The following is a 121,730-nucleotide window of genomic DNA, read 5'->3' as shown; positions in this document are numbered from 1 at the left end:
AACATTTATCTTTTAAGAAGTATTTCTATCCATGGATCGCTTTAACAGAATGTTAATAATGTTAATGCCATCTTGATTTATTGTTATAATAAACAAATACAGTACTTATTTACAGTATGTTGAATGTATATATCAGTCTTGTGTCTTATCTATCCATTCCAAAAATAATTTACAGAAAAATATGGCATATTTTATAGATGGTTTGAATTGCGATTAATTACGATTAATTCATTTTTAAGCTGTTATTAACTCGATTAAAAATTTTAATCGTTTGACAGCCATAATTTAAAACTGTGCAAAATGGAAACTACAAGCAATAAAATTGCTCCAAAACTTAGCTTAATGGCGGATTGCAAGCAACTATCAGGTGCATACCGCCATCTGTTGTACAAGACTGGTAGTTTTTATTGGTCAATATCGTTTACCTGCCTAATCTTGCTCGTACTCGTGTTGCTGCCTCTAGTGCTCATATACGGTATAGTTGCACGGGGCTTATCGATTGCGCCGGAGGCATGAAAATGAAACTGCTTATATATATCACAATTAACTATGGATAAGGGGTGAGGGGAACATACAAAACCAGGGCTGCCATTTGCAGGATATTAATTCAATTTTGTTGCGAAATCCCCTCTTCTTTCACTCGAATTGATACATTTTTAACGCTCACATTGCCTCGGCTTCTCCTCCACACTTCTACATCAAAAAGCAGTTGGACTCACACATGATAGTGCATGGCACAAAAAAAATCAATTATATTAGGAATACATATCATGATGGATAAGATTGAGACAAACAACCAGCACATGCTGACAACTCAGGCAGTCATCAATTCATATGTCACCGTTTTCCAGGAGGGAACCTACTTTTGGACTGACGGCACAAATAATGACCACGATAATTTTGATACTGGGGAGCCTGTGAGTGCAAATGGTGACTGTGTAGAGATGGTCACATCAAGTAAGTAAAATGACAGGATGAAATGAGTTACAAATTGATTGTTACTAAACAGAAACATATTTTTCTTACAGCTGCAGCATGGAACACAGAAACTTGCACTACTGAACTTCCCTTTATTTGCACCAAAGCGGCGGGCCACTAAGTCATTCTTCTTACAAGCCCGTCTTCTGTCACAATTGAGTTTCTTGATCATGATGACTCAGTGACGCAATATCGACCTTTATGCTTTAGGGTTCACTATAATCTCTCCTTTTCTTCCAAGAAGCTCAATTGTTCTTGAAAAAAAGTAACAATGTGTCTTCAAAGAGCACCTCTCAATTAAATAAAGGGATCTGTCTGCATCAAAATGTGTGTGTTTTTAACATTGAATTGATAGGATTTTTACGATTCCGATTCCATTATCGATATTGCTTAACGATTCGATTCTTAATCGATTCTCTTATCGATTCTAATTTGGGGAAAAAGAAGAACAAACGTTTTGATTGGCATCGAGTTTGTTTAATCAGAAGTCACAACCTTACAAACGAGATCAAAAGAGGCCCAAAGCCTCAATGTTAACTGTGGCAATAAGTGGCAAATACACAAGGATGTGTAACATTTTACTGAAACATTTATCTAATAGAAATAAAAAATATTGGTATGTATTGGCAGATAGGTTGTTGTTCTGCCTTTGGCAATATGTGTTAAAGCAGGGGTCCCCAAACTTTTTCCTGTGAGGGTCACATAACTTTTCCCTTCTCTGATGAGGGGCCGGGGTCAGTTTGTAACAGAAAAAGTGTGACGATTGCAGAAGTGCATTAATGTAAAAAATTATTGTTTTTCAGAAAGCCACAATCAAATAACCCTTTCTGGATTCTTCACGGAATGAAAGTAAATAAAATAAAAATAATAATATAATATAATAATAATAATTAATAATAAAAACACTATTAATTGAATAAATAATAACCAAATAACCCTCTCTGAATTCTTCAAGGAAAAGGCCAGGAAATACAGTGCCTTGCAAAAGTATTCGGCCCCCTTGAATCTTGCAGCCTTTCGCCACATTTCAGGCATCAAACATAAAGATATTAAATTTAATTTTTTTGTCAAGAATCAACAACAAGTGGGACACAATCGTGAAGTAGAACAACATTTATTGGATAATTTAGACTTTTTTAACAAATAAAAAACTGAAAAGTGGGGCGTGCAATATTATTCGGCCCCTTTACTTTCAGTGCAGCAAACTCACTCCAGAAGTTCAGTGAGGATCTGTGAATGATCCAATGTTGTCCTAAATGGCCGATGATAAATAGAATCCACCTGTGTGTAATCAAGTCTCCGTATAAATGCACCTGCTCTGTGATAGTCTCAGGGCTCTGTTTAAAGTGCAGAGAGCATTATGAAAACCAAGGAACACACCAGGCAGGTCCGAGATACTGTTGTGGAGAAGTTTAAAGCCGGATTTGGATACAAAAAGATTTCCCAAGCTTTAAACATCTCAAGGAGCACTGTGCAAGCCATCATATTGAAATGGAAGGAGCATCAGACCACTGCAAATCTACCAAGACCCAGCCTTCCTTCCAAACTTTCTTCTCAAACAAGGAGAAAACTGATCAGAGATGCAGCCAAGAGGCCCATGATCACTCTGGATGAACTGCAGAGATCTACAGCTGAGGTGGGAGAGTCTGTCCATAGGACAACAATCAGTCGTACACTGCACAAATCTGGCCTTTATGGAAGAGTGGCAAGAAGAAAGCCATTCCTCAAAGATATCCATAAAAAGTCTCGTTTAAAGTTTGCCACAAGCCACCTGGGAGACACACCAAACATGTGGAAGAAGGTGCTCTGGTCAGATGAAACCAAAATTGAACTTTTTGGCCACAATGCAAAACGATATGTTTGGCGTAAAAGCAACCCAGCTCATCACCCTGAACACACCATCCCCACTGTCAAACATGGTGGTGGCAGCATCATGGTTTGGGCCTGCTTCTTTCAGCAGGGACAGGGAAGATGGTTAAAATTGACGGGCAGATGGATGCAGCCAAATACAGGAACATTCTGGAAGAAAACCTGTTGGTATCTGCACAAGACCTGAGACTGGGACGGAGATTTATCTTCCAACAGGACAATGAGCCAAAACATAAAGCCAAATCTACAATGGAATGGTTCAAAAATAAACGTATCCAGGTGTTAGAATGGCCAAGTCAAAGTCCAGACCTGAATCCAATCGAGAATCTGTGGAAAGAGCTGAAGACTGCTGTTCACAAACACTCTCCATCCAACCTCACTGAGCTCGAGCATTTTTGCAAGGAAGAATGGGCAAGAATGTCAGTCTCTCGATGTGCAAAACTGATAGAAACATACCCCAAGCGACTTGCAGCTGTAATTGGAGCAAAAGGTGGCGCTACAAAGTATTAACGCAAGGGGGCCGAATAATATTGCACGCCCGACTTTTCAGTTTTTTATTTGTTAAAAAAAATGAAATCATCCAATAAATTTTGTTCCACTTCACGATTGTGTCCCACTTGTTGTTGATTCTTGACAAAAAATTAAAATTTTATATCTTTATGTTTGAAGCCTGAAATGTGGTGAAAGGTTGCAAGGTTCAAGGGGGCCTAATACTTTTGCAAGGCACTGTAATTGCTTCATGTTGCAGGTATTTAAGGGCTAAACAACTCCGTGTGACCCTCTACTTCCAATTTTCTAAAATGGCGACAATCAACAAAAAAAAGTTGACTGTGACGGCTGACGCTTCAAGGATAGGTGGAAATTGGACTATTTCTTCACTAAAATACACAACAACTGTGTCTTGCCTCATTTGCAAAGAGACAATCGCTGTTTTTAAAGACTTCAATGTGAGGCGATATTACCAAACAAGACACGCTGACATGTACGACAAGATTACAGGGAAGATACACAGCGAGAAATTGAAGCAACTTGAAGCTAGTTTAATTGTCACAGCAGTAGTATGTCGCAAGAGCCCGTGAGACGAAAAAGAACGCCGCAAAGGCTAGTTGCGAGATTGTTGAAATTATTCATTAAAATAATAATAAAGCAAATGTGACACACTGAATGGCTTGCTAAATTTTGCTTAAATATATGGTTCCACGTAAAGGACGTCAGCCAAGGTCGGCCCCCCACATTTTTACCATGCCAAATCTGGCCCCCTTTGCAAAAAGTTTGGACGCCCCTGGCTTATAGGGATCCTCTGTTTTTAAGACAATTCTTATAAGCTAAATGTTAGTATAAGTTATAATAATTTGATATTAAAACCCATCTTAATGTTTTTGTTTTAATAAACTTTGTAAAGTTATTTTAAGTGATAGGTCGCCATTTTTGCTACGTCGCAGTGCGTGACGTTACTGGTCCCGTTGCCTAAATTCCAGCGCGTCACTCGCTTTCCCAACATGTCGTCAGTTCTACCCTTCCTATTTTAACCAGATGTGAAAAGTGAAGAGCAGGACAGCACTTTCGGTCATTCACAAGACGAGCTTCAGGGAAAAATGCGTGCAGCAAATACCTGATAAGACAAAAGTTGGGCAAAACTGGTGATGCGAGAGAGTCCTGTTGGGAACTCCGGTTGGGAGTGAAGGGGAAAAGATATCGTCATCGCATACACCATATAATTGTTTGCATTAGTCTAACACATATATAGTCTAACACATACATATGGTACAGGCTCTCATAGGCACCATCGAACAGTTTGCATTACTCTAACACACGTAATATAATTAATCAGGAAATAGTATCATTTTCATATTTACGGTAGGACTACACTACTCATATAAAATAAATAGCACACCATATTTTAATGAGAAGAAATAGAAGCCGTCTTATCACAAGATTGACGCACCAACTCTTGCAATCAGCTCTCCCAGCAAACTCCAAGGACAAAGCGCTTTGTCCTAAAACAAGTACAGCCAGCCCGTATTGCAAAGTTGATAGCGGGTGTCCCAATCCACGCACGAACCTAAGCCGCCCAAAACCGGCCACAGAGGGGAAGACCCAAAAGCAACGCCCAGACACACCCTCGGACACACCTTTGACCCGGCCCGCTTCAGCAAAGACTTTAAAAAGACTGGACACTGTGATAACACAGATTTTTGCTGCTCGGAAACATGTTGCTTTGTTTTGGATCCAGAATTGTCCCTCCGTCGTCTGTTTTTGCCTTGTTTTTACCATTGTCGACGAATAAATTGTCAACCTGCTTTCGGCAAGTCTTTTTCAAACTTTTGGAACATGGAGTCAGTACAAAGGGTTAAGGTCAGAGAGAACGCGCGAAGTTCTGCCTTCCCGGTTGGCGCGCGCGGGGGCAGCGTCAGCCGAGCGGCACTTGTTATGGCCGTCGCTGTTCCCGAGTGCGTCTTGGCCGGGGGGGGGCGAATTTCAACAAGAGCGGAGTGTATCTTGTTGGGAACTCCGGTTTTATTAGCAGATATTCAAGGTAAGCATATTGCGTTTTCAAACTTATCTCAATATAATTATGTAGATTGTTAGCATCCAGAGCTGTCGTGTGCTTTACATACAGTACAGGCCAAAGAGCACACCTTGTGTAATCCAGGTCTTGTACATTGTAACGCGTGGTAGCTAGGATACGTGTATAAAAGTACCAGAAAGGGGAGAAGCTTCCACTTAAGCACATTTATTCACAAAAAAATAATATTTCCACCTTGACCACTCTTCACTCGGGAGCTCAGCAGTACACAAACACACATTCCCTGACGAACTACAACATTGTTATAAGGTCCACGTCAGAGTCACTGTCGTCACTGTATCGTGCCATAGTGCTTTAATTATTTAGTATGATTTGGGGAAAACTCCCACGAAGAATAGTCAACAAAAAAGATAGCAATACTAATCCAAATCCGCGTTTTTTTACTCACTCGAAGATCCAGGAATTAGACCGATACATGGCAATATCGCAGCCGCGATCAGGCCGTCGATTCCATTAAATAGACTGATCCGAAAAGCCGCAGTGGGATCGACGAATTAAAAAAATGGACTGATCCAAAACCATGATTGCAGACACAATGGGACCGTCGGATCCAGAAAATAGATGGATCCCTTACTTGACTGAGGATCCAGGAAAAATGTTCGGGCACCAGTTGTAACGCATTGTGGGTAGGATACGTGCATACAGGGACCAAAAAGGGGGAGAAGCTTCCACTTATGCACATTTATTCACTAAAAATAATAATTCCACCTTGACCACTCACTTCACTCCCCTTGTTTCCATTTGACTGGAAATTGCATCCAAAAAACAGCACATCGTGGCATTTTACTTCGCGAGTTTAGGCAGCAATAAGCAATTGTTGAACACGAAAGATCCCAATGATGTCATGACTGCGAGCCCGCAAACCATGGCGCCAACTAACGGTCAAAATATAGACTAAATATTATAAAATATTGCCACACTACAGTTGTCCGATAATTATATTGTCAAACTCCAAAAATCCAATACTGATATATGCGGTCGTGGATTTACCAGAGTGACTATTTTTCAATCATTTAATTTTTGCACCATGACTGCAAATGGTCTGCTCACGTAAAAAAAAATCAAATCATCTTAGTTTGGAGACATCTAATGGTCAACTAGATCACGCCATTTCTGGACAAATTGCGATAGTAGCTTTGCTTTCGCAGGTGGGGTTATGTCCTGCTGATTTCAGGTCACTTCCTATATATTTGAGGACATTTCAGGGTCACTTACTATTGATCTGGAGACGATACATGGTCACTTCCTGTTGATATCAGGTCATTTCCTGTTCATATTGTGACGTACATGGCCGTCAATGGCATCGACTTATATCTGCGTCAATGAAATCCAACTACATTGGTATCAATAGAATCGGGATACATGGCCGTCCATGGCATTGACTCACATCTGCGTCAATGGAATCCAAGTACGTTGGCATCAACAGAATTGGGATACATGGCTGTCAATGGCATTGACATACATGGCCGTCAATGGCATCGACAAGACTCGGTGAACATTGGTAGCTCGCGAAAGCTTCCTCTAGGTAATATCATCAGAAAACAGCATTAACTTTCATTGTTTCGCTGACGACACACAACTGTATTTATCAATTAAACCTGAGCAGATCAGGCAAGTGGACAAACTAAGCACCTGTGTCCGAGATATAAATACCTGGATGAGCACTAACTATCTTCCACTTAATCCTGAAAAGACAGCAGTCCTGTGTGAGAGACTATTTAGCTGCCCAGATAGTCACTCTGGACAATGTAAGTGTAGCCTCCAGCACCACAGTTAAAAACCTAGGGGTTTTATTCGACGCTGACTTATCGTTTAAAGCTCACATTAAACAAACCTGCAGAACGGCCTTCTTTCACCTCCGCAACATAGCCAAAATTAGAAATATTTTATCTAAAAGCGATGCAGAAAAATTAATTCACGCGTTCGTTACATCGAGATTGGATTACTGTAACTCCCTCCTTGCAGCTTGTCCTAAAAGTTCTCTAAAAGGTCTTCAGCTTGTTCAAAACGCAGCAGCAAGACTTTTAACAGGAACCAATAGACCCTACTCACCTACGTCACAAAATGGGCGTGTCGCTGTTTCCGGCCGCCATACTGTACCTCTTTTTCAGACCTATTCTCATTGTTTTCAATTAGTCGAGCAAGTTATAGAGCAATTCATGGAAGCCCCGGTGTTATCTGACGCTGTAAACTCATTGGATCCGTTGCATAAAAGGCGTTACGTGGAAAAGCTTCAGTTTATCCATTCGCCAGATCCGTATTTGATGCCTAAATCGATGTTTTTCGACCCGCTGGCTTCGCCTGACATCTGATATCCTGATATTTACAACTATCTTGTCCACACAAAATCAGCCTATTCTCACGAAAGTTTGAAAAACTTTAAGAGCTTGGAGGCTTATAAATGCTACGTTGCTGGTTGGGTGAAACAGGTCCTCGTACACGAAAATTCAGCAGGAATCTTGTGCTCGGAAGGTGAGTTACGAAATTTTCAATTCAAAATCTTTTGTTCTTGCTAACATCCACTGTCAAGTCTAATGTATTTCATATCATTTGTCAATGGAGCTAGGGCTTTTAATGTTTATATGGTTTAGCGATAGCACTCACTACATACATACGTGTATGTTGTCGGCGATTAGCCTAGCAATGATCTTAATTGTGGTTCTCAGCCCAAAACCCTCTAAATATATATTAAATGCATCTTACCAGATATAAAATGACTACTACGTAATCTGTGGTAGTCGTTTGGAGCCCAGTTTTCTCGTTGAATTGCAGCAGTCAATCTCGGTCTCCTCTTCGGGTCTCTCGGAATACGGTAAAAATTCAAGTCTCTCCGTCTATCTTCTCTGTTTTTGCAACCGACCGCCACACACGACTTCAACATTTTGATTGTTAATGTTAACGAGCAGAAAAACACGCCATAATAGGAGGAATTTACGAAGCACTAATGCATTAACATGACTAGTATCCGGACAACATGGCGCGGGGGCGTGGCTGTGACGTCACGTGAGTAGGGTCTATAGAAGAAAGCACATCACCCCTGTGCTCCAGGCCCTTCACTGGCTTCCAGTCGAGTTTAGAATTAAATTTAAAATCCTCCTTCTTACATTTAAGACCATTAATGGGTTGGGGCCATCTTATCTCACCAATGCTCTGGTTCCATACCGCCCCAACAGAACACTCCGCTCTCAGAATGCAGGTCTACTGGTAGTTCCCAGGGTTTCTAAAAGTACTGTCGGAGCTAGAGCCTATAGCCACCAAGCCTGTTTTATGGAATCAGCTTCCAGCTAATATTAAAGAAGCCGAGACAGTCTGCACATTTAAGATTAGATTAAAACGTTCCTATTCAACAAAGCTTATGGTCAGGCTAGTTCAGTGCTTCTCAATTATTTTCTGTCACGCCCCCCCAAGGAAGACGTAAATGTTTCGCGCCCCCCCCCAAACTCTCTGCCGCCACTGTAAATAGTATCATTTGTCTATAAAATTACTATTATAAATACGCATCTGCCTAACATTGTGTCCTTTTTTTCTATTAAAGAAAAAAAGTAACGTAGATCAACTTATAATATAGTATAACTTTATTAACATTGTTTTGTTTGCAACAGAGAAGACTTGACGTGCATCAATTTGCCTGAATTTTTTTTAAAAAAATCACAGTCAAACTAAAAAATACACTCAAGGTACATTTTTGACCATTTGATACAGAAAAATAAAATGTCATAAAATCAGTAAATAATAACAAATTAAAATTGATTAGAAACATTCACTCATGAGGACAATGTGCCAAAAAATTTGACCGAAAAAACAAATCTGAATAAAAGAAAAAAAAAAGTGTCCTTGGACAGGACAGTTCTTATTTTTGCTGCTGACAGTATTTACCTCCTTTGCAATGGTGTGGAGTTATTTTGCAATGAGCATGCTAACAATGCTCACTAGCTTACTGATATAACACTGACAAAGCAGGACGATTGTTGGCAATATTCGGCACATTTTCACTGAAAAAATCAAGCGGCTTAACAATGAGACTGGGGTCTAATATCTTTAAGTGGCGTCTTAATTGATTTGGCTTCTGGCTGTCTGCTATAATTATTTTTAGACACAGTAAACAGTGGTCTTTCATCATCACCCACTGTATTAAAAGTCAAAGCTAAAAGGCAAACGGCACGAAAAAAGTGCATTCACGGCGGCCGAGGTAGAACCGTTGGTGAGGGCGGTCGTCGTGACGATCCCAAGCCGAAAACGGCACTTCTCGGGCGGCGATGTGAGAACCGGACAAGACAGTGGGTCGCTGCGTGAGTGAGTCCGGTCGGAAAACAGCTTTCGAAAACGGCGGGGGCACACTGCTCTTCATATCTGTTGTCTGTGTGTGCTCAGTGCTCTTCCTTAGTTCAAAAATACTGCGCGCACTCTGAAAATGAGAGCGCCACTGCCACCTACTGAGTGGATGTGCAAGTACACTTTATTCCAGTACGGCAAAAAAAAAAAAACATGTTCCCCGAGGTCACATGCGCCCCCCCTGGCATCGCTCTGCGCCCCCCCGAGGGGGCGCGCCCCTCTATTTGAGAAGTACTGGGCTAGTTGAAGTCGGACTAGACTTACAGTTTAGTCTAAGCTGCACCAGAAGCTATAAAGCTGGGGGAAGTACAGCCACTGAGTTCTATCTCCCTTTTCTCACTCTTTCTACCACTTATCTTACTTTATTTCTATTTTCCAATGATAATATCTAGTAGTCTAGTCTCTTCATCACTAGTCACCCGGTGTCCCCTTTCCCCCTCCCCTCTGGGGAGGGGCTATTTTTCAGCTGCAGCCTCCTGACTGTCCGGACCCCTGGCTGGATAGACGTCCTCGTTGCTACCCCTGTCTCATCTGGCTAGATGGACGTCTTCTTGTTCCTTTACTCCACTGCATCTTTACGGACTGTAACTTCGCCTGCTAATTCCCATTAGCGGTCCGGGGGCTTCCTGTCTATCCATCCTGGGAGTGGATCCCTCCTGACTGTGGTACTCCCCAAGGTTTCTCATTTTCTCCCAAAGACTCTGGAGTTTTGGGAGTTTTTCCCTGCCGACATGGAGGGTCTAAAGATGGGGGACACCCAGGCTTGACTTGAATTTTTTTATTGATCTTTGTTGCTCCATTTGCTGTTTCTGATTGTGTATCATATTGCCTCTGCAAAGCCCTTTGAGACAACGTTGTAGTGATCCATAAAATTGAATTGAATTGAAAGCTAGTAGCCACCATTGCTAAAAGTGTTCGAAAAATGCATCTGAGACTTCGGCGAGGCCAGTCGGGGTCACCAATGTGGCGGATGCGATGCGTGAGTCTTGTTGGCCCGTTGAGCAGACGAGTTGCTGTGTCTGGCCGCTCATGCAACTGCTAACTCTCTGTGAACTCTGAACTCAGCCAGAACCCACACGGCTCTTAAGTGTCTGTCACGTGACTCGGCCAAATGTACACACAAGTTCCGTGGGTGAATTATGTCAAGCTGTATATAGCTTTCGAAGCGAAAATTCACTCAAAACTACCCGGGGTTAGGGACGGTAATTGATAGGATTTTTACGATTCCGATTCCATTATCGATATTGCTTAACGATTTGATTCTTTTTCGATTCTCTTATCGATTCTAATTTTGGGGAAAAGAAGAACAAACATTTTGATTGGCATCGAGTTTGTTTAATCAGAAGTCACAACCTTACAAACTCACAACGAGGTAAAAAGAGGCCCAAACCCTCAATGTTAACTGGCAATAAGCGGCAAATGCACAAGAATGTGTAACATTTTACTGAAACATTTTTCTAATAGAAATAAAAAATAGACTATAAAATACTACTGCTCGTCTATAAAACACTTAATGGCCTTGGACCAAAATACATGCTTGACTTGTTAGATTCCTATGAGACATCCAGACCCCTAAGGTCGTCTGGAACCGGTCTGCATGTTCCAAGAACAAGCACCAAGCAGGGTGAGGCAGCATTTAGTTATTATGCTCCTCACCTCTGGAACAAGTTACCCGAATCTCTGAAGTATGCTCAAACTGTTAGCTCTTTTAAATCAGGGCTAAAAACGCTTTTGTTTAGCACTGCATATCCATAACTGTCTATATATTTCAATCTACCTGCTTTCTATTCCTATTATGCTTATCTCCATTGCTGATTTCAATTATTATTAGGAGTAGTAGTTTTTATATTATTTTTTATTTTTGTTTTATTTGTATTTATTTATTTTTATTCTGTGATTAAGTGCGATCTTTTGTCTTGGTTTTTACGTTGTATTGATTTAAATGTGATTTTTATGATCTTCATGTGATGTAAAGCACTTTGAATTGCCTCGTGTTGAATTGTGCTATATAAATAAATTTGCCTTACCTTGCCTTGCCTTGCCTTGTGGCAAAATGGATTTTGCCATGTGCCATTTTTTGCAATGTGGCAAAATGGATTTTGCCATGTGCCATTTTTTGCAATGTGGCAAAATTAATTTTGCCATGTGCCATTTTTTTGCCATGGGGCAAAATGGATTTTGCCATGTGGCAAAATGGATTTTGCCATGTGGCAAAATGGATTTTACATGTGGCATTTTTTTATATATGGCAAAATCCATTTTGCCATGTGCCATTTTTTTGCCATGTGGCAAAATGGATTTTGCCATGGGGCATTTTTTTTTTTCTGCTAAGTGGCAAAATGGATTTTGCCATGTGGCATTCTTTTTGCCACAAGGCAAAAAATGGATTTTGCCATGTGGCATTTTTTTTTTTTTTTTTTTGCTAAGTGGCAAAATGGATTTTGCCATGTGGCATTCTTTTTGCCACAAGGCAAAAAATGGATTTTGCCATGTGGCATTTTTTTTTTTGCCATGTGGCATTTTTTTGCCATGTGACAAAATTGGTTTTGCCATGTGCCATTTTTTTGCAATGGGGCAAAATGGACTTTGCCATGTGGCAAAATGGATTTTGCCATGTGGCATTCTTTTTGCCATGTAGCAAAATGGATTTTGCCATGTGGCTTTTTTTTGCCATGTGGCATTTTTTTGCTATGTAGCAAAATGGATTTTACCATGTGGCAAAATGGATTTTGCCATGTGGCATTTTTTATGCCGTGTGGCAAAATTGATTTTGCCATGTGGCATTTTTTTGCCATGTGACGAAATGGATTTTGGCATATGGCATTTTTTTTGTGCCATGTGGTAAAATGGATTTTGACGTGTTTTTTTTGGGGGGGGGAATATGGCAAAATGGATTTGTTCGTCGCATTTTTGGGGGGTATATGCAGTTTTGAAGGTGGTGCACGTCCGTGCCATTGACGGGTATGCACCTCCAAATTTTTCATTCATTTTCAATGGCAGAAAACGTGTGGCTGTGATTTTTGACCATACATTTTAGATAAGAGCGCATTGACATTCAGCTGACACCTAAGTCAGGCTATACCATTGACTGCTTTGCGCGTCCAAATTTTCCATTCATTTTAAATTGCAGAAAAACGTGTGGCTGTGATTTTTGACCATACACTTCGCATTACAGCGCATTGACATTCAATTGGCAACCAAGTCAGGCTATGCCATTGACGGCTATGCACATCCAAATTTTCCAAAATCCGAATCAATTTTGCTACATACCAAAAAAACTATCACATGGCAAAATCAATTTTGCCACAACATGGAAAAGAAAATGTTGCTACATCATAAAGTTTGCAGGGGTGCTGGAGTCTATCACAATTAACTATGGGCAAGGTGGTGGGGGGGTACATACTAAACCGGTCTGACCTGCCATTTGCAGGATATTAATTCAATTTTGTTACGAAATCCCCTCTTCTTTCAGTAGAATAAGCAGTTTGACTCAGTTTCACATGATCATGCATCACACTAAAAAATGTAATAATATTAAGAATACATCAAGATGGATAAGGTTGTGACAAACAACCGGCACATGCTAACTCGAGCAGTCATTATTTCAAATGTGACTGTTTTCCAGGATGGAATCTACTTTTGGACCGACGGCACAAATAATGATTTCGCTAATTTTTGTACTGGGCATCCTAATAGTGCGAGTGGTGATTGTGTCGAGATGCTTACATCAGGTAAGTAAAATGACAGGTTCAAATGAGTTACGAATTGATTGTTACCAAACAGAAACATTTTTTTTGCAGATGGAACATGGCAAAGTGAACTTTGCACGACTGAACTTCCCTTTGTTTGCACCATGGATGCAGGCCACTAGGTCATTCTTCTTACAAGTCTAATGTCACAATTGAGTTCCTTGATCGTGATGACTCAGTGACGCAATTTCGACCTTTGTGCTTTAGGGTTCACTATAATCTTTTCTTTTCTTTCACGAAGCTTAATTGTTCTTGAAAAGAGTAACAATGTGTCATCAAAGAGCACCTCTCAATGAAATAAAGGGATCTGTTTGCATCAAAATGTGTGTTTTTAACATGCTTCTTTTCAAACGTGTGAGTCCATTGCTCTGAGAATGGAGTAAATAAAAACTACAGTTGTCCGACAATGACTTTACCGAATTAGATACTGATTTATGCTGTAGTGGATTTAACATACCGTAATTTTCGGACTACAACTCCTAGCAAAAAGTATGGAATCACCAGTCTCGGACAAGCAGTCACTCAGACATTTTATGATGTACAACAAACTCAGATAAAAAATTTGAAAAAATAATGGATTAGTTCTAAAGTGCAACTCTTTAGCACTCAGAAACATTGTCTAGGATACAATGGGGCAAATAAGTATTTAGTCAACCACCAATTGTGCAAGTTCTCCTACTTGAAAAGATTAGAGAGGCCTGTAATTGTCAACATGAGTAAACCTCAACCATGAGGGACAGAATGGTTGGGGGGGGGGCAGAATATCACATTGTTTGATTTTTAAAGAATTTATTTCCAAATTAGAGTGCAAAATAAGTATTTGGTCACCAACAAACAAGCAAGATTTCTGGCTGTCAAAGATGTCTAACTTCCTCTAACGAGGTCTAACGAGGCTCCACTCGTTACCTGTATTAATGGCACCTGTTTTAACTCATTATTGGTATAAAAGACACCTGTAGACCTGTAAAGGCTCCATAATGATCAAAACTGTTGAATTCACCTTTACTGTCCTACCTCCCGAAAGATATTTTATGCCACCGCAGTTAGTCCGGCTTTTGGCTTAAACAAACCAAGAGGCGTGACAGCTAGCCGACATGCTAACCCGAACCAAGTTATGTTTCTAAGTCTATTCTCGGCTTTCGAAGTGAAAATTTACTCAAAACTACCCGGGGTTAGGGACGGCAATTGATAGGATTTTTACGATTCCGATTCCATTATCGATATTGCTTAACGATTCGATTCTTTTTCGATTCTCTTATCGATCCTAATTTTGGGAAAATGAAGAACAAACATTTTGATTGGCATCGAGTTTGTTTAATCAGAAGTCACAACCTTACAAACTCACAACGAGGTAAAAAGAGGCCCAAAGCCTCAATGTTAACTGGCAATAAGCGGCAAATGCACAAGAATGTGTAACATTTTACTGAAACATTTTTCTAATAGAAATAAAAAATATTGGTATATATTGGCATGTAGGTCGTTGTTCTGCCTTTGGCAATATGTGTTAAAGCAGGGGTCCCCAAACTTTTTCCTGTGAGGGCTACATAACTTTTCCCTTCTCTGATGAGAGGCCGGGGTCAGTTTGTAACAGAAAAAGTGTGACGATTGCAGGAGTGCGTAAATGTAAAAAAATTATTGTTTTTCAGAAAGCCACAATCAAATAACCCTCTGTGGATTCTTCACGGAACAAAATCAAATAAAATAAAATAATAATATAATATGATAATAGTAAATAATAATAGCAATATTGATTAAATAGATAATAACCAAAAAAGCCCTCTCTGAGTTATTCACTGAAAAAGGCCAGGAAATAAATAACACTACTGAGGGAGCAAAAAACAAAAAAATTCAAAATGCTCTCTGGAATTGTTCAGTGGGCCGGACCAAATATGGAGCCGCGGGCCGTAGTTTGGGGACCCCTGTTTTTATTTACCAGTATATTGAAATGCATGCCTTTTAGTTTTTATGGTGCTTTCACGCTCAAGTGGTGGCGCCCTTGCGCTTCCTCACGCGAAGAAGAGCGCGCTCACACGCGAACAAGAAGAAATGCCGCATCCAAGCCAGTGAGCGAGTTAGTGAGAAAGGGAAACACTGCCACGAGCCTACGTTCTTTTTTAATGTTTGTAAAACATCTACAGAGGCAACGCCTGTATGTATCATCTTCTGTGCTGTTGTTGTTGTGAGTTTCCACTCGCGTTTGGACACTTAAATCCAGTTGTGTAGTGGTTTAAACGATGTGCTAATGCTAGCGAACGCATGCTAACTGTTTGTTATTACTGTGTTAGCAGCTAATCATTGCTGATTTACGTTGATGCAAACTTGTTTGTTATTGGGGACGAAATTGATTTGTTTCATTTCTATTTTTAGTTTCAAGTGATGGTTGAATAAAGTCAGCAAATTATACCAACGTCTTCTGCATCGTCATTTGGGAGTCTAGCTAGCTGTATAGCCAGGACTGAGCCTTAGCGTCTCGGTGAAAGGTGAAAAGTGCAGTCTATTCCCTCCCGATTAAGTTATCTCCACCTTGCAATGACTGCAAATCGCTTTGTTGTAATTTTTCCTCGTGAAGTGAAGACGCACTTTCGAGCGTTCGAACCTACGTGCTCTAATTGTTATGTTTACGGCGGCATTGCTCGTGCTAAACTACCGTAACCTTTCATTTTCACCCTTTTTCCTGGTGAAGTGTAGCCAAACTTTAGAGCGAGTGGTTCTTGGCGCCATGCTAGTTTGATGCGTCTGGACAACAAGACACGTCACGACGCAATATGCGTCTTTAGGGATCGTTAAAGGGATCGTTAAGGCTTTTTCATTGTGATGTCGAGGCCTCGAAACACTCGGAACCGGTTCGGAATTGGAATCGGATTTCGATGCCCATCCCTACCCGGGGTCATGTCACACTGTGGCTGGGTTGTCGATTGTCTTCACCGATCCGCAGCCCGCCCGGCGACGAGCAAGTTATAGCTCGTCCCCTGCTGCGGGAGAAGAGCATGTTTGCCGGGGAAGCAGCTGGAGAATTACCGCCGGACAAACTGACCGACTTCGGAGGACCGCGTAGCTGCCACATGGTAGACACGAATATGGTGTAAATTAATGCTTAACTACACGGCGAAGACGTAAACAGTGAGAGAGTGACGTGCAGTTGTTGTGCAGCTACCATGGCAGGATGTGTCTGAAGAGAACTTTTCTACATGCCCGTCCATGATCAAACGTAAGTAAGTAGTCCTTTATTTAAAGAGAGTTTGTAGTGTTTACTTTTTAATCGCTGTATTTGCGGCCATTTTTAACACCAAGTTGCAATTTCTGATGGGGTGGAAAATTTGACAGAACATTGGGCACAAAAAGAGGGCAATAAGCCGAGTATATAGCTCTTCCGGCAAGGGGATGTGTGAAAAGCCGCCGGTCGTCGGCCGAGTGGCATTCTCTTTGGACAAGGACCATGTCAGCCACGAAATGCAAGCCACCTCCGTATTAAAACGTGTGCCATGATCCCAGTGTTTGACACAAAACACGATGTTTACTCACTTCCTTGTAAGTCCAATGGTCCCACAGTGTTCACACACTTGTTTTGGCCGATCTCGGGGTGAATGGGAACTTTCTGAAACCCAAAAAGGCTCACACGCCTCTCCCTGGTGCAGCTACAAAAGCCTGCAGCCGTTTGGCTGGCGTGATGCAAAAAATAAACGAATTAATCCGCAAAATCAGCTGAATCCGCAGTCCATCTGCATGCTATAAAGCAATGCTGTATTGTGAGATGCAGACCCGGGTGATATCACATTCGCATTCGTCCTAAACCCGAGACTGGAGCCGGAAGTTAGTCATTTTCATGGCGCAGGATTCAAAATTGAAATATATAAAACGATCGCTTCCACACACATCCACTAATACTCCATTTATGTCCAACTCGGATCTTTTACATCCATTCAAAAGTGAGATAATTTGCCGGATGACACAAAATGACGTCTGTCATAAGCATTCATTAATGCTCATGGCAGTGTCATGTCATAATTATGATGGTCTTATGACAGTTTTATGACACCACTGTCAAATAAAGTGCAACCAAAAACCAGAGCTACCAATTAATGAAACAACTAGAAGAGTAACTGAAGAAATAATTAGCACAGAACATGAATTTTGATTGTTATTTACATCCATAGTGCTGCAATGCATGCTAGGAGGCATGTTGGTTGACAACAGCGTTGACAGCAAGGGAGCAGTGGTGGCCAAATGAAGCTTCTTGAAGCAATGGAACTTGGCAGTCAATTGTTTCAAAGCTTCATGGTGGTTCAATTGATCTTATGATGTCGCTGTCGACTAAAGAGGCACCAGTTAAAATATTTTGGTGTAAATATCCCATAATACAGTGAGGACAGCTGCGGCTTATTGTCCATTGCAGCTAATATTTGAACAAAAGCCGTTTTTGTGTCAAATTTGGGTTATAGACCCTAGTCACATGACGTCACAGCCATGCCCCCGCGCCATGTTGTCCGTCTACTCGTCATGCTAACGCATTACCGCTTCGTAAATTCCTCCTATTATGGCGTATTTTTCTGCTCGTTAACATTAATAATCAAAATGGTGAAGGCGTGTGTGGCGGTCGGTTGCAAAAACAGAGAAGACAGACGGAGAGACTTGAAGTTTTACCGTATTCCGAGCGACCCGGAGAGGAGAGCGAGATGGACTGCTGCAATTCGACGAGAAAACTGGGCTCCAAACGACTACTACAGATTATGTAGTAGTCATTTTATATCTGGTAAGATGCATTTAATATATATTTAGAGGGTTTTGGGCTGACAACCACAATTAAGATCATTGCTAGGCTAATCGCCGACAACATACCGTTTCAAATTCAAAACACTTATTTGTTCCACCATCTTTATTTTTTGAATAATATTTAGCTGGTAACAAGTGAAAGAAGCTGGCCTCGTCTACGGATCATTGGTTAAACAGGGGTGTCCAAACTTTTTGCAAAGGGGGCCAGATTTGGTGTGGTAAAAATGCGGGGGGCTACCTTGGCTAATTAACATAGAACAATATATTTTAAAAAATTTAGCAAGCCCTTCTGTGTGTCACATTTGCTTTGTTATTATTATTTTTAATTCATAATTTCAACAATCTCGTCTTTGTGGCGTTCTCTTTCGACACTCGGCCTCTTGCGAAATACTGCTGCTGTAAAACGAAACTAGCTTCAAGTTGCTATAATTTCTCGCTGCGTATCTTCCCTGTATTGTTGTCGTACATGTCAGCGTGTCTTGTTCGGTAATATTATCGTGTCACATCGAACTCTTTGAAAAAAGCGACTGTCTCTTTGCAAATGAGGCAGACACAGTTCTTGCATGTTTTATTGAAGAAATAGTCCAATATCCACCTATCCTTGAAGCGTAGGCCATCGCAGTCAACTTTTTTTTTTTATTGATTGTCGCCATTTTAGAAAATTGGAAGTAAAGGGACACACGGGGTAATGTTGCTTAGAGTGCTGCTCTTAAAGTTTTTCAAACTTTCGTGAGAATAGGCTGATTTTGTCTGGACAAGATAGTTGTATATATCAGGGTAGCAGATGTCAGGCAGAGAGGGCGAAGACAGCGGGTCGAAAAATATTGATTTAGGTATCAAATATGGATCTGGCGAATGGATAGACTGAAGCTTTTCCACATAACGCCTTTTATGCAATGCATCCAATGAGTTTACAGTAGGGCTGCAGCTATCGAATATTTTAGTAATGGAGTAATCGACTGAAAATTCTATCGATTAATCGAGTAATCGGATAAAACAAATATATTTTTAGGTGAAGAGCAATTATAAATATACATGAGAAAACAAGACATTTCATCTAATCTTGAACCATTTTCAGTCAATCAATGTCTTTATTTTCGATGTATATTGTTGAAAACAGCCAACAATTGCATCTCAGATGTAGCTAGAATTAAAAAAAAAAAAAGACTAATTCACTGCTTTCACTCAAAAAACTTTTAGATCTTATTTAAAAAAAAAAAAAAAAAAAAATATATATATATATATATATATATATATATATATATATATATATATATATATATATATATATATTACCTAAAAATGCCGTTACGCTTGATAACACACATCACTTAAAAGTTAGGATTTTTTCCCCACGTGTTTCAATTGAATTTCTCTTTGTGTCAAGCCATTTTTAAGTTCTAGTTAAGTTTTAAGTTAGTCTAAACTGTAAGTCCTGATAGGATTTTGAGTTTTTGCAGTGTTCAAAATAAATGTATGATACAGGCTGTACTGGAGCACATTAGGGACCAGTGCTACTTGGTGTTTTATCCAGCAATGACTACTGAGCTAAAATTGATAGTTAGCATGATAAAGTTTTTATTTTACACCCTCATCACTCCACAATGCTATGTTATGTTAAAGCCTGTATGTAAGACACGTTAGCCACGCATCGACAGTGGTCATAATTAATTGAAACCTAGCCCTCGGCTAACTTTACGTGAGCTAGTAGCGACAGTAACGTTAATCTTATTTATTAGCGCTTAGCGCTCTTTACTAGCGCTTAGCGCTCTACTGCTTTAAGATGGCGGCTGTTTAATAACGCTGCCCAGACGCGGCCGAGTCTGTCATTTTGCATCTAGTTCAACATACATGTGATCTTTACGAGATGCATCAGACGCTAGCTGTTACCAACGTAGCATCGTGCGGGCTAGTATTTGGCAACGTCGGCGTCGTTTGTGGCGGCTGTCAGCTGCAGTAAGTTTTTTTTTTTTTCCTTCTTCCTCTCCGCACGTGACAGCGCGTTGTCCCGCATTAAAAGTAGTCCGAGCAAAACGTGATGCTTAGAGCTGTCAAAATAAACGATTACTCGAGGTGAATAAAATTACTCGGATCAGTTTTTAAACTCGAGTTACTCGAGTTGCTCGAGTACTCGTTTCAGCTCTAGTTTACAGCGTCTTTTTTTTTTTTTTTATCACCAAAATCCCATTATTGACTTTTTGCCCTTTTGTTTCAACTAAAAAATCAAAAAGTTTGAATAAACAGTCCAAACATGAAGCCGCCTATTCTATTTAATTTAGTTAACCTCAGAGCATTTCGTGCATATTTGTTTCTAAATACTTTTTTCACTTTGACGGTTTTGTAGGTTTCTTTTGTACAAACATTCATTTGTACTCATACGTAGAGCACTTTCTCTTGAAGCGGTCACAAATTACAATTGTATTACAAAGGTATGATTATATTTGAGGCATCACATTGACAATCCAGTCCTACAAGAACAGCTGACTTGTGTGTAAATATTGTAGTCACTCAACAATGAGGAACTAATTACATGCTCTGGCATCAACAAAGATAAGTGCAGGGTAGGAGTTATATTCACATATTTCCTCCTTTTAACACCCATCCAGTCTTTCAACTCACTCGCTTAAAAATGGGAACGACAGGAGTAAAACAGTTTTAAATAGCATTATGATGTGAATTAGAATCATTTTGAGACGATTCGACCAAATACAACAATTTGACAAAGAGCAGATGAGGGGAAATTTGTCTTTTAATATGCCGGTTAGCCACGCCCAGACACGGCGCTCCGCATACGCATAACACGCACTGCGCGTAGGGCACCAACTGCCTGAAGGGGCACCAAAAAAAAATCAAGTTTGTAAAAAATCCTGAAAAATAGTAATTGTAATAATAACAACAATATATGGTATTTAAAATAAAACTTTGTAAAGCCTGATAAATGCAAGTACCGTATTTTTCGGACTATAAGTCGCGTTTTTTTTCATATTTTGGCTGGGGGCGCGACTTATACTCAGGAGCGACTTATGTGTGGAATTATTAACACATTATGATATAATTTCACATCTTATTTTGGTGTTTTGCAGTGACACTGATGGTTTTGTAAAGTTGTTAGCATGTTCTTATGCTATAGTTATCTGAATGACTCTTTATAGCTATGGCCACGTTCGCGTTCTGCCAATGGCAGTGTATGTTCAATTGTATTATTGACTTTTTTTATCTTGAAATGGATGCATTTAGTTTGTGGCGCTTTCACGCCCACGTGAGGGCGCACTCGCACTTGTTTACGTGACACGCCAGAAGAAGACTGACAGCTACGTAGCTCTGAGTGAGTGAGTTAGCTAGAGAGAATAGACGGCTGCGAACCTACTTTCATTGTTTATGCTTTTAAATCATCTCTACAGAGGCAACGCCTGCATGTATCATCTTTTCTGTCGTTGTTGTGTGTTTTCCACCTGCGATCGGACACTTAGAGCCAGTTGTGTGGTTGTTTGAACGATGTGCTAATGATAGCGAACGCATGCTAACCTGTTACTTATTACTAATAGTACCTAATTGTCATTTATTTACGTTGATGCGAACCTGTTTGGTATCAAGCACCAAATTGATTAAGCACATTATATGGACGTCCAACATCGTCATTTGGGAGTTCGCTGTATAGCCGGGACTGAGCCGTAGCGTCCTGGTAAGGACAGTATATTCTCATTTCGTTGTTCTTGCACTGTACACTGTATATTTATTTAGCATGTTGTTCTCTATTGTATTTTTATATTAAATTGCCTTTCAAGATGACATGTCTGTTCTATGTGTTGGATTTTATCAAGTAAATTTCCCCCAAAAATTCGACTTATACTCCGGTGCGACTTGTATATGTTTTTTTTCTCTTCGTTTGGCATTTTATGGCTGGATCGACTTATACTCAGGAGCGACTTGTAGTCCGAAAAATACGGTAATACAAATATAAGTAACATAGGCTCATTATTTACACAAAAAAAGAATCTCCTGTGCGGCCCTCTCGTCAGTCTACCTATGTTTATTTGTAAATAGTTGTGGAATTTTTTATTTTTTTATTTTAATTATTTAGTTTTATTTATTTGAATATTTGGTGCCATTGGTAGTTTTTTTTTATTATAAAGACTTAATTATTATTATTTATTTTAATTATTATCTACAAAGAGAGTCTTCGCAAATACAACCAGGAACTGAAAAATGCTAGACAATCATATTTTTAGTAGAAACACCAACAATACTCGCGCACTATTTTCTGTTGTTGACAAACTGACAAACTGACCTCAGGAATTGGCATCTGAGGTGTCCTGTAATAATTTCGCAGCATTCTTTACACACAAAGTACTAAAGATTAGACAGACTGTGTGCAACTCCGGATTAACAAATGTTACACTAAACGCCTCCCAAAATGTCCCCCACGTCAATCTTAGACAGTTTAGCCTCCTGGACTATGCCACTTTAACAGAAATTGTGTCGAAATTAAAGCCCACAACATGCTGCCTTGACATCCTTCCATCAAACTTTTTCAAAACTGTTTTTTATTGCATAGCCCCAGACATACTTCAGATTATAAATACTTCCCTCCAAACAGGAGAGTTTCCTCAGACTTTAAAAACTGCAGTAATAAAACCTGTCCTAAAAAAACCTAATCTGGATGCCTCAACCATTAGTAATTACAGGCCAATATCAAATCTGACATTCCTGGGGAAAATTATCGAAAGGGTTGTGTTTGAACAGATCCAGACTTTTATGATGCAAAACAATCTTTTTAACTCATTTCAGTCTGGATTTCGGCCACAACACAGCTCAAAGATAAGCAGCCAACTTAGCACAATGTCACTTACAGCTACAAATCAAGTCAGAAACTTTGGCGTAATTATTGACTCAGACCTAAAATTTGATAGCCATCTGAAGTCCGTCACTAAATGCGCTTATTACACCTAAAAAATATAACCAGAATTAAGGGGCTTCTGACTCAACAAGACATGGAAAAACTTATGCATGCATTCATTTTCAGGAGATTGGACTACTGCAACGGTATATTTACAGGTCTTGATAAAAAATCAGTCAGGAAGCTGCAGCTAGTACAGAATGCTGGAGCCAGAGTCCTCACAAATACAAGGAAGCTGGACCGCATTACACCGGCTTTGAAATCACTACACTGGCTTCCAGTGAGTCAAAGGATAGACTTTAAAATACTACTGCTCGTCTACAAAACACTTGATGGCCTTGGACCAAAATACATGCTTGACTTGTTAGATTCCTATGAGACATCTAGACCCCTAAGGTCGTCTGGAACGGGTCTTCTGCATGTTCCAAGAACCACGCAGGGTGAGGCAGCATTTAGTTATTATGCTCCTCACCTCTGGAACAAGTTACCCGAACGTCTGAAGTATGCTCAAACTGTTAGCTCCTTTAAATCAGGGCTAAAAACGCTTTTGTTTGGCACTGCATATACATAACTGTCTATATATTTCAACCTACCTGCCTTCTATTCCTCTTGTGCTTCTCTCCATTGCTGATTTCAATGATTATTATTATTAGTAGTTTTTGCTTTATTTTTATTTTTGTTTTATTTTTATTTATTTATTTTTATTCTGTGATTAAATGCGATCATTTGTCTTGGTTTTTACGTTGTGTTGATTTAAATGTGATTTTTATGGTCTTCATGTGATGTAAAGCACTTTGAATTGCCTGGTGTTGAATTGTGCTATATAAATAAATTTGCCTTGCCTTGCCTTATTTATCTATTATTTTTGTTTTTTGTTTCATTTTGTTTTTGTTTGGTTTGACAGTTTGTGAAACATTTGTGAATGTTTGTGAAATTTTACTGTTGACAACTAAGTTATTTCGTAAAATAAAGCAATACTGACAAATGTTCAGATATTGTTCATTTCTATCATTGGGGAGGGGGTGGATGGGGGGTTGGGGGTGCGGCACCACAAAGCATTTATGCCTAGGGCACCAAAATAGCTAGCGTGGCCACGCCTACCATTATAGGGCTCTTGTGTCCCCAACAGGTGGATGACGTCGGCATTGGCGGATTTATTATTAAGGCAAAGTAGGCGATCGTCCCAGGCCCCCAACCAGCTACCCCTGCCCCAACGAGAAAGGGCCAGGGCCACCGGAGCCAGCAGCACCCCCAACTATTTGTCATGTATAATTATGTCAGCATACCAAACAAACAAATAACAAAACAAAAAAAGAAAGCCATTTGAATGCTGCATTTATATTATCTCCCCCCACACACGAACTACAATGAACTGTTCCATGACTACGACTGAGCATAAATATACAGTAACATTCAAAATTTTTAGGGGGGGTCGTAAGTCGAACTAACGACATGTTTTATTGAAGTTGCGAAGCCTGTCGCAATTTGCAACGAGTCCATTTATCGCAAGGTAAATAAAAAATGAGGGCGGTAATTTTCACGGCTGCGTTTTATCACCGCGTGTGTGCTGCATACATTTGTGCGTGCGTGTAGATGACATAGGAGACTCCAGTTCCTTTCACAGATGTTTATTGGTCAATCAACACGCTGTTGAATTACAGTTCAGACATAAAAATTTAGGAAACACATCTATATTAAACACTGTAAACTAGGGTTGTTCCGATCATGTTTTTTTGCTCCCGATCCGATCCCGATCGTTTTAGTTTGAGTATCTGCCGATCCCGATATTTTCCGATCCGATTGCTTTTTTTTTTTGCTCCCGATTTAATTCCCATCATTCCCGATAATTTTTCCCGATCATGTACATTTTGGCAATGCATTAAGAAAGAAATGAAAAAAACTCGGATGAATATATACATTCAACATACAGTACATAAGTACTGTATTTGTTTATTATGACAATAAATCCTCAAGATGGCATTTACATTATTAACATTCTTTCTGTGAGCGGTTTCCGCGGAAAGAAAGACTTGTAATTCTTAAAGGACAAATGTGACTTTGTATATTGTGACTAAATATTGCCATCTAGTGGATTTGTTGAGCTTTCAGTAAATTATACTGTAGCCATGCTCAAATGCATGATGGGAAGTGGAACCATGACTGTGCGTAGTGCTACCAATTGATATAGCTTCTCTGCGTTGGGAAGTAACATAGGGTTTTAAGAAAAAGATCAATTACTACCTTTCTTCCCCACATTGCTTCCCATGATACTTCTAATCGTACGGAGATGGATTGTAAGGCTTTAGCCAATTAAAAAAAGGCTCCTACGGCTGCCAAAATTCACTCTACTCATTTTACGCTGCCATTTAGCTCTATATTTAGGTAAAACGGCGCCATTACAGATTGAACGCAACAATCCATGAGTGGGTCGTGCAGCACATGCGTTAATTGCGTTAAATATTTCAACGCGATAAATTTTTTAAAAATTTAATTACCGCCATTTTCGGGACAAATTTGATAACCCTACCTTAAGCCAAAACTAAAGACTCTGGATGAGTGTAACATATTATGACTGTAACGTTAAATACAATTAGAAAACGATTTAATTATAAACTATATATATATTAAAAAAAGGCATGTCTGATATTTTTTGCCGATTCCGATACTTTGAAATGACGTGATCGGACCCCATCCCGATCGATCGGGACATCTCTACTGTAAACGTTAGCATTGCTACATTGAGGTAAAGTTGCACCGATACCGATACCAGTATCGGCAGGGGGCGCCGATCCGGCCCGAATTGGTGGTATCGGTATCGACGAGTACCAACATTTAGGGCACCGATACCATCTTCTGGCATCACTTGAACGCAAATGTACTGTCCTCCCCACGTGAGCTAACTTCCCAAATCCCGATTGCATGACATCTGTATGTTTTTGTCTCAAAATTATCAAACGAAATTAACACCTTCGTCTTCAATATTAAGGATTTAAACTACAACGCATATCCGCGATGTTACGCTGCTCATTTAACATGGCATTCACAAACGATTAGCATGCGTAAGCTAACGCCTGCTGTTGTAGCGCCGATGGTATCAGAAAGATTAAGACCGCGGGAGACTAAGCAAACTCATGATGAACAATGAGTGGCAAATTAAGAGCGCCGTACTTCAAACTCGTCCTGTTTATGAAAGTCGATTGTCATATGCTGGTGTTGTGTAGTAATGAGCAGAAGTGACTTCTGTGGCCAGAAAACACTCTAGCGACGCAGCGCGCATACTAGATATCATCAAATAGCAACCTAGATGGGCTACATTACATGCCATTAGCTGCGTGAGCCCAGAGCGACGCGTAGTCCATATACTACATTGATGAATTAGAAACCGCCATGACTGAATGGAAGTCAAGCAGGCCAAATCAATCCATACTAGTGACTATAGATAATGCTGCAAATACTGTTAATTCAGTACATGTTACAGATGGACTCGGACCACAAATAGGGTGTTTTGCTTATATGGTAAATATAGCTGCTAAGAAAGCTGCAGCAATCAACAGTGTGCCCCACTTTACCAACAGTAAAGAGTGTTCTCAGCACTTATATACAAAATTTCTTCAGATCAGTAAGAAGTAAGCACATAAATATTATGCACTAAAATGCTTGTTTATATGATGGAACTGTTATTTTTGCTTGTTAGAAAAAAAATAATAATAATAATAATAACAGTTGTATTTTCTGTTTCAGAGCATTAAATTTATTGAATTGTATCGAAAATCGTACCGAACCGTTAATGACTGTATCGTTGCATCCCGTTGCATACGGGACGTACACATACATATGTGTATATATATATATATATATACAGTGATACCTCAGCTCACGAACATAATTGGTTCCCAGAAAGTGTGTGTAAGGCGAAAAGTTCGTCTTCCGAACATTTATTTCCCATAAGAAACCATTAAAATGAGAATAATCCGTTCCCAGGTCCCCATAAAACATAATTTTCTACTAAATAAGCCTTAAAACTACACAAAAATATACCTTATTTTATGTATAATAAATGTGCTATTGTATTATAATTAAAGAAATAAACTGTACTGTATAATAAAGTCGTTTTATTTACCTTTGTGATGGTAGTTGATGGCTTGATGGAATGGAGTGGGAGGAGGAGGGAGGGAGGGAGTTACTGTTTGGAAGGAGAGTGTTACCGGCAAAGTACGCAGTTAGCGTAGACTCCACTGCTGTGCCCCCCACAAGCTTTTGGTTGTTAATAAAAGTGCCCACAAAAAGCCATCCGACGCCTCTGGGTGTTTGTATGCACGCCGCCACCTTTCTGGAGAGGAAATCGGGCGAACCGAAGACAACCGACGACAACGAGCCAACGTGACTCGCCAGTCCACTTCTCACTACGGTGGGAAGCTGAAAGCACCGCCAATTACCAGTCGAGGGCGAATTAGTAACACGAGTCACCTTCCATAAGGACTGTAGGTAAGTCTTTTTCTGTCCCATAATAGCAAAAGTACACTCAATATGGTCCAAAATGTCTATCAAACACAAACCACGTCCGCACTCAACGAAAGTGAGGGGACGAACTGGGACGCCGTGAGCGTGCGTCAGCTTCTCGTGGCGCTTTTCGACCGCGTGAATTGGTTCGTCCGCCGAAAACTAGTTCGTCAGCAGAGACTATATGCTCGCGAATTTAATGTTCTTGAGGCGAAAAGTTCGTGAGCTTAACCGTTCGTGAGCTGAGGTATCACTGTATATATATATATATATATATATTTTTTTTTTTGCAAACAGTGGTATCGGAATGGTATCGGTATCGGCCGATACTGCACAGTCAGGTATCTGTATCGGTATCGGGCCCACAAAATGATATCAGTGCAACACTACATTGGGGCTAATGGGGAAAAAGACAACCTACTTTAGCCTGCTATAAAACATTGGCAGTCTTTTCCAAAACGCGAACTTGTGGTTAAAAGGTGACACTTCAAAGAATAAAAATCGCTGGTTAACAGTGTCATACGCTGGTGATGTGATGTAAAGAACAGACGTGACTCCTGCGGCGTATAATAACTTTTTAATGCTCAACACCACTTGCGCGCTTCAAACTAGATATCTTGAACAAGCAACCTAGATGCACTCTGTTAGATAACTCCAAGTCCCATGCCATTTGCTGTGTGACCCCGGGTGATTATGGGACACGTAGTCCATATACTACAAACAGCATTTGGTAACTACTTTGGACTACATTTCCATGAGTCAGCATTATATATTACATATAAATATTAGGGCTGTCAAAATTATCATGCCTCGCTCAGACAGATTTAAATGACAGTACAGTGAACTGCCCACTTGTTAATTTTGTTTTATGGAGTTTTGCTGCTCTCTGCTGGCGCTTGAGTGCGACTGATTTTATAGGCTTCAGCACCCATGAGCATTGTGTAAGTAATTATTGGTGGATTGATGAATTATTAATGGCGGGCTACTAGTTTATTTTTTGATTGAAAATTTTACAAATTTTATGAAAACGAAAACATTAAGAGGGGTTTTAATATAAAATTTCTATAACTTGTACTAACATTTATCTTTTAAGAACTACAAGTCTTTCTATCCATGGATCGCTTTAACAGAATGTTAATAATGTTGATGTCATTTTGTTGATTTATTGTTATAATAAACAAATACCGTCCTTATGTACCGCATGTTGAATGTATATATCCATCTTGTGGCTTATCTTTCCATTCCAACAATAATTTACAGAAAAATATGGCATATTTTATAGATGGTTTGAATTGCGATTAATTGCTATTAATTAATTTTTAAGCTGTAATTAACTCGATTAAAAATTTTAATCGTTTGACAGCCCTAATAAATATATATATATTTTGTCATTATTATTATTATTTTTTTTTTTAATTGCATTTTTCCATCCAGAGTGAGGGGGCACATTTTAAATATATTAAAGTGATATAGGCATCTTTGAATGAACTTGGAGTAAAATTCAAGTATCTTGAGGCCGGGCTGAGTGTCCTCTTTTTTGGAAATCAAAATATGGTCACCCTACACTAGACTCTAAGCTGCAGAATTCAAAATGAGGGGAAAAAGTAGCTGCTTACAGTCCGAAAATTACGGTATTTTATTTCAAGCACTGGTTCGTGAACAATGTAAGTTTGAAAGAAAAACACTCCCAAGGTTTTGCCACTTAAATTGTAACCGTTGACACCAGTGCAGTAAAGCATAACAATCAACAGATAGCGGTAATGCATTATAGGAGTTTGAAAACCGCCGTTAAACTCGAAAACGAAGAAGAAAACGGTGACGTCACGCGTTCCACGTTGGCCCGGACGTGGCAGTCGGTCCGGAATCTTTCCCAAAAGCTCAGCCGAACAACTTCGACATTTTAGCCGCTTTATAAGGATTAGTGTTTTGACGCAAAACTCAAACAACCTCTAGCAGTCATGGGGCTGACAATATCGTCAATCTTCGGTCGACTTTTTGGCAAGAAACAAATGCGGATTTTAATGGGTGAGTAAAGGGCTAAAAGCGCTCGCTTAGCTTAGTTTAGCTTAGCTAAACTAGTCTCAAAGGAGCTCTACCGGTCGTTTAGAAAAGTTCAAATATATTCACCGAAAGTCAGCCCACGCGAGTTTACAGTATTATCTTAAGATATGAAAGAATAATTTCAGGACTTTGTTTATAATTAATGACAGAATGACAAAGGCACACCGGCAGCTGGAAACGAAGGTGTTTTTTGGGCTGTCAGACGGAGAACGACGCAGTCTTATCAACTTTTTTTTTTTTTACTCAGTTCCTCACGTTACGATACTATTTTCACTTTTTCAGTTCTCGCCAGCTAGTTAAAAATCACGTCGCTCGGTGTGATGTTGTGTTGACGCCCTTTTAGATCTGTTCATTTACTTGAAACAAAAGAGCTTTCATGTTATCATAACGAAACCGGCTCCATCTGGTAGTTAGGCTTTTTGCATTATGCAATGCCTGACATGTTGTCATCATCCAGCTGTCGTGACGTAATGCATTTATTTCACAACATTTCCCCCACAGTTGGCTTGGATGCTGCCGGAAAGACGACCATCCTATACAAGCTGAAGCTCGGCGAAATTGTAACCACCATCCCAACTATAGGTAGGAAAATATTTTCTACTAGCCACACAGAGGTGGGTAGAGTTAGCAAAATTTTTACTCTAAGGGTAATGTTACAGTATTGTGTATATACAATGCTGGCCTAAAGTATTGGCGCCCATGCAATTCTGTCAGATAATGCTCAATTTCTCCCAGAAAATGACTGCAAATACAAATGCTGTGGTGGTTTTATCATCATTTATTTCGCTTGTAATGAAAAAACACAAAATAGAATGATTTTATTAAATTATTATCATTTTTAGGGCTGCAGCTATCGATTATTTTAGTAGTCGATTAATCGATGAGCTAGTTAGTTCGAATAATCGAGTAATCGGATAAGGAACATGAAAAATTAAAATACCTGAGCTGAGCCTCAAACGGTATAAAAATAAATAAATGATCTACAGTATGTACAACAAAAGAACAATTAGCTAACTTAAATTACAAAACTCCGCTAGTTTAAATGCTAACGTTTTTTTTTTACAATGCTCTTCACAAATGGTTTACTTATATTCCCACAAAAAATAAATATGTATAAATTAGGGCTGTCAAAATTATCGCGTTAACGGGCAGTAATTAATTTTTTAAATTAATCACGTTAAAATATTTGACGCAATTAACGCACAAATGCCCCGCTCAAACAGATTAAAATGAAAGCACAGTGAAATGTGTACTTGTTGTGTTTTTCGGAGTTTTATCACCCTCTGCTGGCGCTTGGGTGCGACTGATTTTATAGGCTTAATCACCCATGAGCATTGTGTAAGTAATTATTGACATCAACAATGGCGGGCTACTAGTTTATTTTTTGATTGAAAATTTTACAAATTTTATTAAAACGAAAATATTAAGAGGGGTTTTAATATAAAATTTTTGGGTGGTTTTAGTTAAAGCAGACACTGTATTTTCATCTGTGTGATGTTGAAAAAGATCAGACAAGATTTGATGGTGCTTTTATGCAGAAATGAGAGAAATTCCAAAAGGCTGTCAAACGATTAAAATTTTTAATCGAGTTAATCACAGCTCAAAAATAAATTAATCGCAATTCAGACCATCTATAAAATATGCCATATTTTTCTGTAAATTATTGTTGGAATGGAAAGATAAGACACAAGACGGAAATATACATTCAACATACTGTACATAAGTACTGTATTTGTTTATTATAACAATAAATCATCAAGATGGTTAAGATAAATGTTAGTTCAAGTTATAGAAATTTTATATTAAAACCCCTCAATGTTTTCGTTTCAATAAAATTTGTAAAATTTTCAATCAAAAAATAAACTACTAGCTCACCATTGTTGATGTCAATAATTACACAATTCTCATGGTGCTGAAGCCCATAAAATCAGTCGCACCCAAGCACCAGAAGAGGGCGACAAAACAAACATAAGTAACAAGTGGACATCACACTGTGCTGTCATTTTAATCTGATTGAGCGGGGCATGTGCGTTGTCAATTAGTGAAATATTTTAACGTGATGAATTTAAAAAAAAAAAATTTACCGCCTGTTAACGCGATAATGTTGACAGCCCTAGTTCAGATACTTTTTCATAACACTGTAAAACACAAGATGCCGTCAATATTGTAGATTTTAATGGAGGCGGCAACGCTCTTGCGTGAAGTTCGTAGCTGCTTATTCAGCTACATTAGCCCAATACGTGATAATCGGCATTTCGGGCAAAAATAAAGTCAATATGTAGAATAAAGAGGAAAAAATGTAACGACTTTAGTAGAGGTGTGCGAAATTTCTGATTCATAGATTATTCGCGATTCGGCCGTGAAATATTCGAGAACGATTCACAAACATCCAAATTCCGATTATTGAAATATGTCAATTAAAGCGGAAGTAAAACACACTCAGCGCGCCGCGCAATCTTCGGGACGCAATAAGGAACGGAGCGAGAGTAGCTAAACATCATGCTTGTCATTACCTGGCCCCTTGGGTAATGCCAATGCTCAATTTGCGGCTCTAGCTCAACTCATGCCACGAGATAAAAAAACACAACAACATACCTGACTGCTGTCGAAAAGCTGATAAAAAGTACATCCACGTAATGTTACGGTAGATATCATTTATATAGGACTAGATGCAATATAGATTCGGTAGAAAAAGCTAGATGCGGGCATTAGTAAAAAGCCGCCATCTTAAAGCAGTAGACTTCCCTGCAAGGCTGTTGTAGCGAACCTTCCAAGCCACCCTAATTGAAATACTCCTAAATCGGTAAAATGTTGACTTGAATCTATCTTTAAAATAGTTTCAAAACTTTCACATGTCGAAAGTAGACAAAAGGGAAATTATGGAATAACAGGAGCAATTTTAACAACTTTAACGGTTGATTCACTACATTAAATTAATTGAATGTAGTTTAAAGCTGCTGATACGGAATGGGGATTTGAGTATATTATTTATTGTTTTAACTGTTAACTTGATACTGAAATAGTTGTTTATTTAAGCCTGCTATGCTTTTTTTATTTTTTTATTTTTTGTAACTAATGTACAAAACATTAGCAGCTAATAGCTGGGGGGGTGTCATCAATAATTGATTTATAATCGAATCGTAGCCTCTGAATCGTAATCGTAATCGAATCGTTAGATGGCCAAATATTCCCACCTTTAGACTTTAGTGTAGCCGAGTAAGAGTGTTGTTTGTTCTTCACAAATCCACTCAAGTAAAAAATATTGTGTGGTCAAACTACTCTTTGAAGTACCTTTTTCTCAAAATGACACTCATCTAAACGTAACGTCTTACTACCCACCTCTGTAGCCACATGAATGACCCTTTTCAACCACTAAGATCTGTTATTTTCTCATGATAAGGCTTCAACGTGGAGACGGTGGAGTACAAGAACATTAGTTTCACCGTGTGGGATGTCGGCGGCCAGGACAAGATCAGACCCCTGTGGCGACATTACTTCCAGAACACGCAGGTATGATTGTTAACATCGGGCCAAAGAGAAATCAATCTCACTAGTTGCCAATATAACACTCTCCTGGGGGCGTGTATTGCTTCATATCCAGCAATATGATTTGTACACTTACATACATACACTTTAAGACGATTATTGCGATATTTGCAGTAGAGGTAGACCGTTATGGGATTTTCAAATGCCGATGCTAATACCGATATGGAAAAAAAATTCAGCCAATTGCCTCTATCCAAAGCCGATATACTTTTTTTTTTTAAAAGGGGCTTCAACAGCTTCAAATTTATCATGATGACCTAGGGCTGGGCGATATGGCCTTAGGTACGTATCACGATAAATTGAGCAGATTTACCTCGGTAACGATAAATGACGATAAATTTGCCCAAGCAGACTGTTATATAATTTGAATCAATGCATGGAATACAAAATAACCGTTTCTCGTTAAATTTATTTAACCAGCTTTCAATTTAACAATTGCACATGCAGTCTAAACATTAAGTATTAAAAAAAATCTTGTAAACAATAAGAATTCTAGTGTGAACATTTATAACAGCTTGTGTGACTTGAAAAATGTACAACATTCAGTGTTTCCCACCAATGAACGAGATCTCGACTTCTCTCCTTCTTCCCCATATCCGGGGCATTACAATAGTTTGGATCGGACTTTTCGGCGAAAGTGAGCGGTGGACGGCCGTCTTGGACGGAAAGCAAACTTTGATTGAACTTGCGCGGAGAGGCGGGGCCCAAAATAAAGCCTTGCTCTATTTTCAGAGCGTTGGTCACAGTAAAATATTTATCAGTTCAAGCAGAGTAAAATGATACATATTCACGGTACAAGAACGTCGTTTGCGTGTCCACCGATTGGTAAGAAAAGGCTGTTTGTACGAGTGACGTGTGGGCGCTCCCGTCAGGGGGGACATTTCGCGTGGAGTGGCTATTTTTCGGCACAACACCGGAGCGCCAACTTCAGACAATTACGGCTGACGAAACTTTGATAAATGCGCCCCCCACCCCCACCCAATTTCGCGAGCTCTGGGACACTCGAAAAATGACTCTCATACCTCTACTTGCTGAGTTAATGGTACCTCGATGCGCGTTTGTGTGGAAATTTAGTTCACGAACAACGGGGAAAAAACTATTCACCTTCTCACCGAATCAAGTAAAACTCATTACACTGCTATTAGAATTCCCCCAGTCCTGTAAATGGGTCAGTTAACAGAAGGACTGTTATTGTTGTGGTAATGTAGTACTTATGAGGGTCAAATAAAAAGGAAAAAGGAGGACTACGACGGTGGTCTGAAACCCGCGGCTCTCGGGCCGCATGCGCCTCTTTAGTGCTGCTTCGGAGCTTTTTTTTTTTTTTTTAATGGAAAAAGATGGGGGAGGGAAATATATTTTTTGCTTTAATCGGATTTCTAGGAGGACAGACATGACACAAACATTCTTTCAATTCATTAATATTGTAATGAAGTTAAACTTGTGGTGGCATCGTACAACAGAGAAGTCACGTGGTGCGCTATAGCAGGGGTCTCCAACCCAGTCCTCAAGGCCCACTGTGGGTCCTGGTTTTTGTTCCAGCCGATCCAGCAAAGACAGTTGAACCAATGAGGCTTCTGTTAAAACAAGCCACACCTGACTGCAGTCAACTGATTGCACTTGTAAAACACCAGATTGGGGAAAAAGTGTTGTCATCTTGTTTGGTAGGAATGAAATCCTGCACCCACAGTGGGCCTTTGTGGAATAGGTTGGGGACCCCTGCGCTATAGGATCCACTGCAGGGAAAATAAACATTTAATCATGAAGGCTAATTATGTATTTCTAGCCAACTTAGTCATTTCTATAGTAGGCTAATATAGCTAGTATCGATAATTATAAGGCTTGTACAAGGCTTTTCATCTTTTACTGCTCCAGACATACTGTATCAGTTTTTTTTGGGGGGGGGGGGGGTCAAATATGGCTCTTTCAAAAGTTTGGGTTGCCAACCCTGAGTCACTACGAGATGTAAGTCGTACTATTGCTACGAGAAAAAAATTCGCATTATTACATAGGGTAACGTAGCGTAACGTAAAATTTGCCGTGGCACGACATGGTGAGGCTGTCCGACTCCGATGCAGCCCACCACCACAGTTAAAAAAATCCTATGGGAAACACTGACATTATAAAAATCAATATGAAGATTGTGCAAACTTGTCATTCTAACACAAATGACTTGCAGCTTTAACAGTACACTTCAGACAACTTATTGGTAATGGCTGCTGTGACATAATTATTCAACACAAATGTTTACATCAAGGTTTCAGTTTTTTTGTTTTTTTTCCCCCCCGAAACATTTTTTAATACATGCACCCCCCACACAGACACAACCAAATTAAAGCTCTATTTCTCTGATGCCAATGAAACGTTTAAGGTTTTATGATGGCAGAATAAAGCAAACACATACAGAAAAATAGCTGTGGCCATTACACTGTCATATTATATATAGGCTTCACTGTTGGATTTTAATTTATTCTGAGTGCTTTACCATCATGAAAGCTTTCAGAGAAATCACACAGAGATGCCAAATAACGCGACATGCTGATTGCTACATGAAGTCCGTGCCCAGTCCACTCATTAATTTCAGCCGTTTCGACAAGGTTAGAGCCGCTGTCCGACTCTTTCACGTTCATTTGTAGCCGTTGTTAGCCGCTAGTGTTAGCCTGTGGCTTGGCTACCAGAAGAAAGCACTCTCTCCTGATATCGTGAGAACCAGGGAGGACAGCGGGTGAAAGCCTGTCTGGAACCCGCCAAGGGTTTACTTAATGTCGGGTGAAAGTTTGGCAAAGCTAACTTAAGCTCGACTCCATCCCGTTTACTTGTAGCGTTAGCTGCTAGCGTTAGCCTACCGGGCTTCTGTTTGATTGGCTTCCTGAAAACCACGTGACTCCTTACGTAAGCACACTGTCTGGTTTCTTAAAGGGGAATGAACATATCCTAACAACACAGCGTCAAAGCGGGATATATTTTTTCCCTATATTTTCTTGTTTTATTAAATTACCGAATTTACCGACATGGTCAAAATTACGTCGGTCATCGTGAAGAATTTCGGTGACGGTAAATTTTCGGTTTATCGCCCTGCTCTATGATTACCTGAGACTTGAAAGACTATTTTGATCTAGTGCTACCAAACTACTGGTGCACAATAATTACTGGTCCCATAATAGGAATTATGATGTCAGTATTTTATGTTTACTATTACATATGGATGTGCAAAATATGTTCTGTGGTGAAGGGTCATATGTACAGAACTTCATAAGTTGTGTTAAAGAAGCCAGCCAATGCTTTCGTAGCCCAAGCTAGTGTGCTATGCTATACATATAATAGTTGTGTATATAAGTGGATTGTGCAGTTTGTTGTATATTGAGTATTGAATATGTGTATTTTTCTGTGTTACTTTCACAATATTAAGACGAGTATCTTCCCATAAAAGCAAGAAAAGACCAAGCCTTGTGGTTTATGGAAGTGCATTCATTCCTAGCTGGCTGTCGGGCAGTGCAGAAGTGAAACGCACTGTTTTGTTCATGTCATTATGAAAAATCTGATGAGATCAAAGTAGGGCTGCAGCTATCGAATATTTTAGTAATCGAGTGATCGACTGAAAATTCTATCGATTAATCCAGTAATCGGATAAAACAAATATATTTTCAGGTGAAGAGCAATTATAGATATACATGAGAAAACAAGACATTTTATCATTTTCAGTCAATCAATGTCTTTATTTTTGATGTATATTGTTGAAAACAGCCAACAATTGCATCTCAGATGTAACTAGAATTTAAAAAAATGACTAATTCACTGCTTTCACTCAAAAAACCTTTAGATATACATGAGAAAACAAGGCATTTTATTATTTTCAGTCAATCAATGGGTTTATTTTTGATGTATATTGTTGAAAACAGCCAACAATTGCATCTCAGATGTAACTAGAATTATAAAAAATGACTAATTCACTGCTTTCACTCAAAAAAAACCCTTAGATCTTATTTTTAAAAAGTATATATATATATATATATAAACACACCTAAAAATGCCTTTACGCTTGATAACACACATCACTTAAAAGTTAGGATTTTTCCCCATGTTTTTCAATTGAATTTCTATTTGTGTCAAGCCATTTTTAAGTTCTAGTTAAGTTTTAAGTTAGTCTAAATTGTAACTCCTGATAGGATTTTGAGTTTTTCACTGTTCAAAATAAATGTATGATACAGGCTGTATTGGAGCACATTAGGGACTAGTGCTACTTGGTGTTTTATCCAGCAATGACTACTGAGCTAAAATTGATAGTTAGCATTATTGAGTTTTTATTTGACACCATCACTCCACAACGCTATGTTATGTTAAAGCCTGTATGTAAGACACGTTAGCCACGCATCGAAAGTGGTCTTAATTAATTGAAACCTAGCCCTCCGCAGGGCTAACGTAAGGTGAGTTAGTAGTGACAGTAACGTTAATCTTATATATTAGCGCTTAGCGCTCTTTATTAGCACTTAGCGCTCTACTGCTTTAAGATGGCGGCTGTTTGCTAACGTGGCCTAGTCTGTCATTGTGCATCTAGTTCAACATACATGTGATCTCTATGAGACTCATTGGACACTACCTGCAACTAACGTAGCATGTGCGGGCTAGTATTTAGCAACGTCGGCGTCGTTTGTAGCGGTTGTCGGCTGCAGTAAGTTTTTTTTTTTTTTTTTTTTGCTTCTTCCTCTACGCACGTGACATCAGCGCGTTGTCCCGCATTAAAAGTAGTCCGAGCAAAACGTGATGCTTAGAGCTGTCAAAATAAACGATTACTCGAGGTGAATAAAATTACTCGGATCAGTTTTTAAACTCGAGTTACTCAAGTTGCTCGAGTATTCGTTTCAGCTCTAGATCAAAGGGAAATCTATGTTGAATCCACCACTATTTTATATATTTTTTTTAATTAAAACTCCAGGTGTTCAAAAACTCAAATATATAATTTTTTAAATGTATAACCTATCATCAGTTATCGGTATCGGCTTTGAGGAGCAGGAAGTTATCGATATCGGTATCAGTTTTTAAAAAATGGATATCGTGCACCCCTATACCAAACCAATGAACGCAGCACTTCTAATGATTCTACACACTCAGCAAGAATAGTACATTATTCTTAGGGGTGCACGATATCTATTTTAAGAACCCGATATCGATAACCTCCTGCTCCTCAAAGCCGATACCGATATCGATAACCGATAATAAATATATAATTTTTAAAATGTATAACCTGAGTTTTTGGATAAAAAAACAACTAGTACATACTGAGCATTAGAATGACAGATATTTCGTATTCTTAGTCCTCCTTACCTTAATACTAACACCGAATATAATGGCCATTCAAGCTATAATTGTATTTTTATATTTGTTTCATTTTAGTTTAAACGCCACTCCAACCTGTTAACAAAGTATTTGTCGTCTTAGTCAGTTGCTCTAAGCCAGTGCTTCTCAATTATTTTCTGTTACGCCCCCCCAAGGAAGACGTAAATGTTTCGCGCCCCCCCAAACTCTCTGCCGCCACTGTAAATAGTATCATTTGTCCATAAAATTATTATAAATACGCATCTGCCTAACATTGTGTCCTTTTTTTCTAATAAAGAAAAAAAGTAACATAGATCAACTTATAATAAAGTATAACCTTATTTACATAGTTTTGTTTGTAACAGAGAAGACTTGACACGCAACAATTAGCCTGAATTTTTTAAAAAAGTCACATCCAAACTGTAAAAAATACACTCAAGGTACATTTTTGACCATTTGGTACAGAAAAATAAAATGTAATAAAATCAGTAAATAATAAAAAATTAAAATTGATTAGAAACATTCACTCATGAGGACAATATGCCAAAAAATTTGACCGAAAAAACAAAACTGAATAAAAGAAAAAAAGAGTGTCCTTGGACAGAAGGACAGTTTTTTTTTTGCTGCTCACAGTATTTACCTTCTTTGAAATGGTGTGGAGTTATTTTGTAAAGACAATGCTAACAATGCTCACTGGTTTACTGATATAACACTGACAAAGCAGGACGATTGTTGGCAATATTCGGCACGTTCTAAAAGGCAAACGGCACGAAAAAAGCGCATTCTCGGCGGCCGAGGTAGAACCGTAGGTGAGGGCGGTCGTCGTGACGATCCCAAGCCAACAATGGCACTTCTTGGGCGGCGACGTGAGAACCGGACAAGACAGTGGGTCGCTGCGTGAGTGAGTCCGGTCGGAAAACGGCTTTCGAAAACGGCGGCGGGACACTGCTCTTCCTACCTGTTTTCTGTGTGTGCTTAGTGCTCTTCCTTAGTTCAAAAATACTGCGTGCACTCTGAAAATGAGAGCGCCACTGCCACCCACTGAGTGGATGTGCAAGTACACTTTATTCCAGTACGGCAAAAAAAAAAGCATGTTCCCGAGGTCACATGCGCCCCCCCCTGGCACCGCTCTGCGCCCCCCCCAGGGGGGCGCGCCCCACTAGTTGAGAAGAACTGCTCTAAGCTAATAATCATAGGCGTTTACTTCCTCTTTTATCATGTCGCATGCAAAAGTGGCAGTGTTTTGAAACTCGAAATGCTAACTTTAATATGTTTAAATTACTCAACTATTTATAAGGTGGTCAATTTTTTTTTTAAATTCTTTGCAGGGCCTTATCTTTGTCGTGGACAGCAATGACCGAGAGAGAGTGGCCGAGGCTGCAGATGAGCTCTCCAAGATGGTGGGTATTTTAGTCGCTTACGGACGACACCGGCGTTGGCGTCAACTCTTGTTTGTGCTTCCAGTTGGGCGAGCAGGAGCTGAAAGATGCCGTGTTGTTGGTGTTTGCCAACAAACAGGACCTCCCCAACGCCCTGAGCATCAGCGAGATCAAAGATCATCTGGGTCTCAATAACCTGAGGAACAAAGACGTAAGCACACTTCAATTCCGCAACCCAGGTTGCGCGTACGCCAAAGTATTTGAGATAGAAGGCTCGCGATAACGACGACCTCGCATTATAGCGATACGACACTACCTGTTCATTTTATCGCATTTACAGGTCACTTGTTCAGTTTTGAGTCACTTCCTATTCATTTGGGGGACATTCCGGGCAGACCTGTTGCAATAACAAATTTTAGTAGGCGATATATTGTCTCATATATTAATGCCGATATGCGAAATGATTGTCATTTTTTTAAAGCAATTCAACCACTAAGTGCAGAATATGAAATCGATGAGAAGCCCAATGCTATTTTTGTTCTCCGCCTCAGTTTCTACTCAGTATTTGATCAAAAAATGGCTCAACTTGGCTCAACAAATGTTTGCAAATTTGAAGCCAAATTACCGTAATTTCCCGAATGTAAGGCACGCCCGTGTATAACGCGCACCCCAAATTTACTTGTAAAATCTAGGGGAAATTATTGTACCCGTGTATAACGCGCACCCTAATTTCAGCACCAATAAATAGACGAATAAAAGAAAACAGCTCATGTACAGATACAGAAATGTAATTTTACTGACTGGTGAAACGCAGCACACGCATGGCACATTGGTAGTTCAAAACATTACCGTAAACCAGACATGTCCAAAGTCCGGCCCGGGGGCCAAATGCGGCCCGTGGTCAAATTTCATCCGGCCCCCAGCCTGTCCTAAAATCAATAACGTCTGGCCCGCACAGACTTAATAAATTGGTCAGCAGTACTGCTACCAGCATATGAAGTAGCTTACACACTAAATGCTGCTCCTTATTTACCCACTAAAAGGCAGCAGCACTCGAAGCAACACTACCCCATGTGACCCTTTACTCCCAATTTTCTAAAATGACGACAATCAACAAAAAAAAGTTGACTGTGACGGCCGACGCTTCAAGGATAGGTGGAATTTTGACTATTTCTTCACAAAAATACGCAACAACTGTGTCCGCCTCATTTGCAAAGAGACAGTCACTGTTTTTAAATGAGTTCAATGTGAGGCGATATTACCAAACAAGACACGCTGACATGTACGACAAGATTACAGGGAGATACATTGTGAGAAATTGAAGCAACTTGAAGCTAGTTTATTTCACAGTAGTATTTCGCAAGAGCCTGAGAGTCGAAAGAGAACGCCACAAAGGCTAGTTGTGAGATTGTTGAAATTATTAATTAAAAAAAATAATAAGCAAATGTGACGCACAGAATGGCTTGCTAAAATTTGCTTAAATATATTGTTCTTAGGGCTGTCAAACGATTGAAATTTTTAATCGAGTTAATCGTAGCTTAAAAATTAATGAATCGTAATTAATCGCAATTCAAACATTCTATAAAATATGCCAAATTTTTCTGTAAATTATTGTTGGAATAGAAAGATAAGACACAAGACGGATATATGCATTCAACATAATAAATCAACAAGATGGCGTTAACATTATTAACATTCTCTTAAAGCGATCCATGGATAGAAAGACTTGTAGTTCTTAAAAGATAAATGTGAGTACAAGTTATAGAAATTTTATATGAAAACCCCTCTTAATGTTTTCGTTTTAATAAAGTTTGTAAAATTTTCAATCAAAAATTAAACTAGTAGCTCGCCATTGTTGATGTCAATACATATAATTATGGTGCTGAAGTCTGAAAGCCATAAAATCAGTTGCACCCAAGCGCCAGCAGAGGGCAGAAAAACACAAGTAACAAGTGGAAATGACACTTTGCTGTCATTTTAATCTGTTTGAGCGGGGCATGTGCATTAAATGCGTCAAATATTTTAACGTGATTAATTTTTTAAAATTAATTAACGCCCGTTAACGCGATAATTTTGACAGCCCTAATTATTCTACGTAAAAAACGTCAGTCAAGGTCGGCCCCCCACATTTTTACGACACCCAATCTGGCCCCCTTTGCAAAAAGTTTGGACACCCCTGCCGTAAACTGACAATATGCATGGCAATAATATGATCTGACAACTTCTCCAACTTAGCAAAATCAAGGAGAAAACAAAACAGATGTGACTTTTCTTTTAAAGGCTGCTGTATAACTTGACCGTTTCATCATGATGAATAAATGTTTCTTCCACGGATTGATACGGTAAAATAAAAGTGAGGACCGAAATCGGAACGAGCGCATCGCTACTGTAACAAGAGGAACTATTGTTATTTGGGTTTGAGTTTCCCGAGGAACAGATATAGTTGACGGACATAGGAAGTCTGTGCTGTGTTGCATTTATTATGGTCCGAGTTGCAATAAACGTTGATTTAAATGAGTTCAAGAAACTAAATTCTGTGCTTTATGAAGGGCGAAAAAAGCAGAATTTAACACAAACGAAATCATTCGACCAATCAGAGTGAAGTATTACCGAAACAAAAATGTTGACATCATGTACCGTAATGATCGGCATCGGATCGCTGCATACGGTTTCTTCAACACAACATGGCCGTGTCAATATAAAAAAAAAAGGTCTTTATATATATATATACATATATATATATATATATATATATATATATATATATATATATATATATATATATATATATATATATATTAGGGCTGTCAAACGATTACAATTTTTAATCGAGTTAATTACAGCTAAAAATTAATCGTAATTAATCGCAATTCAAACCATCTATAAAATATACTATATTTTTCTGTAAATTATTGTTGGAATGGAAAAATAAGACACAACATGGATATATATATTCAACATGTGGTACAGAAGTACTGTATTTATTATAACAATAAATCAACAAGATGGCATTAACATTATTAACATTCTGTTAAAGCGATCCATGGATAGAAAGACTTGTAGTTCTTAAAAGATAAATGTTAGTACAAGTTATAGAAATTTTATATGAAAACCCCTCTTAATGTTTTCATTTTAATAAAGTTTAACATTTTCAATCAAAAAATAAACTAGTAGCCCGCCATTGTTGATGTCAATAATTACTTACACAATGCTCATGGGTGCTGAAGCCTATAAAATTAGTCGCACTCAAGGGCCAGCCGAGGGCAGCAAAACTGCATAAAACACAATTAACAAGTGGGCATTTCACTGTACTGTCATTTAAATCTGTCTGAGCGGGGCATGTGCGTTAATTGCGTCAAATATTTTAACGTGATTAATATAAAAAATTAATTACCGCCCGTTAACGCGATAATTTTGACAGCCCTAATATATGTATGTGTGTATGTATGTATATATTAGGGCTGTCAAACGATTAAAATTTTTAATCGCGTTAATTACAGCTAAATAATTAATTAATCGTAATTCAAACCATCTATAAAATATGCCATATTTTTCTGTAAATTATTGTTGAAATGGAAAAATAAGACCCAAGACAGATATATACATTCAACATACGGTACATAAGTACAGTATTTGTTTATTATAACAATAAATCAAGATGGCATTAACATTCTCTTAAAGCGATCCATGGATAGACTTTTAGTTCTTAAAAGAAAAATGTTAGTACAAGTTATAGAAATTTTATGTTAAAACCCTTCTTAATGTTTTCGTTTTATTAAAATTTGTAAAATTTTCCATCAAAAAATAAACTAGTAGCTCGCCATTGTTGATGTCAATAATTACACCATGCTCACTTATTGTGCTGAAACTCATAAAATCATTTGGGTCCAAGCGCCAGCAGAGGACACCAAAAAACAAGTAACAAGCGGACATTACACTGTTTTAATCTGTTTGAGCGGGGCATGTGCGTTAATTGCGTCAAATATTTTAATGTGATTAATTACAAAAATTAATTACCGCCCGTTAACGCAATAATTTTGACAGCCCTAATAAAGATAATATATATATATTTCTGTCTCCATCCCTGTACCCGTGTATAATGCGCACCATGATTTTACAAGTTGATTTTGGAGGGAAAAAATGCGCGTTATAGCCAGGAAATTACGGTAGTTTATGTTCGGCGAATGAACCTAGCATATGCCACATTTTGTCTTCGCAGTGGTACGTTCAGGCGACCTGCGCCACTCAGGGCACCGGTTTGTACGAAGGACTGGACTGGCTTTCCAACGAGCTCTCCAAGTAGAAGGAAATCTGCCGAGTGGATGAAAGCGTGAACTTTTACACGGACATTCAACATTATGGTCTTCCAGCTACGGAGGACATGGCTGGTGGCCAGTATTTTTTTTTCTCCTTCTTTTCATGGGGTGGCTGGGCGGGGTTATCCTATTTTTCTTTTTAGTTCACTGTATGACCAATCTGTGGGAGTCGCCAACCATGCAGTTTGACCACTTGAGTAATTCCAGTCAGATAAGTTCTGTAAAGTTCTGCTCACGGATTCGGACCAGGTTTGCAGTGATTTGTCCTCCAAGTGGAACATTGTGCCTTCCAGACTCTCTTTTTACTTCATGCTTTAATGCCCACACCTTCCTGCGATACTTGTGACTTAAAACTGATAATATGGCGTTTATTTTTATTTTGGGGAGGGGGGGTGGGATTCTGCTCCTTGGCAAACGGTTTTCCTTTCCATAAACAATCAAAGGTTCTTACCCGCTTTTGTCCGGATTAACAAAGTTGTCAGCTCTAACAAAGAATTATTGAACAGCAGAGAAGAATCTGTGTATTCATTGCTTAAAAATGTTTGCATGTTATTTTTTTTTTGTTTTGTTTTTGCTTGTAATGTTTGCTAGTAGCAGTACTTAATTAGTAGGGGGTTTACATTCCGGCATTTGCTTGCAGACCCTAAAATCTGTGACTGTTTATAACGTGGATTTGCTTTAAAATGTTTTACAAATAAGGTCACAATAAAGACTTAAATACATTTGTCGCGCAATTTGATGCAAGAAAATAAGAATTTTCCTAAGACAGGGCATCTCAGATTTTTAAAAATTACAGTGGTACCTCTACATACGATCGCTTCGACACACGAACTTTTCGACATCCGACGTAAAATTTGACTCGCCATTTGTTTCTACATCCGACGACATGCTCGAAATACGACGACAATGGCAGCACCGCAGACGAATGCACGGCGGATTTTCTTGTGTGACAAATCAACACAGGTTTCAGAAAAGGTTGGTACAGGTGGTGAAACAAGGAAAAAGTTGATGCTTACCTTCGAAATGAAGATGCAAATGACAGAAAAATATGAGCGTGGGGTGGGCATCCGTGAAATGGCTCAACAATACATCTCCACGGTCCTCCTCCGACCATCGTTCGCCAGTCTTTATAAATTAAGCTGACAATTCTAATTGTCTCCAAAGAAATCGCCAGCTTCGCCACGTTTTCATCATTTCTTTCACAACTTATTCAACACAAAACGCCTGCTGTCTGCCGCAATTGACGGTGTTCTCAAGAGAACATTCAAAGTGAAAGTGAAACTCAAGCTCACCGGTCCGTCTCTGGCACGTGAGCCCCGCGGTGCGTTCAGGTACACAAAAAAACGTCCGCCTTATTAGAACCCGATTCGTTACACTATTACAGGAATTATTATTAGTCTTTTTATTACATTATTCCAATTTTGATTTATAATTTATTTGTTTTGCTACGTGTAATTGCCATTTGTAATAGCACCAGCAGTATTTTTTAAGGATTTAGTGCAGGTTTTTGGGCTGTGGAACGAATTAATGGAATTATAATGTATTCCTATGGGAAAATCCTGCTCGACATACGACCATTTCGACTTACAAACAAGGTCCTGGAACGGATTAACTTCGTATGTAGAGGTACCACTGTATATATAAGTTTGAAAAACCTGTATTTATAAATGTACAGTAAGTACAGTATATATATACAGTGCCTTGCAAAAGTATTCGGCCCCCTTTAACCTTGCAACCTTTCGCCACATTTCAGGCTTCATAAAGATATGAAATTTATTTTTTTTATTGTCAAGAATCAACAACAAGTGGGACACAATCGTGAAGTGGAACAACATTTATTGGATAATTTCAACTTTTTTAACAAATAAAAAACTGAAAAGTGGGGCGTGCAATATTATTCGGCCCCCTTGCGTTAATACTTTGTAGCGCCACCTTTTGCTCCAATTACAGCTGCAAGTCGCTTGAGGTATGTTTCTATCAGTTTTGCACATCGAGAGACTGACATTCTTGCCCATTCTTCCTTGCAAAACAGCTTGAGCTCAGTGAGGTTGGATGGAGAGTGTTTGTGAACAGCAGTCTTCAGCTCTTTCCACAGATTCTCCATTGGATTCAGGTCTGGACTTTGACTTGGCCATTCTAACACCTGGATACTTTTATTTTTGAACCATTCCATTGTAGATTTGGCTTTATGTTTTGGATCATTGTCCTGTTGGAAGATAAATCTCCGTCCCAGTCTCAGGTCTTGTGCAGATACCAACAGGTTTTCTTCCAGAATGTTCCTGTATTTGGCTGCATCCATCTTCCGTAAATTTTAACCATCTTCCCTGTCCCTGCTGAAGAAAAGCAGGCCCAAACCATGATGCTGCCACCACCATGTTTGACAGTGGGGATGGTGTGTTCAGGGTGATGAGCTGTGTTGCTTTTACGCCAAACATATCGTTTTGCATTGTGGCCAAAAAGTTCCATTTTGGTTTCATCTGACCAGAGCACCTTCTTCCACACGTTTGGTGTGTCTCCCAGGTGGCTTGTGGCAAACTTTAAACGAGACTTTTTATGGATATCTTTGAGAAATGGCTTTCTTCTTGCCACTCTTCCATAAAGGCCAGATTTGTGCAGTGTACGACTGATTGTTGTCCTATGGACAGACTCTCCCACCTCAGCTGTAGATCTCTGCAGTTCATCCAGAGTGATCATGGGCCTCTTGGTTGCATCTCTGATCAGTTTTCTCCTTGTTTGAGAAGAAAGTTTGGAAGGACGGCCGGGTCTTGGTAGATTTGCAGTGGTCTGATGCTCCTTCCATTTCAATATGATGGCTTGCACAGTGCTCCTTGAGATGTTTAAAGCTTGGGAAATCTTTTTGTATCCAAATCCGGCTTTAAACTTCTCCACAACAGTATCTTGGACCTGCCTGGTGTGTTCCTTGGTTTTCATAATGCTCTCTGCACTTTAAACAGAGCCCTGAGACTATCACAGAGCAGGTGCATTTATACGGAGACTTGATTACACACAGGTGGATTCTATTTATCATCATCGGTCATTTAGGACAACATTGGATCATTCAGAGGTCCTCACTGAACTTCTGGAGTGAGTTTGCTGCACTGAAAGTAAAGGGGGCTGAATAATATTGCACGCCCCACTTTTCAGTTTTTTATTTGTTAAAAAAGTTGAAATTATCCAATAAATGTTGTTCCACTTCACGATTGTGTCCCACTTGTTGTTGATTCTTGACAAAAAAATTAAATTTCATATCTTTATGTTTGAAGCCTGAAATGTGGCGAAAGGTTGCAAGATTCAAGGGGGCCGAATACTTTTGCAAGGCACTGTATTTACATGTTTCAAACAAATGTTCTAATGATAACATGCATTTATAGGGTTTTACATGCACTACCATTCAAGTTCCTCCTTTTTGAAAGAAAAGCAGTTTTTTTTTTCAATGGAAATAACATTAATCAGAAAAACACTTTATACAATATCAATGTGGTAAATGACTATTCTAGCTGGAAATGTCCGTTATTAATGCAATATCGACGTAGTTTTATGTACAGCAAACACTCCAGTGTGCTAATGGTACATTGTGCTTGCTAGTTGCCATAGAAGGATAATAGATGATTAGAAAACCTGGTGCAATTACAGTGCCCTCCAGAATTATTGGCACCCCTGAAAAAGATGTGTTTTTTAGCTTCTAATATATATATTTTATTCAAATAATGTGAGACCTTAATGGGAAAAAAAGAGAAAAATCCAACTTTCAATACAAGTGCATTCATTCAATGGGGAAAAAAATCCCACTTAAAGAAAAAATTGACATCAAATAATGTGTGTCACAATTATTAGCACCCCTAGTGTTAATACTTTGTGCAACCCCTTTTTGCCAACAAAACAAGGTCTGGGGACTGAGATGGCCATGGGAGGAGCTTGATTTTGTGTCTGGTGAACCATTTCTGTGTAGATTTGGCCATATGTTTAGGGTCATTGTCTTGCTGAAGGACCCAAAGACGACCCATCTTCAGCTTTCGGGCAGAGGGCAACAGATTTTGATTTAAAATGTCCTGGTATTTCAAAGCATTCATGATGCCATGCACCCTAACAAGGTTCCCAGGGCCTTTGTAAGCGAAACAGCCCCACAGCATCACTGACCCACCCCCATACTTCACAGTGGGTATGAGGTGCTTTTCAGCATGCGCATCTTTGGTGGCACGCCAGACCCACTTAGAGTGTTTGTTGGCAAAAAGCTCAATCTTGGTCTCATCTGACCAAAGCACACGGTCCCAGTTGAACCCTGGGACCGTGTGTATTTTTTGTGTGAGACCCAAGATTGAACTCAAACACTCTAAGTGGTCTAACTTCTAATGAGGTCTAACGAGGCTCAACTCGTTACCTGTATTAATGGCACCTGTTTTAACTCATTATCGGTATAAAAGTCACCTGTCCACAATCTCAGTCAGTCACACTTCAAACTCCACTATGGCCAAGACAAAGAGCAGTCGAAAGACACCAGAGACAAAATTGTAGACCTGCACCAGGCTGGGAAGACTGAATCTGCTATAGATAAAACGCTTGGTGTAAAGAAATCATCAATTATTAGAAAATGGAAGACATACAAGGCCACTGGTTATCTCCCTCGATCTGGGGCTCCATGCAAGATCTCACCCCGTGGCGTCAAAATGATAACAAGAACGGTGAGCAAAAATCCCAGAACCACACAGGGGGACCTAATGAATGACCTACAGAGAGCTGGGACCATAGTAACAAAGGCTACTATCAGTAACACAATGCGCCGCCAGGGACTTAAATCCTGCACTGCCAGACATGTCCCCCTGCTGAAGCCAGAACACGTCCAGGCCTGTCTGCGGTTCGCTAGAGAGCATTTGGATGATCCAGAAGAGGACTGGGAGAATGTGTTATGAAATGAAACCAAAATAGAACTTTTTGGTAGAAACTAGTGCTGCAAAGGTTAATCAATTAACTCGAGTATTCAATTAGAAAAATATATTCGAATTCAATTTTGTTGCTTCGAGTATTCATTTAATTAAAGTGGAGCTGTCATGGTTTATTTTGAAAGTGCATTTAGTTTTATGGATTAGGGTGGATACACTGCCCTCTGGTCTGCCTCTTTTCACATGGCTTAATCCAACTGCTCCCTGTTAAGACCAACGTAAGATAAGTTTTTGTTTGAGCTAATGTTTTTTAATGCATTCATAATTCAGTTTATAGGTATATTTAGCCGTTTTTTGTTGGAATAGGTGTCTGAACCATTTGTTAAGATGGTATTAGTGCTGCAGCTATCTAATATTTTAGCAGTTGATTAATCGATGAACCAGTTAGTTCGAATAATCGAGTAATTGGATGAGGAACATACAAATTTTAAATATCTGAGGTGAGCTTCAAATGGTAGAACGGTAAAAAATAGAGGATATAAGTACAACAAAATAACAATTGGCTAACTTAAAAATGCTATAGAAAGCTTTTTTTTTTTTTTTTTATACAAGGCTCTTAGCAAATGGTTCAAACACATTTCCCCACAAAAGAAAACTTAAATATAGCGATAAACTAAATTATGAATGCATTACAAAGAAACATTAGATCAAACGAAAAATTAGCTTATGTTGGTCTTAACAGGGAGCAGCTGGGATTCAGCCATGTGAAATCAGTTGTCATATTCACTGCTGCCACTAGAGGGCAGCATATCCACCCAAATCAATAAAACTAAATGCAACTGAAATGAGTTGTCATATTCATTGTTGCCACTGGAGGGCAGGGTATCCACCCAAAATCAATAAAACTAAATGCAAACCCTTTCAAAGCAAACCTTTACAACGCCACTTTAATTAAACAAATACAAGAAGCAGCAAAATTTGATTCGAATATTTTTTGTAATCGAGTTCGATTAATTGTTGCAGCACTAAATGACATCGAATACTTTTTTGGGAGTACCAATATCAAAATGAAAATTTTTGTATCGTGACAACAGCTAACTTTTTAAAGAGCATATGACAGGAGAGAAAAAAAAACTTAAATAGCATTATGTGAATTAGAATCATATTTTGAGACGATTCGACTATATACAACAATTTAGCAAAGTGCAGATGACGAGAAATTAGTCTTTTAATCTGCCGGTTAGCCACGCCTACCATTGTAGGGCTCTAGCGTCCCCAACAGGTGGATGACGTCAGCGGGAGACTGGGCTCATCGGTTTTACTATTCAGCCCATTGAGGGGGAATTATTCAGAACGAGGCAAACGCGACGAAGAGAGTGGCATGGCATGGTCATGTCAAATAACAGTCTTGTGCTAAATGGAATATGAAATCATAAAAATGCACTTATTCAGGACGACATGGCAAAATTACTCCATAATGGTCAAAACTGTTGACTTCACCTTTACTGTCGCACCTCCTGAACGATTTTTTATGACACCTAAATCGGACATATGTCATTTCCCTTCCCCGGCTTCGGAGAATGTAAACAAACCAAGAGGCGTGACAGCTAGCTGACATGCTAACCCGAACCGAGTGATGTTTCAAAGTCTTCGAAGCGGAAAATCACACATAACTAGCCCGGATTATTTGACATGACGACTGGGTTGTCGATTGTCTCCGCGGATCGGCAAACCGCCCGGCGGAGAGCAATTTACAGTTCATTCCCCGGAGGAGGGCGGCTGCAGTTGTTGTGCAGCTAACGTGCAGCTAATTTGCATGAGGAGAGCTTTTTATATGCCTATCAATGATCAAACATAATTAGTCCTTAATTGAAAGAAAGTTTGTAGTGTTTACGTTGTAATTGCTGTATTCGTATTTGACATAATACAAAACAAGATGTTTACTCACTTCCTCGTTTAAGTCCAATGGTCCCACAGTAGTCGGGCTTGTTTTGGCCAATATCCATGGTGAATGGGAACCTTTTGAAACTCCAAAAAGGCGCACACGCCTCTCCCTCATAAAGCAAGATTTTTCTGCTGGCGTGATGCGAAAAATAAACGTATTAATCTGCAAAATCAGCTGAATCCTTCGTCCTCATACACAACAGTACCGCTGTTTAGTGAAGAGGACGCCTTCACCCGTACACGTCACAGCGCCCTCCTCCTCAATGCAAGACCGAAGCCGGAAGTCACTCATTTTCATGGCGCGGGATTCAAAAAACTAAATAAATATAGCGATCGCTTCCACACACATCCAAGCGGTCCATATCATTCAGGAGCATAAAATACCGCGTGTATTATCAAATAAACACGCTTTTTCTTGTCACATGCACTTTAAAGTGCTTTAAAATAAGGTTAAGTACTGTATATTGCCGCTAATGCTAACAGCATTGTCATCTGTATTGTTCTTTTATCTGCCATAAGGGTACAGATATCAAGTTAGCATGTGGAGGTATAAGCACTATTTAATATGTCTAATGCATTTATGACGCTAATCAGGCTTAGCGAAGCTGGGTCAGCTTTGTGTCGGCCTATGTGTGAGCAGACGAATGCGTCAGCCTTGAAAACGGACTCTGAGGTTGGACAAACTACAACTCATGGGAATTGTAACACTTTGTAATTCCAAAGGTATGTGTAAAATTAACTCTTTTCAGTGCTATTGACGATGATAGACGCCCAATCGTGTGGCTATTTAAATGAGTTTAACGCTAGTAGACGCCGTCAATGGCGGGAAATGAGTTAACTTGACTGACCAGAGCAGTAGATGAGTTCCTCCTCCGCCTTGGTCTAGGATGCAGACCCTGAGACCACACGTTCCCGTCCCGCGACCCGCTTACTCCCAAGCCCGAGAAAACCTTGTAAAGGCCATTCCATCCAAGTTGCTGTGTCTGCTGGCCTGTGGAGGAGTAGACTGCCGTTATGAAGGACCGGAGTGTTGGAAAGCCAACCAGCAGGTCATCAGAGGCATTTTCTCATCATGGTAGGAGTGTTTGATCGTTGCGTTAACATAAAGAAACTATTAATTCATGATTTACTTTAACCGGGAAATCCCAGGGTGACTGACGATATCATCGCCATGGCTCGACCATCCAAAAGTCTTATCGACAAGTACAACATCATTGAGCAATTTCAAAGGTATGACCTTGAGTTTAGCACAGTTGTGGTCAAAAGTTGACATACACTTGTGAAGAACATAATGTCATGGCTTTCTTGAGTTTCCAGTTATTTCTACAACTCTGAATTTTCCCCGATAGAGTGATTGGAACAGATACTTCTTTGTCACAAAAAAACATTCATGAAGTTTGGTTCTTTTATGACTTTATTATGGGTGAACAGAAAAAAGTGATCAAATCTGCTGGGTCAAAAATATACATACAGCAGCGCTAATATTTGGTAACATGTCCCTTGGAAATTTTCACTTCAATTAGGCGCTTTTGGTAGACATCCACAAGCTTCTGGTTGAATCTTTGACCACTCCTCTTCACAGAATTGGTGCAGTTCAGTTAAATTTGATGGCTTTCTGACATGGACTTGTTTCTTCAGCATTGTCCACAAGTTCTCAATGGGACTTTGGGAAGGCCATTCGAAAACCTTAATTCTAGCCTGATTTAGCCATTCCATTACCACTTTTGATGTGTGTTTGGGGTCACTGTCCTGTTGGAACACCCAACTGCGCCCAAGACCCAATCTTCGGGCTGATGACGTTAGGTTATCTTGAAGAATTTGAAGGTAATCCTCCTTCTTCATTATCCCATTTACTCGCTATAAAGCACCAGTTCCATTGGCAGCAAAACAGCCCCACAGCATAATACTACCACCACCGTGCTTGACGGTAGGCATGGTGTACTTGGGGTTAAAGGCCTCACCTTTTCTCCTCCAAACATATTGCTGGGCATTGTGGCCAAACAGCTGGATTTTTGTTTCGTCTGACCACAGAACTTTCCTCCAGAAGGTCTTATCTTTGTCCATGTGATCAGCAGCAAACTTCAGTCGAGCCTTAAGGTGCCGCTTTTGGAGCAAGGGCTTCCTTCTTGCATGGCAGCCTCTCAGTCCATGGAGATGCAAAACACGCTTGACTGTGGACACTGACACCTGTGTTCCAGCAGCTTCTAATTCTTGGCAGATCAGTTTTTTGGTGATTCTCGGTTGAAGCTTCACCCTCCTGACCAATTTTCTCTCAGCTGCAGGTGATAGCTTGCGTTTTCTTCCTGATCGTGGCAGTGACAAAACAGTGCCAAGCACTTTATACTTACAAACAATTGTTTGCACTGTTGCTCTTGGGACCTGCAGCTGCTTTGAAATGGCTCCAAGTGACTTTCCTGACTTTTTCAAGTCAATGATTGTTCAAGTCAATAATCACTCACAAGAAATTGCTAATTTGTGTTGCTGTATGTATATTTTTGACCCAGCAAATTTGATCACTTTTTCTGTTAACCCATAATAAAGTCATAAAAGAACCAAACTTCATGAATGTTTTTTGTGACAAAGAAGTATCTGTTCCAATCACTCTATCGGAGAAAAATCAGAGTTGTAGAAATAACTGGAAACTCAAGAGAGCCATGACATTATGTTCTTCACAAGTGTATGTAAACTTTTGACCACAACTGTACATCTTCAGTACAAAACGGCTAGCATTGTTTTCACATGTGGCTTCTTCACTAGGTTAAACATCAAATCCATCATAAACATGCAAATGCCAGGAGAGCATGCTCACTGTGGACCACCTTTAGACCCCAAAAGTGGCTTCACGTACTCGCCGCAGAGCTTCATGGAGAATGACAGTAAAGTCCTCAATAGTATACTTAGCACATCGTCAATAGTATGCACAATACTTGTAGGTGTGCCACTTTTAACTTATGTTGCTCTGTACATATGAAAAAAATACATAGACATAACCTGCTAGCAAAGCTCAGGCTAATTTGGTCAGTTTTCAGTATTCATCTGCAGCCAGGGGCGGAATTTAAAGGGTGCGACCGCATTTGGGCCCGGACTTATTAGGGTCCGAGATTGAAGGCCTAAAGTGAGTGTGGTTGGGACAGGGAGGGTCAAACAGAAAGGTAAGATGGTGCGCGAAGCTATGATATACTCTCACCGGCCACTTTATTAGGTACACCATGCTAGTAACTGGTTGGACCCCTTTTTGCCTTCAGAACTGCCTCAATTCTTCGTGGCATAGATTCAACAAGGTGCTGGAAGCATTCCTCAGAGAGTTTGGTCCAAATTGACATGATGGCATCACACAGTTGGTGCAGATGTATCGGCTGCACATCCATGTTCCACCACATCCCAAAGATGCTCTATTGAATTGAGATCTGGGGACTGTGGAGGCCATCTGAGTACAGTGAACTCATTGTCATGTTCAAGAGACCAGTCTTAGATGATTCCAGCTTTACTGGCGCATTATCCTGCTGAAAGTAGCCATCAGAAGTTGGGTACATTGTTCATAAAGGGATGGACATGGTCAGCAACAATACTCAGGTAGAGTGTGGCGTTCCAACGATGCTCAATTGGTACCAAGGGGCCCAAAGAATGCCAAGAAAAAATTCCCCACACCATTACACCACCACCAGCAGCCTTAACCGTTGATACAAAGCAGGATGGATCCATGCTTTCATGTTGTTGACGCCAAATTCTTTGGCTGGCACGGCCAGACTGTTCTCCCTGTATTTTCCAAACACTGAGAGAAAAGTCTGGGACCCAGCCCATTAACGGCCTCTCGAGCAGGTACAAAATCAATCGACAAATCAGATTTGTTTATTTGCGTGACGTGTTCTTAACGAGCAACGTCACTCTTGCGCGTCGGAAATAGTCTCCATAACAACACAGATGGTGAACAGGAGAGCCGAGAATGTTCCAATCCACGGTAAAATCAGTTTTAAATGACCAAAAATTGACACGAGTCATTGACAACAGTCTGTCTCGCGCGAGCCACGTTGCTAAACTCCGCTCTCCTCGTATGTTTACTTCCGCGCGCAAGTCACTCGTCATGACCTCGCCGCTTTACTAACGTCACGTCTGGCTGTCGCTGATTGGTCCACTCCGCTGTCTGTTTGCTGTGGCTAGCTCCGCCCTGGAAATTGTATCCGCTGAATGGTGGCCGGTGAGTCTGGTGTACCAGGCAACCAAATTCTGACACTACCATCCGAATGTCGCAGCAGAAATTGAGACTCATCAGACCAGGCGACGTTTTTCCAATCTTCTACTGTCCAATTTCGATGAGCTTGTGCAAATTGTAGCCTCAGTTTCCTGTTCTTAGCTGAAAGGAGTGGCACCCGGCGTGGTCTTCTGCTGCTGTAGCCCATCTGCCTCAAAGTTCGACGTACTGTGCGTTCAGAGATGCTCTTCTGCCTGCCTCGGTTGTAACAGGTGGTTATTTGAGTCACTGTTGCCTTTCTATCATCTCGAACCAGTCTGGCCATTCTCCTCTGACCTCTGGCATCAACAAGGCATTTCCGCTCACTGGATATTTTTTCTTTTTCGGACCATTCTCTGTAAACCCTAGAGATGGTTGTGCATGAAAATCCCAGTAGATCAGCAGATTCTGAAATACTCAGACCAGCCCTTCTGGCACCAACAACCATGCCACGTTCAAAGTCACTCAAATCACCTTTCTTCCCCATACTGATGCTCGGTTTGAACTGCAGGAGATTGTCTTAAACCATGTCTACATGCCTAAATGCACTGAGTTGTTGCCATGTGATTGGCTGATTGTGTTAACGAGCATAAATGTGTTTCTTTCTCTTATCAACACGCAGTAGAATTAAAGTTCAGACATACAAAATAAGAAAAACATTAAACACTGTAACGTTAGCACTGCTACACTGAGGTGAATGGAGGAAAGAAAGGAAACCTACTTTAGCCTGCAATAAAACATTGGCAGTCGTCTCGTGAAGGCAAACTTGCGGTTAAAAGGTGGCACTTCAAACATGAAAAATCGCTGGTTAACAGCATTTGCAAACGAAAAAAAAGAAAAAAAAAAGAATCTTTTACTGACACTACATGCAATGACAAAAAGTGCTTTTTTTGCAGCGTGTAAAGCTGACGTTAGCCGTTTAGCGAACATAGTTCCGGTGAACATTTCAAAATAAAAGCATGTCATGTTCGTCATATAAATAACGATTTCTGGAGTTAATCCCACATACTTCAGAATTCAGATTCTACACTAAGAATACCTTTAAAATGACACCCTTTATGAAAATTCTGATTGGCAATGAATAATTATTATAATTAGGGTTGTTCCGATCATGTTTTTTTGTTCCCGATCCGATCGTTTTAGTTTGCATATCTGCCGATCCCGATATTTCCCGATTCGATTGCTTTTTTTTGTGCTCCCGATTCAATTCCAATCATTCCCGATAATTTTTCCCAATCATATACATTTTGGCAATGCAATAAGAAAAAAAATGATGAATATGTACATTCAACATACAGTATATAAGTACTGTATTTGTTTATTATGACAATAAATCCTCAAGATGGCATTTACATTAATTACATTCTTTCTGTGAGAGGGATCCACGGATAGAAAGACTTGTAATTCTTAAAGGATAAATGTGACTTTGTATATTGTGACTAAATATTACCATCTAGTGTATTTGTTGAACTTTCAGTAAATGATACTGTAGCCATGCCCAAATGCATGATGGGAAGTGCAACCATGACTGCGCGTAGTGCTACCAATTGATACATCTTCTCTGCGTTGAGAAATAACATAGGGTGTTAAGAAAAAGATCAATTACTACCTTTCTTCCCCACATTGCTCTCCCACGATGTTTCTAATCGTAGGGAGAGGGATTGTAAGGCTTTAGCCAATTAAAAAAAGGCTCCAAAGGCTGCCAAAATTCACTCTATCTTCACTTCATTTTACGCTGCCTTTTATCTCTCTATATAGGTAAAACGGCGCCATTACAGATTGAGCGCGACAATGCGTGAGTGGGTCGTGCAACGCATGCATTAATTGCATTAAATATTTTAACGTGATACATTTTTTTAAAAAATTAATTACCGCCGTTATCGGGATAAATTTGATAACCCTACCTTAAGCTTAAAGACTCTGGATGAGTGTAACATATTATGTCTGTAACGTTAAATACAATTAGAAAACGATTAAAAAATATATATATATTAAAAAAAGGTATGGCCGATATTTTTTTGCCGATTCCGATACTTTGAAAATGACGTACCGTATGTTGAATGTATATATCCGTTTTGTCTTTCCATTCCAACAATAATTTACAGAAAAATATGACATATTTTATAGATGGTTTGAATTGCAATTAATTACGATTACCGTATTTTTCGGACTACAAGTCGCTCCTGAGTATAAGTCGATCCAGCCATAAAATGCCCAACGTAGAGAAAAAAAACATATACAAGTCGCACCGGAGTATAAGTCGAATTTTTGGGGGAAATTTACTTGATAAAATCCAACACATAGAACAGACATGTCATCTTGAAAGGCAATTTAATATAAAAATACAATACAGAACAACATGCTAAATAAATGTACAGTGTACAGTGCATGAACAACGAAATGTGAATATACTGTCCTACGCTACGGCCTGTCCTGGCTATACAGCGAACTCCCAAAAGACAATGCTGGAGGTCCGTATAATTTGCTGAATCAATTTGGTCCTCGATAGAAAACAGGTTCGCATCAACGTAAATAAATGATAATTAGGTACTATTAGTAATAAGTAACAGGTTAGCATGCGTTCGCTATCATTAGCACATCGTTCAAACAACCACACAACTGGCTCTAAGTGTCCGATCGCGGGTGGAAAACACACAACAACAACAGAAAAGATGATACACGCAGGCGTTGCCTCTGTAGAGATGATTTAAAAGCATAAACAATGAAAGTAGGTTCGCAGCCGTCTATTCTCTCTAGCTAACTCGCCCACTCAACTCACTCAGAGCTACGTAGCTGTCCGTCTTCTTCTGGCGTGTCACGTAAACAAGTGCGAGTGCGCCCTCACGTGGGCGTGAAAGCGCCACAAACTAAATGCATCCATTTCAAGATAAAAAAGTCAATAATACAATTGAACATACACTGCCAAAGGCAGAACGCGAACGTGGCCATAGCTATAAAGAGTTATTCAGATAACTATAGCATTAGAACATGCTAACAACTTTACAAAACCATCAGTGTCACTGCAAAACACCAAAATCACATGTGAAATTATATCATAATGTGTTAATAATTCCACACATAAGTCGCTCCTGATAAGTCGCACCCCCAGCCAAAATATGAAAAAAAAACGCGACTTATAGTCCGAAAAATACAGTAATTCATTTTGAAGCTGTAATTAACTCGATTTAAAATTTTAATCGTTTGACAGCCCTAGTTTTAGCATACTAGATCTTATGTGTCCAGCTACTTTGTCTATGCGTTCCCTCCCTCTACAGATTTTACATGCATGTGTTTCAATTTTAGTTTACTTTTACAACTTTGGGATGCCGGACTTCTGCGTGTCTTCCCTGGTCAGCATAATCGATGGGGTGAAGGTGCTGGCTTTCGCAGTGGGGGAAGGGAGGGTCGCCGTACATTGCCACGCGGGCCTCGGCAGAACAGGTCCGGGTCACCAATTGCGTCCTAGCAAGCACTACAGCAGCTGACACACAACTTTGAACTTCAACTGCTCCGCAGGCGTCCTGATAGCCTGCTACCTTATCTACACTTTGCGCATCAGTCCCAGCGAGGCCGTCCACTACGTACGGATCAAGAGGCCGCGCTCCATCCAAACGCGAGCGCAGATCAGCCAAGTATTTGACTTCGCCCGTCTGCTCGCCACGCAGCTGGTTCAATACCCGGACCTCAGCCTGCGGCACGGAGCCCCGGTTACCCTGCAGCACTATCTCAACCGCCAGGCGCTCCTGCTGCATGGCCAGGAGGCCCGCACGCTCAGATACATACCCAAGGTTAGAACTTCCCAATAATCGATCACTAACTTCCATGTATTGTTGTTTTCGTCAACGATGACAAAAATATTTCGGCGACCAACCGTTTTTTCAAGACAGGCAGATAACTATGGAAGTAGATATGTGTCTTTATTATTCAATCCAAATTAAAAAAGTTGCTTCAATCAAATAAAAAGTTACTTCAATCAAAATATATATTTTCAATTGAAGAAAAAGTCACTTCAATCAAAAAAAATGTGTTTGAATGCAAAAATACATTTGAAACTCAAAAAACTTTGATTGAATTTTTTTTTTTTTTTTTGTGATTTGAGTCAAGTTTTTTTTTTATTGAAACAACATTTTTGATTGAAGTGATGCAATTTTGCGTTTGGACCACATTTTGGCTAGGACATTTGTGTCTTTATTATGCAATCAAACAATAAGTTGCTTCAAACAAAAAAATATACATTTTCAGAAGAAAAATCACTTCAATCAAAACTTTTTAAAAATTCAATCGTAGAAAAAGTCACTTCAATCCAAAAAAATGGGTTTGAATGCAAAAATACATTTGAAACTCAAAAAACTATTTGAAAACTATTTTTCTTTGATTGAATTTTTTTTTTTTTTTTTTTGAGTCGTTTTTTTTTTTTTGATTGAAACAACATTTTTGATTGAAGTGATGCAATTTTGCATATGGACCACATTTCGGCTATGACATTTGTGTCTTTATTATGCAATCAAAAAATAAGTTGCTTCAAACAAAAATAATATATATTTTCAAAAGAAAAATCACTTCAATCAAAAATTTTTAAAAATTCAATCGTAGAAAAAGTCACTTCAATCCAAAAAAAAAAGTGTTTGAATGGAAAAAATACATTTGAAACTCAAAAAACTATATTTGAAAACTATTTGTCTTTGATTGATTTTTTTTTTTTTTTTTTGATATGAGTCAAGTTATTTTTTGATTGAAACAACATTTTTGATTGAAGTCATGCAATTTTGCGTTTGGACCACATTTTGGCTAGGACATTTGTGTCTTTATTATGCAATCAAAAAATAAGTTGCTTCAAACAAAAAAAAAAAATATTTCAAAAGAAAAATCGCTTCAATCAAAAATTAAAAAAATTCAATCGAAGAAAAAGTCACTTCAATCAAAAAAAAAAAGTGTTTGAATGGAAAAAATACATTTGAAACTCAAAAAACTATATTTGAAAACTATTTTTCTTTGAAGAATTTTTTTTTTTTTTTGAGTCAAGTTTTTTTTTTTTGATTGAAACAACATTTTTGATTGAAGTGATGCAATTTTGCGTTTGGACCACATTTTGGCTAGGACATTTTTGTCTTTATTATGCAATCAAAAAATAAGTTGCTTCAAACAAAAAAAATATATTTTTAAAAGAAAAATCACTTCAATCAAAAATTTCAAAAAATTCAATCGAAGAAAAAGTCACTTCAATCAAAAAAAAATGTTTGAATGCAAAAATTAATTTGAAATTCAAAAAACTATATTTGAAAACAATTTTTCATTGATTTAATTTTTTTTTTTTGATTGAGTCAAGTTTTTTTTTTGATTGAAACAACATTTTTGATTGAAGTGATGCAATTTTGCGTTTGAACCACATTTTGGCTAGGACATTTGTGTCTTTATTAAGCAATCAAAAAATAAGTTGCTTCAAACAAAAAAATATTTTTTTTTGTTTAAAAAAAAAAATCAAAAAATAAGTTGCTTCAAACAAAAAAAATTTTTTTTGATTGTTTTAAAAAAAATCAAAAAATATATTTTTTTTGTTTGAAGCAACTTATTTTTTGATTGCATAAAAAAGACACAAATGTCCTAGCCAAAATGTGGTCCAAACGCAAAATTGCATCACTTCAATCAGAAATGTTGTTTCAATCAAAAAAAACTTGACTCAGTTAAAAAAAAAAAAAAAATTCCATCAAAGAAAAATAGTTTTCAAATATTTTTTTGAGTTTCAAATTTATTTTTGCATTCAAACACATTTTTTCTGATTGAAGTGACTTTTTCTACGATTGAATTTTTTAAATTTTTGATTGAAGTGATTTTTCTTTTGAAAATGTATATTTTTTTGTTTGAAGCAACTTATAGTTCAAAAGAAAAATCACTTCAATCAAAACATTTTAAAAATTCAATCGAAGAAAAAGTCACTTCAATCAAAAAAAAATGTGTTTGAATGCAAAAATAAATTTGAAACTCAAAAAACTACATGAAAACTGTCTTTGATTGAAAAAAAATTTTTTTTTGATTTGAGTCAACTTTTTTTTGGTTGAAGTGATGCAATTTTGCGTTTCGACCACATTTTGGCTAGGACATTTGTGTCTTTATTATGCAATCAAAAAATAAGTTGCTTCAAACAAACAAACAAAAATTTCAAAATAAAAATCACTTCAATCAAAAATTTAAAAAATTCTATCGTAGAAAAAAAGGTTTGAACATGAAAAAATATTTGAGACGCAGAAATTCGCATTTGAACACTTTGTCACGTATTAATGTTTCTGCCATTGTTTCATCTTCTTGCATGTGTAATATTTCAGCTAGTAATGTTTCATCATATTGCTTCACACTCATGCATCACAAAGCCCTTTATTATGTCGCTTCACACTCATGCATCACAAAGTCCTTTATTATGTCATAAAGAATAACTGAGAACACTATATAAGCCTCGAACAGACAACATCCAGTGTCAGGTCGTCAGCGATTAAACATAGGTCTGCATGTCAACTTGCCATTATCGCTTGACCTGATAGTTTTCCCTTGCCTGTCAACATCAATAAAATCCTGTGTCTGCGATACGCAACTGGGTCCTCCGTCTCGTACATGACATTTATTTTTCATTCAAACTGTTTTCTTTGATTGAAGCAATCCTTTTTGTGTTTGAGCCATATTAGGGGTAGGATATTTGTGTCTAAATCATTCAATCGCAATAAAAGTTGCTTTAATCAAAAAAAACATTTTTATTCAAAGAAAAAAATCATTTGCAAAAATATATATTTTTTGAAAATATACAGTGCCTTGCAAAAGTATTCGGCCCCCTTGAACCTTGCAACCTTTCGTCACATTTCAGGCTTCAAACATAAAGATATAAAATTTTAATTTTTTGTCAAGAATCAACAACAAGTGGGACACAATCGTGAAGTGGAACAAAATTTATTGGATAATTTCAACTTCTTTAACAAATAAAAAACTGAAAAGTGGGGCGTTCAATATTATTCGGCCCCCTTGCGTTAATACTTTGTAGCGCCACCTTTTGCTCCAATTACAGCTGCAAGTCGCTTGGGGTATGTTTCTATCAGTTTTGCACATCGAGAGACTGACATTCTTGCCCATTCTTCCTTGCAAAACAGCTCGAGCTCAGTGAGGTTGGATGGAGAGTGTTTGTGAACAGCAGTCTTCAGCTCTTTCCACAGATTCTCCATTGGATTCAGGTCTGGACTTTGACTTGGCCATTCTAACACCTGGATACGTTTATTTTTCAACCATTCCATTGTAGATTTGGCTTTATGTTTTGGATCATTGTCCTGTTGGAAGATAAATCTCCGTCCCAGTCTCAGGTCTTGTGCAGATACCAACAGGTTTTCTTCCAGAATGTTCCTGTATTTGGCTGCATCCATCTTCCCGTCAATTTTAACCATCTTCCCTGTCCCTGCTGAAGAAAAGCAGGCCCAAACCATGATGCTGCCACCACCATGTTTGACAGTGGGGATGGTTTGTTCAGGGTGAGGAGCTGTGTTGCTTTTACGCCAAACATATCGTTTTGCATTGTGGCCAAAAAGTTCAATTTTGGTTTCATCTGACCAGAGCACCTTCTTCCACATGTTTGGTGTGTCTCCCAGTTGGCTTGTGGCAAACTTTAAACAAGACTTTTTATGGATATCTTTGAGAAATGACTTTCTTCTTGCCACTCTTCCATAAAGGCCAGATTTGTGCAGTGTACGACTGATTGTTGTCCTATGGACAGACTCTCACACCTCAGCTGCAGATCTCTGCAGTTCATCCAGAGTGATCATGGGCCTCTTGGCTGCATCTCTGATCAGTTTTGTCCTTGTTTGAGAAGAAAGGTTGGAAGGACGGCCGGGTCTTGATAGATTTGCAGTGGTCTGATGCTCCTTCCATTTCAATATGATGGCTTGCACAGTGCTCCTTGAGATGTTTAAAGCTTGGGAAATCTTTTTGTATCCAAATTCGGCTTTAAACTTCTCCACAACAGTATCTCGGACCTGCCTGGTGTGTTCCTTGGTTTTCATAATGCTCTCTGCACTTTAAACAGAACCCTGAGACTATCACAGAGCAGGTGCATTTATACGGAGACTTGATTACACACAGGTGGATTCTATTTATCATCATCGGTCATTTAGGACAACATTGGATCATTCAGAGATCCTCACTGAACTTCTGGAGTGAGTTTGCTGCACTGAAAGTAAAGGGGCCGAATAATATTGCACGTCCCACTTTTCAGTTTGTTATTTGTTAAAAAAGTTGAAATTATCCAATAAATGTTGTTCCACTTCACGATTGTGTCCCACTTGTTGTTGATTCTTGACAAAAAAATTAAATTTCATATCTTTATGTTTGAAGCCTGAAATTTGGCGAAAGGTTGCAAGATTCAAGGGGCCCGAATACTTTTGCAAGGCACTGTATTTTTTTTATTTGAAATATATATTATTTGTATTGAAGTGTCACTTTTTTTTGCAAAGCAAAAGTTTTAAACTTTTTTTTTTTTTAAGTGGAAAAAGTTTTGAAGGCACTTTTTTTCCGATTGAATCATTTTGACACAAAGATTCAACTTCAACGCTAGTTCCGGTGTGTTTGAGTGGCAGGTGACTCCGCCAATGGCATAAAAGTATGAAGCAAAAATAATGGCCCAATTGTTGAACACGCTACACATTTGGAAAGATACCAATTACGTCATCACTGCGAGCCCGCAAACCATGGCGCCAACTAACGGTCAAAATATGGACTAAAAATGATAAAATATTGCCATTGATTTAACATTTTATGTGTTTATAACAACATATTTTAGTACAAGAGAACAATTGTAGTTTATTAGAGCTTCCATGTATTTAAGTTAGAGGATCACTTTAAACGATATATTGTATAGGCTTTCTAGACACAAACTCTTTGCAGTATTCGTCAACGAAAACCAGACAAAGAATAACACGTTTTGAAATGACTGAACTCGGACTAATATGTATTTTGTCTAAAAGACTAAGAGAAAAATGAAAAGGGCTGCCAAAAACAACATTGTTGTCCTGAATCATTCATCCCTCCCCATTTGCTATCTCACCAGGTGGTGTATCTTCTATGCGTACACCTCTGCTGCTTGGCTATGGGACTTCCGGCAGCCCCAGAGATAAACGCAGAACTGGAGAAGCGATTGGCACTGAGGATCCTGACTAGAGTCGTGAGGGACACCCTGGAGGCCAAACAGTTCCTGCCCTTGCTGAGGGAGCGTCACAACCTCCCGCGAGTGGGCTCGGGTTCCGTGTCCTCCTGGGATGAACCGCTTGGATTCTTAGAGAGGAAGAATCCGGAGAAGCTTCTGGACAAACGCAGCTACAGCGACTCTGACCTCCGCAAGATGACACTCGATGAGGTTAAAAGTAGTGATGTCCCAATCCGATACAGCTACAGTAGTATGAAAAAGTATCTAAACCTTTTGGAATTTCTCATATTTCGGCATAAAATCGCCATCAAATGTGATCTGATCTTTGTCAAAATAACACAGATGAAAAAACAGTGTCTGCTTTAAAACTAAAACCACCCAAACATTTGTAGGTTTTCATATTTTAATGAGGATAGTATGCAAACAATGACAGAAAGGGGAAAAAATAAGTTAACCATCACATTTAATTAGGGGTGTCAAACGATTAAAATTTTTAATCGAGTTAATTACAGCTTAAAAATTAATTAATCGTAATTAATCGCAATTCAAACCATCTATAAAATATGCCATATTTTTCTGTAAATTATTGTTGGAATGGAAAGATAAGACACAAGATGGATATATCCATTCAACATACGGTACATAAGTACTGTATTTGTTTATTATTACAATAAATCGACAAGATGGCATTACCATTAACATTGTTAAAGCGATCCATGGATAGAAAGACTTGTAGTTTTTAAAAGATAAATATTAGTACAAGTTATAGAAATTTTATATCAAAACCCCTCTTCATGTTTTAGTTTTAATAAAATTTGTCAAATTTTCTATCAAAAAATAAACTAGTAGCCCACCATTGTTGATGTCAATAATTACTTACACAATGCTCATGGGCGCCAGCAGAGGGAGCCAAAACTCCGAAAAACACAAGTACAGATTTCACTGTGCTGTCATTTTAATCTGTTTGAGAGGGGCATTTGTGCATTAATTGCGTCAAATATTTTAACGTAATTAAAAAAATTAATTACTGCCCGTCAACGCGACAATTTTGACAGCCCTACATTTAATATTTTGTGACCCCACTAAGGGCTGTCCCAAACAACTAATTTTCTCTCGATTAGTCAGCCGACTATTTTTACGATTAGTTGACTAATCTAATATTTTTTTTATTTTTATTCTTTTAACAATTTAGCAATGAAATTTTTGTTGACACTTATCAATTCACTAAAACATTTTGAAACACTTAAATTCTTTATTAAAGTACAAATAAACACGTAAATAACAATAAATCACAAATAAATAAGTTCAAATGCTGATAGAATTAACTAGTGTAAAAGAATGGAACGTAAACACATTCAAAACACTGACTTTTCCCTTCCAACATGATTCAAGCGCAGCAATAAAACGCAGCCGTGAAAATTACCGCCCTCATTTTTATTTAACGTGCGATAAAAGGACTCATTGCATATCGCGACAGGCTTAGCAACTTCAATAAAAAAATGTTTGTTAGTTAGTTAGATGGACTTACTCCTGTCTTCTTCGAAAATTACAACTGGGTGAGAGTGTTAGGTGTTTGTTCATGGCCGACTTGCAGCCAAGCTTGGCATTGAAGAGACAGGAGACAACAGTGTACCCTCCTTTTTTTCTTTGGAATAAGTCAATGTTTTGGACACTCTGGTGCACTTTTTTGGCTTTGTGCCACTTTCCCGGTTTGCATACCGAGCATCCGGCATTCTGAACTTTCCACGCGTATATTTTTTTTAACCCTTCATTAACCGTCGACGGGATGTTGTGCTCGTCGATGGATTTACGTCATCGATGACGTCGACTATGTCGACTAGTCTGGACAGCTCTACTTCAGACAATGCTTTTCATTAAGACAATTCTTAACAGGTATGTGTTTTATAGTGGGCAGGGCAGCTTCAAACCACTCATCAGTGACTGGGCACACACCTCACTTAAATTGTTTGGTAAAAATTGGTTTCAATTGCTCTTTAAGTCTCCTTAGGCAGAGGGTTCACTGACTCATTTTTCCCCACTTCTATTATTGTTTGCATGTTGTCCTCATAAAAATATGAAAACCTATAAATGTTTGGGTGGTTTTAGTTAAGGCAGACAGTTTTTACATCTGTGTGATTTTGACAAAGATCAGATCACATTTGATGGGGATTTTCTGCATAAATGTGAGAAATTCCAAAAGGTTCAGATACTTTTTCATACCGCTGTACATGCCAGATATGAAAAAGATTGAACCTTGTATCAGGAGGTTATTAGTCATTTAATATATTTGGCATTTTGGCAAAATAAAGGCCGACTTTGGCACCCCGCCCAGGTCAGGCCCGTGAAAGAAAACTCACCATTTTGATAACTTAAGATCTTGTATGTCTTATGAACAGTCTCACCAATTTTGAGGAGGATCCAACTACCTCCCTAGCTGCCAATGTCTCAGATATGCACACTGTAACTCGATATAAATTTCACATTCAATCCAAAATACTCGATTTCCTATTGGGTTTGGAATATGGATGCAGAGACTTTTAGGAGCAGTTTTGCATAAGGTATCGATTTCCCTAAATTTCATTGCTCTACATTTTTAAAAAACCTAATAGGAAAGGCCCTATTGAAAATTTCAAGGGGACGACACTGAACCATTTTGTTATGTTTTTTGGCAATGTCACAAAATTATTGAAATTTACCCAAAAGCCGCATGTATGTGCAAATTTTGGTCAGTTTTCGAGCATGTTAGGGCCTCCAAATTGGCCATTTTTGCCATGAAGAAATAATAATAATCCTTTGCATTCCAATAGGGCTCTTGCACCACTTGGTGCTCAGGCCCTAAATATGATTTGTCAGTTACTGGTTACATTATTTTTTGCATAATGCTTATTTGCTCCCTCTCAGTCAAAATTAATTGGACGTTTAACGCTGTCAATGGCAGCCAGTGAGTAGACATAGACACAATTGTCGTGGAAAATATTGTTTGCAAGCGTTGGTCCCTTTATCAACAAGTGACATTGCTCCTTGGCGGGCATACATATATCAATAATATCAACATCGTCACACCTCTAATCTTGTTGTTTAGGACCTGGAAATGAGTCTCTGGCGTGAACTGGATCTAATAGGACCTGATCTGAAACCACTGAACACCAAGAACATCTCGATTTCACCCGACCTGATCAACAAGAAGCACTTTCATACGTATGTTCTTCAGCGAAGCCACAACTCAGCTCAGAATTGTATGGCCAAGAAGGCTCACGCCAAGTACAGCTCAAACATTGAGGTAAATCACTCACCGGTTTACAGTATGCGATGAATGCTCTGACAAGATGGCGCCTTATCAGTTGTCCAAAAGCGCACGAAATCCCCGTCCGACCTCGGTGGCTCGCAACATTGCCAGGGCGATGGCGGACCAAGGTCCAATAGAAGACACCGTTCTGCAACGATTGACTCTTCTTCAGGTAAGTCTGCACATTTTCATGAAACAGAGCTTGGTAGTAATGCGCTACATTTACGATTTGAGAAAAAAGTACTTCTAAGAGTCGTTTTACCAAGCCATACTTTTTACTTGAGTAGATTTGTCGAACACAACTAGTGCTGCAACAATCAATTGATTAACTCAAGTAAGCATGTGCCGGTTACCGGTTTCACGGTTTACCGTGGTGTGAAAACATCGCGGTTTCAAAACCACTAAAATTTTCCGTCAGACCATAGTAAGGTATTCACGGTTTTTCATGTGTCAAAAATGCAGTCAGAGGTGGCTTGGCGCGGCAGCGCTCACCCCCCCCCCATTTGTTGCTGTGTGTGAAAGTGACGCTATCGGCTAGACAGCCGGTGAACCCAAAAACAAATACACCAACCATAAGGTGTACTTTTCTTCAATTTATTGAGCTCTCCGATCGTGGTAAGTGGAATATACAAAATGAATACATTTAAAACGTTGTACAATTGTATTTTTCCATGTGTGAGTAGCTTCAACAGATTAGCTTCATGAAAAAGTTCGCCAAAAACAAAACACACATTTTCCTTTCAAATTCAATATACAAACTAACTAAAAGCCTACAAAGACGAATGTTAGCCTAGGTTTAGCCGGGAGAGCAACTTCGTCGAGTTTTACAGCCGCAGAGTGAGAAAACAAGCTTGATTCGCTTGAATGAAGGGGGAAAAGGGGATAGCATCAAAGATCGCTAATTGTGAAAGATGCTCTTGCCCTAAGCACGAATCCACGTTCGCTGGATCAAGGAGAGGTCTCACACCTTTTTTTTTTTTTTTTTTTTTTTTTTGATGAAACCTTTCCCCAACAATATTTACACTTTAAACTAAAAGATTTTTTAACTAACTTATTAACTTATGAATTCTTTGTTTTTTTTAACACATAGGCATGAGATCATGTAGACTAGAGCTGACACAGTGGCTGAAAATGACAAAACTTCACTTGAGCTTTTCCACCCTCAAAAAAAAGTCATGCAGTGGAATTTTAAAAAAAAATATTCAGAAGTGTTTTTACTTTTTTATAGAAATTATTTTGTTCTTGCTCTAATCTTGAGCAACTTGAGCTGTGGCTGTGGGTATAGCGTACAACAGGGGTCCCCAAACTTTTTCCTGTGAGGGCCACATAACTTTTCCCTTCTCTGATGAGGGGCCGGGGTCAGTTTGTAACAAAAAATGTGTGACTATTGCAGGAGTGCCGAAATGTAAAAATTTATTGGTTTTCAGAAAGCCACAATCAAATAACTCTTTCTGGATTCTTCACGGAACAAAAGTAAATAAAATAAAAATAATAATAACATAATATAATGTAATGTAATGTAATATAGATATTCATTCATTCATTTTCCATGCGGCTTTTTCCTCACGAGGGTCGCGGAGGTGCTGGAGCCTATCCCAGCTAACTATGGGCAGTAGGCAGGGTACTATTAATTAAATAGATAATAACCAAATAACCCTCTCTGGGTTCTTCACAGAAAAAAGCCGGCAAATAAATGACAATATTGAAATTTAAAAAAAATATATATTTTTTTTTTGTTCAGGGGGCCGGACCAAATGTGGAGGCGGGCCGTATCCAGCCCGCGGGCTGTAGTTTGGGGACCCCTGGTCTACAAGTTATATTCATTTTAATTTTATTTAAAATTTGTTTTTGTTTTTTTTATTAATAATTTATTCTAACAATATACTCATGTTCCAATTTGCAACTATGTTCTGAAAAAAAAAAAAATCCTGTTCAATGGAAAAAGAAAAAAAAATTAACCCATCTCAAAATAACACATTTTGGAGCTAAAATTGCAATACCGTGATACCGCGGTATTTTTGCCCACGGTTATCGTACCGTCAAAATCTCATACCGGCACATGCCTAAACTCAAGTAATTCGATTAGAAAAAAGTAATGATGCACCGATACCCATACCAGTATCGGCGGAGGGGCCGATCCATCACTAAAATGGTGGTATCGGTATCGGCGAGTACCACAAATAGGGCACCGATACCATTTACCGGTCCAGTATTATAACACTTGACTGCAGCCTTCTTTCTCCTGACTACACTGTGTTGTGTGATGACACGTGCTCACTTTGAATGCCAAGCAGCTATCACTATTGACCTGCTCCAGACCAATGAGAGGGGGCCAATAGCTGCTCTTAACCAATGCTGGGGCAGCTTTTTCATATGGAGGAAAAACAAACTGAAACTAGTATTATATTAGTCTTTTCCCTGTCTCACAATGGTAAGCAGCAGCCTGACAAAGCCATGATAGCAATGATTTCACATCCGAGTATGTAGCTCTACACACACACATATATATTTAGGGCTGTCAAATTGATTGCGTTAACGGTAAGCTTGAGAACGATAAACCGATCCGACCGGATATCCGGTTTTACAGGTGAGAGATACAGCTGTATCGATAGTAAAGTTACCATTCGACAGTAATTAGCAATTAAGTATTCAATAAACCGATAGTAGAGATAGAACTTGGCTATCGCGAGCACAAGAATCGGCTGCTAATGTCTAGTTCAATGCATTGCTTAATATGATAAAAATATAGCTTTTACTTCACATGCTATGCCTATGTCATTCACCACACAACGCACTTAGATTGTGACCGCACGCTTGATATAATATGGACAAGCACCCCAATTTGGCCAAATTTCTAAATAGTCCGATATGCATGTGTGATACATCATTGGAAAGCTTAAAATTTCAATTTCCTGGGGGAAGAAAAATTTTGAACTGGAGGGCATTTAAATTTTTGGTTGTTTTTTTTTTTAAACAGCAAAACCCTAGCTGGAGGCGAGCGCACGCGAGAGCAGAATTAAAGACGACACGATTTTAATGAGATATTATCGCGTACTTACCTCGTTTCGATCCAAAAACTCCATGTAGCATGTATCATCGAGAGTCAAGACACAGCTGTGAATGGCCACAGCTGGATTTTTGGGGGATTTTATGGGTGAAACATAGTAATATAACAAGGGTCGCGGTGCAGAAATCGCAGACATCAAGGAGTGGTCGAGATCTTCATTTTCATATATTTACCCTTTTAAATGTTTTTCTTTTCAATTCTTCTTTGTTTAGATCAATTATTTATCATCTAACATACCGGGGAAAATGCGACAGTAACAAAAAAAAATACAATTAAGCGATAGTTATGAGGTAGATATCCGTGACTTTTTTAGACGCCAAGTAATTTGTTCAAAGGTTTAAAATATGCAAGTGAATAATTTTTTAAAGTTTTTTTTTTTTAAACTAAATATTAGACATCATTTAATGATTCAAAGCTAAAAATGACAGACATTTTGAATAATAAATACGATTACTTACTTTCTTTTTATGGCTAGGTTGAAACAAAAGCGGTTGCGCGACGTCTGTAAACGGGGGTTTTCAGGGTAAAACGGACAAATTAAAAATAGTTCGGGAGATTAATGCGCCATGAATCTGCTATGGCAGCATATAGACATCTATCAAACACAACAGTTGAGAGCAGAAACTGTTTTTTCAGTCTTGTCTGTGTTTTCCGCCATATATGTATACATACATATACATATATATATATATGTATATGTTAGGCCTGAACGATATTGGAAAAAACTATTGCTGCGATTTTTTGGGGGGTTTTCGATATATTGCGATATTATATTGCGATATTAAAAAAAAATGTTTTTTTTTTTTTTTTTTCAAGAAATGTTCACAAGATGACTGAAATAGATGTTTGGAAAGACTTTAGATGACTCGCCATCACCACAGTCATCCCTTGTTTTTCGCGGTTAATGGAGACCAAAACCCGCCGCGATAAGTGAAAAACCGCGAAGTAGCGCGCACCCCCCACATTTTTTATTTATTTATTTTTTGTGTGTGTGTGTTTTTTGTGCCCAATGTATTTATTCAGATTTAGCATTGGAAAGAGATACATATAAGACATGTTTTTTTTCTCACTTTCCCCCCCAAAGTGATTTAAAAAATGTATATAAATAAATGGTTTTTAAGCACTTCAAATGTCATAATTATGATAAGTTTTAAACATAACTGTCCAACCAAATCATTTTTGAACAAGAATAAAGTACTGTAGCAGATAAATGCTTGGCTTTATTAAATGCTTCTGTTTATCTACTTTAGCTGTGACCGTGGAAGTGACATGTAGAAATTTCAAACTCCTCATGATCACTTCTGGCATTTAAATGTCTCCAACGTCCCCACAGTACACACATTCATTCCAGTGCGGCTTCCTTGCAACTGTTTAACAAGTTAAACGATGATTGACAGATGCCCGTGTGAAGTCTGCTTCTTTGGCCAGATCAAAGCCATCGTTGTGCCGCAGTGACTGAGAGGATCAGAAGGCTGGGAGAGGGACGGTAGGAGGCTGTGCGCAGACCAGAAAGTGAGGCGTATGTGGATAAAAAAAAAGAAAAACTAGCGCACGTGCTCGCGATGGGACTATCGCGCACACGCACATCGCGATGGCGATGTTTAAACGATATATCGTTCAGGCTTAGTATATGTATATATACATATATATGTATACATACATATACATATATATGTATATATACATATATGCATATATATATATATATATATATATATATATATATATATATATATATATATATATATACATATATATACATATTAGGGGTGCACGATATCAATTTCTTGATATTGATAACTTCCTGCTCCTCAAAGCCAATACCGATACAACAACCGATTATATATATATATAATTTTTCAATGAGTTTTTAAACACCTCTAGGTCAAAAATACTAGCGGTTGATTCAGCTTAGATTTGCCTTTGACCAAACCAGAATTTTCATGATGACATGAACATTATTATAAACAAAACAAAGACAGTGACAAAACTTACTGGAAAAACAGGAGTGGAAACAAACACACAAATCCCAATCCGACACCGTGCCAAAAATATTAATAATAGGGCCGATAATATATTATGTTATCGGAGTTATTGGGATGACGTCCTAATTCCTATTATCGGGTGCACCTCTAACATATATATTAGGGCTGTCAAACGATTAAAATTTTTAATCGAGTTAATTACAGCTTAAAAATTAATTAATCGTAATTAATCGCAATTAATCGCAATTCAAACCATCTATAAAATATGCCATATTTTTCTGTAAATTATATATATATTCTGTAAAATAAATTGTTGGAATGGAAAGATAAGACACAAGATGGATATATACATTCAACATACAGTACAAAAGGACTGTAGTGGGCATTTCACTCTACTGTCATTTAAATCTGTCTATGCTGTCCTCACTCCGAAGCGTCTACTTTTGCCAAAGCTAGACAGCTAGTGAACGACGCCTTAATAATTAGACTTCTTCCTTTTTCATCTGATTTATTAAAAAAATGGCCTCAAACCATTGTCCTCTTTAGACCGTCGTAAAACTACCAAAAAAAAAGTACACAAGCATTGCATTAGCAACAACGTTAGCTTAGCACGCTATACAGGTTCACTAAACATAAACAAAAAGCGTCTAATACAAAAAATATAACATTTCGCTTACTAACATAATATGTACATTCTTTACAACAACCATACTTACGGACAAATCTTGTCCAAGGATCATATAAGCACAACATTATCAGCCCGAGACATCGTGCAGCCATAATGAACTGGAAAGAAAACAATAAACCATGTCGCAAAGCGACCACAAGAGTTCGCTGTTGGACAGCACAAAATGTCTTGCTGTAAAACTTACTAAAAGGCAGAATACTTTCTGAGCGGGACATGTGCGTTAATTGCGTCAAATATTTTAACGTGATTAATAAAAAAAATTAATTACCGCGCGTTAACGCGATAATTTTGACAGCCCTAATATATATATATGTTAGGGCTGTCAAACGATTAAAATTTTTAATCGAGTTAATTACAGCTTAAAAATTAATTAATCGTAATTAATCGCAATTAATCGCAATTCAAACCATCTATAAAATATGCCATATTTTTCTGTAAATTATTGTTGGAATGGAAAGATAAGACAAGATGGAGATATACATTCAACATACGGTACATAAGGACTGTATTTGTTTTTTATAACAATAAATCAACAAGATGGCATTAACATTATTAACATTCTGTTAAAGTGATCCATAGATAGAAAGACTTGTAGTTCTTAAAAGATGAATATTAGTACAAGTTATAGAAATGTTATATTAAAATGCCTCTTAATGTTTTCGTTTTAATAAAATTTGTAAAATTTTCAATCAAAAAATAAACTAGTAGCCCTATTCTGTCCTCAATGTGTGTGAGTACACAAATTGACAGATAGCGAACTTAAGTTCCAAAAAGAAATCAGACGGTGTGGCAAAGTAGCATGGGTTTTACTGAAGTCATCTCTTTTTGACAGGAGCACGTTTCTTGTATTTTTGTAAAACTGAAAATAACAAGGCAATGTGTCAATAACTTGCATAAATCACAAAATAACATAAAATGTACACATACGTATCCATTTGAGCAGTAGCACTAGCCAATTAGCTCACAAGCATCTAACAATGTAACTGCATTTCACCATATATGTGAACAAATTCAATACACATCATCAATAACTATCTAATGCTCATGAATATAAACAAAGGAGGAATATAACTCACAAGCGATGCATGTATTAGACACAAACAGTGTGATGGGGCTATGAGAACTGGCACTGAATACTGGATGCGGACGTTAGCTGGTCTGAATAGCACTGTCTATTAGTGTGAGTTCGCGTCGACATATAATCACGTCAAAAAAGCGCGCCGAAACCCAAATAATCAGCTGCACTAAATCGCCAGCAGAGGGCGACATTACGCCACATAACATATGCAAGTCACACCCAAGCGCCAGCAGAGGGCGGAAAAACTCCATAAAACACAATTAACAAGTTGGCCTTTCACTGTACTGACATTTAAATCTGTCTGAGCGGGCCTAGTGCGTTAATTGCGTCAAATATTTTAACGTGATTGATTAAAAAAATTAATTAACGCCCGTTAACGCGATAATTTTGACAGCCCTAATATATATATATATACGTATATATATTTCAAACAAAGTGGTATCGATATCGGACGATACTGCACAGCCAGGTATCATATCAGGGCCAAAAAATGGTATCGGTAGGGCCAAAAAATGGTATCGGTGCAACACTAGAAAAAAGCTTCGAATCAAATTTTGCTGCTTCGAGGATTCGTTTACTTACAGTGGTGTTGTAATGGTTTGTTTTGAAAGTGTTTGCATTTAGTTTTATTCATTTGGGTGGATACGCAACAGTAAATATGGCATTACTCATTTAACATGGCTGGATCCAGCTGCTCCCTGTTAAGACCAACATAAGGTTGTAAGTTGTTTAAGCTAAAATGTTGATGCATTCATAATTTAGTTCAGAAGTATAGTGTATTTAGCAGTTTTTGGATGACTACTAGTACTTGCGTAATCATATTTTGAAGTACACTCCTCTACTTGAGTCAAACTTTCGGTTACTCTACCCTAACCTTTGCTTTCCCATCAGGAGGAGCTGAACAGCAGCGAATGTGGCTGGGCTCTTGTGGTGACCGAGTCGGATCCTCGGGTTCTTACGTGTCTGCTGTGGACCTGGTTAGAGAAGCTAAAAGTCAGTCAACAGATTTCAACTCACAAGCTTATAAATCAATACTGAGCCTTTTTCAAAGTGTTTTTCTCATGTTTTTCTGTCCAGCACTGTAGAATAAGTGCAAGTGTTTGTTGCACTAGCATGTCACTTTACAGTAAAACGCAAGTTAGGAAACATTTACAATTCATCCAAACTAGTAATACTTTAAAATGACATCATCGGTAGCAAGGAATAATAAGGGGCCGTTTACATGGTGATTCTCCGAGAATACGAAAAGTGTCAAATTTGCATTTGCGTCTCCATTCGAACAATGTCACAATTCCGCATGAAAACGATGTAGTATTCATGCCAGGCCCTAGAGGGCAGTGCAGATTTACAGGGCGACAGAGAATGATGCACTTTGACCCCACCAAGCTCCCTCGGCCCGAAAAAAATATTCACGCCCACTCAAAGCAATGGCATTTTTCTTTTGTTCAAAAAGGCACAAAAATGAAAACATTCAACATATTATTATTTTTTATCAAAACATTATCGATTATTATTGATTATCAAAACAGTAAATCAAAGCCGACATTCCGCCATATTTGCTGTTTTTAATGGGGAGCCTTTGATATGCATGCTGAGGAAGCCCCCCTCAATCCCCCGCAATCAGATTCTTCCACTTTGGAGGCAGGAGTCAGAATTTTTCGTCTTCGCCGACACCATATGCACGCGAGGCGAGTCCGCTACTCAGTCATTGCATCTTTGTGTCGCAGAGTCGCCATGTAAACTGCCCCTAAAAAATTACATGCAGATGCACCGCAATATGTGCTGTTTGAAAAACAATTATTAGGGTTGTTCCGATCATGTTTTTTTACTCCCGATCCGATGCCGATCGTTTTAGTTTGAGTATCTGCCGATCTCGATATTTCCCGATCCGATTGCTTTTTTTTTTTTTTTGCTCCCGATTCAATTCCAATCATTCCCGATAATTTTTCCCGATCATATATATTTTGGCAATGCATTAAGAAAAAAATGAATAAAACTCAGACGAATATATACATTCAACATACAGTACATAAGTACTGTATTTGTTTATTATGACAATAAATCCTCAAGACGGCATTTACATTATTAACATTCTTTCTGTGAGAGGGATCCACGGATAGAAAGACTTGTAATTCTTAAAGGACAAATGTGACTTTGTATATTGTGACTAAATATTGCCATCTAGTGGATTTTTATGAGCTTTCAGTAAATGATAATTCAGCCATTTAACTTCTGCCCAAATGCATGTTGGGAAGTGCAACCATGACTGTGCGTAATGGTACCAATTGATATATCTTCTCAGCGTTTGGAAATAAAATAGGATGTCAAGAAAAAGATCAACTACTACCTTTCTTCCCCACATTGCTTCCCACGATATTTCTGATCTTTGACAGAGGGATTGTAAGGCTTTAGCCAATTAAAAAAAGGCTTCAAAGTCTGCCAAAATTCTTTCTACTCATTTTACGTTGCCTATTAGTTCTATGTATACATAATACAGTGCCATTATAGATTGAACGCGACAATGCGTGAGTGGGTAGTGCAGCGCATGCGTTAATTGCGTTAAATATTTTAATGTTATTACCGCCGTTGACGCGATAAATTTGACAGCCCCACTTTAAGCCAAAACTAAAGACTCTGGATGAGTGTAAGACATGTTGTCGGTAACGTTAAATATAGAGCTGAAACGATTACTCGAGCTTAAAAACTGATCCGAGTAATTTTATTCACCTCGAGTAATCGTTTATTTTGACAGCTCCAAGCATCACGTTTTGCACAGACTACTTTTAATGCGGGACAACTCGCTGTCACGTGCGGAGAGGAAGAAGGAAAAAAAAAAAACTTACTGCAGCCGACAGCCGCCACAAACCGCGCCGACGTTGCTAAATACTAGCCCGCACGATGCTACGTTGGCACAGGTAGCGTCTGATGCGTCTCATAGAGATCACATGTATGTTGAACTAGATGCGAAATGACAGACTCGGCCGCGTCGGGGCAGCGTTAGTAAACAGCCGCCATCTTAAAGCAGTAGAGCGCTAAGTGCTAATAAGGAGCGCTAAGCGCTAATAAATAAGATTAACGTTACTGTCGCTATTAGCTCACGTAACGTTAGCCCTGCGGAGGGCTAAGTTTCAATTAATTATGACGACTGTCGATGCGTGGCTAACGTGTCTTACATACAGGCTTTAACATAACATAGCATTGTGGAGTGATGAGGGTGTAAAATAAAAACTTAATCATGCTAACTATCAATTTTAGCTCAGTAGTCATTGCTGGATAAAACACCAAGTCGCACTGGTCCCTAATGTGCTCCAATACAGCCTGTATCATACATTTATTTTGAACACTGCAAAAACTCAAAATCCGATCAGGACTTACAGTTTAGACTAACTTATAACTTAACTAGAACTTAAAAATGGCTTGACACAAAGAGAAATTCAATTGAAACATGTGGGAAAAAATCCTAACTTTTAAGTGATGTGTGTTATCAAGCGTAACGGCATTTTTAGGTAAGATATATATACAGGGGTGCACATAAGTGGTCCGCATGCGCGCATGCGTACTGGAAGTACACAAACGCGCTGGCCCTCAACAGGTTCCATACGCTTTTGCGTACCGATGGCTGACCACTGTATTTGCGGAGGACACGAGAAAATAACTTCTCAAAATGTCCAAGAGGCAGGCCACACTGAGTAATTACTTCCGTGTTCCTCCATCCCCGTCAAAAGACAGACAGACGACAGCGACGTCACCGGAGCTACCGAAAAAAAGGACTTTTGCTGAAAAGTGGCTACAAGAGGTATCATGGCTAAGAAGCAAATGATGCTCGCATGGAAATGCGGTACAAAATGTGCCGTGAGAATCCCAATGTCGCCGATAAGAGCAGCGCAATTTATGTCGGGTCAAAGAATTTCAGCCATCCAAACTTTGAAAAGCACGAAAAAAACAGAGCATGTGGCAATTAAGCAAACTATCGATGTCAAACAGGACCCCACTCGCCCTATGGACAGGTGACGGAATAAAGGTAATGAACAGCGACATGCACTGACAAATGTGTTTTTGCTCGAATTTTACAAAGCTAAACATGCACGTTCAATGAGGTCTTATGAGGAGGACATCCCACTTTTAAAAAGGCTTGGAGTTAATGTGGGAGCCGCATAATGCCCTTTATTTGGAATTGGTGCTTTTTATTTCTTTACATTTCACTTCAAAGTAATGGCAATTATGTTGTGCCAGTTGATGTTAATCCAGCATTAATTGTTAATATAATTAATTGAAGTTAATTGGCTCTAAGTAAAGCTTGTCATAATTTTATCGCATCAGGCGGGTCGGCTCTCAAGCTCAATGAGGACCAAGTCACATCTCCAGGTCCTCCTCTGAGTACCTGGGCAAAAAAAATATGTGCACCCCTGTATATATATATATATATATATATACACACATATATATATTTTTTAATTTTTTTATTTATTTATTTATTTATTTTTAATAAGATCTAAAAGTTTTTTGAGTGAAAGCAGTGAATTAGTCTTTTTTTTTTTTTTTTTAATTCTAGTTACATCTGAGATGCAATTGTTGGCTGTTTTCAACAATATACATCGAAAATAAAGACATTGATTGACTGAAAATGGTTCAAGATTAGATGAAATGTCTTGTTTTCTCATGTATATTTATAATTGCTCTTCACCTAAAAATATATGTTTTATCCGATTACTCGATTAATTGATAGAATTTTCAGTCGATTACTCGATTACTAAAATAGCTGCAGCCCTAGTTAAATACAATTAGAAAACGATTTAATTTTTTAAAAATCGATCGGCGTCCCGATCGATCGAGACATCTCTACTATAAATATGTCAGAAAACACTCAAGTGGCTTGAAGTTCCGGTCTGAGACCCCGAATTTGGCCAAATTTCAAAATTGTCCTATATGCATGTGTGCAGTGGCGAACTTGGCAATTTTGGGCCTAAGGCGAACATATCCAGGGGCCCTCTTCATGTGTCAGGGGTTAAAAAAGTGAGAAAGGTGTGGAGGAAATATGTTCCGGTACACTAGGGCTGTCCTAAACGACAAATTTTCTCCTGATTAGTCAGCCGACTAGTTTTACGATCAATCAACTAATCTAATAATTTTCTTTTTTTTACTAATTTGGCAATGAAATTTTTGTTGATGCTTATTAATTCCCAAAACTATTTTGGAACACTTACATTCGTTATTAAAGTACAAAAAAAATCATGTAAATAACAATAATTAATCACAAATAAACAATGAGGTTGAATGCTAATAGCATTTACTAGTGCAAAAGAATGGAAAGTAAACAGATTCAGAACACTGACTTTGCCTTTCCAACATTATTCAAAACAATTCTTGAAAAAAATTCAAGCAATATTATTATAGTAGACTACTATATGTAATAGTATAATAATTATTCATTACCAATCATATTTGTCATGAAGAGTGTCATTTGAAAGCTATTCTTAGTCTAAAATCTGTATTATGTAGTATTTACTCAACATATTATAATAATTCTGAAGTATGTGGGATTAACTCCAGAAATCATTATTTATCTGACAAACATGACGTGCTTTTGCTGTTAACCAGCTGTTGAGTGTTATTGTATGACTGATTGGAACTGTACTACATTGTTTCGCCACAGGGTGTGCTGTCGTGTATTTTATGTTCGGTGTGAAGAAGTAGAAGAAAGTTAAAAGAGGCATTAGAGGCCTGTTCTCAACTTCTCCCTCACTGCACTTTGGCTCTTCTGGAAAGCACGTTCGCTCATGTGTTTGACATAAACGATAGCCGACATGCAAAGTAGCAAGTGAGCTGTAAAAATAGTGAGCTAAGTGGCGTGAAAACCGGGGGAGACCTAAGTGAAGCTAACGATAAGGCTAAGCGGAGCTAAGCGATGCTAAACGGCGCTAAATGAAGCTAAGCGACTGATACTCAGTCCGTCGTCGTGGAACAGTCCATTGTAGTGCGTGTGCGTGTGTGTGTGTGTGGGGGGGGGGGTAATATAAATGCAGCATTCAAATAGGCATGTGCCGGTATGAGACTTTCACGGTACGATAACCGTGAGCAAAAATACCGCGGTTTCACGGTATCACGGTATTGCAATTATAGCTCCAAAATTTTGAGATATATGGGTTTAAAAAAAAAAAATCCATTGAACAGGATTTTTTTCAAAACATATTTGCAAATTGGAACATGAATATAATGTGAAAATAAATAAATTAACAAAAAATAACAAATATTATATCAAATTAAAATAAATAGAACCTAGACTATACCCACAGCCACAGCTCAAGTTGCTCAATATTAGAGTAAGAACAAAATAATTGCTATAAAAAGTAAAAACACTTCTAAATAAAATTAAAAATATATACTGTATGACTTTTTTTTGAGGGGGGAAGCTCAAGTGAAGTTTCGCCCTTTTCAGCCACTGTGTCAACTCTAGTCTACATGATGCCATCCATGCCTTTGTGTTAAAAAGAACAAAGAATTCATAAGTTAATAAGTTAGTTAAAAATGTATAAGTTAGTTTTATAAATTAGTTAAAATGGAAATATTGTTGAGGAAAGGTTTCATCTAAAAAAAATAAAAATAAAAAAAAAGTGAGGAGTGAGACCTCATCTCTCAATTAGCGATCTTTGACGCGATTCTTTTTCTTTCCCCCCTGCATTCAAGCTTTTCTCTCACTCAGCGGCTGTGAGACATAAAAGAAGCTGCTCTCCCAGTTTAGCCTAGGCTAACATTCGTCTTTGTAAGTTTTAGTTAGTTTGTATATTGAATTTGAAAGGAAAATGTGTGTTTTGTTTTTGGCGAACTTTTTAATGGAGCTACTGCTATCCTGTTGAACCTAATCACACGTGGAAAAATACAATTGTACAGCGTTTTAAATGTATTTATTTGTATATTTCACCACGATTTGAGAGCTCAATAAATTGAAGAAAAGTACGCCTTGTGTTTGGAGGATTTGTTTTTGGGTTTGCTGGCTGTTTAGCGACACTCACGGCAACAAACGGGAAGGGGTGAGCGGTGCCGCACCAAGCCACTTCGGCTGCATTTTGGCACATGAAAAATAGCGAATACCGTACTAAGGTATGACGTAAAATTTTAGTGGTTTTGAAACCGCGACGTTTTCACACCACGGTAAACCGTGAAACCAGTAACCGGCACATGTCTACATTCAAATAGCTTTCCTTTTTGTTTTGTTATTTGTTTTTTTGGTATAGAGCTGAAACGAATACTCGAGCAACTCGAGTAACTCGAGTTTAAAAACTGATCCGAGTAATTTTTTTCACCTCGAGTAATCGTTTAATTTGACAGCTCTAAGCATCACGTTTCGCTCAGACTACTTTTAATGCGGGACAACGCGCTGACGTCACGTGCGTAGAGGAAGAAGCAATAAAAAAATATAAAAAACATTTCCGCAGCCAACAGCCGCTCCAAACTACGCCGACGTTGCTAAAAACTAGCCCGCATGATGTTAAGTTGGTAGCAGGTAGCATCTGAGGAGTCTCATAGAGATCACATGTATGTTGAACTAGATGCAATGTGATAGACTCGGCCGCGTCTGGGCAGCGTTAATAAACAGCGGCCATCTTAAAGCAGTAGAGCGCTAAGCGCTAAAAAATAAGATTAACGTTACTGTCTGAGTCACTAGCTCACGTAACGTTAGCCCTGCGGAGGGCTAGGTTTCTATTAATTATGACCACTTTCGATGCGTGGCTAACGTGTCTTACATACAGGCTTTAACATAACATAGCTTTGTGGAGTGATAAGGGTGTAAATAATAAAATTCAATAATGCTAACTATCAATTTTAGCTTAGTAGTCATTGCTGGATAAAACACCAAGTAGCACTGGTCCCTAATGTGCTCCAATACAGCCTGTATCATACATTTATCTTGAACACTGCAAAAACACAAAATCCTATCAGGACTTACAGTTTAGAGTAGCGTAAAACTTAACTAGAACTTAAAAATGGCTTGACACAAATAGAAATTCAATTGAAACAAGTGGGAAAAAATCCTAACTTTTAAGTGATGTGTGTTATCAAGCGTAATGGCATTTTTAGGTATAAATATATATATATATTTAATAAGATCTAAAGGTTTTTTGAGTGAAAGCAGTGAATTTGTCTTTTTTTAAATTCTAGTTACATCTGAGATGCAATTGTTGGCTGTTTTCAACAATGTACATCGAAAATAAAGACATTGATTGACTGAAAATGGTTCAAGATTAGATGAAATGTCTTGTTTTCTCATGTATATTTATAATTGCTCTTCACCAAAAAATATATTTGTTTTATCCGATTACTCGATTAATCGATAGAATTTTCAGTCGATTACTCGATTACTAAAATATTCGATAGCTGCAGCCCTAGTTTGGTATGCTGACATAATTACACATGACGAATAGTTGGGGGTGCTGCTGTCTCCGGTGGCCCAAGCCGTTGCTCGTTGGGGCAAGGGCAGCTGGTTGGGGCCCCCCTACTGGTTGGGGGCCTAAGGCGATCGTCTACTTTGCCTGAATAGTAGATCCGCCTATGCATGTGTGATATGGAAAGCTTAAAATCTCTATTTGCTCAACAAATGTTATCTGTGCAACACTAATCTTTACACAGGAACCCGTTCTTGGAGCGGAAGATCTCGTCAGGTTGAGTTGTGCTGGAAGCAACAAGAAACCACTTGCAGTGCTCAAGAAGGTATACGAACATCTTGATATTCAAATGCTGAGTTGTCATTTTCAAATCCGACAATTTCTATTGCTACTAGGGCTAATCCTAATGTCCTTTCAGTCACAGAGGCACACCATCTATTGTCTGTTGAGCTGCGTAAACTCAGTGACCAGTCTGTGTCCACACAGAGAAGAAGCAATCCTGCGACGGCTGATAAGAGCACTGACAAAGGTAACAGAATAAATACCGTCCAGCGAGGTAAGAATGCCAACATTTGCCTTTATGACTCAACAGCGGCCTCAGGAGGACGTGGAAAGCCTTGCAAGTTTGGCAAATATCCTGAGGACCCATTTGAGAGACACATCCCGCAACAGCACTTGCATCCGGAGGGCCTGCAGTTGGGACACGACACTTTGAATCATTAACACTGTTAAATAATAGCTTACTGTTAGCATTGGTTTGAGATTTTCTTATATGAATACACTGTTTTAAAACAAGCACAAGTCATTGTGCCCACCAGATCAAAATGTTACGCTAGAACAGGGATGTCAAACTCATTTTGAACATTCGTTCATTCGCCCCCTACGAGTCAAAATGAATTGGACGTCTCTCGTTGTCAATGGCAGTCAATATGTGAAGATACTCATTTGCTTACAAGAATGTTGCAATCACAGTGTTGTTGTCACAGTGCAAAAATAATAAAAATAAACATTGTTTATTCTTCCATTTACCAATTTCTGTGTAATATTTGTATCATAGAATATTGTTGATTGATTCCCTGACACATGTATTAATTTATTTTGTCTCGCCATATTGTTATCATATCTGGAGGTATCCTATTGATCCAATTAATATTTATACTAGGGCTGTCAAAATTATCGCGTTAACGGGCATTAATTAATTTTTTAAATTAATCACGTTAAAATATTTGACGCAGAGTTTGAAATGACAGTACACATTGAAACGCTCACTTGTTGTGTTTTATGGAGTTTTGCCGCCCTCTGCTGGCGCTTGGGTGCGACTGATTTTATAGGCATCCATGAGCATTGTGTAAGTAATTATTGACATCAACAATGGCGGGCTACTAGTTTATTTTTTGATTGAAAATTTTACAAATTTTATCAAAACGAAAACATGAAGAGGGGTTTTAATATAAAATTTCTCTAACTTATACAACATTTTTCTATTAAGAACTACAAGTCTTTCTATCCATGGATCGCTTTAACAGAATGTTAATAATGTTGATGCCATCTTGTTGATTTATTTTTTATAATAAACAAATAGTCCTTATGTACCGTATGTTGAATGTATATATCCATCTTGTGTCTTATCTTTCCATTCCAACAATAATTTACAGAAAAATATGGCATATTTTATAGATGGTTTGAATTGCGATTAATTGCGATTAATTACGATTAATTAATTTTTAAGCTTTAATTAACTCGATTAAAAATTTTAATCGTTTGACAGCCCTAATTTATACATTAGGGCTGCAGTTATCGATTATTTTAGTGGTCGATTAATATTTCAACTAGGGCTGCAGCTATCAATTATTTTAGTAGTCGATTAATCGATGAACTATTTAGTTCGAATAATCGAGTAATCGGATAAGGAACATGAAAAATTAAAATTCCTGAGCTGAGCCTCAAACGGTATACAAAAAAAAAAAAAAAAAAAAACAATGAGGGGCTAACTTACATAGCAAAGGTTCGCTAGCTTAAATGCTATAAAATGCCAACTTTTTTTTTTTTTTTTTTTTTTTTACAATGTTCTTAACAAATGGTTCAGACACATAATCCCACAAAAAACGGCCAAATATGACTATAAACTACATTATGAATGCATAAAAAACATTAGCTCAAACAAAAAATTAGCTTACGTTGGTCTTAACCGGGAGCAGTTGGATTCAGCCATGTGAAATGAGGCAGACCAGAGGGCAGTGTATCCACTCTAATCAATAAAACTAAATGCAAACACTTTCAAAATAAACCATTACAACGCCACTTTAATTAAACGAATACTCGAAGCAATAACATTTCATTCGAATTTTTTTTTTTTAATCGAATACTCGAGTTAATCGATTAATCGTTGCAGCACTAATTTCAACAAGTTAGTTCGGATAATCGAGTAATCGGAATTAAGAATTTTTAATGCCTTGCAGAATGTATTTTAGTGGATGTAAAATGGTTCTTCAAACAATGCATAATTGCACTTTCATTTAAAAATAAATTAAAATATTGTACATGAGCTTAGCCTCAAATAGTATAAAAAAATAAATAAGGATCTAAGTACAACAAAAGAACAATTGGCTGACTTACATAGCAAAACTCCGCTAGCTTAAATGCTGTAAAATGTTTTTTTTTTTTTTCTACAATGCTCTTAACAAACCGTTCAAACTCATATTCCCACAAAACAGTTAAATATTTCTCTAAACTAAAATACCAATGCATATAAAATATTAGCTCAAACAAAAACTTACAACTTTATATTGGTCTAAACAGGGAGCAACTGGATTCAGCCATGTCACATGAGTCATGTCATATTCACTGTAGCCACTAGAGTGCAGTGTATCCACCCAAATATATTAAACTAAATGCTTACACTTTCAAAACAAACGATTACAACGCCACTCCCATTTAAATGAATACTCGAAGCAGCAAAATTTGATTCTAAGCTTTTTTCTAATCGAATTACTTGAGTTACTCAATTAATCGTTGCAGCACTATTATACATGTTCTTCCTGTTGAAGTAAATAAATAAATAGGTCTAAAAAATTAAAAAGTTTTGCCCACGCAACAAATCAAAATAAAGTACTTGTTTGCTATGTTTTTTTTTTTTTACTGCGACAACAAGAGCACATGAACAGGACGTATTTGTAATTACCAATTAGCAAGTGGTAAGTTTCATCTTTCCCAGAGCATGTGAAGGCAGCACCATGTAGTACTGCCAAAACACACCAACTCGGTACTATGCACTGATTTAAAAGTTTCTTACTCACTGCTTTGATTGGTGTTTTTTTTTTGTTTTTTTTTTTGCAATGATACAAAGCACATTATTTGGCCCCAAACTATCAATTTACCATTTTCTAAACTGTCAAATTTATATTGGTGACATTGGAAAGTTTATTTCATGGTTTTCATCATGGAAATTTTAATATTACCATGTGCTAACATTTGGAAGTTGTCCACTGATAAGTTCCTCACTCAAAAAATAATAATTTACCTAAACTGTTTGGAGTCCAGTAGTTAAAATAAGTAACTACAAAAATTAAAAACGTTAGCTTCTGGAGATTAGCTTGGTTTCGATGCAGTTTTAACTTGCTAACAATTATGGTGGTAGATTTGTGTCTTTATTATTCAATCCAAAATAAAGTTGCTTCAATCAAAATATATATTTTCAATTAAAAAAAATGTTTAAAAATAAATTTGAAACTCAAAAAAATGTATTTGATAACTTTTTTTTTTTGGATTGAATTTTTTTTTTTTTTTTTAATTTAAGTTTTTTTTTTTTTTTGATTGAAACAACTTTTTTGATTGAAGTAATGTAATTTTGCGTTTGGACCACATTTTGGCTAGGACATTTGTTTCTTTATTATTCAATCAAAAAATAAGTTGCTTCAAACAAAAAAATATATATATTTTCAAAAGAAAAATCACTTAAATCAAAGAAAACATTTTTTTTTCAACGAAAAATAGTTTTCAAATACATTTTTTTGAGTTTCAAATTTATTTTTGCATTCAAACACATTTTTTTGATTGAAGTGACTTTTTCTTCGATTGAAAATAAATATTTTGATTGAAGCAACTTTTTTTCGGATTGAATAATAAAGACACATATCTACCTCTATAAACAATCATGGGGCGCCATCTTCGTAACCTAATGCTGCCTTCATGTGGTCTAGTAAATATGGTAAATGCATGTGAATGCACCCTCAAATCGTATTTTGTACTGTGGAACTGGGATTTTGATGATGACACCCGAGATGGGTGGACATTTTACATGTCAAAATGGTGGCGCGCGGACAAGAAGTTATGAATAAGCTAGAAGTTTTTAAAGAAAATTTATCGTCAATGTGCAGTTTTATTTACTTTATTTTTTATGCCAACACAATAAAGTAGTGTACACATTCATAAAATTCTTTCTTGACCACGTGTTTGCTAAAATATTAACAAACAAAAACTTACAGTTTCGATGTTGCATTCATTTCTTGTAGGGGAAAAAGGGTGTAAAACAGTTTTGCCGTTTAGGTTCGCTTTGTTTTTTTTTGTTTTTTTTTTTTTCGTTTTTTGCGACAACAACACAAGCACATGAACAGGACACGCTGAATTACCAATTAGCAAGTGATAATTATCATCTTTCCCAGAGCATGTGAAGGCAGCACCATTAAAGTACCGCCAAAACACACCAACTCGGTACTGTGCACTGATTTAACAGACGTTTTGGACGTTTGCCCAACATTGTGAACTATGAATGTTATTGGTGAGTATTAACCTGAAAAAACCGCAGGTAAGACTATTAATTACCTGTCAAAATTCCGTCTTGGTCACGTTCTGGTACGAAGTGCGACCTTTGACGTTTGATCAAGTCGCATTGATGACGTCAGCGACCAAGTTGAGCTCAGCGTCGGCTGTGCGCGCGCGCTATTAAATCACCACAACCGTTTAGTGCATAAGCACTTGTGTGCTGTGTTTCTCGCACACGCCATTCGAATACAAATGAGCCGCCGGGTGACTCGTCATCACATTCAGGCTGTAATTATGTCATCTCCCATCCGGAACACAGCGGCGGCGTCAGTATGCTAAAATGCTGGATAGCACTTTAGTCCAACGCGATAAACTTCGGCAACAAAGACCAGGGCCGTCTTGACAGGTCAGTCGTGTGGTTTAAAAATTGTAGTGAAAACAATAACTCGATGAAAATGCACGAAAACACATAAGAAATGCTATGTTACGAATAGAAACGTGTTCGTAACGCCGTAGAAGAGTGTTGTGTTCAATGAACTTGGAATTCGGAAATTACAACTTGTTTTAAATGCATACTCAAAACGCTGTTTCGCAAGTTCCTTCACGATTCTTGGGTCATGAACATAGCACAGTAAAGAAAATAAATGCAATGCTAGGTGTTTGGAAAGCTGTAGAGTGTTGCATTCAAGACAATTTGAATAAAATATTGCCATTATTTTAAATGCTTACTTAAACCCTAAGTTTCTTAAGTTCCTTCACAATTCTTGGGTACTGAACACAACACGGATCCAGCATGTCCAGCCATCTCCCTGGCAACATTGTCATAGTGAAGTTGACCGGCTCTAAACAATTTGTGTTGTAGTTCAATGAGCGCGCTGATTTCCGGATCACAAGAAGACTCACATGACGATTAGGATTTGCAAAAGGTAAAATATTTCCCAGCTACATTTTTTTGAAATTCATCCTTTTTTTTTTTTTTTAAATCACTGCATCAATAATCATTTTTTCTTGGGAGACATTTTTTGCTGTTATTGAGTAACAGGCGTGCTTGAGTTGCAATGCTTTAGAGATTATTAACATATTATGAAGCATTTACAGTTTCCTCGTGGAGATTGCATTGAGTGCATGCTTATGTTTTTTTCCTCCAGGTTCCAAAAACGTGCATGATAGGAAGTGTCCACTTCATGCTTCTTGCTAAATAGGTTTGTTCTTTTCATTTGGGAATGCACTCTAATAATTCTTCATTTATTTCTTATTTACAAACATGGGGTCAAAATAAATTACAGTATATTAGGTTGATTATGTCTTACATTGAAAATTCTAAATAACATTTTGAAAAATGTTTTTTTAAATCTATAAATATAAAAAGGATCCATTTATTCATAATTTTCATTTTTTTCATTCCCCCAAATTATTTTTTTTCAATATATTCTATATTTTTTATACCTATATATTTAACTTTATTTTCAAGAGCTTCTAGCATCTTCTACCACCATGTGGCATTTTTTCTTTGCCATGTGGCATTCTTTCTATGCCATGTCGCATTTTTTTTGGCATGTGGCAACATGGATTTTTCAATATGGCATTTTTTTTTTTTTTGCCATGTGGATTTTTTTTTTTTTTTTTTTTGCCATATGGCATTTTTTTTGCCATGTGGCAAAATGGATTTTGCCATTTGGCTTTTTTTTTTTTTTTTTTTAGCCATGTGGCAAAACGGATTTTGCCATGTGGATTTTTTTTTTTTTTTTTTTTTTTTTTTTTTTTTTTTTTTTGCCATGTGGCATTTTTTTTTTTTTTTTAGCCATGTGGCAAAATGGATTTTGCCATGTGGATTTTTTTTTTTTTTTTTTTGCCATGTGGCATTTTTTTTTTCTTTTTTTGCCATGTGGCAAAATGGATTTTGCCATTTGGCTTTTTTTTAGCCATGTGGCAAAATGGATTTTGCCATGTGGCATTTTTTCTTTGCCATGTGGCCTTTTTTTTCTTTTTTTTTTTTTTTTTTTTTTTTTTTTTTGCCATGTGGCAAAATGGATTTTGCCATGTGACTTTTTTCTTTTTGCCGTGTGGCAAAATGTTTTTTGCCATGTCGCATTTTGTTTTGCCATGTGGCAACATGGATTTTTCAGTGTGGCATTTTGCAATGTGGCAAAATGGATTTTGCCATTTGGCCTTTTTTTTTTTTTTTTTTTTTTTTTTTTTTTTTTTTTTTTTTTAGCCATGTGGCAAAATGGATTTTACCATTTGGCTTTCTTTTTTTAGCCATTTAGCAAAATGGATTTTGCCATGTGAAAAAACGGATTTTGCCATGCGGCATTTTTTCTTTGCCATGTGGCTTTTTTTTTTTTTTTTTGGCATGTGGCATTTTTTTGGCATGTGGCAAAATCGATTTTGCCATGTGGCAATTTTTTTTGCCCTGTGGCATTTTTTATTTGCCATGTGGCATTTTGTTTGCCGTGGGACAAAATGGATTTTGACATGTGGCATTTTTTTATTGGTATGTGGCAAAATTGATTTTGGTTTGTGGCATTTTTTAAAAATTTTTTTTGGTATGTGGCATTTATTTGGGGTGTATGGCATTTTTGCAGGCCATGCACGTCCATGCCATTGACGGCTATGCACGTCCTAATTTTCCATTCATGTTAATTTTACATTCAAATTTACATAAACTTTACTGTACAGCGCATTGTCAATCAACTGGCACCCAAGTAAGGCCATGCCATTGACGGCTATACACGTCCATACCATTGATACAAAAAAAAATAGCAAATGGCAAAAAAAAAAAATGATACATAGCAAAATCCATTTTACCGCATGGCAAATACCACTTTTGGTTCTCGCTGTCTCTCTGTCAATGGCAGCCAATGAGTTAACAAGGAAGTAAGCCAAAGATAACAGAAAGTGACACTAAATCAACAGAAAGAAACCTGGAAATGACCCAAAATCAACAGGAAGTAGCACAGGAATGCCTGAAAAGTCAATGGAAAAAGATGAATTTACAGGACCCATCTTAAAATTAAAAGGACATAATCCAAAATTAACTAATTGCCTGCTATTGATAATGATAGACGTCCAATTTACTTAAACTGGAAGGACTGGCTGTTGCGGCGCTAGACGTCCAATCCATTTTGACTGATAGGTCAGTTTCCTGGACTCCCAGTCAAAAATGGATTGGACATGTAGCGCTGGCAATGGCAGCCACTGAGTTAATTTATTTGACCAAAAATAACACGTGAGATCAAATCGCCATAAATGTGGTATGTGAATCAGAATGAGTTTGACACCCTTATATACGCAAGTGTTTTTTTTAAATTGATTTATCTTTGTTTTATGATTTTTAACGTATTTGAACCTGTGTTCCAGATGATGCCTAATGTAGAGCCTTGGGTAGGAACATGGAGGCCTCACAGACCGCGAGGGCCCATAGCTGCCTTCTATAGCAGCCCAGGGCCAAAGTATGCACTGCCTTCATTGACGGGTATAACTCACTTTTGTTCCCGCCTCCAACTGTTTATTCATTTGCTGCCGTTGACGATAATACAGTCATATAACATGTTGCACCAATACCGGCTGTGTGGTATCTGTGTGGTACCGATATGATAAGTACTGATAAGTAAAAAACTAAATAAGGCTGCGCGAGTTAAGTCGGGGTTAGACGAACTCGGGTTTCTTAACTCAAGACGCTGGAGACCGTTAACTCAATACATTTAGGACACTAAGGCTGTGCTAAATAGGCTAAATATACCTCAAAACAAAATTCCGAATACATAAAAAAAAATTGCTCTAACAAAAATTTACAACTTTATGTTGGTCTTAACAGGGAGCAGCTGGATTACATCCATTTTACATGAGTTATGTCATATTCACTGTTGCCACTAGAGGGCAGTGTATCCACCCAAAACAATAAAACTAAATGCAAACTTTCGAAACAAGTCGTTGCAACGCCACTCTAATTAAACGAATATTCGAAGCAGCAAATTTTGATTTGAAGCTTTTTTTCTGATCGAATTACTCGAGTTAATCGATTAATCGTTCCGGCACTACTTAAGACCCTCCCAAAATTGAGGCTAACCAATTTTGAGGTCAACAATATCTCTAGATGGTTGATTGACTATAAAAATATGATGATTCATTGACTAATCGATTTGTAAATTAATCATAGCTGCCCTAATTAATCTACCAATGACTGCACTAGGCGTCCAATCCATTTTGAATGGGAAGGGCGAATGAACGAACAACAGAAGGATGATTGGACGCCACCGGAGTTGACGTCTATCATCTCAGGAAGGGTGACAAGCTCTCTTTTTTTCTACGGTGGCAAGCGTAGCAAGCAGCCATCTTGGGCAGGGCGACCAGCGGTTGGAATCTTGGTCTCGATGAGTAGATATTTATGCAGCCCCTAAAGGGACATCGACAGAAATAAAATAAATTTAAGCATTCTGGTACGCACCAAAGACTTATCTTGTAAACATTAGCATTATAAAGCATTTCAGCTAGCGGACTTTTGCCATGAAAGTAAGCCAATTGTTGTAAACATTGGCATTGTATCGCACACAAGCTAGCTGACTTTTGCATGGCAAGTTAGTTAATTGTTGTAAACATTAGCATTATATAGCATTTAAGCTAGCGGACTTTTGCTATGCAAGTTAGCCAATTGTTGCAAACATTAGCTTAAATGGTATATAATGCTATCGGACTTTTGCTATGCAAATTAGCTAATTGTCGTAAACATTAGCATTGTATAGCAATTAAGCTAGGGGACTATTGCTATGCAAGTTAGCCAATTGTTGTAAACATTAGCATAATATAGCATTTAAGATAGCGGACTTTTCCTATGCAAGTTAGCTAATCATTGTAAAAATTAGCATTATATAGCATTTAAGCTAGCAGACGTTTGCTATGCAAGTTAGCCAATTGTTGTAAACATTAGCATAATATAGCATTTAAGCTTGCACGTTTTTTCTTAGCAAGTAAGCCAATTGTTGGAAAGATTAGCATAATATAGCATTTAAGCGAGCGGACTTTTGCTATACAAGTTAGCCAATTGTTGTAAACATTAGCATTATATAGCATTTAAGCTAGTGGACTTTTGCGGTGCAATTTAGCTAATTATTGTAAACATTAGCATTATATAGCATTTAAGGTAGCGGACTTTTGCTATTCAAGTTAGCCAACTGTTGTTAACAGCATTATATAGTATTTAAGCTTGTGGACTTTTGCTGTGCAAGTTAGCTAATTATCGTAAACATAAGCATTATATAGCATTTAAGCTAGTAGACTTTTGCTGTGCAAGTTAGCTAATTATTATAAACATTAGCATTATATAGCATTAAAGCTTGCGTACTTTTGCTATGCAAGTTAGCCAATTGTTGTAAACATTAGCATAATATAGCATTTAAGCTTGCGCGTTTTTTCTTAGCAAGTAAGCCAATTGTTGGAAAGATTAGCATAATATAGCATTTAAGCTAGCGGACTTTTGCTATACAAGTTAGCTAATTGTTGTATACATTAGCATTATATAGCGTTTAAGCTAGTGGACTTTTGCTGTGCAAGTTAGCTAATTATTGTAAACATTAGCATTATATAGCATTTAAGGTAGCAGACTTTTGCTATGCAAGTTAGCCAACTGTTGTTAACATTAGCATTATATAGCATATAAGCTAGTGGACTTTTGCTGTGCAAGTTAGCTAATTATTGTAAACATTAGCATTATATCGCATTTAAGCTAGTAGACTTTTGCTGTGCAAGTTAGCTAATTATTATAAACATTGGCATTATATAGCATTAAAGCTTGCGTGCTTTGGCTATGCAAGTTAGCCAACTGTTAATATTAGCATTATATAGAATTTAAGCTAGCGGACTTTTGCTATGCAAGTTAGCTAATTATTGTAAACATTAGCATTATATAACATTATGCTAATGTTTACCAGATAGTGTCTGGTGCACACCAGATTTCTTATTTCTGTCAATGTCTCAATAGGTGCTCAGTAGATATTGCACAGTCAGCACATTATTTCTTCGTACTCCCCGATACTGATGACGTCATTTTAGCGCTGTATCGGTATAGAGTTGTCCGATATTCTCGGCTATACGATAATATCGGCCGATAATGCATTTTAAAATGATATCAGCTCATATCGATTTCGGTTTTTCATTACGGTTTTTGGGCCAATATGCATGTTCCTTTCAAAGAATGTAGAAGGCTTCTGTTGTTGTGCAAGGGCTGGTCACAGCTTAGCACAGCAGTTCCGCTTAGATGTCTCCAAACTAAGATGTTTGTAACTTTGTAATTTGATATTTGAGCAGACCATTTGCATTCGAGGTGCAGAAATTAAATGAACAATAAATGATTGAAAAATAATTTTTTGTAGTTGGACAATGTCGGTTATCGATTAAAAAGTCATTATCATGACTCTAGTACCAATATTGGTATTGACAACTAATTAAAAAACATTATTTGTTTCTTCCAGGTTCGACTCTACATGATCCGACCAAATACAAAGCGCCGAGTTACAGTTTTCGGGCGAACCATGACACAGGTAATATGCAAGAAATCTCGCCGGGACCGAAGCATCTCATCCCGTCCAACATCACGAAAACTGGCCGGGACGGGACGCCGGCGTTTTCATTTGGCACTCGTCCCAAAGATTTTGCACGTCCCCAAGTGCCTGCGCCCAGTGAGTGTGACCCGAACCACGCTGCCAGATGTTTTTCAGCTACTACCTGGGGAATAATGACATTTTCTTTTGACGTTTTTAGATCATTACCACCCTGAAAGTTCAGACAAGGTCACTTACCATTCTTCTCCTTCTTATACATTGTCTGGAAGGTGGAAGCAAACTCCGTTTAGCAACCAGACTACACCTGGTAATTTACTTTTTTAATTTTATTTATTTTTGTGTTTGTTACTGCTAAATGTGACTGCTCTAGCGTCATACTGATTGCTTGTTGTAATACCAAGAATGACCTTTGAGTGGCATCATGGTGCCACACAGACACAAGCTGAAACAAAACTAGCAAAAAGTATGGAATAACCAGTCTCAGACGAGCACTCACTCAGACATTTTATCATGTAGAACAAACGCGGATAAAAAGCTTGAAAAAATAATGAATTAGTTCAAAAGTGCAACTCTTTAGCATTCAGAAACACTAAAAGAAATGAATAACAAACATTGTGGTGGTTAGTAAATGTTACTTTTATAGAGCAAGTGCGGGGAAATGTACAGTTGTGGTCAAACGTTTACATACACTTGTGAAGAACATAATGTCATGGCTCTCTTGAGTTTCCAGTTATTTCTACAACTCTGATTTTTCTCTGATAGAGTGATTGGAACAGATACTTCTTTGTCACAAAAAACATTCATGAAGCTTGGTTCTTTTATGACTTTATTATGGGTGAACAGAAAAAAGTGATCAAATCTGCTGGGTCAAAAATATACATACAGTAGCGCTAATATTTGGTAACATGTACCTTGGCCATTTTCACTTCAATTAGGTGCTTTTGGTAGCCATCCACAAGCTTCTGGCAAGCTTCTGGTTGAATCTTTGACCACTCCTCTTGACAGAATTGGTGCAGTTCAGTTAAATTTGATGGCTTTCTGACATGGACTTGTTTCTTCAGCATTGTCCACAAGTTCTCAATGGGATTTAAGTCAGGACTTCCGGAAGGCCATTCGAAAACCTTAATTCTAGCCTGATTTAGCCATTCCATTACCACTTTTGATGTGTGTTTGGGGTCATTGTCCTGTTGGAACACCCAACTGCGCCCAATACCCAATCTTCGGGCTGATGACGTTAGGTTATCTTGAAGAATTTGAAGGTAATCCTCCTTCTTCATTAATCCATTTACTCTCTGTAAAGCACCAGTTCCATTGGCAGCAAAACAGCCCCACAGCATAATACTACCACCACCGTGCTTGACGGTAGGCATGGTGTACTTAGGGTTAAAGGCCTCACCTTTTCTCCTCCAAACATATTGCTGGGCATTGTGGCCAAACAGCTGGATTTTTGTTTCGTCTGACCACAGAACTTTCCTCCAGAAGGTCTTATCTTTGTCCATGTGATCAGCAGCAAACTTCAGTCGAGCCTTAAGGTACCGCTTTTGGAGCAAGGGCTTCCTTCTTGCACGGCAGCCTCTCAGTCCATGGAGATGCAAAACACGCTTGACTGTGGACACTGACACCTGTGTTCCAGCAGCTTCTAATTCTTGGCAGATCTGCTTTTTGGTGATTCTCGGTTGAATCTTCACCCTCCTGACCAATTTTCTCTCAGCAGCAGGTGATAGCTTGCGTCTTCTTCCTGATCGTGGCAGTGACAAAACCGTGCCATGCACTTTGTACTTACAAACAATTGTTTGCACTGTTGCTCTTGGGACCTGCAGCTGCTTTGAAATGGCTTCAAGTGACTTTCCTGACTTGTTCAAGTCAATGATTCGCTTTTTCAGATCCATGTATGTATATTTTTGACCCAGCAGATTTGATCACTTTTTCTGTTAACCCATAATAAAAGTATCTGTTCCAATCACTCTATAGGAGAAAAATCAGAGTTGTAGAAATAGCTGGAAACTCAAGAGAGCCATGACATTATGTTCTTCACAAGTGTATGTAAACTTTTGACCACAACTGTATATGGAATCACTCCATTCTGAGGAAAAAAATATGGAATCACGAGAAACAAACAATAAAATAACAATCAAAACACATTTCTAGTATTTAGTAGCACCACCTCTGGCTTTTATGACAGCTTGCAGTTTCTGAGGCATGGACTTGATGAGTATTCTTCATCAATTTGGTGCCAACTCTCTTTGATTGCAGTTGCCAGATCATCCTTGCAGGTCAGAGTCTTGCTGTGGACTGGGGCTGTCCCAAATGACTAATTTCCTCCCGATTAGTCGGACGACTATTTTTACGATTAGTCGACTAATAATTTTTTTGTTGTTGTTATTAATTCACAAAAAACATTTTGGAACACTTAAAATCTTTATTAACGTATAACTAAATAACAAATATCAATAATAAATCACAAACAATGAGGTCAAATGCTGCTGGCATTAACTAGTGCAAAAAAATGTAAACAGAAACACTGTGACTTCACCTTTTTAACAGGAGTCAAAACAATACTTACTCTTTTTGTGGTATGTCTATAGTGTTCTAAATTTTAAAATGAATTGCAATGGGCCTCATGTCCCGGACAATCATTTTCAGAATCCTTTGTGTGAGTTCAGATGCTCTTTCTGGTGTGCATTCTACATTTTTTGGGGAGGGGAAAAACTGTTCAACTTTTGTTTGTTTTAACCTGAAAATAGATAAAGCAGAGGGCACACTGAATTTAACTGAAATATTACCACAGTTATTCTGAATGAAAGGCACACATAGTCATAGTAACAAAAATTAAAATATATAGTATTCATTTTATGATATACTACTATATGTATATACTAGGGCTGTCAAACGATTAAAATTTTTAATCGATGTAATTACAGTTTAAAAATTAATTAATCGTATTTAATCGCAATTCAAACCATCTATAAAATATGCCATATTTTTGACGTCTGTAAATTATTGTTGGAATGGAAAGATAAGACACAAGACGATATATACATTCAACATACGGTACCTAAGTACTGTATTTGTTTATTATAACAATAAATCAACAAGACGGCATTAACATTCTCTTAAAGCGATCCATGGATAGAAAGACTTGTAGTTCTTAAAAGATAAATGTTAGTACAAGTTATAGAATATTAAAACCCCTCTTAATGTTTTCGTTTTATTAAAATTTGTAAAATTTTCAATCAAAAAATAAACTAGTAGCTCGCCATTGTTGATGTCAATAATTACACAATTCTCATGGTGCTGAAACCCATAAAATCAGTCGCACCGAAGCGCCAGCAGAGGGCAACAAAACAAAAAAACCACAAAAAGAGGACATCACACTGTACTGTCATTTTAGTCTGTTTGAGCGGGGCATGTGCGTTAATTGCGTCAAATATTTTACCGTGATTAATTTAAAAAATTAATTACCGCCCGTTAACGCGATCATTTTGACAGCCCTAGTATACACACAATAATACTTTATAAATATAAACTAACATTAGTGCAGTCATGGATTACAGTAAGCAGGCCAGTGCTGTTTCCATATTTTTTATTATATTATGTATATACAGGATATATGTATATATTTTCTCCAAGTGGGAGCTTCCATGATCCTAATAAAATTAATAATAATCTTTAAAAAATATTATGTAATTATATTATATATAATTTTATTAAATACAAATGCACGTTGATACAACGCACATAAAGGCAACTTTCATAAAAAATCGTAAGAAAGTTGTATGGACTTACAATCCGCTAGCTGGTTGTGTCTTGTTGTCTTCTGAAATTACACTTGGGTGACGGTGCTTCTAGTGTTCGTTCATAGCCGACGTGCTACCGTGGTATGCGAGCTCATCTTAGCAAAGAGTACACACAGTGGCACCCTCCATATTTTCCTTGAAATAATTCCAGGCTCTGGCTATTCTGGTCTGCTTTTTTGGCTTTATGCCACTTTCACGTGTTACCAATTCTGCCCTTTTTGGTAATTGGCGGTGTTTTCAACTCCTCGCCGTAGTGAGGCGTGAACCGGCGATTCACTTGGCTCGTTGTCGTTGGTTTGTCCGATTTCATCCTCAGGAAGGCGGCAGCCTGCATAAAAACGCCGAAAGGCGTCGGATGGCTCTTTATGGATACTTTTAATTGACCAAAATAAAAACGTGGGGGATGCGGCCACTCAACTACGCGCACTTTCCCAACTCACCGATCTCGCTCCCTCTCTCTAGCTCGCCCACTTTCTTCCTCTTTAAACAATCTGACAATGCCGGTCACATTGAAGTAGCTTAGCTCTGTGGCATGATGCATTGTCATCTTGGAAAATGGCAAACATTTTCAATTAGAGGGATAAGAAAGCTGTCTAAAATTTCAATGTAAACTTGTGCATTTATTGAAGATTTAACCACCAGTGACTTTGCCTGACATGCAGCCCCATATCATCAAGGACTGAGGGAATTTTGATGTTTTCTTCCGGCAGTCATCTTTGTAAATCTCACTGGATCAGCACCAACAATAGTTCCAGCATCATCACCTTGTCCAGTGCAGATTCTTGACTCTTAAATCTTCAATAAATGTACAAGTTTACATTGAAGTTTTAGACAGCTTTCTTATCCCTTCAATTGAAAATATGTTTTTCATTTTCCAAGATGACAATGCATCATGCCACAGAGCTAAAACTATTGAAGCATTCCTTGGAGAGAGTCTCATCCAGTCAATGTCATGGCCTGCAAATAGGCAAGGCGAGGCAAATTTATTTATATAGCACAATTCAACACAAGGCAATTCAAAGTGCTTTACATCACATGAAGATCCTAAAAATCACATTTAAATAAATACAATGTAAAAACCAAGGCAATCAAAATCGGAAATAAAATTATACATAAAAATCGCTTTTAATCACAAATAGAATAAAAATAAATAAATAAAAATAAAACAAAAACTACTATTACTACTAATAATTGGAATCAGCAATGGAGATAAATAAGCACAAGAGGAATAGAAAGCAAGTACATTGGAATATATAGACAGTTCTATATGCAGTGCTAAACAAAAGCGTTTTTAGCCCTGATTTAAAAGAGCTAACAGTTTGAGCATACTTCAGACGTTCAGGTAACTTGTTCCAGAGGTGAGGAGCATAATAACTAAATGCTGCCTCACCCTGCTTGGTTCTTGTTCTTGGAACATGCAGAAGACCGGTTCCAGACGACCTTAGGGGTCTAGATGTCTCATAGGAATCTAACAAGTCAAGCATGTATTTTGGTCCGAGGCCATTAAGTGTTTTGTAGACAAGCAGTAGTATTTTATAGTCCTTTGACTCACTGGAAGCCAGTGTAGCGATTTCAAAACCGGTGTAATGTGGTCCAGCTTCCTTGTATTTGTGAGGACTCTGGCTGCAGCATTCTGTACTAGCTGCAGCTTCCTGACTGATTTTTTTTATCAAGACCCGTAAATATACCGTTAATCTGCTGAAAATGAATGCATGCATAAGTTTTTCCATGTCTTGTTGAGTCAGAAGCCCCTTAATTCTGGTTATATTTTTAGGTGGTAATAAGCAGATTTAGTGACGGACTTTAGATGGCTATCAAATTTTAGGTCTGAGTCAATAATTACGCTAAGGTTTCTGACTTGATTTGTATCTGTAAGTGACATTGTGCTACGTTGCCTGCTTATCTTTGACCTTTCCTTTTTTGGCCCAAAAATGATCACCTCTGTCTTCTCCACATTTAACTGGAGAAAATTCTGGCACATCCATTCATTGATTTGATGAATGCATTTACTCAGGGAGACTAAGGGACTATAATCATGTGGGGACACAGTTGTGTGTCATCTGCATAGGCGTGATAGGAGATGTCATACTGTTCCATTATCTGAGCTAACGGAAGCATATAGATGTTAAATAAGAGTGGTCCAAGAATTGACCCTTGAGGGACTCCACACGTGAATTTGGTTCGTTCTGACTGATAGTTTCCAATTGACACAAAGAAATCCCTATCATGTAAATAGGATGTGAACCACTGAAGAATAGTGTCAGTAAGCCCTACCCACTGTTCCAATCTGCTGAGTAGTATGTTGTGATCAACTGTGTCAAATGCGGCGCTGAGATCCAATAGTAACAGAACAGATGATTTGCCTGCATCGGTATTCCGACGAATATCATTTAGGACTTTGATAAGCACGGTCTCGGTGCTGTGTTGTGGCCGAAATCCAGACTGAAATGAGTTAAAAAGATTGTTTTGCATCATAAAAGTCTGGATCTGTTCGAACACAACCCTTTCGATAATTTTCCCCAGGAATGTCAGATTTGATATTGGCCTGTAATTACTAATGGTTGAGGCATCTAGATTCGGTTTTTTTAGGAGAGGTTTTATTATTTTCTTACTTTAGAGTTACTACCTGTCATTTAGGGCAGGGGTCTCCAACCCAGTCCTCAAGGCCCACTGTGGGTCCTGGTTTTTGTTCCAGCTGATCCAGCAGAGACAGTTGAACCAATGAGGCTTCTGCTAAAACAAGCCACACCTGACTGCAATCAACTGATTGCACTTTAAAACACCAGATTGGAAATAAATTGTTGTCATCTTGTTTGGTAGGAATGAAATCCTGCACCCACAGTGGGCCTTTGTGGAATAGGTTGGGGACCCCTGATTTAGGGCATTCCTGGGTCACTTCCTGTTCATTTTAGGTCAGTTCCTCTTGCTTTTGGGGCAGTGTTTGCAGTGTATTGTTTTTGGGTCAAGATTGACCCGTCTTCAAGTTTGGATATGTCAAAAGTACCATTGATTTTTGCATACAAAAATGGGCCAATTCTGACCCCAACACAATACAAGGGTGAAATGATCTATATTATCATACAATGCTATTTTCCTTATTAAAACACATTGCAATTGAACAAGTTCAGCATTCGCAATTGGCAGCATCTGTGTCAGCTCGTTTGACGAGCATGAAGGTGCCACACCAAAGGATAATCACTTATGATAACCTTTAGGAGACAACCAAGTAAGCCTGTCGCAATATGCAATAATTCCATTTCTCGCACGGTAAAGGAAAATGAAGGCGGTAATTTTCCCGCTGCGATTTATCGTCTCGCGTGCGTGCGTGCGTGCGTGCGTGCAGCAGATGTGCGGCGGACATGCTGTTAAAAGTTCGGCTTCCTTGTTACCAACAGCGCAATATGCTGTGATGAGGATTCACTGTTTTATTGACTTCTGGGTATGTTCGTTTCACACATTTGAACCTAGCCTAAGGCTACGTTCATACTACAGGTCTTAATGCATGAATCCGATTTTTTTCGTGTTTTTCCGACTCGAGTGAGGCATTAACTTGATGGTCCGAACGTGACAAGTCGCATAGAACTGGAACATTTCAAATCCGATCTGGGTCACTTTCTTATGTGGTCTAAATTCGATCTGGGCCACATTTTTCCAGAATGTGGCTGGCGAATTGGAATTCATGCAGCAATGACATAAGCAACGTGAAAGCATTAGCTTCTAGCTTGAACTCTGCTTTTATGCACGAAGCGGGCTTGAACACGGTCATAAAAAAATAAATAAATAAATAAAGGAAGAAAAGGATAAGCCTGACAATTTCCGATTTTCATTCTATGCGCCGAATGAGCAATATTTCAGTATTGCTTACATGGCCGAGACGGGGCAAATTGACACACCCACGACATGTCATGCACACAATTCAAGGCTTATGTGCGTGCGTGTATGCGTTCTATCAGTCCATATAAACTTTGAATATGATGATAAAATATGATCACCCTGGAATGACATCAAGGCCGGCCCAGCCCATACGCAAACTATGCAGCTGCTTAGGGCCCCTGACCACTAAGAGCCCCCAATCTGGCAACCTCATTTTGTATGTTGTTAATAGAGCATCGTGAATAATGTGTCGCGCATTGCCGTTTATCGGTGCAAACATCCATTTTCTTGTCATTACAATCTGGCAACCTGGGGAGTGACGTTGAACCTGCTTTGAAATGATTGGTGCTCAAACTTCCTTGGAAAATGGATGCACGGATATGTCGAAGAGAATTTATCCCTCTGGAGCAGAGAAACGAAAAATCTGATTGGATTGGGTTGGATTGCATGTATGGGTTTCGCAGTACACTGACGAAAAATACAGTGCCTTGCAAAAGTATTCGGCCCCCTTGAACCTTGCAACCTTTCGCCACATTTCAGGCTTCAAACATAAAGATATAAAATTTTAATTTTTTTTCAAGAATCAACAACAAGTGGGACACAATCATGAAGTGGAACAAAATTTATTGGATAATTTAAACTTTTTTAACAAATAAAAAACTGAAAAGTGGGGCGTGCAATATTATTCGGCCCCCTTGCGTTAATACTTTGTAGCGCCACCTTTTGCTCCAATTACAGCTGCAAGTCGCTTGGGGTATGTTTCTGTCAGGTTTGCACATCGAGAGACGGACATTCTTGCCCATTCTTCCTTGCAAAACAGCTCGAGCTCAGTGAGGTTGGATGGAGAGTGTTTGTGATCAGCAGTCTTCAGCTTTTTCCACAGATTCTCCATTGGATTCAGGTCTGGACTTTGACTTGGCCATTCTAACACCTGGATACGTTTATTTTTGAACCATTCCATTGTAGATTTGGCTTTATGTTGTGGATCATTGTCCTGTTGGAAGATAAATCTCCGTCCCAGGCTCAGGTCTTGTGCAGATACCAACAGGTTTTCTTCCAGAATGTTCCTGTATTTGGCTGCATCCAGCTTCCCGTCAATTTTAACCATCTTCCCTGTCCCTGCTGAAGAAAAGCAGGCCCAAACCATGATGCTGCCACCACCATGTTTGACAGTGGGGATGATGTGTTCAGGGTGATGAGCTGTGTTGCTTTTACGCCAAACATATCGTTAGGCATTGTGGCCAAAAAGTTCAATTTTGGTTTCATCTGACCAGAGCACCTTCTTCCACATGTTTGGTGTGTCTCCCAGGTGGCTTGTGGCAAACTTTAAACCAGACTTTTTATGGATATCTTTGAGAAATGGCTTTCTTCTTGCCACTCTTCCATAAAGGCCAGATTTGTGCAGTGGACGACTGATTGTTGTCCTATGGACAGACTCTCCCACCTCAGCTGTAGATCTCTGCAGTTCATCCAGAGTGATCATGGGCCTCTTGGCTGCATCTCTGATCAGTTTTCTCCTTGTTTGAGAAGAAAATTTGGAAGGACGGCCGGGTCTTGGTAGATTTGCAGTGGTCTGATGCTCCTTCCATTTCAATATGATGGCTTGCACAGTGCTCCTTGAGATGTTTAAAGCTTGGGAAATCTTTTTGTATCCAAATCCGGCTTTAAACTTCTCCGCAACAGTATCTCGGACCTGCCTGGTGTGTTCCTTGGTTTTCATAATGCTCTCTGCACTTTAAACATAACCCTGAGACTATCACAGAGCAGGTGCATTTATACGGAGACTTGATTACACACAGGTGGATTCTATTTATCATCATCGGTCATTTAGGACAACATTGGATCATTCAGAGATCCTCACTGAACTTCTGGAGTGAGTTTGCTGCACTGAAAGTAAAGGGGCCGAATAAAATTGCACGCCCCACTTTTCAGTTCTTTATTTGTTAAAAAAGTTTAAATTATCCAATAAATGTTGTTCCACTTCACGATTGTGTCCCACTTGTTGTTGATTCTTGACAAAAAAATTAAATTTCATATCTTTATGTTTGAAGCCTGAAATGTGGCGAAAGGTTGCAAGATTCAAGGGGGCCGAATACTTTTGCAAGGCACTGTATGGGCCCCTAGGCATTATTTTGCTTAGGGCCCCCAAATGGCCTGGGCCCGCCCTGAATGACATACAGCTAGCATGTGTAATTTGTTGTGATGTTTCAGCACATGCGGTCACTTTGCTGAGCACATCTCGGACTGCGAATTAGTGCGTATGTGTGATACTTGAACGGGCTCCAAGGACAAAGGCAGTCCGAACGGACACGCCAAAAAAACCAGACATGACAAAAATCGGATTTGTGCATTAAGACCTGCAGTATGGACCTAGGCTTAGTGAAGCCAAATTTGTGTTACTGCTACTTAATTAATCTATTTTTCTCTGTTGTTGCTGAAGTGCAATTGTTTGTGTTACTACAACTTTATACCTCTGTGCCTAAATGCTTAAGTTATTCAAGTGCAATTTTATCTTTCCTTGAAAAGACATTTTATGTATTCTGTGTTTCTGTGCAGTATTAATATTGTTGTCTTTTACTTAAAAGAGGCATGGTCTATTGTTTTTAGTTGGGATTTCTTAAGTATTTTTTTCATTTAAGAGTAAACGTTTATTGCGTTTAAATGGGTGTACCTAATATTACTTAGTATTATTAATATATACTGTGTTATTGTAAATTGGTTAAAGAAAAATTTGGGGATATCGCATATCGCAATAGTTTGTGAGATAATTTATCGCCCACTAAAATTTGTTATAGCGACAGGCCTACAACCAATCATAATTATTTCTGTGTGTGCTTGCAGGTCCAGCATCCAACACTCTACCTCCTGTCTTTGGACCCAAAACTGTTAATATCCGTGCAGCACCGGCACACTCGCTCTACGGTCGAAATAAGTTAGGCAACTTCATGGGTGACTACTCAAAGGTAGGAATCTTGTCCAAAACACAGCAATGTTGATAATTTTTAATTGTAAAAAAATAAAACGACGCCACCACCACCACCTCCAATAGATTTAGGACAAAATATAATTTCACTTGTGTTCTAAACCCCACGGATTTTAACATTAAAACACTTGACACAAAGTAATTGGTGGTCAAGCGTCAATGTAGTCTGATCAATATGTAAATTAAGTAGATTTAATTAGCCTAATTTGCCGAATAAATGTCCGTTAGCTTAAATGCTACGAATGCCAATGTATTTACAATTCTCATAGAAAATCGTTAACACATACAGTGCCTTGCAAAAGTATTCGGCCCCCACATTTCAGGCTTCAAACATAAAGATATGAAATTTAATTTTTTTGTCAAGAATCAACAACAAGTGGGACACAATCGTGAAGTGGAACAACATTTATTGGATAATTTAAACTTTTTTAACAAATAAAAAACTGAAAAGTGGGGCGTGCAATATTATTCGGCCCCTTTACTTTCAGTGCAGCAAACTCACTCCAGAAGTTCAGTGAGGATCTCCGAATGATCCAATGTTGTCCTAAATGACCGATGATGATAAATAGAATCCACCTGTGTGTAATCAAGTCTCCGTATAAATGCACCTGAAGAGTGGCAAGAAGAAAGCCATTTCTCAAAGATATCCATAAAAAGTCTGGTTTAAAGTTTGCCACAAGCCACCTGGGAGACACACCAAACATGTGGAAGAAGGTGCTCTGGTCAGATGAAACCAAAATTGAACTTTTTGGCCACAATGCAAAACGATATGTTTGGCGTAAAAGCAACACAGCTCATCACCCTGAACACACCATCCCCACTGTCAAACACGGTGGTGGCAGCATCATGGTTTGGGCCTGCTTTTCTTCAGCAGGGACAGGGAAGATGGTTAAAATTGACGGGAAGATGGATGCAGCCAAATACAGGAACAAACCTGTTGGTATCTGCACAAGACCTGAGACTGGGACGGAGATTTATCTTCCAACAGGACAATGATCCAAAACATAAAGCCAAATCTACAATGGAATGGTTCAAAAATAAACGTATCCAGGTGTTCGAATGGCCAAGTCAAAGTCCAGACCTGAATCCAATCGAGAATCTGTGGAAAGAGCTGAAGACTGCTGTTCACAAACACTCTCCATCCAACCTCACTGAGCTCGAGCTGTTTTGCAAGGAAGAATGGGCAAGAATGTCAGTCTCTCGATGTGCAAAACTGATAGAAACATACCCCAAGCGACTTGCAGCTGTAATTGGAGCAAAAGGTGGCGCTACAAAGTATTAACGCAAGGGGGCCGAATAATATTGCACGCCCCACTTTTCAGTTTTTTATTTGTTTAAAAAGTTTAAATTATCCAATAAATGTTGTTCCACTTCACGATTGTGTCCCACTTGTTGTTGATTCTTGATAAAAAATAAAAATTTTATATCTTTATCTTTGAAGCCTGAAATGTGGCGAAAGGTTCAAGGGGGCCGAATACTTTTGCAAGGCACTGTAACTCCACCAACTGTAGCTGTAAACTTAATTACAAATGCATACACAAACATGTATTAGCTGAAACAACTTAAGGCCTTATGTGGAACAAACCAAAGTGCAGCTGTCCTTTATCCATGTCAGACGTCTGAGTCTTCTTCTCAGTCTTAAGCCTGAGTTATACTCCCGCGTTGCGGTGACGGCGCAGCAACTACGGCGTCATTCGATAGTTCTGTGGTGAGGGAACGCGTTGCTCTGTAATTCACCGCCAAGCCACTAGAGGGATGTGGCGTTATGTTTGTACGGTTTTGGGGCATGCTTGTTGACTTCCGCTGGTCGGGGAAAAAATAAACAATGCAAGATGGAACTCTTGAAAGTAAATATTCTGCTCATCAACACTGAATAAATATTGAACATACAAATGTTGAGGGGCAGGCGACGCAAATGCGAAATGCAAAGTCCAAACACTTTGCAAATAGAAAAAAGCACGAACCCAAATTGCAAACGCTTTGCAAAAGAAAAAAGCATGAATGCAAACTGCCACAACACGATTTCCAATTCCTAAAGCGCGATTACAAATTGGCAAAAGCACGAACCCTAATTGCCACAACACCACAGCAAATGGCTCTTAGCACGAATGCAAATTGTCACAACACAATTCCTAAAGTGCGATTGCAAAGTGGCTAAAGCACGAATCCCAACTGCCACAACACGACAGCAAATAGCTCGTAACACAACAGCAAACGGCTGACAGCACAGCAGCAAAATCACGCAACACAACGGCAAGAGGATGACCCGGAAGTTAAAAAAAAAAAAAAAAAAAGCACGACACTTTACACACCTTATATGTGCTTTGTGACCATGTATACAGACCTCCATGAAGTTGCCCCCCCCCCCCCCCCCATCAGACGCAAATTTATATAAAAATGACAACCAATTCAGGGTGTCCCCTGCCTACTGCCCGAAGTTAGCTGGGATAGGCTCCAGCACCTCCGCGACCCTCGTGAGGAATAAGCGGCATGGAAAATGAATGAATGAATGAATGTCAATCCTTTGTGTAGCTCCCGCAGCTAATGGAGCGTACCAACTCTCTCAATAACTATGTTGTCCTAAAAACTAGCTAGCACCATTTTGCTGTAAATGAGGGGCTTAGAGGAATGTCAGCACTCGAAATTAGTATCTCAAGCCCCCAATTTACTGCAAAATTGACCTGAATTTGTGTTATGATCGTGCTAGTTATTATGACGCCCCTCTGTTATTGAGAGAGTTGGTACGCTCCATTAGCCGCGGGAGCTAAACTGAGGAAAAGCTACGAGTGACGTCACCACTCGAAATTAATATCTCAACTAGGGCTGCAGCTATCGAATGTTTTAGTAATCGAGTAATCGACTGAAAATTCTATCGATTAATCGAGTAATCAGATAAAACAAATACATTTTTAGGTGAAGAGCAATTATAAATATACATGAGAAAACAAGACATTTCATCTAATCTTGAACCATTTTCAGTCAATCAATGTCTTTATTTTCGATGTATATTGTTGAAAACAGCCAACAATTGCATCTCAGATGTAACTAGAATTAAAAAAAAAAAGACTAATTCACTGCTTTCACTCTAAAAACTTTTAGATCTTATTAAAAAAGAATATATATCTTACCTAAAAATGCCGTTACGCCTGATAACACACATCACTTAAAAGTTAGGATTTTTCCCCACGTGTTTCAATTTAATTTCTCTTTGTGTCAAGCCATTTTTAAGTTCTAGTTAAGTTTTAAGTTAGTCTAAACTGTAAGTCCTGATAGGATTTTGAGTTTTTGCAGTGTTCAAAATAAATGTATGCTACAGGCTGTATTGGAGCACATTAGGGACCAGTGCTACTTGGTGTTTTATCAAGAAATGACTACTGAGCTAGAATTGATAGTTAGCATGATTAAGTTTTCATTTTACACCCTCATCACTCCACAATGCTATGTTATGTTAAAGCCTGTATGTAAGACACGTTAGCCACGCATCGACAGTGGTCATAATTAATTGAAACCTAGCCCTCCGCAGGGCTAACGTTATGTGAGCTAGTAGCGACAGTAACGTTAATCTTATTTATTAGCGCTTAGCGCTCTACTGCTTTAAGATGGCGGCTGTTTACTAACGCTGCCCAGACGCAGCCGAGTCTGTCATTTCGCATCTAGTTCAACATACATGTGATCTCTATGAGACGCATCAGACGCTACCTGTACCAACGTAGCATCGTGCGGGCTAGTATTTAGCAATGTCGGCGTCGTTTGTGGCCGCTGTCGGCTGCAGTAAGTTTTTTTTTTTTTTTTTCCCCCATTCTTCCTCTCCGCACGTGACATCAGCGCGTTGTCCCGCATTAAAAGTAGTCCGAGCAAAACGTGATGCTTAGAGCTGTCAAAATAAACGATTACTCGAGGTGAATAAAATTACTCGGATCAGTTTTTAAACTCGAGTTACTCGAGTTGCTCGAGTACTCGTTTCAGCTCTAATCTCAATAAAGGCATAATACTGTAGCTACAAAACCGTTGCAGCACAAACGATTAACATCATTTTAAAATAAATTTGCGGGGTGGGGGCAACTTCGTGGAGGTCCCTATAGATGGTCACAAGGCACATTTAAAGTGTATAAAGTGTCGTCCTTTTTAAAAAACTTTTTTTTTAACTTCCGGGTCATCCATTTGCCGTTGTGTTGCATGAATTTGCTGTTGTGCTGTCAGCCATTTGCTGTTGTGCTACGAGCTATTTGCTGTCGTGTTGTGGCAGTTGGGATTTGTGCTTTAGCCAATTTGCAATCGCGGTTTAGGAATTGGGGATCGTGTTGTGGCAGTTTGCATTCGTGCTGCGAGCCATTTGCTGTCGTGTTGTGGCAATTGGGGTTCGTGCTTTTGCCAATTTGCAATCGCGCTTTAGGAATTGGGGATCGTGTTGTTGCAGTTTGCATTCGTGATTTTTTTCTTTTGCGAAGCGTTGGCAATTTGGGTTCGTGCTTTTTTCTATTTGCAAAATGTTTGGACTTTGCATTTCGCCAGACACTTCGCGGCCACCGTACGTCTGGCCGACTTTTGATGCCGCACAGAGAGTTTTAGACTCTGGTGGAGAGAGCTAGCTGTGGCGGCTAGCTTCAAACGGGCGTCGAGCACTGCGTTCAAGGTCTGCAAAGCCCTCCAGCCCGATTTGTTTGCCGTGTCCTACAACCAGCCAGTGGGAAGCCATAGCAGATTTCTGGCGTCTATGGAACTTCCCAAACTGCGTTGGGAGCCTTGATTTTAACGTTATCATAAATAGCATCGACGCACTCTCAATCAGTGATGATGTTTCGTGTGTGAACTGTCTGTCATTGAAAATTAAAGATCAAAACAACTCTTTTGACACAAAATCTGTGCTTTATTCTTCATATACTTGAAGTGTGACACGTAAATAAGTCACAGACTCACAGCAAACATATTTACACAATAAATGATGAAGTGCACCGACCAAAAATACGACACAAAGTGATAAAAAGTCGGCAGTTTTTGGCCGACTGGGTCATCGCTTCTTGTGGCCACTCGATTCCGAACACACGTCTCGGTGGTTCTTCCATTTTTAAATTTTTTTTTTTTTTCAATCACCAACCTTGCCATTTGGCAATCATAATAATGTCTTGACGAGACTTGCTCTTCGATGATACTCCCGTCGGCTTGGTCCATTTTTGCGTGTGGAAAATAATGTTTGATTCTATTCTAAAATGGCGGTGATTTGGCGCTAAACCGGAAACATGAGTCTGAGCGGACCAATCATAGTCCGTTTTCGCCACGTTATACACGATTACGCGACGCGAAGGTTAGAAAATTCGAGAGGCGCGCGGCAGGCTACGGCGTAGGGTCGTAACTTGGGTCTTCCTTTATGGGGTTATATTGCTGACACTATTCTGAGCGAGCAATGATGGAAATTGAGCGAGCAATAATGGAAATTGAGCAAAAATAACCTAGATTTCGAGCACAAAAAAAATATATTGAGCGAGCAGTTAAAGATTTTAAGCGAGCAATCGTAGATTTTGAGCACAGAAAATAATATTGAGCAAAAAAAAACTACTCTGTCCCGCTCAATTCCCCCCTCCTGCTCTCGCTACGTATCTCAACGCCAACGATAATCAGAGAGCTGGCGGTATTTCCGCCAGCTCTCTGATTGGTTGGCTTCGTGACACGTTGGTGACGCATGTGCTCAACTCAGCGCGCAGAGAAAAGAAAGGACGAGCAGAGGAGTCGAGATTAGAGATGGGCGATACCAGTGATTTTGGTTTCGATCCGATACCAAATAATACCAAGGCTAAATATTGCGATCCCAATCCGATATCGAAACCGGAAGTTCATAATATATAAAATATATATATTTAAATATATATAGACAACCCTGCAGTGTTCTCAGCCATTCTGATGATATCTAATGTACAACTACATCAAGCACTCAAAAACTATTTAGTCTCTTTGTGTCAAATATGCTTTGCAATGGAAAACTGCAGCTTTTAATAATGAGCAAAGCAGTTTCCCTCAAACTCACAAACCAATCCATCAACAACACACTCTGATTAGTCAGCCTCACTCCTTAACCACGACCCTTAAATTCATATGCACAGAACATTTCCCTGCTACACGTTGTATTTGATCAAATTTTAATCTACCTAAATACATATTTTTGATCTAATTAAAGAACAAATTAATAGTAGCATGTTACCGCCCTCAAATGGTAGATCACTAAAAACAAATCCAATAATCAATAATCACTTTCCGTTTTTGAATTTTATTTTACTAACACAATTTTCAAATAGATTTTGAAAAAAATATATATAATAAAAATAAATAAATTTAAAAAATACAGATCTTGAAATAATTGAAACAGACCTTTAACAGAATAAAAATAAGTAGCAACAAAACATAAGAAATCAAGCATTTAATTGTTTGTAACATAAAAAATTTGGAAAAACATTTCATGAAAAAATAAAATTATGAAACATAAATTCACAAGAAATAATAATAAATGAATAAGAAATAATAAAAAGGTTAAGTAAGAAATTAGGCGTGAGAGGGGCGGAGGAAAAGCATGGTGTTGGACACAGGATAGGGATGTGAATGGGGCGGGAGCACACGCCGGTGCACTGCTTATGTGTAGGGCTGTCCCAAACGACTAATTTTCTCCCGATTAGTCAGCCGACTATTTTTACGATTAGTCGACTAATCTTATAATTTTTTTTTTTTTTTTTTTTACTAATTTAGCAATGAATTTTTTTTTTACGCTTGTCAATTCACAAAAACATTTTGGAACACCTAAATTCTCGATTAAAGTACAAATAAACAGATAAATAACAATTATAAATCACAAATAAACAATGAGTTCGAATGCTGATAGAATTAACTTGTGCAAAAGAATGGAATGTAAATAGATTCAGAACACTGACTTCACCTTTCCAAAATGATTAAAACAATTCTTTAAAAAAATACCTAGCATTAATATTATAGTATACTGTAGTACTATATATAATAGTATTATAATAATTATTCATTGCCAATCAGAATTTTCATAAAGGGTGTCATTTTAAAGGTATTCTTAGTGTAGAATCTGAAGTATGTGGGATTAACGCCAGAAATCGTTATTTACGTATATGACGAACATTACATGCTTTTATTTTGAAATGTTCACCGGAAGTACGTTCGCTAAACCGCTAATTTAAGCTTTACACTCCGCAAAAAAGCACTTTTTGTCATTGCATTTGGTGTCAGTAATAGATTTTTTGTCCTTTTGCAAATGCTGTTAACCAGCGATTTGTCATGTTTGAAGTGTCACCTTTTAACTGCAAGTTTTGGAGAAGGCTGCCTGTTTTATAGCCGGCTAAAGTAGGTCGTCTTTTTTCCCCATTCACCTCAAAGTAGCAATGCTAACGTACAGTGGGGAGAACAAGTATTTGATACACTGGCAAGGCAAGGCAAGGCAAGGCAAATTTATTTATATAGCACAATTCAACACAAGGCAATTCAAAGTGCTTTACATCACATGAAGATCATAAAAATCACATTTAAATCAACACAACGTAGAAACGAAGACAAAAGATCGCATTTAATCACAGAATAAAAATAAATAAATAAAATAAAAATAAAACAAAAACTACTACTAATAATAGTAATTGAAATCAGCAATGGAGATAAAAAACAAGAGGAATAGAAAGCAGGTAGATTGAAATATATAGACAGTTATAGATATGCAGTGCTAAACAAAAGCGTTTTTAGCCCTGATTTAAAAGAGCTAACAGTTTGAGCATACTTCAGACGTTCGGGTAACTTGTTCCAGAGGTGAGGAGCATAATAACTAAATGCTGCCTCACCCTGCTTGGTTCTTGTTCTTGGAACATGCAGAAGACCGGTTCCAGACGACCTTAGGGGTCTAGATGTCTCATAGGACTCTAACAAGTCAAGCATGTATTTTGGTCCAAGGCCATTAAGTGTTTTGTAGACGAGCAGTAGTATTTTATAGTCTATCCTTTGACTTACTGGAAGCCAGTGTAGCGATTTCAAAACTGGTGTAATGTGGTCCAGCTTCCTTGTATTTGTGAGGACTCTGGCTGCAGCATTCTGTACTAGCTGCAGCTTCCTGACTGATTTTTTTTATCAAGACCCGTAAATATACCGTTGCAATAGTCCAATCTGCTGAAAATGAATGCATGCATAAGATTTTCCATGTCTTGTTGAGTCAGAAGCCCCTTAATTCTGGTTATATTTTTTAGGAGGTAATAAGCGGATTTAGTGACGGACTTTAGATGGCTATCAAATTTTAGGTCTGAGTCAATAATTACGCCAAGGTTTCTGACTTGATTTGTAGCTGTAAGTGACATTGTGCTAAGTTGGCTGCTTATCTTTGACCTTTCCTTTTTTGGCCCAAAAATGATCACCTCTGTCTTCTGCACATTTAACTGGAGAAAATTCTGGCACATCCATTCATTGATTTGATGAATGCATTTGCTCAGGGTGACTGAGGGACTATAATCATGTGGGGACACAGAAATGTACAGTTGTGTGTCATCTGCATAGGCGTAATAGGAGATGTCATACTGTTCCATTATCTGAGCTAACGGAAGCATATAGATGTTAAATAAGAGTGGTCCAAGAATTGACCCTTGAGGGACTCCACACGTGAATTTGGTTCGTTCTGACTGATGGTTTCCGATTGACACAAAGAAATGCCTATCATGTAAATAGGATGTGAACCACTGAAGAATAGTGTCAGTAAGCCCTACCCACTGTTCCAATCTGCTGAGTAGTATGTTGTGATCAACCGTGTCAAATGCGGCGCTGAGATCCAATAGTAGCAGAACAGATGATTTGCCTGCATCGGTATTCCGACGAATATCATTAGGACTTTGATAAGCACAGTCTCGGTGCTGTGTTGTGGTCGAAATCCAGACTGAAATGAGTTAAAAAGATTGTATCAAATACTTGTTCTCCCCACTGTATATAGTGTTTAATATAGATGTGTTTTCTTATTTTGTATGTCTGAACTTTAATACTACAGCTTGTTGATGAGAGAAAACCATCAGCACGCACGCACGCACAAATGTACGCACGCGATAGAACGCAACCGTGAAAATGACCGCCCTCATTTTTATTTACCATGCGATAAATGGACTTATTGCATATCGCGACAGGCTTAGCAACTTCAATAAAACATGTCATTAGTTAGTTAGACGGACTTACAATGTCCTGTCATTATCATTCACGGCCGACGTGCAGCCAAGCTTGGCATTGAAGAGACAGGACACAACAGTATACCTACCCTCCTTTGTTTCTTTAAAAATAAGTCAATGTCTTGGACTCTGGTGCGCTTTTTTGGCTTTGTGCCGCTTTCCCCGCTTGCATACCAAGCGTGCGACATTCTGAACTTTCCACGCATATATTTTTTTAACCCTTCATTAGCCGTCGACGGGATGTTGTGCTCGTCGACGGATTTACGTCATCGATGACGTCGACCATGTCGACTAGTCGGGACAGCTCTACTTATGTGTGTGCACTGATTACGTGCGTGTAGAATGCGAAAGGGAAAAGTGCACAAAAATTGACAAAGAAAATATAATATATTAATTCCAGATATCGATACTTTTGCTTAGGGATCGATACCTAAAATTTAATACACTATATCGAAATATCGATATTTTGGTATCGATCCGTCCACCCCTACAACTCAGCGCGGCGAGCGCGCAGAGAAAAGAAACCGACGAGCAGAGCAGTTGAGATACGGAGCGAGAGCAGGAGGGGGGAATTGAGCGGCACAGAGTAGATTTTTTTTGCTCAATATTATTTTCTGTGCTCAAAATCAACGATTGCTCGCTTAAAATCTTTAACTGCTCGCTCAATAGTTTTTTTGTGCTCGAAATCTAGGTTATTTTTGCTCAATTTCCATTATTGCTCGCTCAGAATAGTGTCAGCAATATAACCCCATATTCCTTGACGGCGCAGGTCTGACGCGGAAGTATAACTCTGCCTTTACAAGGCGACAGTCCAGCCAGACTCAATGCTGCCACCTGAGGGCAGGGTATCCTCCATCATTAAACAAAATACAATACTTTTGGACTTGATAGGTTAATTCCAATTTACCGGGAAATTCTGGTTACGTCGCCAGAGTAGGAACAGAACTTGTTCAAAACCCGGGGACTACCTGTAATCGATTGTTTGTGTTTTTTTTAGTCTCCAGGCCCTGCAGCTTATCAAGCCGTGGACCCCAAAATCTACCTAACCAAATCGCCGCAATACAGCATGCCGGGACGCAAGTTCATGCCTCAATGCGCTACGAGGACACCGGCACCCGGAGTCTACTGTCCTGAAAAGGTGAGAAATACCTTACTTCTTCACCCTTTAGATAAGCGCTCAGAAATCTCGGTGAAATATCTTTGTCGTGATTTTTTTTTTTATTTGTCTTGTTTTCAGTTGTTCAGCTTTTCAGGGTTTTTATTTAAGGTGTGAGGTTGCAGTTTTTAGTGGTTTTTGCATGTTTTTTTAATCGTTTTTGCAGTTACTTTTTGAACTTTTTCCTGATTTTAGCAGGTTTTCATCTTTTTTTTTTTTTCAAAAGTTATTTTTGCATTTTTGAAAATACATTTTCATTGTTTTTCAGTTGTTAAATTTTTCACCTTTGGTTTGTAGTCAGGGGGTTGGAGTTTTGGGTGTTTTGTTTTTTAATCTGTTTTGCAGTAATTCAGGTTTGCAGTATTTTTTTTTGTTTGTTTGTTTTCTTGAGGTTTATTGGCATTTTTTTCCCTTTTCTTTTTTTTTTTAAATAATTGTTTTCTGTTTTTTGCAGTTGTTCGGGTTTTTGTTTTTTTGGGGGGGTGTTGTAGTTGTCATATCTCATTTTATTTTTGAAAGTTTTTTGCAATTTTTAAAATATTTTTTTCCTGGTTTTTCAGTTTTGTTGGGGGGGTGCAGTTTTTGGTGTGTTGTGCATTTTTTAAATAATTTTTTTTGCAGTTGTTCAGGTTTTCAATGTTTTTTTTTTTTGTATTTGTTGTTGCATTTTTATTAATAGTTTTTTTTTGGTGCTTGCAGTTGTTCAAATTTTCAGTTTTATTTAGGGGGAGTGAGGGGGTTGCAGTTTTTTGTGCTTTTTTACATTTTTTAAAATAGATTATTTCTGGGTTTTCAGTTGTCCATTTTTTTGGTAGAGGAGTTTTGCTTTTTTTTTTTCCAAATCGTTTTTTGGCTTTTTTTTTTTTTTTTTCCGAGCAGTTTTTTTTCACCTTTTTTAAAATGTTTTTTTCTGGTGCTTGCAGTTGTTCAAATTTTCAGTTTTATTGGGGGGGGGGGGGTCAGGGGGTTGCAGTTTTTTGTGCTTTTTTACATTTTTTAAAATAGTTTATTTCTGGGTTTTCAGTTGTCCATTTTTTTTTTTTGGTAGAGGGGTTTTGCTTTTTTTTTTCAAATCGTTTTTTGGCTTTTTTTTTTTTTTTTTTTTCCGTGCAGTTTTTTTTCACATTTTTAAAATGTTTTTTTTCCTGGTGCTTGCAGTTGTTCAAATTTTCAGTTTTATTGGGGGGGGGTCAGGGGGTTGCAGTTTTTTGTGCTTTTTTACATTTTTTAAAATAGTTTATTTCTGGGTTTTCAGTTGTCCATTTTTTTTGGTAGAGGGGTTTTGCTTTTTTTTTCAAATCGTTTTTTGGCTTTTTTTTTCGTGCGGTTTTTTTCCACATTTTTAAAATGTTTTTTTCTGGCTTTTGCGAAATTTCATGTTTTCAATTTTTTTGGGGGTGGGGTGGAGTGGAGTGGAGTTTTTTTTTTTTTTTATCCGTGCAGTTTTTTTTTCACATTTTTAAAATGTTTTTTTTTCTGGCTTTTGCGAAATTTCATGTTTTCGATTTTTTTGGGGGGTGGGGTGGAGGTTTTTTTTTTTTTCCCTGGTTTTAGTAGTTGTTCAGGTTTGGGGGTTTTTTTGAGGGGGGGGGTCAGAGGGTTGCTGTTTTTTCCCCGTTTAAGTTTTTTTATTTCAGCAATTTTTTAAATGATTTGTCCTGTTTTTTCAGTTTTTCGGGGATCAGGGGTTACATTTTTTTAAAGTTTTGTTTTTTCTTAAAAATAATTTTTTCCAGCTTTTTCAGTTGTTTTCTGTTGCGGTTTTTTTTTTTTTTTTTTTTTTTTTTTTTGGTTGACGGATTTGCTTTTGGTATTTTTTTATGTGTTGTTTTTAAGTTGTTGTTGTTGTTGTTGTTTTCATGCTTGCAATTTTCAATTAAAAATTTGTTTAAAATTATATATATATTATTATATAATATTTAATTTTATGTTGTTTGTGTTTTACATTTAGTTTTTAAAAATTACAATGAATTAAATGGTTTTAATACTTCAAAAACTAAATGAATTGTAAAACAACAATAAAAATCCCTTATTTACCCCAAATCCAAAATATTAATATCATCTTCCCTTTATACTTTAATTACACAGAAAAAAAAAAAAACAGAAAAAGAAAAATTAAGATATTGTTCCACCCTTGTTTTTTTTTATTTGCCAAAAATGTAACTAAATAAACAGGAAAATAAATTTTAAAATATTTAATTATTGAAAATTCTTCCTTGAAAATATTTATTCCAAAGTTTATAAAAGGGAGTCCAACAATGCCTAAAAATGATTCATCGACTATCAAAATTTAACGGCGGCCGCCCCAGTTTCACCACCAGTGACTGGTATAGACGTCCGATCCATTCTGATTGGACGTCTATACCGTTCAAACAGTCAACATTTTTAACCTTCACATTTTTGTCTTCCCGCAGGTCACCACCGTCCACTCCAAAGCACCGGCCTTCACTTTCGGACTCCGTCATTCGCAATACACGATGAACCCCATCATGGACGCGGACAGATACCAACAATCGTTCACTTTCCTCTGAGTGGGACGTTCGTTTGACGCGGCGGCATCATAATGAGATTCATTCACGAGATCTCGCAATATGACGTTTGTAATATTTGTCTACAAATTGCAAACCGTGCTGTGATTCCTCCTTCAATTAAAGGTTAGGTTTACTAAAACCGGCCCTTGAACAGGAGGCACTTATGATCTTAATAACACTGTGTACTGCAAGTATTTTTTATTTTGTAGTAAGTCATCGCAGTTATTGTTTTATGTGCCTTATTTTCTGGCAGAGCGACGATCAGTTATATTTTTTTATATCGAGAATTTTTGAAAAAAAATAAAAACATACCATTAAATTGGGCTAAGGTGAGAATAAATTTAACTTTTTTTTGGTTTGTTTTATAGCATTTTTTGTGATATGAATGTAAAGTATTTGTGTATATACAGTTATTTGTGTTTATATGGTGAGAATGCTGAATAAATAAGTCGGAAATGAACTACGACCACCCGACTCGTTAACGCATTGGCTGCCACGGGGGTAATTGACATGATGTCATCCCCTTTTCCCCCCTCCACTGAGTTTATATGAACAACCAGGATCTACAAGGGAAAAAAAACTTTCCATTTTAAAGAGGTATAGACAAGTTTCCTGAGCGAAAATTGGGTGGCGCCATCTTTGACATTTTCTGCTACGGACTTCTGATTTAGACAGAACAACATGAAGTGCGCTTGAAGTAAACTGTGTGTGGACGGAGTTAAAACTGCAAAATCAAACCAGAGGAACCCAGAATTCAGCACGACGTAGATGAGGCTCCAGGACTTAATGTGCTTTGCATGAACTCCTGGAGGCGCCTATATACAGTGGTATGAAAAACTATCTGAACCCTTTGGAATTTCTCACATTTCTGCATAAAGTCACCAGCAAATGGGATATGATCTTTGTCAAAATCACACAGATAAAAAAAAAAAACAGTGCTTTAACAAAAAACATCCAAACATTCATAGGTTTTCATATTTTAATGATGATAGTATGCAAACAATAACAGAAGGGGGGGAAATGAGTGAACCCTCTGCCTAAGGAGAACTAAAGAGCAGTTGAAACCAATTTTTACTAGGGCTGTCAAAATTATTGCGTTAACGGGCGGTAATTAATTTTTTAAAATTAATCACGTTAAAATATTTGACACACATGCCCCGCTCAAACAGGTTAAAATGACAGCAGTGTAATGTCCGCTTGTTACTTGTTTTTTGGTGTTTGGCGCCCTCTTCTGGTGCTTGGGTCCAAATGATATTATGGGTTTCAGCACAATGCGTGAGCATGGTGTAATTATTGACATCAACAATGGCGAGCTACTAGTTTATTTTTTGATTGAAAATTTTACAAATTTTAATAAAACGAAAACATTAAGAGGGGTTTTAGTATAAAATGTCTATAACTTGTACTAACATTTATCTTTTAAGAGCTACAAGTTTTTCTATCCATGGATCGGTTTACGAGAATGTTAATAATGTTAACGCCATCTTGTTGATTTATTGCTATAATAAACAAATACAGTACTTATGTACAGTATGTTGAATGTACATATCCGTCTTGTGGCTTTCCATTCCAACAATAATTTACAGAAAAATATGGCATATTTTATAGATGATTAAGTTTACAGCTACAGTTGGTGGAGTTACAGTGCCTTGCAAAAGTATTCGGCCCCCTTGAACCTTGCAACCTTTCGCCACATTTCAGGCTTCAAACATAAAGATAAAATTTTAATTTTTTGTCAAGAATCAACAACAAGTGGGACACAATCGTGAAGTGAAACAAAATTTATTGGATAATTTAAACTTTTTAACAAATAAAAAACTGAAAAAGTGGGGCGTGCAATATTATTCGGCCCCCTTGCGTTAATACTTTGTAGCGCCACCTTTTGCTCCAATTACAGCTGCAAGTCGCTTGGGGTATGTTTCTATCAGTTTTGCACATCGAGAGACTGACATTCTTGCCCATTCTTCCTCGCAAAACAGCTCGAGCTCAGTGAGGTTGGATGGAGAGTGTTTGTGAACAGCAGTCTTCAGCTCTTTCCACAGATTCTCCATTGGATTCAGGTCTGGACTTTGACTTGGCCATTCTAACACCTGGATAGGTTTATTTTTGAACTAGTCCATTGTAGATTTGGCTTTATGTTTTGGATCATTGTCCTGTTGGAAGATAAATCTCCGTCCCAGGCTCAGGTCTTGTGCAGATACCAACAGGTTTTCTTCCAGAATGTTCCTGTATTTGGCTGCATCCATCTTCCCGTCAATTTTAACCATCTTCCCTGTCCCTGCTGAAGAAAAGCAGGCCCAAACCATGGTGCTGCCACCACCATGTTTGACAGTGGGGATGGTGTGTTCAGGGTGATGAGCAGTGTTGCTTTTACGCCAAACATATCGTTTTGCATTGTGGCCAAAAAGTTCAATTTTGGTTTCATCTGACCAGAGCACCTTCTTCCACATGTTTGGTGTGTCTCCCAGGTGGCTTGTGGCAAACTTTAAACGAGACTTTTTATGGATATCTTTGAGAAATGACTTTCTTCTTCCTACTCTTCCATAAAGGCCAGATTTGTGCAGTGTACGACTGATTGTTGTCCTATGGACAGACTCTCCCACCTCAGCTGTAGATCTCTGCAGTTCATCCAGAGTGATCATGGGCCTCTTGGCTGCATCTCTGATCAGTTTTCTCCTTGTTTGAGAAGAAAGTTTGGAAGGACGGCCGGGTCTTGGTAGATTTCCAGTGGTCTGATGCTCCTTCCATTTCAATATGATGACTTGCACAGTGCTCCTTGAGATGTTTAAAGCTTGGGAAATCTTTTTGTATCCAAATCCGGCTTTAAACTTCTCCACAACAGTATCTCGGACCTGCCTGGTGTGTTCCTTGGTTTTCATAATGCTCTCTGCACTTTAAACAGAACCCTGAGACTATCACAGAGCAGGTGCATTTATACGGAGACTTGATTACACACAGGTGGATTCTATTTATCATCATCGGTCATTTAGGACAACATTGGATCATTCAGAGATCCTCACTGAACTTCTGGAGTGAGTTTGCTGCACTGAAAGTAAAGGGGCCGAATAATATTGCACGCCCCACTTTTCAATTTTTTATTTGTTAAAAAAGTTGAAATTATCCAATAAATGTTGTTCCACTTCACGATTGTGTCCCACTTGTTGTTGATTCTTGACAAAAAAATAAAATTTCATATCTTTATGTTTGAAGCCGAAATGTGGCGAAAGGTTGCAAGATTCAAGGGGGGCGAATACTTTTGCAAGGCACTGTATATGTTAAACTATAGCCAAGAATGGTTTTCATGGGAGGACTCCACGGAGGAAGCCACTGCTGTCTAAAAAAAACATCGTTGCTCGTTTAATGTTTGCAAAAAGGCACTTGGACACACAGAAGTTTTTTGCAAAATATCATGTGGACTAATAAAACCAAATTTGAATAGTTTGGGAGTAACACAAAACATCATGTGTGGAGGAAAAATGGAACTGCTCACCAACATCAACACCTCATCTCCACTGTGAAGAATGGTGGAGGGGAGCATCATGATTTGGGGCTGTTTTGCTGCCTTAGGGCCTGGACAACTTGCAATCATTAATGAATTATTTTTGTGAGCTATGGGTCGTTACCGAAAGTCCAAGATACAAGCAGACCTCCGCAGGGTATCCGGGCTCTCCCTTAGAGATAGGTTGAGAAGCTCAGTCATCCGGGAGGGACTCGGTGTTGAGCCGCTACTCCTCCGCGTTGAGAGGAGCCAGTTGAGGTGGCTCGGGCATCTGGTTCGGATGCCTGGACGCCTCCCTGGAGAGGTGTTTCAGGCATGTCCCACCGGCGGGAGGCTCCGGGAATGACCCAGAGATACCATGTCTCTCGGCTAGCCTGGGAACGCC

At 38.3% G+C, this 121,730-nt stretch overlaps 4 protein-coding genes across 7 annotated transcripts in view; all 4 read left to right on the top strand.

Moving 5' to 3' along the window:
- The window catches only part of LOC130916274 (lithostathine-1-beta-like), an 8,673-nt gene extending 7,491 nt beyond the window's left edge, over nt 1-1,182 (top strand). The window contains exons 6-7 of the mRNA XM_057836873.1: nt 852-957; nt 1,029-1,182. Of these exons, the coding sequence (XP_057692856.1) occupies nt 852-957; nt 1,029-1,099 (177 nt within the window). The 3' untranslated portion in view covers nt 1,100-1,182. The remainder of the gene's footprint in view (nt 1-851; nt 958-1,028) is intronic.
- A 28,314-nt stretch (nt 1,183-29,496) lies between these two features.
- Nucleotides 29,497-45,016, top strand: LOC130916689 (ADP-ribosylation factor 4-like). Its single transcript, XM_057837580.1, has 6 exons — nt 29,497-29,707; nt 30,245-30,325; nt 33,144-33,253; nt 39,928-39,999; nt 40,064-40,189; nt 44,198-45,016. The coding sequence occupies exons 1-6, from the start codon at nt 29,641-29,643 to the stop codon at nt 44,279-44,281; spliced, it is 540 nt and encodes a 179-aa protein (XP_057693563.1). The 5' UTR covers nt 29,497-29,640; the 3' UTR covers nt 44,282-45,016.
- Nucleotides 45,017-47,640: 2,624 nt separating this feature from the next.
- zgc:77752 (uncharacterized protein LOC393862 homolog) lies at nt 47,641-84,006 on the top strand. 3 transcript variants are annotated; one of them, XM_057837342.1, is made up of 13 exons: nt 47,641-51,838; nt 52,002-52,190; nt 52,265-52,345; nt 53,873-53,991; nt 58,647-58,784; nt 58,860-59,131; nt 64,417-64,722; nt 67,595-67,792; nt 67,854-67,970; nt 75,508-75,609; nt 83,242-83,322; nt 83,416-83,526; nt 83,590-84,006. In XM_057837342.1, exons 2-13 carry the CDS (start codon nt 52,003-52,005, stop codon nt 83,710-83,712), a joined length of 1,836 nt encoding a protein of 611 aa, XP_057693325.1. In that variant the 5' UTR covers nt 47,641-51,838; nt 52,002; the 3' UTR covers nt 83,713-84,006. The 3 variants fall into 3 exon arrangements, with proteins under 3 accessions (XP_057693325.1, XP_057693328.1, XP_057693327.1); XM_057837345.1 differs by lacking the exon at nt 58,647-58,784; XM_057837344.1 differs by having other exon boundaries at nt 47,641-52,190.
- Nucleotides 84,007-87,644: 3,638 nt separating this feature from the next.
- LOC130916545 (outer dense fiber protein 3-like) lies at nt 87,645-118,313 on the top strand. Of its 2 annotated transcripts, none has more exons than XM_057837346.1 (9): nt 87,645-87,774; nt 88,621-88,684; nt 88,907-88,960; nt 91,119-91,233; nt 94,226-94,432; nt 94,515-94,622; nt 104,827-104,948; nt 115,157-115,297; nt 117,730-118,313. In XM_057837346.1, the coding sequence occupies exons 4-9, from the start codon at nt 91,119-91,121 to the stop codon at nt 117,844-117,846; spliced, it is 810 nt and encodes a 269-aa protein (XP_057693329.1). In that variant the 5' UTR covers nt 87,645-87,774; nt 88,621-88,684; nt 88,907-88,960; the 3' UTR covers nt 117,847-118,313. The 2 variants fall into 2 exon arrangements, with proteins under 2 accessions (XP_057693329.1, XP_057693330.1); XM_057837347.1 differs by lacking the exon at nt 87,645-87,774 and adding an exon at nt 87,890-88,164.
- The last annotated feature ends 3,417 nt before the right edge of the window (nt 118,314-121,730 follow it).

Source organism: Corythoichthys intestinalis, chromosome 5, assembly GCF_030265065.1.
Source record: "Corythoichthys intestinalis isolate RoL2023-P3 chromosome 5, ASM3026506v1, whole genome shotgun sequence".
NCBI classification, from domain to species: domain Eukaryota; kingdom Metazoa; phylum Chordata; class Actinopteri; order Syngnathiformes; family Syngnathidae; genus Corythoichthys; species Corythoichthys intestinalis.
The sequence above is the reverse complement of the archived record's forward strand: the minus strand, read 5'-3'. Positions and strand labels throughout refer to the sequence as shown.

Excerpts from the sequence above, each read along its gene's own strand:
- LOC130916545 (XM_057837346.1), top strand. The coding sequence starts at position 91,119 with ATGATGCCTAATGTAGAGCCTTGGGTAGGAACATGGAGGCCTCACAGA. Across the intron at positions 91,234-94,225 it reads TGCACTGCCTTCATTGACGG|GTTCGACTCTACATGATCCG; the intron begins GTATAACTCACT and ends TGTTTCTTCCAG. Across the intron at positions 115,298-117,729 it reads GAGTCTACTGTCCTGAAAAG|GTCACCACCGTCCACTCCAA; the intron begins GTGAGAAATACC and ends GTCTTCCCGCAG.
- zgc:77752 (XM_057837342.1), top strand. The coding sequence starts at position 52,003 with ATGCAGACCCTGAGACCACACGTTCCCGTCCCGCGACCCGCTTACTCC. Across the intron at positions 52,191-52,264 it reads AGAGGCATTTTCTCATCATG|GGTGACTGACGATATCATCG; the intron begins GTAGGAGTGTTT and ends GGGAAATCCCAG. Across the intron at positions 64,723-67,594 it reads GCAAGATGACACTCGATGAG|GACCTGGAAATGAGTCTCTG; the intron begins GTTAAAAGTAGT and ends CTTGTTGTTTAG.
- LOC130916689 (XM_057837580.1), top strand. The coding sequence starts at position 29,641 with ATGGGGCTGACAATATCGTCAATCTTCGGTCGACTTTTTGGCAAGAAA. Across the intron at positions 40,000-40,063 it reads CAGATGAGCTCTCCAAGATG|TTGGGCGAGCAGGAGCTGAA; the intron begins GTGGGTATTTTA and ends TTGTGCTTCCAG. Across the intron at positions 40,190-44,197 it reads ATAACCTGAGGAACAAAGAC|TGGTACGTTCAGGCGACCTG; the intron begins GTAAGCACACTT and ends TTGTCTTCGCAG.